This window comes from Mchenga conophoros, linkage group LG3, assembly GCF_057382185.1.
Source record: "Mchenga conophoros isolate Kocher_MC1m ecotype Shallow Benthic linkage group LG3, M_conophoros_male_GT1.1, whole genome shotgun sequence".
In the NCBI taxonomy this organism is placed as follows: Eukaryota; Metazoa; Chordata; class Actinopteri; order Cichliformes; family Cichlidae; genus Mchenga; species Mchenga conophoros.
In genome coordinates this window covers 11,739,667-11,883,845 of record NC_140528.1, presented here as the reverse complement: position 1 = coordinate 11,883,845, position 144,179 = coordinate 11,739,667, and the positions used below count along the sequence as shown (strand labels likewise).

At 42.7% G+C, this 144,179-nt stretch overlaps 1 protein-coding gene and 1 long non-coding RNA gene across 2 annotated transcripts; one reads left to right on the top strand and one right to left on the bottom strand.

The window, feature by feature from the left end:
* The first annotated feature begins 3,000 nt into the window (after window positions 1–3,000).
* On the top strand, window positions 3,001–3,455 carry LOC146577273 (uncharacterized). The gene is made up of 2 exons (XR_014889374.1): window positions 3,001–3,082; window positions 3,216–3,455. It is a non-coding gene; the product is annotated as an uncharacterized LOC146577273 (long non-coding RNA).
* Window positions 3,456–37,470: 34,015 nt separating this feature from the next.
* LOC146577272 (protein NLRC3-like) lies at window positions 37,471–137,596 on the bottom strand. Its single transcript, XM_085252827.1, has 7 exons — window positions 137,522–137,596; window positions 96,212–96,440; window positions 94,282–96,091; window positions 89,178–89,351; window positions 71,272–71,445; window positions 39,226–39,272; window positions 37,471–39,077 (listed from the first exon to the last, which is right to left on the bottom strand). Exons 1-7 carry the CDS (start codon window positions 137,522–137,524, stop codon window positions 38,539–38,541), a joined length of 2,976 nt encoding a protein of 991 aa, XP_085108953.1. The 5' UTR covers window positions 137,525–137,596; the 3' UTR covers window positions 37,471–38,538.
* Window positions 137,597–144,179: the final 6,583 nt, after the last annotated feature.

Sequence of the window (144,179 nt, the reverse complement as noted above, 5' to 3'; positions counted from 1 at the left end):
GAATAGAGCAGCTGCGAGAGAATTCAACATTAATGAATCAATGTTACGGAAGTGGAGGAAGTGCAGTTTTTGGCTTTCCCCGCGTTTCAAAAGTGCTTTATCTCTTTGCTATGACTGTCGCCCACCATAATTGCAGATGATAATTGTTGTAGCCGCTGCGATGCTTTCGACCAAAAAAGGCGCAGCTTGATGACATCATCAACATGTGCTATCGCGATAGAGCGATATAGTCAGAGGCCCTTTCTCAATTCTAAGTACGCAAGTATGTACTCGCGTTTTCGGCGAGACCGGATTTGCCGAGACCGCACGGACTTGCCGGAAACGCGAGCACGGACTCGCGATTTGTACAATTGGAACACCGGCATACTTGATGATGTCACAGGTCCAGAGTTTTTACTGCCGTCCCCTCTTAATTTAACTGTGAGTAATATGTTATGAAGCTTAACTTTAATCACAGCCAAACCGGTTTACTCAGGAACAAATAAAACACTGAAATAAGCCAAACATTAACATTTAGAAGTGATCTAAGTGACTTATATATCATGTTTAACCTCAGTGGTGAAATCTCTATTAATAAAAATAGTGTACATGTACATACGTGTACATACCTTAATAAAAACAAGCAGGTGAGATGTTACAATGCTTTTATTTTTATTTTAGTGGACACTCAATACAATAGACAGCTGCTGGGGTTTGGGGTTTGTTTAACCTGAGTAGCGAAAAGACCGCGGGGGGGGGGGGGGGGGGGGGGGGGGGGGGTTGAAAACGATGCGCTGTTCTCGCCAGCTCTAATGATCCTCGACCTCGTTGTCTGCTATGGAGCTGGCGGGTCACAGACGTCTCCGAAAACGCCGGAGCGTGTTTGGAAATAAATGATATCTTGATAAATCGAGCAGATATTTGAAGTTTAAACGTTTATTTTGTGACCCAGAAAGAGTAATATTTAAAAGTTTTCAGCCCCGCTCGTCCACCATTGCCACGTTTGAGTTTTGGACGAAATGCATTCTGGGATATTTAGCTGTACAAAGTCCACACAAGTCACCACCGATGCATGCTCGATAAAAAGGGCGGAGCGAGAACTCGGCTTGATGCGTACTTCGAATTGGAACAGTACTTGGTCTCCGACTGATGACGTATCCCGAGTAGACGAGAACGCAAGTACGCACAAGTACGCATATTGAGAAAGGGCCAAAATCTCTATCGTTGACCAAGTTTAATCGATTCTATCGTATATCGTTTATATCGCCCACCCCTACTGGGAGTGATTTTGTTGTATTGGTTTGTTTTTTGGTTTTATGTTTCCAGGTAGATGAATGAAGACAGATTCACTCTTACCTTTTCAAAATGTCTATAAGGTAGACGAGGTCTATGCTTTTCTGCCCCTTCACAGATAATCCCAGTGATTTTCCTTTGGTCTGAAATCTCACCTGATCTTGTGATATTGAGAGTCATCTGCCTTTGAGGCAGCTAACCAAACAGTGTTCTCTAAACTCTAACGTTAATATACTTTGATATATTTCAGATTTCTGAGCTCTGCTCTGACTCCGTGCCAGTAGCTCCTTAATATGACTTTAGTTTGATCAATAATTAACCTTCAGAAAGTTTCTGTTCCCACCCCACCACGCCGAACAACCCTGAGAACAAATAATATGATGTGGGTGTGTCGGCAGGCTTCAGCACTGTGAGCATTAAACACAATAAAAGACCCACAAGTTCCTGCTCAAAGGTCAGCTGCCTTCAGATCAATCATTAACCTGCAGCAGGTTGTGGCCTGATGTGTTTGTAAGAGTTTCACTTTCAGGAGGAGAAGATTTAAACGAGTCACACAAATGTGAACTACAAAGTCTGTGACACACAATTTAGTGCAACCTGCATGAAATCTGACCTGAAGAAATCCAGTCTTCTGCCTGTTGTGGTTGTGACAGCTGCTCGTAGGAGAGTTTGTTTGTAGGAGGTGGAGATGTTCTCAGATCAAGTGCGTAATCGTCTCTTTGTGTAGACGCTAAAAGCTGTGAGCCAAAACTCTCTGCTCTGAAACTCTTCACTCAGTCCTCACGCTGAGAGTTTAGAGGCTGAACTTCTTGTTCCTCCATAACACTTTTCATGAAACAGCAGAAATGAGCTTGTGTTTCTCAGCAGTGCGCACACAGAGAACCGATCCTCTGCTCAGTCTGAACAAATCAAAGTGAAACGTCAGTGAAAACACAGCTGCTGATCAAACTGTGTCAGATTAATGCCTCAATGTTTCACTGTGAGGTTAAAAAATACATAAAAATGATTTAAAGAAGTAGGAGGCAGATTTTCACAATAAGAGCACTTTGTTTTTAATTCAGTTAATGTCAAACTGTCATCAACACCTCTGTGTTGTCTCTGAGCAGATTCAGGCATTACTCAAATAATAAAGGCTTTTTTTCACTATTATACTTTTCATTAGTCTCCAGGTTGATGATTATAAACAGAATTATTAAAGTTTTTATCATTTCAGGCTGAAAATCAACATGAATTTGGTTCTAATCAAAGAAGCTCCTTTAATGTGTGTCATTAAAATCCTCACACAGACTTAAAAAGGCGACATTAACATTAAAATAAATGAAAGAAGCTTCAGCTGAGAGCTTCATGCAGTCATCATCAGCAGCTCATAGCAGTCACAGCTCTTTATTACGCAGCTTTGCAGGAATTAAAGTGGCTGAAGTGTCAGAGTTTGTGTGAGAAGCTGCTTCATGGACAGCTGTACACACGTCTTTATTATTTCTTCATAAATCAAACACACAGGTTTGTCTGCAGATGATTTAAAGTGTGTCGTTGTGCAGTTAAAGCTGTTTGTGTGACGCCCTGACCTCCTGGGAATGAAACAGCCAATCAGATCCATCAGAGAGAGAGCAGGAAGTGTTGTGTGTTTGTGACAGAACAAGGAAACAGTGATGATGATGAACATAAAGATCCTCTGATGACGTGTTTGTGTTTCCTGTTACAGTAACGCTTGTTCATTGGTTGCCAGGAAGTCAGAGGTCAGCTGATGCTGCGAGCAGGAAGTGAACCAAGGGAAAGGTTCACTCTACTCAATCTCAAAGAAAATATGCTGGTATTTGTTGATGTTGATGGTACAATAAAAATATATAATATAATAAATAATAAAATATCATGTGATGATGAGATGTGTTGTTGGTGTTTGTATTTTCTGTAAATGTCTTTTTAATGTAAATGCTTTGTTCCAGACGGACAGGGAATCAGTTGCTGTACGATGACATCATCTTGATGTTGACGAGGAGTGCGAGAAAAACTAGTTTTGTCCTGCAGATGGCGATCTTGCACCGTGTTCAGAGAGCCGACACTTTGATGGTGCTGCTCTACTCAGCTTACTTTAGCCTGGGTTGGACTCTATATGAGCAGCTTCCACTCTGGTTTCACTCTTAAACACACTTGTTTGATTTCACTTGTAAAAGTTGAAGAATAAATATTTTATTACAAAATTATTTCTTGATGCATTTTTTTAGGGTCAAATATCTTGTTTGATTTGAGGAATGAACTGTTAGGGTGGAAAAAGTGAATCAGGTTAAAATAGTGGTGCTTTATATCAGTGAAGATGTATAATGTAATTTAAAATGTTGATGATGGGTTGTAGTGGGCTTGTACTTACAAAACTGCCTCATTTTATTGGAACGATCCACAGTTGCATCCATTCACGGATGACATCTGACATCATTTGACATCTGGTCTGAACACGTTTGTACACAAGATGCCTCAGTTCTGGATGTTCCCACAGACTCCTCTGTGCACCTAAAGAAAAGGTCAAGGGTCAGCAGCACATGTAGTTGGGACAATTCTTCAGTCGCACAAACTACACAATCATTTTCCTCCAATGACGACTTTTCACTTGCAGAAATGGTCCTGTGTGATTTCCAGGCTGTGATATAAAAACTAGTTCCTAATGGCAGCGACTCACTCAGTAAACATGTGTTTCCTTCACCAACCTCACACACAGATCCAATAAGATCAGGAAGTGGGCAGTATAGTACAATATGTGTTATTCTGTGCTGCACTGCCCAAACTAAAGATCTGCTGAAGTGTTGGAAATGATCCAGATGTTTATTTTGGACGATACAGCAGAAGATCAGACATGAAAGTGGAGATAACACAGAAGACCTGCAGCAAAGGTCAGAGGTCAGACTGGGCCCCTGGATTCAACAATGAGCCAATGATCATCAAGCAGTGACTAAAGCAGAGCCCTGACCTTCTGACATTCATCACACAGTCAGAACAAATGTCTGCTGATGACTTCATCTCATGAAACGACTGATAGATGTCAGTTCATTGATCAGCTGAGCTGCTGATCTTCATCGTCACAGAAACATTCAGCTTGTTTCAATCAGTAAATAACTCCCACTACTCCCAGTTTGAACTGTTCCCACTCAAAATGCTGTGAGAACAATGATCATTGTAGGACTTCACAAACATCACATGTTGTTTTCCACATGTAAGATCAGCAAACACACAGAAACTTCCTGTTGCCACACACGGCCTCTAAAATCTCTTCCACGCTTTCTGTCTGAAGTCCACTCTCTGTGTCGGATCCACAGGAAACAACAAGATCTTATTAACATGGTTTTCAATGTGTCTCCTTCCAAAAAGTCCAACCAATGAACAAATGTGTGTATTTGTGGAGGCCGAACAAAAGCATGACACATTTCTCTGTTTCTATAAACTGGAGTCAAACACAAACATGAAGAGTTTCACTGACAGACTCCAAAATGCCCCCACAGTGGATCAAAGGGAAATCCTACAGTGTGGCCAGAGACTCTTAATGGCTCCAACATCAACACATCCACAATGTTGGATCCAGTTCTGCCTCACAGAGTTACTAAGACACACCCTCTGCCAGCATCACAACAGCTCCACCTGCTTCACCTGCCTCCTCAGCATCTGTACACCTGAAGAGAAAAGAAAGGCTCCAACAGCTCAAATCTACAAAGGATTCATGAAGTTTCATCCAACAATAACATGTTTGCCTTCCACAGTGTGCTGTTAGACACCACTGTACCTCTGCCATTTCAAAAAGAGCAGCTTGGGAACATTTTGGCTCCAAACACTTTGTGTTTAAGTTCTTTGTTTTCTTTGTGAAGCCGACAACATCTGGAGCTTTGTGACTCATAGAAACATCATTTTGTTCTTTAGATGACAGCAGATTGGGACTGAATAATCAATCACTATCAAACCAATAAAGACAAACATGCTGATTTTACAGGAACTTTGTTGGAGAAGCTGCAAAGACATGAAACTGGTGGAGATCCCAAACCAGTTGATAGTGCTGGTTATTCCAAATAAAGCTGTTTCCCTTTGAGATGAAATGACTTTGTGTCCTGATATATAATAAAGATGTTGTTGTTTTTGAGCCCCTGTATTAAAAGTAGTTTAAAGTCAGCTTGAGTTTGATGTCTTTATGTCAAAGCTGCTCATGATGTTGAGCTGCTGATGGAATAAAAACAATATAAAAGCATGTAGTCCAGACTTAAATGTAGCCTGTTGTTAGCTGAGGTCCACACACAGTGTTTGACAGTGTAAAGTGTGTGAAAGGGCTGCTGGTGGAGCTCACTAGGATGAGCAGGTGACCACGAGGTGGAGAGCAGCTGGCCTGGCTTTGACCTGGGCCACGCCCCCTTTCTCTCTGCTTTGCTGTCACTTATCTTCACTGCTCTGTCCAATAAAGCTGAAAAAGGCCCCGAATCAAAGAAATCTGCTGCAGCCTCTGAAACGTCTTCTGTTTCCTTCCCGACGGCTTTTTCACCGTCAGCCCATCAGACAGTCCAGCAGCATTTATGATGATGTCATGATGTTGAAGAGGCTGCTACGGTGGCCTCCCATGACCCCCAGCCTCATCACAGCTGAGATGCAGACATTTGAAAACATTCAGCAGACAACTGAATAACAGTCCAACACAACAGTCTGTGTGCAGACACACACTGACCTTTCATATAGTCAAACACAGCTGGTTGAGTCATTTCTCTGTGAGTCTAAAGTGAATCTAGTATTTGAAAGTCCACTTCCTGTATTTGTTGTTGAAGACTTCTTCAGCTTCTTCTCAAGGACATCAGCTGCTTGTTTGGCAGCAGAGGCAGTTAAGAAGCTTCCTGAAAAACACTGAACAGTGAGTTCACTGTGGCATATGACAGATTCAGCTTTCTGTGTGCAAATGTGTCTGTGTCGACCTTTCAAATGCTGTTGAATCCAAAACATCAGCGGCTCCTCGGCTGCTCACTTCATGCACTTCTGTCTGTGTGACAGTCCAATGACATCACAGCTGTTTCCAGCCCCAGTGTCTCAGGACTGGACACCTTTAAACATGTCGAGGATCAAACAGCGTCCAGCTAAACACACATGAAACTATCAGAGCTGACAATCATTCCAATAACATCTAATGGTTCATGTATGTAGACACAGGACTACAAGGAAATGGCTCTCAGCATCTGGCTGTGGGAACACATGAGTCCCTGTTTGTGTTCAGATTGTGTGCATGTTTTAGACGTGTGTCACATGTAGAAACACAACAATCCCACAATGACACACAGATGTGTTTGACACAGCTGTGCAGCTGTAAGTTGTTTCTAATGATTCATTGAAGCTCTTCTAACATTCTGGAGACGATCAGTACATGAATCTGTTCAACACGACAACAATTTGACTTCAGTGTGAACGTTTGCATTAAATAACCTTCTTCATCCAGCTGACAGCATCTTCATCCTATGATGTGAACAGTTCCTCCTGTTGATGACAAACCTCTGACAGGATCTGCTTGAGGAGCTTTTTCATGTGCAGCTCTCTGAGCTCAGGGCTGAGCTGCTGTTTCATCTTTAAGAGCTGCTGCCTCCTCGCCGGACTTGTTCTCCTCTTCTTCTCCTAATGACACCATTTCTGCTTCATATTAAATTCAATAAAGATGCTGACATGTATCTGTACCAACAACATCATTGAATCTAGAACAACTGGAGCCAAACCAGTGGCTCTGCTGGGATCACTGGTGAGCCAACACTTCCTTGTTGATGCAGATTTCAGGGCTTCCTTTTGCTCCTCCGTTATAACTGTTCTCTCTTCTCAACACATGATGACACAAAGGAATCAGCAGTGACAAAGATGATGCTGAAGAGAAGCACACACTTCACACATATAACAGAGCAGTGCAGTTACACACACCTCTGCTCGACATCAGGCCTCAAACAAAGACACAAAACACTAACTTGACTCTAAACAGAAGAAACGAGCAGCTGTTTCTGTTCTGTGCTTATTTATATTTGACACACATGCTTCTCTTTGTGCAAACACACATCGCACTATAAGGGTAACCTCGCACACAATGATTGGACAGCACAGTGATGATGCTGGGAGATCCTATACGCAGCAACACAGAAACACTGAGAACTTTAAACAATGATGGAAAGTGTTATAAATGACTTGTTGGCCTCTGATCTGTCACAAACAGCTGAAACGTGTCTCTCATGAGTCACATGAAGGTTTTTGACAGAAAGGACAAAAAGTAGCTGCAGTCAGTTTGTGTCATTTTTATATTTATTCATCTGGGAGAAAAATCTGAGGGACATTAAAATGTGTTTTCAACAGAGACAAGAACATGAATATAACAGAACAGGTAAATGAACATGTTTCAAGTAAACAGCTGGACTGATCAGGTCCAAACACAGAGTGATAAACTTGTCAAACAGCTGTCATATCTTTATATAGAAGCTCTTTATAAATGCTGCTCACTGCAGTCTGTTTACTAATAATGTCAAAGTGTTAGAAACACAGAAACATCAGAATGGTCTTTGTTCACAGAAACCTGTCTGGGATCCTTTGTTGTTCTTTTGATGCAGAGTTACATTATAAATATAAAGAGTTATTTCAGAGTCTCATCAGTTTTCCTGCATGTCTTTATTTAACACATCAGCAGGGCTGAAGCTCTCATGTTAAACACACACTGATCTATGGACACGTTCATGTGTTTCTAACAGAACCAGGCTGTTATCAGCCTGCACTAACATTATGTCACACACACTGAATGTAACAGTGACAGTTTACATCATCACACAATCAGCTGTGATTGTTTCACTGTCATCAAACGAGTCAACAGGAAGTAGAATCAATAGAAACCAATCATTTACTGACAGCATGTCTGATGGAAATAAGTGCAGATTATGTATGAAGTCTAACTGCACACAGTAACTGTGTTACAATAAGGACTTAACAGCGCCCTCTGCTGGAGTGTTTCAGTACTGCGTTAACTAGAATACACCACCTCCTCCTCACACCACCTGCTACAGCTCTACTCTTCTATGACTACAGTCATCCACAGCACTGATGTGAGGTCACATGGTTCATATGTAAGGAGCACAGCTGACCTCAGGTCAGTTTAATGACTGTGAGCAGCAGCTGTGTTATTGTCACTGTGACAGGGAGACACTCTCAGACACAGCGCTCATGTCAGCTTGTTCTCATGCAGGAGGATCAGGAGCTCCATGTTTGTCTTTCTGTTTGAATCATGATGTGTTTGTGCCATCAGAGTCTGTCATGAGTACTCAGGGTTTCACAGCAGCTCTTCTGGATGCTGACGAGGACTCCAACCTCATGTTTCACCTCTCTGAGCTTCTGATGTCTGTGAACACTCGTGTTTCTTCTCTGGGCTCATCTGGACAAAAACACCTTTCTGTGTTTGGCTGCAGCCTCATTCTGACTGACAGGAAGTGTGTTATCCATGAGCTGCACTTCTGTGAGGAAGTTTCCTGCTGTGTTTCCTGTCTGTGGACAAACACGAGTGTTCCAGCTGAGGACTTGGTTCCTTCCACCTGTCCATACAGGACATCACGCTGTCTGCAGCTCTGTAAATGCAGCTCCAGGTCCTTCCACGTGCTGCTCTGTATTTGTGCAGTTTGTAGTGTGTCCTGGGAAACGTAGCACACATGGTGTTCTTCTGCTGTTTCCTCCTTTCACTGAGTGTGAAACACTGACGCTGTGCTGTTGTTCACAGAGGGGAGCTGATTCTAGCTGCAGCTGGACTCTGTCATCTAACTGAATGTGTTGGTGCTGATCACGGGGCTCTGAGGGGGGAGCAGCAGGAGGACTCTGGATGCTGACGTCAGTGTATCTGTGGAAGCTCCCACAGCGTGTCTGTCATTCAATATTGTGCTGTATATTGTATCTATGCAAAGATGAACAGACTGTGTGTTCACTGGTCTCTGTGCTGCAGCTCTGATGTCATCATCACTCCCTCCTCCACCCTCAGCAGTCCCAGCATGCTGCTGTGGTGCACCCCACCCTCACTCTACACCTGAGCCACAGACCACACCCTCCACCTCAATATACACCACAGTTTTCTCTGCTGTGGAAATGAGATCAGGAGGAAATCATCATTATTATTATTTAATAAACGCTCACATTAATGTGGGCTTATTTGTTTCATATTAGAAACATTAGTTGAGTGTTTTTAGTATAAAATGGTCAAAGTCCCTCTTTTTGCTCCTCCCCTCACCTGTGGATGGACGGTGCTGTTACCGTGGTGACAGCTTGGATGTGTTTCAGTCCTGCCTGGTTATCACTGCAGGAATCTTTCACATTTATTACAGGTAATAACTCTGATTTTTCTGTGTATTATGAACCAAATGTATCCTGATACACACAGAGATGGATGAGCAGAGGTCACATGATGAAAGAACAAACATGGAGTCTTTGATTTATTTAGATATTTATTGATGAATGCAAACAAACCTGACACTGAACCATCGTCCAGCAGAACAAACCTGATCACATGACCTGCTGACCCAAACAGTGAAAAGCTCCATGGCAACAACAACAAACAGCCTCACATATGTTAACAGAGGCTGTTAGAAGCACAGAGTCTTTACAGTCTTTCTCCTGTTTGGACACAGATCTCTGCACATCTTCATCACAGTTCCTCACAGACGTGCAGAGTGTGTGGATATCAAAGCTAAGTTTCCACCATGTTTGTAGTCTGTACTGGGACTCATGGAGCATCTCTCTATGAGCACTCAGTGCTTTAAACAGTGAGTCCCAGTTTAACCAGCAGCCTTCACACCACACATCACACAGACATGGAAACTTCAAACCTCAGACTGAAGACACCATCAGAAATAAACAGATTGTGATGAAGATGAAGAACTGGACCAGTTTGCTGTGGTTTCTTCTGTTCCTGTCAGAAATAAGAGTCTGGCAGCACTTTGCTCTCCTTCCACATGTTTAAGGAGGAAGAGAAGAAGAGCGAGTGAGTCGTCTTCCTCTGTGGGCCCAACATCAGGCAGCAGCCACGTATTTTTAAAAACCCAGCACACTGCTTCAGAAACACTGAGTCCAGGTGACCAGACTCATGTGATCAGTGAGGTCTTCACTCAGGACGTCACAGCTTCAGGACCTGATTCAGAGGTTTATAAGGACGTGGATCATTGGTGCTGATGTTGTGTGAGAGCTGGTGAACCATGGGGAACATAAATAACAACCAGGCCATCAGCAGTTCTACCCCCAGCTCTAACACCTACATGATACACTATACATATAGTTATTGTTAAGGTTCAAATATTGAGGAAGGAGAGTACAAACAACCAGGTCCAGAAGAGCTTGGTCAAACAATTGATTTTAATGAACACAGGCGTGGGGGGACCAGCGCCGTACGCAGACAGCGCTGATCTCCGACTAATCAAAGCATAAACAGATATTTTATACCATCGGGGTTTGGATTTAATGACGCCCCTTCAACGTCACACAGATACATACATACATACGTCAAATCAAAACCACAATGACTTTTAACACAGTTTGAAAAGAACATTATCTTCATGGCAGATGTTTCCTGTCAACCTTTTGACTGCCGCTTCTCCAAAACCACAGACCATGCTCTGCAGTAAGATACCACTTCTGCACGCCCGCAGTTGCAAGCAAACATGATTAACCTCTCACCTATAACTGAATGTATCTACTATGTGTGTGTGTCACGACCTCACTTGGCACTCTGTGTCACCTCTCACCTACTAACGCTCGCAGTCAAACAGAGGCCACTCTCAAATGTGTCAGCAGTTTACTAAAACTATATATGTAGTATATTGAATAAATGTTTTAATCAAGAACCTCTACTAGAAGCTTAATAAAAGAATATAAAAGTATAAAAGATAATAATGAACAACCTGGTTATTCAAATAGCATCATCCAAACAGCTCCTCAGAATAAGCTGCACTTACACTCTGCTTTTAGTTTCACTTTTGCAAAAGCACGCTCTGCAAACCTGCAGTTTCCTGTCAAGACTTTGCACAGAGTGGACTCAGAATCAACAGAATCAGCCCATACACACTTAAGATTATAACAAGCATTCAAAAGCATTTAAGATCATAGATTCAACTCAACAGTTTAAAGTGGTTATAACTGCACCTGTAGTAAAGGCTAATTGGGTACCAAAATGTTTAAACATCTGAATGCAATATCAATGCTGTAGATTATATTATTAATGCAATGGTAATGATGATGATTATTAACAGTAGCAACAAAATAATTTCCCTGATCTCCACATTATATAGGTTATAGTATGTTATATATAAACGTAGCTGAAGCAGTTTCATTTGTAGCTTCACGCTGCACTTCACATGTTTGTCCACCAGATGGCAGCACAGAGGCCTGTGTTGGAAAGCTTTGAGTAATGAAGCGTTTTCAATCCAAGCTTCAGAAAGCTTCATGTGGTCATCAAGGAAGCAACCAGGAAATATCTGCTGTGTGTAAAAACAGCAACACAAGAATCCAGGATGAAGACAAGAAAGTCAAAGCTCACAAAACAGGTGGAGCTAATTTTGTGACGTGTTTCTGTAAAAACACCACAGAAGTGAATCATCAAAGTTTTCATGTGAGCTGATGATGCTGCTGCAGAGTTTCTGTGAACCTCCTGTGACCCCGCCTCCTCATACAGAGACATCTGATTGCTCTTCAAACTGCATCACGTGGACACATGTGATTGTGTGTTGTAGTATTGATCCCAATGCTGGTATCAGTCCTGGATCAATAACACTGGATGGATGCGTTCAGCATGGAGCCCTGAGCTGTGTTACAGACAAACATGGAAACTGACAGGTCTGTGTCATTCACAGTCTGTAACACTTCTAAACAACAGAGGCTGACCCAAGTGCCTCAGAGCCAGGCACGCTCACATCACAGCTCTCTAAATAAGCCAGTTTCAAAATAAGAGCTGAAAGCTGTGTTTGCTTGTGTTAGCTTATTATTGTGGAGACTAACATTCAGTGATCATGTGTTCAGACTCATAATGATTACTCTCAGAAATCCTGATCTTTGTATTTACTGTGTGTTGGATCAATAACTGAGATTCATGGTATCACACAGCTGTGCTGCTGCTGATGTCAGCACATCTGGAACAATACGAGGTATCTGCTACCAGACTGAGCAGGACGTGAGACCTGTGGACTGTTTAAAGCTGTCCCTCCACAGCTCACTCAGACCTGATCCACACCTCAGTGATATTCTCTGACTTCCTCAGTAGAGACAGAAACCATTCAGATCTGGGACCATCAGCTGACTGATGATGTCACACAGACTGTGTTTTTCAGGAACAGTGATTCTGATGTGAGCCTGCTAGCTGACAGCAGACCTGATGAAAGCACATGTTCACATCTGTGAGGACAGACTGGACTCTTTGACTGCACCTTGGTTCTCCTCAGAGGTCTGTACAGGAGCATGTCCACCCCCACTGAAGATCTCAGTCACTGTGAAACATAGAAAGCTGCTTGTGTGGCCTCTGCCTCACATGTAGATACAGCTACAGGTTTCTCTGTCAGTCAGACTGAAACAGTGTCCTGATGCTGCATCATTCAGCTCTGTGCCCCAGTCAGCATCACTGGGAGCTACCAGTGTTTCTGCCCTTTTCCTGTAACACTACACTCAGCACAGGCTCAGCTGGTATCCAGTGTTGGACTTTGGCTTCAGCTGCTGTGATAGATCCTCTAACATAGATCAGCTCTGCTACATGTTGTTAGATAAGTGCAGCTGCTGTCATGTCCTGATGTTTCTCTGGCTCAGCAGCTTCTCCATCAGAGGTTCACATGGAGCTGATCCAGTATCTCCAGTAACTGTGTTCTGTGCCTCACTGGTTCATCCTTCTGTCTGTGTGACGTCAGTCAGATGTTGAAGTTAAACTCTGTAATCTTCACTGTGTCACAGAGTTCAGTGAGTCCCGTTATTCACAGTATCAATCAGATCATCAGAGAACAGCTGATCAGCAATCAGTGGTGCCAACAGCGCCTCCTGTGGTGAGAGGATGCAATAATGCAATGTAGCATTTTTCCACTTAACACTTGCAGTCATGGAAACTGTCTGTTGGATCTGTGTGACGTTGCTTTCTTGGTTAGAGTTCCTCACAAATGTCCAGATGATTCTTCTAATGAGGCGTCGACCATGTTTGCAGCTCTTTGGAAGAAAACGTCGCCCTTTGCCATCCTTACTTTTCTTTGACTTCTTCAAATGCAGCTGAACTCCAGCTGGTATTTTCTTGGACTTTGCAGCTGTTTCTGGTCATCAGTTCATTCCTGCAAACCTCTGAAGCTGAACAACAATGATGCTGCATTGCTGGCTGATCCCAAAAGGTTGATTCTGTTCATCTGGACGTTTTCAGAAACGTTTGCTCACTGATCAGGTGACTTCTTCAGTCTCAGCTGATTGCAGCTTTACAAGCTTACAAACAGCACATTTGCACAATGACTGAAAGCAGCAGCACCTGATATATATGATACTAATATAATACATATACATATATAATCCATACTAATGATGAAGGAACTGAGCTCACAGTCCATTGTTCATTCAGTGAACTACTCAGTTTATTTTGGGCCTCAGAAATGCTCACTCTGTTTGTACATCACTGTCAGCAATAGACTCATTCTGCTGTGTGGACAGGAACACATGTGACATCACTTCCTGTTTGTTTGTGACTGAAGAAGTTTACAAGGAATCATTTAGAAGAGTTTCAAACATCAACTGATTGAATCCATGAATCTGAAAACGTGTTTGTGAGTGAAAGAGACAGACATGTACAGACTGAACTATCTGTTCAACAGTCAGAGTGTTTCTGTAACAGGAGACACTCTTTACACTCCACTCAGCACAGGGACACTGAGGCACCAGGAGACCAGAACCAAAACCCAGGATAAAGAGTTTGAGTGAATGTGGTGTTGAAGGTGTGGAGGTGGATCAGAGTGTCAGAGGAGACTCTGTAGAAGGACAGAGTGCCAGCAGGACAGTCCACATACACTGCTGCTCTGTTAGAGACAGAGGAGGAGGAGGAGGAGGAGATGGATGTTTGTATCTTATTGTGCCTGACATAACGAGGACCATCATCAGAGCAGTACAGACTCCAGGACTGATCATTGTTTCCAAACACACAGTCATCACTGCCTCCTTTCCTTCTGATGCTTCTGTAACTCACTGATATATAAACGCTTCCTCTCCACTCGACCTCCCAGTAACAGCGACCAGTCAGACCATTTCTACACAGCAGCTGAGGATAAAAACCATCTAATCTGTCTGGATGATCAGGATATGACTGAACCTCCTCCACACAATGTGCCTCAATGTTATTGATATTATTATTATCATTATTATATAATAATAAAACCTTTATAATAAAACCACTAAAAACCTTTATTCTAGCGCAACTTGTAAGCGAACTTGACTTTCAAAATAAAAGCACAAAGCACCAAAACGTTGACTACAAAAAAACAAAGTAATGTACAGCTTAAACAATTTACAATCATGACATAGATCTTGACAAGATAAAGAAATAATCCAAATTATATACAATGTCATCATGCCAACAGTTACAACATCGATGGAGGATCTGTGTAAGCGCTGAGGATCGTCCTGATGGACAGAACAGAAGGAGAGTGAGACAAGTGAATATATACTAAACAACACTGTGACATGAACTGAGCCACACACAGTTTGATTCACAGGTGATTGACACATTATTTGACCACAAGTGTCTGTGAAGGTTCTCAGTCATCCAGGTCATCGTAGTCAAACTCTTTGCTGACTTTAAAGTCAGCAATGAAGCACAGAAAAGAAGATCAGACACCAGCGAGGGAGGATAAGAAAGACAGATGCAACAACATTGTCATCCCCTATGTAGCCGGTGTATCAGAAAAACCCAGGAGTTTTCTCCAAGCATGACATCCCGGTGCATTTTAGACCCAGCAACACGCTCAGACACAAACTGGTTCACCCGAAAGACAAAACGCCAAAACACAGACTTAACAATGTGGTGTTTGCTGTACAGTGCAGCGAGGAATGCCCAGACCTCTACATTGGAGAGACCAAACAGCCACTTCACAAGCGCATGGCACAACATAGAAGAGCCACCTCCACAGGACAAGACTCAGCAGTCCATCTGCATCTTAAGGTCAAAGGTCACTCTTTCGAGGATGCCAATGTTCACATTTTGGGCAGAGAGGACAGATGGTTTGAAAGAGGAGTGAAAGAAGCATCTATGTCCACTGTGAGCGACCATCTTTGAACAGAGGCGGGGTTTACGACACCAACTCTCTGCCATCAATAATCCAGTTTTGAGATCCTTCCCAGACGCCTTAACGCCCACTCACATCCTGGGCCATCTGATCTCAGGAATTCGCATGATAAGGTGGGGCCAGGTTTCACAATGAACTCACCCGAAACTCTGGCTGATTGGGACCCACACCCAGTTTCACACCTTGGCTCAGGCGATTAGAGGATCATCAGGGGGTCATTTTGTCCCTCTGGGGGGTCACTCCCACTAGGTTTATATCTGGGACTCTCCACCATTTGACCTTAGAACTGAAGAAGCTTCTCGGATGAGAGGTGAAACGTCTTCAAGTAACTTAAAGAAGTCCAGACGCTTTTCTTTGCAAGCTCCTTTGACATTTGACCACGAGCAATCTTTTCTGGTTTGACGCCGTCTTTGTAGCCAGAAACCAGCTCTCTCCTCGGCTTCCTCCACTACACGCTTCCCCCACGCCAGTCTCCTCCGTCACTATAAAGGGGAGAGTCATGAGCTCCATCACCCTCACCTGTGCTGTCCAACGTCCCGCCACCAGCCTCCACTGCAGCAGGCCAGAGACCACACCCCTGCCACAATAAATAAAAGTATATCCTTGCTGTACCCTTAATGCTAAATGTGCTAAATTAACCGCTGCCTTTGCCCCTTTGGGATTATTCTTATGTCACTGGGATGTTGACCTTTGACCTTCACATTAGAGAGATGGGCAGACATAGTTAGTGTATGAATTTTAAAGTAACAGGTAATAAAGAGAGTGCAGCAAATGTAGTCAGGTTTCTTACTCTGTATCACACATGAGTGCCCGAGGGAGGCGGGGCTGACTGGGGAGACACAGGAAACAGAGAGACAGGGCTGACTCGACATGAAACGATGAAACGTGGGACACGGGAACAGAAACTAAACACAGGCTGAAATAGAGCTGGGCGATATGAGATTTTTTCATATCACGATATGTTTTTTTCATTTCAGGCGATAACGATATCTATCACGATATAAGCCAAATAACTATATTTGTAAGATTTAAATGTGCCGTTGCTCACAAGTAAAATGTGAAATAATCAGCAGCTTGTTTTTATTTAAATATTTATTTCCCATAATAAGTTCAACAGGGTAGATGTACTTAAGGAACATGAGACTTTTTCAGATAAATAAAGGCAAATATTGCAAACTACACAAAAGGCAGCCGCTAAAGCGTTTAAGTTTCAAAATAGAACAAACGAAACAGACTAAACTGTCAATTCCACTTAGAAACAAAATATTAATTCTAAAAATAAATCTTAGTTTGTTTTACAGAAGAACAGACAAAACTGACTAACTTTTGTCAATATCAAATAAACTGAGAACTAAAAGGAAATTCTCAATCTCTCCTTGTTGTATAGCTGAGCTTTTCAAACAGTTTTAACAGTTACTTTAGTCTGACAAAAGCCGAATGACGAATTAGCGCTTCCAGTCAGAGACTGAGGCTACGTCCACACGTACACGGGTATTTTTGAAAACGGAGATTTTCCGTTTTCGTTTTAAAAAATAATCCCGTCCACACATAAAGGCAGAAATGAAGGAAAACGCTGCTATGAACATGCCAAAGCAGCAGGTGGCGTTAGATTCCTAACCGTGCAGAAATGTTGGCCAATCAGAAGTCTAGAAGCCTCGGTGGGAAAAAGTAAACAAAGCTGGGGCATAGAAGCAGAACCGAGTCGTATGTGTGGAGGGACAGTAACTGTGTGTATATGTAAGCATTTAAACACTGCAGAGAGTAGAATTAACAGTATTGTAGAAATTCATTTCACCGAAACAATAACGTGGCGCACAGTGTGACGCATGCACCAGTTTATTGTATTTCCAGACTTGCTTTCGGCACAATTTACAGTGCACGCTACTCTGTTTTTTGTCAGACTTGAAATAGCCGAAATACCTTCACACTATGGAACTTCTATGGCTCTTCCATTCGACAATTTCTCCGGCATTGGAACCATCATCTGTTTTCTCTTCGGTCACGCTCGGTTGATTTTTCTAGTCGGCACACTCATTTCCTCCATTACACGCTGGCTGCTTCCCAAACAAACACACGTGCAGCTTGGCACTTGTGCTGTACGTAACAAGTCATGCGACGTGACGCTGCGGCTGTGATTGGTTCGGCTCTGCGCTACTTAATTTGGATTGGCTGACCTTTTTTTTTTCTTTTTTTTTTAAAGAGGACAAGAGCGGCGAGGTCTATCGTGATAGCTTAATTTCTCTATCTAGTAAAAGTTATATCGCGATACATATCGTTATCGTTCTATCGCCCAGCTCTAGGCTGAAATGAACACTGAGGGAGGGAGAACTAAGATTACTGAGAGCCTGATAAATAAGAAGAACAAAAACCAAGAAAAACAATAGTCAAAGAAAACCAAAAACACAAAGCATGGGGCCAGGACCCACTGCTGTGACATTTATATGTGATAAAAACATTAAAAACTGCTCAGATGTTGAAATCTTTCTACGTATACTTTAGGTTCAGCTCTCCAGCCTGGCATTTGGTTAAGCATGATTCAAACATTTGATTTTGTTTAACTGGTTTTAATTATAGTTACTTTTTGTGAACATTTGTTGCAGCATTTAAAAATACATCATTTATTTTCAAACTTTTATTTGATTTAGAGCATCATATTTGACCAACGTAAATGTTTTAATTTCATATAAAATAACTGAAGCAGTGAATTCAATATCTGAAATCTTTCCTTCCTTAAAAGTTATAATCCTACTTAAGTTATAGTGCAAACGCTTAAGCAACAAATATACTTGATGCTAATTAATTAATATTTCCCTTTGATGTTGCAACTATGCGGTCACTTCTGTCTTTAAACAAAATAATATTTTCCAGTTACAGAAATCATGAAGTCCAAACTAAAGTGCTACTGTTGCTATATGCATTTTATATAAATCATGGATGATGGTCCTGACATGAAGGAAGAGAAAGTTACAGGTTGCATCCTTTGACTTTGTCTCCGTGCCTTTGGGCGATTTTCAGAAGGACAGATGTTTCTGTTCAATTCTTAAATCAATTTTTTCAAACACAAACACTATTTTAAAGCTTCTAGAGAGTAAAATATTAATGATAATTATAATAACAATAATAAAAACAAAAGCTCTCAGATCCATCAAACCAAGCAGCAGAAAGAACAATAACTGAAGAGAAAACTTTAACCTTGTAGACTTCATTATGTTCCAGCTGCTCTACAGACGCTGTGACCTCGAACTTAAGCAGGTCGTAAAGTATGTGCAGCTCAATAACTTCATAATCAGACCCTGTGGTATTTAGGCAGCAGAACAACTAAGAATAACAACTACAAATAATAATAATAATAATAATAATAATACATTTTATTTAAATAGCGCCTTTCAAAGCACCCAAGGACACTGTACAACAGATAAAAACTGGAAATATACACAATGGTAAAAATAGAAGATAAAAGTTAAAACATACAGAAATTTAAGAATAGGCAATTTTAAACAGATGAGTTTTGAGGGTGGACTTAAAAAGAGAGAATGAACTAATATTTCTGAGGTCCGGGGGTAGGGAATTCCAAAGTCGAGGGGCAGAGCAGCTAAAGGCCCTCCCTCCCATTGTGATCAGACGAGCAGAGGGAACAGAGAGAGAAAGAGAAGATGAAGATCTGAGGCAGCGGGATGGGAGCTTCATCTGTAATAAGTCAGAGAGGTACGGTGGAGAGAGAGAATGAATAGCCTTGAATGTATACAGAATTATTTTAAAATGGATGCGAAATTTGACCGGGAGCCAGTGAAGTTGCTTCAGGATTGGGGAGATGTGGTGGGTAGAAGAAGTCCTAGTAATAATACGGGCAGCAGAGTTCTGGACACGTTGGAGCTTGTTGATAGATTTTTGTGTAAGGCCAAATAATAATGAGTTGCAGTAGTCAATTCTAGAGATAACATGATTATGGATGAGAATGGCAGTGGCGTGAGGTGTGAGGAAGGGGCGGAGTTGGAAATATGCTGCACGTGTAATATTATTGATATGTGAGTTAAAAGATTATGTGCTATCGAGAATGACACCCAAGCTTTTCACAGAGGGAGAGATAGGGACCAGCAAGTTATTGATGGTGAGAGAGAAATTGTTAATTCTGGATAGCAGTCGTTTAGTGCCAACCAGAAGAAGTTCCGATTTATTGCTGTTGAGTTTAAGAAAGTTGGAGGAGAACCAAGAATTAAGTTCAGCTAGACAGAGGATGAGGGAGGGTGGAGGAAGAGTAGAGTCAGGTTTGGTAGAGAGATAGAGCTGGGTGTCATCGGCGTAGCAGTGGAACTGAATATTATATTTACGAAAAATATGTCCGAGTGGAAGAAGGTAAAGGATGAAAAGATGGGGCCCGAGGACAGATCCCTGGGGCACCCCAGTGGATAAAGGAGAAAGCTGAGAAGTGAAGGATTTTAATTGAATTAACTGAGTGCGGTCAGATAGGTATGATTTAAACCAGGCTAGTGGAGTGTGAGAGAGACCAATAGAAGCTAATCTGCTAAGGAGAATGGGATGAGAGATGGTGTCAAAAGCTGCACTCAGATCAAGAAGGATAAGGATGGAGAGGAGACCAGAATCAGCTGCTATAAGAAGGTCGTTTGTTATTTTTATAAGAGCAGTTTCAGTGCTATGTAAAGGACGAAAGCCAGACTGGAACTGTTCGTAAAGGTTATTATCAGTTAGGTGAAGATGGACTTGTGAAGCAACTATTTTTTCAAGGATTTTTGAGAGAAATGGTAGATTGGAGATAGGACGAAAATTATTAAAGTTGTTGGGATCTAGACCAGTTTTTTTCAGAATTGGGGTAATAGCAGCAACTTTGAAGGAAGCAGGAACAGTTCCAGTGGTGAGTGAAGAGTGAATAATAGCAGATATGAGGGGAAGGAGAGGGAATAAGCAGGCTTTGACGAGGACAGTGGGGATAGGATCGAGCTGGCAGGTAGAAGGCTTTGATTTATGGATGAGATCAGCAATATCAGCTAAGGATGGAAGTTGAAAAACAGAGAGGAAGTGAGAAGGGGGAGAAGTTAGGACAGAGAAGCTACATTGAGCATTAGGGTCCAGGTCTAAGTGTATTTTATGAATTTTATCAATAAAGAATAGCATTAGAGCATCACAGAAGTTAGATGAATAGAGATGAGCAGGGAGAGAATCAGGTGGCCTGTTAAAAGAGTTGAATAGTGAGAAAAGGGTCTTGGTAGAGTTCTCACTTGAGCAGACAATAGCAGAGTAATAAGCAGATTTGGTTTGACTAATACATTCCTGGTAAAACAGAACGTGGTTATTAAACATATCCTTATGAATAGTAAGGCCAGTTTTCTTATAGAGACGTTCAAGCTGTCGGCCTTTAGCTTTCAGTAGCCGGAGTTCAGGGGTGTACCAGGGTGCAGAGCGAGAAAAAAGTACAGTTCTGTTTTTTTGTGGAGCCAGGGAATTTAAAATACTACTAAGGCTATGATTATAAAAAAGTACCAGGTCCTCTTGAATAGCTAAGTTGTTAGAAGACAAGCAGCTAGAAAAAGCAGAGGAAAGGATATCAAGATGTATATTCTTGATATTCCGGAAAGAGATAATACGGGGATTGTTAATTACAGAGAGGGTCATGTGAACATTAAAGGAGAGAAGTAGATGATCCGAAATTAGCAGTTCGTCAGCTGTACAGATGGAGGGGGTAAGTCCAGAACAGCAGACTAGGTCCAAAGTGTGGCCCTTAATGTGGGTAGGGAAGTTTATGTATTGTTTAAGGCTGAAACTATCAAGGCAGGATAGAAGGTCCTTGGTAAGAGGATGGTCGCAGTTATCCACGTGAACGTTAAAGTCACCCAGCAATATTATATTAGGGGAGACAGTAGCTAGATTGGTCAGCAGATCGGCAAAGTCACTGATAAAAACAGAATTAAATTTTGGGGGGCGGTAGATGACAGCTATTACAGTTGGGGTAGGTCCTGAAAGTTGACAAACAACAGATTCAAAGGAGCTGTAAGTAGGGGCGGACAGCGGCGAGACTTTCCAGTTCTCGCGATAGATTATCGCGAGGCCACCACCACGGCCAGACTCGCGAGGTTGGCAGGTGTAAACAAACCCCGGGGGGGTGGAGTCGTTGAGTTGCGAAAAGTCATTGGGCTGTTGCCATGTCTCAGTCAAGCAGAAAAAGTCAAACTTACGGTCTGTTAGGAGATCCTGGATGAGATGTCCTTTGTTCGTAAGCGAACGGATATTAAGCAGGCCGAAGTTGACAGAAATACTGTCGGACTGGATGAGAGTGTTAGCCGACCTAGGCAGACCAGTCAGAACATTGTGGTCAATAGACCTGCAGGGGTTCCGTTGAGAGCGACCAGAGGTGGACCAGAAGGACTGAATTGGTTTGGAATTATCCTGATGGAAATACCGACGGGAGCCTCGATGTACGTACTTTCGACGAGGGAGGAAGGCAATGTCCGTGTGGAAATGAAGAGCAGCCAACGGCGGAGCAGCTAAAGAGAAGCGGAGCCGGAGGAGCTCATCAGCTGTATATTGATGAAGTCCAGTGCCGAGTCGGTAGATCGATGACATAAGGATCCAGACCCACACTGAGAGTACATAGATCCTGAAAGGCCACATCATGGACAGGAACACCCGGGTAGGGACACCGGTGGGCCTTAGAAACAGGAGTAGGACAAAAGTCCAGAAGTCCAGAGTCCAGTAGCGTTAACGTTTAGCGATAGTGGTGAGTGGCGGCCAGTGAGTAGCGGCAGCCAGTCGCGCCAGCGTTCACTCAACCGGAAGTGCTTTTTGTTTTTAGGTTTCTGTTGTACTGCAAGGTTCTGTACAGGAGAACCAAACCAAGAGCAAATATTACGTCTCATTTACACCTGAGCACGAAGAGCCATCAACATTTAGCAAATTGAATCATCTTTGTTTAGATGCAAGAAGAATCATATAGAAATGAAAAAGTAGAAATAGAAATCCAGAGCAAAGATATCCTCTAATTCAGCGTAGCACATGTGCAGCTGCTGCGATTCACGTAAGCATTCGGCTCGTCGCTGTTGCAGATTTTTCTCTCGCTGTTCTGGCTCACAGCGCTGCAAACACAAAAATAAATATCCCCAAAGCTGTGAAAGGGAGCTAATTAGTAAGAGTATTGTTACTCTCCGCAGGAGTAGTCCAGCAGTAGAAATCAGTCCAATAACAAGGTGTGTAACATCTAGCAGGGTGACAGAAAAACCCAGGGTAACTTCTAAGGACCTCAACGTCTCTCTCACATTGTGTTTTTTAAACATGCTTCCATTTGTCACTTCAGTCTTTACTCTGAAATACAGGAAGAGAAATCATGGCTGAAACAATTTCTCATGAAACCAGGGGTGCGGTCCAACAGTCAGTTTGGTGAGGAAGGTTCCTAACTGAGAGAAGTGACCCAGAAGTATCTGTGTAGCAGCCACAATGAATCCAGATCATGAGCTTTATTAACTGATCAAAGTCTCTTCTTTCATCTTCTGTATCATTCAGTTTGCATTGGTAATGCCCATTATTGTAATGCTTTTTTATGATGAGCAAAACTTTATTTCACTTTGGGTTAGCTGGGATAAGTGATGGATGGAGGGAATTTTACTTCAGCCACAGAAATCCTAAACAGGAAGGAGGAGCAGAGTTACAGTGGATCACTATCCAGCAGGGAAACAAGATTTATTTCAATTTCTTGGCCATGAGCGAGATTTACTGAGTGGGCAAATTAGGGAGACGACACCATCAGATCCCGAGCCCTCCATGTGTTAATCAAGAGACGGCTGCTGTGCTACATCCATAAATAATGAATAAATTAGGAGCTAAAGCTGAAAGGACAGTTTATTTGTACCATCTTCACATTCAAGAACATCACAGATGAAGAAAGATTAAAAACTTCCACACTACATAAAGCAAGAAAAATAGTTTTTCTTTCAGGTGGTTTCAGAAAAACAGAAACATCAAACATCTCCAAGACTCTCTTTGAAAGAACTAAAAACCTTTGTTCTCATGGTCCAATCATGAGTGAACTCCCCGATGAAGCCTTGTGTGCTAAAACATGTCAGAGTTTTAAAGGTTAAACATGAGTTTCCAAAACGTTTTGCTGGAGAACAATGAACTATTTGACTGAGTTTCAATCATTTACAGACGAGCAAAACCAGGACAGAGAAAAAAGGACAAAACTGACTCAGTAAAACACAGAAAAGAAGATCCCATGTAGATCTGTATTATGTAGAAGTTCAGCCCAGCAACCAGTTCAGTTCAACACAAGTTTAAATGATTCTATCTGAACTCTGTGGAGCCTGATCTCAAGCTTATTGAGTCTGACACAGAAACCAGAGGATCTTTCTGTGTCTTCAGATTCACTGTGATCCAGTGATGGGAGTGATTTCAGCCCTGAGTGATCGCGCTGATGTTTGCACAGAGCAGACAATGAGGTGAATGTTTGGGCACATTGGTAACAGTGAAACAGTTTATTAGTAACGTGGGATCGTTTGTGTGCAGAGTATGAACTGAGATTCCTGAAGCTCTTGTCACACTGGTCACAGATGTAGTTTCCTTCCATGTGTGTACGTTCATGAATGTTACGACTATGTGAATGTGAGAAGCTTCTCTCACAGTGTCTGCACTTGTGTGGTTTCTCTCCTGTGTGGACTCGTTTGTGTGATTTAAGCTCACCTTCAGTGGTGAAGGATGACCCACACTGATCACAGAGGTGCCTTTTAATCCCACTGTGAATCAGTTCATGTTGTTTTAAGTGATATGATGTGGTGAAGCTTCTCCCACATTCTTTGCAGTATTTCAGTTTGTCTCCAGTGTGTCTACGTTGATGTACTTTTAGGGTCTTTTGCCAACTGAAAGTTTTTCCACAGAGGTCACAATGAAAGTCTTTCCCACCACCACAGTGATGACAGGGTTGAGAACTGGATCCATCTGTGTCGCTCTGCTTCTAAACAAAGACACAAAGACAGTGTAAGTCAGTCCTTCAACATTTGTATCCTGAACGTCGCCTGAAATAAAGAGCATCTCTGCAGACGTCCAACTACATTTGACTGTTTCAGTTAACACACTCAGTTTACTGGGCTGCAATAACTACAATACTACCACCATAATACTACAGTAATACTAAAATCATAACTGAAAGGAAAATCTGAATAATCACTCAGAGCTGCTTTTCCATGCAGTAGAATTGCTAACATGCTAACACAGTTTAATGAGCAGAGTTGTTCCAAACAGTCAGGCTAAAATGACAAGATAACAATATAAATACATACCTCACAGTAGCTGCACTTGTAGAGTCTCTTTCTGGTGTGGATCTGTTGGTGTCGTCTCAGGTCATGTGGAGCTTTAAAAGTCTTCTCACACAGGTCACATCGATAAGGTCTCTCCTCAGTGTGGGTAAACGTGTTGCTGTAAGTGTGCGTCTGTTATAAACTGTTTGACACACTGTTCACAGCAGTACACATCATGTCTGGTGTGAATGCGTAGGTGTGTATTTCGGTACCCTCTCTGGCTGAAAGTTTTTCCACAGATGTCACAGCTGTATGCCTTAATTCCAGAGTGGGTAACTAGATGCCTCTGTAAGTGGCTACTGTGAGTAAAAGCTCTCCCACACTGATCACAGCTGTACGCTTTAACTCCACTGTGGATGAGTTGGTGTTTTTTTAGGGAACGCTTGAAGGAAAAAGACTTTCCACACAAGTCACAGCTGAACGGTCTCTCTCCAGTGTGGATGACCTGATGCTGTTTTAGTTTAGCCCTCACAGTAAAACCCTTCCCACACTCGTCACAGGTGTGTTTTTTCTCTCCCTTTCTTCTGTGAGGTTTGTCGGCCTCCTGAGAGCGCTGACTTCTGGCTCCATGTTGGTCCTGCAGTGACAGAGATACAAACAGAGGCAGTGAGTGAAATGCAGTCGTGGAACAAACTCAACCTTCAAACTCCATTAACACTAGTTTTAAACCTGAAGGTGGAGCGTGGCACCAAACACCTTAAAGGTCTCTTATCCCCACCTGCTGGTAGTTCTAACACATTACACCCAACCTGGTGTTAAAGATAATTCATGACTGTTCAAACACTAAAATCATGCCCATCCCTCCTGATTGTACACACACACACACACACACACACACACACACACACACACACACACACACACACACACACACACACTATTTTATAATTTAGATTATTTTGTTGTTTCCTATTACATATTTCTATAATTTGTATAGATTTATACATAATTATTCAGTGATAATAAATCCTATGTTTGTTTATTCTAAAGGAACCCCGTTAGCTTCCACAACAGATGTTGCTCGTCTTCCGTCAAATACTCACATAAAATATTACACAATAAAGTGGATTCAAGATATCCACATAATTTCACTCTTACATCCACAGTGAGGTTTCACAGTTGTTCAAATATAAGCAATCAATAATAATAATAATAATATCAATAACATTGAGGCACATTACACAAATTTCAAAAACAAATCATGTCTTACAATATTTACAACAACTAAAAGCTCTGTAAATCGGCTTTTAAGTGTTCATTGAAGTTTTGAATAATTCTCTAATTTTTTAAGGCAACTTATTCCACTTAAAAGTTGCTCTAAATGTAACAGTTTTACAAAACGTTACTTTTAACTCGAGCATTTACTAAATTGCAGCTTGTTGAAAACTGTGTAATATGATGATGTATTTCATCTGGATACTGCAGCTGAGCAGAATAAATGTGGTGTGTTTAACAGAATTGCTTTCTTTAGAACTACAAGTAAGCCATAGAATATTTTAGCCTGTACAGGAAGCCAAGAAAGGTTATTATGCATTTTATCAATATTAGTATAGTATGAACATCTTCACACTAATCTGGACGCCTTATTCTGGACTAACTGAAGTCTGTTAAGATCTGTCTTATTAGCTGCTGACCAAATGATTGAACAATACTCCAGATGAGACATTACTAGTGCATTAATGACATCTTTCATAATGAAGAAGTGATACACAAAGAGCATTTCATAGCCATAGCTATGCCTTGTCGGCAGAGTTATGTGACATTAGTGATGTTTGTACTTTCAGCGTTAACTTGGTTTTAAAGCCTTTAAAATATACGCCGTTGAATAGTCGACCTTAATCTGACAGAGAATGTGATGATTTTGTGGATAATTAAAGTCAGTCATATATCCACAAACACAACGAGCTGACGGTTCACTCGTTAAGCTGAAAGAAAGATGCTTTAATCACAGCAGTCACACATGTGTCCACTGCACCATCTGGAACTCTTCTTGTTTACACTCGTAATAACACAAACACTAAATCCTCCTTCTCTGGTGCTGTTGTGTAGCAGTGTGTACACCTGAGACTGTCACCTGTCTGTCTGTCCTGCACTCTCTCTCTGTTTCTTTCTCTCTGATTGTGGAATAAAAGTATGAACATGTGTTTATAAGTTACATTTGTGTTTGAATCCTGCAGCTTATCACACATTTGATTTCCATGTGTGACGACTGCAAGTGTCCAGAGTGAGGACAGACTGAGGGACCCACTGCTGCACATCATCTGTGAGGCTTTGCAGCCCTGATGATCCACCAGGACAAACTCAGCAGTGTGTGAGGAAGAGGAGGAGGAAGAGCCAGCAGCAGCTGACAGATGGAGAGAATAGACAGACTGTTCCCTGTTTGTGAAGGACTGCTAGGAAAGTTTAACATAACTGTCTGTCCTGAATCAGTCTTGTTAGGTAATGTTCAAATAATGTGATCATCCCAGTGTTTCCAGTGTGGGAGAAAGTACTCAGGGCCTTCAAGTTACACACTATGAAAGGCAGCAACAAGTTTAATGTTCAGAAACCTAAAGTCTGTATCAGCAGCAGAATGGAGCTAAAAATAAATGTTGGTTTCAGTTCTATGAAGCTTTGAGTAATTTGGATCAGTAGCTGCTGTGTTTGTTGCATCATATTGCTGTAACTGTTTATATGCTTTATATATATATTTCAGTAAAATCATAATTCACGTCGGCAGTAATGACACCCGGTTACGCCAATCGGAGGTCACTAAAATCAATATTGAATTGGTGTGCAACTTTGCCAAAACAATGTTGGACTCTGTAGTTTTCTCTGGTCCCCTCCACAATCAGACCAGGAGTGACATGTTTAGCCGCATGTTCTCCTTAAATTGCTGGCTGTCTGAGTGGTGTCCCAGAAATGATGTGGGCTTCATAGATAATTGGCAAACCTTCTGGAGGAAACCTGGTCTTGTTAGGAGAGACGGCATCCATCCCACTTTGGATGGAGCAGCTCTCATTTCTAGAAATATGGACAAATTTATCAAACCCCCCAAAATATGACTATCCAGAGTTGGGACCAGGAAGCAGAGTTTCAGTCTTACACACCTCTCTGCAGCTTCTCTCCTCCTGCTACCCCCCCAAAAACCCATCTCCATAGAGACTGTGTCAGCTTCCAAACAGACAAAAAACAAACTAAAAACCAGCAACAAACAACTTAAACATAAACAATCACAAAGAAAGAACAATACAGTATCCACATCTGAACCAAAGAGTAAAACAGTGAAATGTGGATTATTAAATATTAGGTCTCTCTTCTCCAAGTCTCTGTTAGTACATGACTTAATAATTGATCAACAAATTGATTTAACATCCATGTAGATGCTAAAAATGACAGCCTCAACATGGCATTTAATCTGTTATTAGACTCAATTGGTTTCTCTCAAAATGTAAAAGAACCCACCCACCACTTTAATCACACTCTAGATCTTATTTTAACATATGGCATAGAAACTGAACATTTAACAGTGTTTCCTGAAAACCCTCTCCTGTCTGATCATTTCCTGATAACATTTACATTTACAATAATTGATTACACAGCGGTGGAGAGTAGACTTTATCAAAGTAGATGTCTTTCTGAAAGTGCTGTAACTAAGTTTAAGAATATAATCCACCCACTGTTATCATCTCCAATGCCCTGTACCAACACAGAGCAGAGCAGCTACCCTCATCCCCTCATCCCTGAACGATTACCGGCCAGTTGCACTGACCTCGGTAGTAATGAAGGTGTTTGAGAGGCTGCTGAAGAACATCATCTCCTCCTCCATCCCAGACACCACAGATCCGCTGCAGTTCGCCTACAGATCCAACAGATCCACAGAGGATGCCATCGCCCACGTCCTACACACCACTCTCAGCCACGTGGACAAGAAACAGGGTAACTATGTGCGAATGCTGTTTGTTGATTACAGTTCAGCGTTTAACACAATAGTGCCCTGCAGACTGTTCACAAAGCTCAGGGATCTGGGACTTAACAGCCGTCTGTGTGCATGGGTGTTGGACTTCCTCACTGGCAGAACTCAGGTGGTGAGGGTGGGCAGGTGCTTCTCCAACAGCATCACCATCAACACAGGAGCACCTCAGGGATGTGTCCTCTCGCCACTGCTCTACTCCCTCTACACTTCAGACTGTGTGGCCACCCATGGCTCCAACACCATTGTGAAGTTTGCTGACGACACAGTGGTGTTGGGTGCCATCTCCAACAACGATGAGGCGGCCTACATGGATGAAGTGAAGAATCTGGCATCGTGGTGCCAGGACAACCACCTCCAGCTGAACGTCTGCAAGACCAAGGAGCTGGTGGTGGACTTCAGAAGGGGTCAGCACAGAGACTACAAGCCCATTATCATCAATGGAGCTCCAGTGGAGAGGGTGCAGTCCTTCAAGTATCTTGGTGTCCACATCTCCTCAGACCTGACATGGGCTGCCCACATTCAGGTCCAGACCAAAAAGGCTAGGCAGCGCCTGTATCACCTACGACAACTGAGGAAGTTCAGGGTCTCTCCAAAGATCCTCAGGATTTTCTATACAGGCGCTGTGGAGAGCATCCTCACACAGAACATGACATCGTGGTTCGGGAACAGCTGTGTGAAGGACCAAAAAGCTCTCCAGAGAGTGATCCGTACAGCAGAACGCTGCTGCAGAATTGCTCTCCCCCCACTTCAGGACACCTACACCAGGAGATGCCGGACTAGAGCAGCGCAGATACTGAAGGACCCGTCCCATCCTGGCAACAAACTGTTCCAACTTCTGCAATCTGGTAGAAGGTTCCGCATCTTCCGGGCAAGGACAGAGAGACTCAAGAGGAGCTTCTATCCCCAAGCCATCCGTGCCCTAAACACACACACCCGCCCTCTCACATCATCTATAACTGACTGAGACAGGACTCTTCCAGACACTCTAAACCAAGGCACAATGTACATTTCAATTCCTTTAATTTTAAATATGTTTATATTGTCTATCCTGTAAAATAGTCAGATGTCTATTCATATTAATGTACAGAATTCACCTGCTTGCTGCTACTACTGCACATTCACCCAGTGTATATACTATATAAGATAAGATAAGATAAGATAACCTTTATTAGTCCCACACGTGGGAAATTTGTTTTGTCACAGCAGGAAGTGGACAGTGCAAAAGTTATGAGGCAAAAATTAGAATACAATAAGAATACATACAGTACACAACTGTACAGAATAGAATAGAATAAAATACTATATACAGTAGAATAAAATAAAATAAATATACAATAAGATAAAAATAGAATACAAATACAAATACTATATACAACTGAGTAAAATACAACAATGACAGAAAGGATTATTGCACTTAGTATATAATATATATATATATAATGTTCTTCCTCTACACCCCCCCCCCAATTTTTGCACATGTCGAGGAGCTTGTCAGGCTACATTTCACTGTGTGTTATACTTACTTGTATAACTGTGCATGTGACAAATAAGAAAGAACCTTGAACCTTGAACTTTGAACGCTACCCCAGCAGAGGTCGATTTTCTTGTTAATAATTTCACCTCCTCACTACGTACGACTCTGGATACTGTAGCTCCAGTGAAAACTAAGGTCACTAATCAGAAGTATTTGACTCCGTGGTATAATTCTCAAACACGTACCCTAAAGCAGATGACTCGTAATCTGGAGAGGAAATGCCGTGTCACAAATCTAGAGGATCATCATTTAGCCTGGAGAAATAGTTTGCTGCTTTATAAGAAAGCCCTCCGCAAAGCCAGAACATCTTACTATTCATCACTGATTGAAGAAAATAAGAACAACCCCAGGTTTCTCTTCAGCTCTGTAGCCAGGCTGACAAAAAGTCAGAGCTCTTTTGAGCCAACCATCCCTTTAACGTTAACTAGTAATGACTTCATGAACTTTGTCAGGGCGGGGTGCGCCGATGTGAATGGAAACAGGACCCAAAGGCAGATGAAGACGAGGAGTTGTAAGTTTAAACAGAAAGCGATCCTTTATTTGGATGATTGCAGGGCTAAAACCAGGAACCTAAAGCAAACTGACAAAAAAAAACCCACTAAGAAACAAAGACTATGACATACTATGACAAAGACTGTAACTATGACTATGGTGGAAAAACAGGCTATGACTGTAACTCTGGTAAGATAAACAGACGACCCGACCATGACATGCAGAAAACAGAAGGCTTAAATACACACATGAGGTGATCAGGGGAAGTGGAGACACATGAGGAAACAGCTGACTGACATGAATCTAATGACAGGACCAGGAGGAGTGAAACTAAATACAATGACTAAAGAACACATGACACTGTCAGAATAAAACAGGAAACACTAAAACTAGACATGACAATACAAACTTAACATACCAAATACGTGATGAATAATGCAAGAACTCAAACATAGAAAACCGAGGAACAATAACTGCCTAAACTAAAGGCAAATAGGAAATAACACAAAACTAACAACATCTCAAAAAATAAGAACAATACAAAGAAAACTCAAAGTGCTGGGTCGGAGACCCAGCCTGTGACAGAGCCCCCCCCGTAAGGGCGGATTCCAGACGCCCGAAAACACCCAGAAAACAAATACAAAACCACAACAACCCACCCAGGGCGGGCGGAGGGGGACCAGGAAAGGAGGGCCAGAAACAAAACCACAAAAAACAAAGCATCAGAAGCACACAGGCCAAAAACAACAAGGGCACAAAAGTCCGAGACCCAGCTTCAGGAGGGCGACCATGAACCCGGCAGAACAGGAGCGAATGGCGAAGCGAGTCAGGTGGCCGCCCCGGAGGTCGACAGCAAAACAAAAGGAAGTTCAAACGTTCAGGAGGCCGACCAGGAGGCCAACGGTCCAGCAGTCCAAAATCCATGAGCTCAGGAGGCCGACCCGGAGGTCGAGAGCACAGCAGGTCACAGTTCATCAGTTCAGGGGGCCGACCCCGATGGCAACGAAGTCCAGCTGACGGCCCGGAAAACGGCCGGCGATTCCGAGGGGCAAAACGTGGCTTGGGCAGCGGCAACACAGCCGCGGGACCAAGCGAGGCCGACACAGAAACAGAGGCCGAAGCCGGACCAGGCGAAGATGAAGACACGGAAGCCGGACCGGGCGAGGCTGGAGCTGCAGCAGGTGAAGCACAGGCTGGAGCTGCAGCAGACGAAGCACAGGCTGAAGACTCAGAGGCCGGGCCAGGCGAGGCTGAAGACTCAGAGGCCGGGCCAGGCGAGGCTGAAGACTCAGAGGCCGGGCCAGGCGAGGCTGAAGACTCAGAGGCCGGGCCAGGCGAGGCTGAAGACTCAGAGGCCGGGCCAGGCGAGGATGATGATGGAGCTGCGGCAGGCGGCTGAACGGGCCCCTCGGACCCTCCAGCTGACGAGGCATGAGGCTGGTGTGGTTCTCCGGAACCACCAGCCGACGAGGAAGGCTGCTGGACGGGCCCCTCGGGCCCTCCAGCTGACGTGGCATGAGGCTGTGTAAGTTGCCGCAACACACAGTCTATATTGGGTGAAATGAGTTTATATGTGTTCTCAGACTGAGGTGTGGCAGAACCAGGCGAGGCGTCGTCCTCAGGCTGAGGCGTAGAAGCAGCAAGCAGTTGTGCAGCAGGTGGTGGTCCTGCAGGTGGCGGCACGGGAGCTGCAGGAGGTGGCGCTGCAGCCACAGGTGGTGAAGCAGAAGGTGGCTGAACGGGCTCCTCGGGCCCTCCAGCTGACGTGGCGTGTGGCTGAACGGGCTCCTCGGGCCCTCCAGCTGACGTGGCGTGTGGCTGAATGGGTTCTCCCGAACCTCCAGCAGACGAGACATGAAGCTGGCTGGGTTCTCCCGAACCTCCAGCAGACGAGACATGAAGCTGGCTGGGTTCTCCCGAACCTCCAGCAGACGAAGCATGAAGCTGGCTGGGTTCTCCCGAACCTCCAGCAGACGAAGCATGAGGCTGGACGGGCTCCCCGGGCCCTTCGGCTGACACTGAAAAAGGCTGCACAAGCTGCACCTCCGTCCCCGGCTCCAAAACGGCCTGGTATGCAGTCCCACAACAGCTTAGCTGAGCCTGATGGCTAGCATTACCTGTGCAAACAGTCTCTTTACAGCCGGGCTCATGAACCGGAAAAGCAGTGTCAGCTTCTCTAACCTCCGGAGAAAAAACATGAGCCAAAACATAGTCACTCCCTTGCGTTTGTGGTGCGGAGCGTCGGTGGCGCGCACGCCGCTTTTTCTTGAGAGTGGGAGACGGCGGAGCAACGGGTGGAAGTCCCTGGTAACTCCGGGGACCCCCGAGAGCCAGTCGAGTTCCCCGGAAAGGGTGCTCATGCTCTGGAATGAGCCATGGCTTCCACCGGAGCTCCTCCTCCAATAGAGCGCTGAATATTGCCTGACGTTCGTCGTAGTCCAAATCTATGGCGTCCAGCGCTTCCTCGCACTGGACCGTGGCAAGAGTGTGGCAAGACTGTGACGAGGGTGTGGAAACTGATGAGCTGAGAGGTGGTGCCGCTGCGGCGAGTCTCAGCGAACCGACACGAACCGTCTCAGGCTCGCAAGGCAGCGGCAGTGATTCCTGTTCGTGGTTTTGATGCTGCTGCGGTGGCAAAACTGTGCGAACGAAATCCTGCACATCCTCCGACAATTCCGCCGTGTAAACAGGGTAAGCAGACAAGATCTGTCGTAGCTGAACTTTAACTGACTCCTTCTCACTCTCCTGTCTGCATACTGAATAGATTCTCCACTGTCCCTGGAGGATGGTCACACGAGTGCTGAACTCAAAAAAATCCTCGCAGACATCCGCTGGGTCCATACTGTTCGGGTCGTTCTGTCACGGCGGGGTGCGCCGATGTGAATGGAAACAGGACCCAAAGGCAGATGAAGACGAGGAGTTGTAAGTTTAAACAGAAAGCGATCCTTTATTTGGATGATTGCAGGGCTAAAACCAGGAACCTAAAGCAAACTGACAAAAAAAAACCCACTAAGAAACAAAGACTATGACATACTATGACAAAGACTGTAACTATGACTATGGTGGAAAAACAGGCTATGACTGTAACTCTGGTAAGATAAACAGACGACCCGACCATGACATGCAGAAAACAGAAGGCTTAAATACACACATGAGGTGATCAGGGGAAGTGGAGACACATGAGGAAACAGCTGACTGACATGAATCTAATGACAGGACCAGGAGGAGTGAAACTAAATACAATGACTAAAGAACACATGACACTGTCAGAATAAAACAGGAAACACTAAAACTAGACATGACAATACAAACTTAACATACCAAATACGTGATGAATAATGCAAGAACTCAAACATAGAAAACCCAGGAACAATAACTGCCTAAACTAAAGGCAAATAGGAAATAACACAAAACTAACAACATCTCAAAAAATAAGAACAATACAAAGAAAACTCAAAGTGCTGGGTCGGAGACCCAGCCTGTGACAGACTTCTTCACAAATAAAATTTTTATCATTAGAGAAAAAATTACCAATAATCATCCCACAGATGTAATATTATCTACAGCTACTCTTAGTACCATTGATGTTAAGTTAGACTCTTTTTCTCCAATTGATCTTTCTGAGTTAACTTCAATAATTACTTCCTCCAAACCATCAACGTGTCTTTTAGACCCCATTCCTACAAAACTGCTCAAAGAAGTCCTGCCATTAATTAATTCTTCGATCTTAAATATGATCAACCTATCTCTAATGATCGGCTATGTACCACAGGCCTTCAAGCTGGCTGTAGTTAAACCTTTACTCAAAAAGCATCTCTAGACCCAGCAGTCTTAGCTAATTATAGGCCAATCTCCAACCTTCCTTTATATTAAAAATCCTTGAAAGAGTAGTTGTCAAACAGCTAACAGATCATCTGCAGAGGAATGGTTTATTTGAAGAGTTTCAGTCAGGTTTCAGAGCTCATCACAGCACAGAAACAGCTTTAGTGAAGGTTACAAATGATCTTCTTATGGCCTCTGACAGTGGACTCATCTCTGTGCTTGTCCTGCTAGACCTCAGTGCAGCGTTCGATACTGTTGACCATAATATCCTATTAGAGCGATTAGAACATGCTGTAGGTATTACAGGTACTGCACTGCAGTGGTTTGTATCATATCTATCTAATAGACTCCAGTTTGTGCATGTAAATGGAGAGTCCTCTTCACACACTGAGGTTAATTATGGAGTTCCACAGGGTTCAGTGCTAGGACCAATTCTGTTTACATTATACACGCTTCCCTTAGGCTGTATCATTAGAAGACATAGCATACATTTTCACTGCTAACCCTGCTATGCAGATGACACCCAGCTCTATCTGTCCATGAAGCCAGATAACACACCAATGAGTTAAACTGCAGGAATGTCTTAAAGACATAAAGACCTGGATGGCCGCTAACTTTCTGCTTCTTCATTCAGATAAAACTGAGGTTATTGTACTCGACCCTGAAAAGCTTAGAAATATGGTATCTAACCAGATTCTTACTCTGGATGGCATTACCTTGGCCTCCAGTAACGCTGTGAGGAACCTTGGAGTCATTTTTGACCAGGACATGTCCTTCAACGCACATATTAAACAAATATGTAAGACTGCTTTCTTCCATTTGCGCAACGTCTCTAAAATTAGAAATATCCTGTCTCAGAGTGATGCTGAAAAACTAGTTCATGCATTTATTACTTCCAGGCTGGACTACTGTAATTCATTATTATCAGGATGTCCAAAAAACTCGCTGAAAAGCCTTCAACTAATCCAAAATGCTGCAGCAAGAGTCCTGACAGGGACTAGAAAGAGAGAGCAGATTTCTCCTGTTTTGGCTTCCCTTCATTGGCTTCCTGTTAAATCCAGAATTGAATTCAAAATCCTGCTCCTCACATACAAGGTCTTAAATAATTAGGCCCCATCTTATCTTAATGACCTTGTAGTACCATATCACCCTTTTAGAGCGCTTCGCTCTCGCTCTGCAGGCCTACTTGTTGTTCCTAGAGTATTTAAAAGTAGAATGGGACGGAGAGCCTTCAGTTTTCAGGCCCCTCTTCTGTGGAACCAGCTTCCAGTTTGGATTCAGGAGACAGACACTATCTCTACTTTCAAGATTAGGCTTCAAACTTTCCTTTTTGCTAAAGCATATAGTTAGGGCTGGACCAGGTGACCCTGAATCCTCCCTTAGTTATGCTGCAATAGATGTAGGCTGCCGGGGGATTCCCATGATGCATTGAGTTTTTCCTTTCCAGTCACCTTTCTCACTCACTATGTATTAATAGACCTCTCTGCATTGAATCATATCTGTTATTAACCTCTGTCTCTCTTCCACAGCATGTCTTTATCCTGTCTCCCTTCTCTCACCCCAACCGGTCGCAGCAGATGGCCCCGCCCCTCCCTTAGCCTGGTTCTGCTGGAGGTTTCTTCCTGTTAAAAGGGAGTTTTTCCTTCCCACTGTCGCCAAAGTGCTTGCTCATAGGGGGTCATATGATTGTTGGGTTTTTCTCTGTATCTATGAAGCGCCTTGAGGCGACTTTTGTTGTGATTTGGCGCTATATAAATAAAATTGAATTGAATTGAATTGAATTGAGACACTCTTTACACTCCACTCAGCACAGGGACACTGAGGCACCAGTAGAGTTTTTATATGTATATGTCTCACCATGTTTCTCATAGCTCATTCCTAACATAAACCCAGGATAACGAGTTTGAGTGAATGTGGTGTTGAAGGTGTGGAGGTGGATCAGAGTGTCAGAGGAGACTCTGTAGAAGGACAGAGTGCCAGCAGGACAGTCCACATACACTGCTGCTCTGTTAGAGACAGAGGAGGAGGAGGAGGAGGAGGAGGAGGAGGAGATGGATGTTAGTCTGTTATTGTGCCTGACAGAATCAGGACCATCATCAGAGCAGATCAGACTCCAGGACTGACCATTGTTTCCAAACACACAGTCATCACTGCCTCCTTTCCTTCTGATGCTTCTGTAACTCACTGATATATAAACGCTTCCTCTCCACTCGACCTCCCAGTAACAGCGACCAGTCAGACCATTTCTACACAGCAGGTGAGGATAAAAACCATCAACCATACATCAGCACCTGATATATATGATACTAATATAATACATATACATATATAATCCATACTAATGATGAAGGAACTGAGCTCACAGTCCATTGTTCATTCAGTGAACTACTCAGTTTATTTTGGGCCTCAGAAACGCTCACCCTGTTTGTACATCACTTATTGTCAGCAATAAGCTCATTCTGCTGTGTGGACAGGAACACATGTTACATCACTTCCTGTTTGTGATGCAGCGTTTTATCAAATTAGAGCTGCATGAAAAACAATGAAACAGCTTCTAAAAGTTTGACATCAAAGAAAATCTAAAGTCTGTCACCAAATTCCAGCAGATTCTTCACCAGGACCCTTTGTGATAGTTTTCATGTTTCATACAAACAAAAGTGATACACACCATATGCAGTGCTATACACACATATTTACATGTTTCTAAGAGTTTGATATCCAAGCTGTTACCAACATCCTGCACCATGTTCTTGTTCAAAAAAAACAACAAAGACTAGTATCAAATGAGGATTGAAGCCTTTGCTGTTTATTAAATCATCCACATGCATTATGATCCCTCAATACAATCAGATTCTTCTTCTTCTTAGAACTGCATTCAAAACTATTGAGCCAATATTTTTAGCTTATATGGCTGAAACATTTTCAAATGATGAGCTTCCAACAATGAGTGAAACAGTAAGAGCATGTGGAGAGTTTGGAAACATCCCATTAAGAGAAACCAAACATTTGGATTCATTTTAATGAGCTCAGACTTGTTGAAAATGCAGAGGAGCTGGTTGTGAATTGAGCTTCAGAGAAACACAACACACTAGTGGTGCAACGGATCAAAAGTTCTGATCTGATCACGTTTTTTTCGTCACGGATCGGATCAATTTTTGGATCAGCAGAAAAAAAAAAGAAGACATAAATTTATCTCGCCATTTTCTTATTTAAGTACTTTTTGCCTATTAAAAACATTCAACCCAAGACTCATTCCACGCAATTATATAAAAACAAATTAAGATGCAATATAGGGCAGTACAGGACTTTCTCTCTACCACTCCGCTGTGATATAATGAGCAGTCATGGTCATGTAGCTTTCCGTTGAACTGGAGTAGATGCCCCAATAGCTTTTGAAATAGCTTTAGCCTGGTTGGATTGGGCAGCAAACGCCTCAAACTCCTCTGCTCCTCCACTTGGACCGCTAGCGCTGATCGCTTGACAGACTGACCACGCGCACCATACACCTACTTTTTTCTTCTTTTTCGAATCTTCCGATCATGTGCATGCCGAACCGTGGAGTGTGATCGGTTAGGATTACGGATCAACTGTGATCCGCTGCACCACTACAACATACTGATATTCACTGTGAAGCTTTGAGTGGAAGAAGACAGTAAAACAAAATGTTGTTCCTGGAATAATGGGAGCTTCCATCTTTAAAAGACTGAAAAGCAAGAAGTTTACAAGGAATCATTTAAAACAGTTTCAAACATCAACTGATTGAATCCATGAATCTGAAAACGTGTTTGTGAGTGAAAGAGACAGACATGTACAGACTGAACTATCTGTTCAACAGTCAGAGTGTTTCTGTAACAGGAGACACTCTTTACACTCCACTCAGCACAGGGACACTGAGGCACCAGGATTAACATAAAACCCAGGATAAAGAGTTTGAGTGAATGTGGTGTTGAAGGTGTGGAGGTGGATCAGAGTGTCAGAGGAGACTCTGTAGAAGGACAGAGTGCCAGCAGGACAGTCCACATACACTGCTGCTCTGTTAGAGACAGAGGAGGAGGAGGAGGAGGAGGAGGAGAAGAGTGTTTCTATGTAATTGTGCCTGACAAAATCAGGACCATCATCAGCACAGATCAGATTCCAAGAATGATCATTCCGTCCAAACACACACTCATATCTGCCTCCTTTCCTTCTGATGCTTCTGTAACTCACTGATATATCAACCTTTCCTCTCCACTCGACCTCCCAGTAACAGCGACCAGTCAGACCATTTCTACACAGCAGCTGAGGCTTAACATCAAATCTGTCTGGATGATCAGGATATGACTGAACCTCCTCCACATGTGTCACCTTCCTGTTGTTGTCAGACAGTTGGAGCTTTGTGTTCACTGTGTTTGTGTCGATTGTGAGTTGACAGGAATCTGATGGAGAGAACAAACATAATCCAGCTGCAGTTATTGATCCATCATCTGTTCATTGATTGACACTTTGATGATGACTCCTGACATGATGAAGATGGTTGAATGTGTGCTGCTTTGTTTTCATGAATCCCATTAAAAACACACTTACACTTCCTCAGACCTGGTCTCAACCATCGGACTCCAGCAGGCTCCACCCTGAAAGGAGGAGGGGGGTCAGAGCAGCACAGTCAGCATGCACACATGGACATTACATGGCTCTCACACACACACTGTTACACACTGAGCTCAAAGCTCGGCTCCACTGTTTTATTCAAAGAAATCTACATTTATTTATCAGCACATTTAAAAACAGCTTGAGCCAAAGTGCTGCACAGAGTAGAGAGAAAATAGGAAACATACACAGTAATGACTATAAAGACTGGTCAGGATTGAAAGCTACAGAGTACAAATGTGTTTCCAACCGGCTTTTAAAAATGTCCAGTGTTGGTGACGACCTGATGTGAAGGGCGACTGTTCCAGAGTTTGGCTGCAGCCATCGATAAAGCTCACCTCTGTTTTTACGTCTAGTTCTGGTCAGAAGCTGCTTATCTGCAGACCTGAGGGCTCCACTTGGATTATTTTGTTAAAGAGAGATAAGATGGAGCCAATCCATTCACAGATTTAAAGACAACCAGATCTGGAAGTGGATTCTACCACGTACTGGTAACCAGTGGAAAAAGCTGGAAAAAGCTGGTGATGGGTCGTCTAGCACAGACCCACCGCTGGAACCAGACAATTGATGAGGGAGAGAACTGTGACAGCGCCATTCCTTCACTTGACCTCAGTCGCTCTGGTCTGCTCCCTCGTAACACTGCTCTTTATTGAGCTTACATGAATATGCACAACTTCATTAACACATGACGTCTTTATGTACATGCTCTCATGTACATAATGTTCGACTCTGATAAAGGAACAGTCCAACAGTTTAACAAATACACTACAATCCAATACACTTCAAAGACCTCTGACCTCTGAGTGAGTGCAGTCTTATTTTCATGTGTTTTAATGCTACCTGAAACCTGTTCATTGACATCACTGTGAGTCACCTGTCAGTGTTCTTCTCTCCTCAAAATTCATTAGTCATTAAGATTACTTCCAGTCTGAGTTATTGTCACATTACTGACAACTCAGTGAAGACAAACTGTGAATTTTGTCTTCACAATATTTATTCTATTTCATCAAATTTTCTGTTGTCGGTTTGAAATTATATTTAAATTAGGTGGGCTTTTTAAAAATACATATCACTTTAGGCCTAAACTGACAGTGTCAGTGCCTCGACTCTGTCAGTGCGCCCAAGGGTGGCTGTGGCTGCAATGTAGCTTGCCATCACCAGTGTGTGAATGTGTGTGTGAATGGGTGGATGACTGAATGTGTAAAGCGTTTTGGGGTCCTTAGGGACTAGTAAAGAGCTATACAAATGCAGGCCATACAATAATAGATGGTGTTTTTAGTACTGTATGTGCTAGTCAACCTGGCTGGAGCCTACAAAGCAACATTGGACAATCGGACCATCTCTCTCTGTTCCTCACACGTCGGTACTGACCACTCATCCAACATGTGAAACCTGCTGTGAGGACAATTAAAGTGTGGCCAGAGGGGATAGATGCAGTGCTCCAGGACAGATTTAAAAACACAGACTGGAATATGTTCACCCACACAGACTTGGACCAGTACACCTCATCTGTACTGGATTACATCTCCAAAACTACAGACAGTGTCACCACCCAGAAACAGATCACCATGTACCCCAACCAGAAGCCTTGAATGAACCGGGATGTTCGTCTCCTCCTGAAGGCCCGCAAAACTGCCTTCAGGTCAGGAGATGCACATGCCTACAGTACAGCCAGGGCTAAGCTAAAGAGGGGCATCAAAAAAGCCAAACACCATTACAAAAAGAAGGGAGAAGAACACTTCTCCAACTCCAACCCCCAACGCATGTGGCAAGGACTCCAGACCATCACAGACTACAGGACTACCACACCCTCCACAGCATCTTCTGATGTCTCCTTCCTTAATGAGCTCAACAACTTTTACACTCATTTTGAGTCTGTGCTGACAGACATATTCAACCTGTCCTTGGCCCACGCTGTGGTACTGGCCTGCTTCAAATCCACCTCCATTGTCCTGATACCCAAAAACTCCAACTTCAACGACTACCGCCCAGTAGCCCTCACCCCCATCATTACAAAGTGCTTAGAGCAGCTGGCGCTAACACATTTCAAATCCTGTCTCCCCCCCACCCCTGGACCCACCAATTTGCATACCGCCAGAACAGCAGCACAGAGGATGCAGTCTCCATCGCACTGCACTCTGTCCTCTCACACCTGGACAACAACAACACCTATGCCAGAATGCTGTTTATAGACTTCAGTTCAACATTCAATACAATCCTCCCCTCACAACTCATGAGGAAACTGACAGACCTGGGCATCAGTTATTCATGTGTAAATTGTTACTGGACTTCCTGACCAACCGCCCCCAACATGTCCGGCTGGATAACTGCTGCTCATCTACCATCACAATGAACATCGGTGTACCACAAGGCTGTGTGATGAGCCCTTTCCTCTACTCCCTCTTCACCCACGACTGCAGACCTGCTGATGGTTCCAACACCATCATTAAGTTTGCAGATGACACCACGGTGATTGGCCTCATCAGTGACAATGATGAGGCCGCCTACAGGGAGGAGGTGGATCGTCTGGCTGAGTGGTGTGACACAAACAACCTGCTGCTTAACACCGAGAAGACCAAGGAGCTCATCGTGGACTACAGGAGGAATGCTGACCCACATCCACCCATCTACATTAAAGGGACGACTGTGGAGCGTGTGAGCAGCTTCAAGCTCCTGGGAGTCCGAGGACCTCACCTGGACCACCAACTGCTCCAAGCTGGTCAAGAAGGCTCATCAGCCACTCTTCTTCTTGAGGACTCTGAGGAAGAACCACCTGTCCTTAGACATCCGGAAGGCGTTGCAGAGGGTCGTGAAAACTGTCCAGCACATCGCCGGAGCACCTCTTACTGCCATAAATGACATCTACAGGAAGCGGTGTCTGAAAAGGTCTGGGAAAATCATCAAAGACCCCAGTCACCCATCAGATGGACTCTTCACTCTCCTGCCCTCTGGGAGGTGCTACAGGAGCCTCTGGACTAAGGCCACCAGGTACTGGAACACAATCTTCCCCACAGCTGTCAGACTCCTGAACTCTGCCTCCTGACATTGGACCCACATTAAACTCATGGACTGAACCTACACACACCCACAAACACCTAAAACTGAACACACACACAATGGACAAAAACAAATAATGGCCAACTGTACCCTCATAAACACAATAATAACATGGACTGAACCACCACTCACAACCATTAGCTCTTTATATAACCACTGTAGAAATTAGCCACATATCTCTCTGATCATAACTGGACTGTAAATGCTGTATGGACAATAATTCTGCACAATACGATAATTATAATTCTACAACTGTTTACAGCTGTTTTCTGTATGGCTTTTTATTTCATATTTCTGTATAGTTTTCAAATTTATATCCTGTTCATAGCCTGTACATAGCTTGTACACCCACTACACCCTGTACATACTTATTGTTATAACATATTCATAACATACCTCATACCGTGTACATTGTAACATAACCCATAATAGACCCATATTTTGTACCGTCATACATAACAGACATATTTCTGTAATATATCTATATATATCTATATTATTGCTAATATATATTTTGTAATATATCTATTATGGCTAAAGCATTGCTGGATGGATGCCAACTGCATTTCGTTACCTTGTACTTGTGACATGTGCAGTGACAATAAAGTTCTTCTATTCTAGTCTATTCATTTCTATTCTATTCTATTCTATTCTATTCTATACTGAATGTCACAGATCCATTGCATACATTGTTTAACTGCCTTCATGATGTGAGAACCTGGCTACCTCAAAACTCTCTTACCTTGAATGACAGTAAAATTGAAGTTATTGTCTTTGACAGCCATATTCCATTGAACCAACTAACTGTTACCCAAAGCCCACTTGCTAGCTACCTCTCCCACATTGTAAGAGACCTTGGGGTACTCCTGGATAGCTCCTTCAAATCAGAGAAACAAGTATCTACTGTGGTTAAATCCAGGGTCTATCAGCTACGTCAAATTTCTAAAGCTAACCCTTTCCTCTCTCCCAAGGACCTTGAAAAGCTTATTCATGCATTCATTACCTCTAGACTGGACTATTGCAACTCCCTCTATTTAGGCCTCCCTCACTTTATCGGATGCCAGAATGCATGATCATATGAGTCCAGTTTTAGCCAACTTACACTGGCTTCCTGTGAGATTTCACATTGATTGTAAAATTATTTTACTCACTTATAAAATCTTAAATAACACTGCCCCTAGCTATTTAACAGATCTTCTTCATTTGTATAATCCTATAAAAGCACTAAGATCTTCTAACCAGATGCTCTTAATGAAAACCAGAGGTGATCGTGCCTTTGCTATTGCAGCTCCTAGACTGTGGAACAACCTCCCTATTGCCATTCGCTCTTCTGAGACTGTTCAGTCTTTTAAATCTCGTTTAAAGACCCATCTTTTTACTCTGGGTTTGACGTAAGATAGTTTGATTATCATTTGGTTGGTTTCTATGTTTGTCTAGTCTTGCGTTGTATTTGTCTTATTTTATTTCCTAATTTGTGAAGCACTTTGATCAAAACTGTTGTTTATAAAGGTGCTATATAAATAAATTTTGATTGATTGATTTGATTGATTCTTCAGTTCTAATAGCATTTGGTGGAGATTCACATACGTTAAGCCCTATCGGGGTGTCCCCAAGAGGGCCCCCTATTGATCCTCTACCTAATCACACTAGCCAAGTTGTGAAAGCATGAGTGGGTCACAATCAGCCAAGGTTTTGTGTGAATTCATTTTGAAACCTAGATGTTGTAGGGTCCTGATTACTTCTAAAGAATATAATTGTTTGCTTGCAGGACACTAGGAGAAATGAGTCCTCTGTCACAGATGATGCGGTCATCATTGTAGTTGGTGTTAAATTATAATACTATTTTATGCCATGTCATACCCCAAGTTAAAGATTGTGAATTATTATGTAGTTTTAGTTTGCATTATTCTCCTGAATTAGAAGAAGCTGATAACTATTAAGATAAGATAAGATAACTCTTTATTGTCATTGCACAGTCATACATAGTACAGTAGTACAATGAAATTGGAAAAACTGTCCTACGTCGGCACTACATATAACACAACACGACATGACACATCACAACGCAACAAACAACACAACACAGTATATTAAGTTAGTATAAAAAAGAAGAAGTGTATATGTATTGCACACTGATATTATTGCACATTAATTATTATTGCACCTTGTTATAAATATAAATATTATTGTTATTGTTTTAAACATTGTTACCTCCCCCCTAAAAAGTCCAGGGAGGTATCCAGTCAGGTCAGCTGTTAGCATTGATCAGGGCTATTGCCCTGTTGTAAAAGCTGTCCTTGAGTCTATTTGTCTGGGACCTCAGCAGCCTGAACCTCCTGCCAGACGGCAGCAGTTTAAACACCCGGTGTCCTGGGTGTGTGCAGTCCCGTAGGATGCTGCGTGCCCTCTTGAGACAGCGAGTGCTGTACAGGTCCTTCAGGGAGGGAAGAGGATGTCGAATAATTTTTTGGGCCATGTTGATGACATACATTGCATTAGTTAAACTGATTTGCATTACATTAGACTGCTGATTTATTGTGGATGAATGATATTGTTTTATGATGTTACAAGAAATACTGTTTGCAGAAAGTCATCGCCTTATTTGTCTGATTAGAAGAGAACAGAGCATGCTGGAGTTTTCTGCCCCATCTCAGCAGGAGCAGATAAAACGGGGAGCCAAGGTCGTAGCTTAGGCGCCGTGTGAGAGAAAGCATGTGAATGTTTAGGCTTTTATGATAAGGTGGGAGCACCAGAGGCTATAAGAGTTTGATTAATGCTCCACCATTTTGAGATCTGAGGCTGTCTGCATACAGTGTCCATCTCCCACGCGTGTGATCATTAAAATCATCGTTTGACTTAACCCGGCCGGACCAGTGTTGTTATTGTGGTTTTTTATCTTGTCTCCATCCCCAATTTTGAACTCATAACATTGGTAATGATGTGGAAGTGTTTTCCTTTTCTGTCTCTTACAGAGGAGGGACCGGATACCAGACGAGGTGACGGAGATACGAGGATCCTTCACAGCAGACACCGAGACTGCCACGTCCGTGCGGGGGGAAGATAGCTGCTATAACCTATGTTTTTGTCTCACTATATAATGTTGTACAGCCCACTTGAGGGTCATCCTTTTTGTGAAACATGCTACTGGTTCAGATAGAGGTCCACAGTGCTGTGTAACCTTGTAATTTCAACTGCCAAAAGCAAAGTAAATCCTTTTTTTTATTTAAAAAAGACCGACCATTCTCCTGAGATTCCTTTCAAAAATTCTGAACACAACATTCTGGTGATCCCCCGACGTGATTTTTGGTTGTAGAGGAGAAAAGGAGCATTGGAGAGGCCCCTGACGGAGTTGCTGTCAGACCTGAACTGGAAACAACTGATTCTGATCACTCTCACAGAAGGCCTTCAAAATAAAGCAGGGCCTGTTTTCTATCGAACAAAATCTGCAAAATTGGGCATATAACAAATTAAATGTGAGCGGTGAGTAGTTGAAGTTCTTTCTGTCAAAATTCAATAGAAATTGAATCAAAATTGATAAAGTGTTCATATGATAAAATACATGTTTAATGTACAAAGTTGGAATTACAAGTTTTTTTGTTTTTTTAAGGGTTAAAAGACATCAAAGGGTAAAAGATAAAGGCCATTAGTCCCCGTTTCCTCTTTATGGTGCAAAGTAGGCCAAAAACAAAGAAGAGAGGCGGACTCGCGACAGAAAAGCCGATCAGCTGATCATTAATCAGTTTCACGATTGAAGTAGCAACAGGAGAGGGAGGGAGAGAGAAGAGCCACTCGCTCCATATATCGGTTGTTAAGCTTAACGCGGGAATGCTTTACAAACATTCAACTTGCACACTTGCTTTACTTCTCTCTGGGATCACTTCCTCAGAGATGAAATGCCGGTTTGGTAGCAAGGCTGCAAATACAGGGAGTGCAGAATTATTAAGCAAATGAGTATTTTGTCCACATCATCCTCTTCATGCATGTTGTCTTACTCCAAGCTGTATAGGCTCGAAAGCCTACTACCAATTAAGCATATTAGGTGATGTGCATTTCTGTAATGAGAAAGGGTGTGGTCTAATGACATCAACACCCTATATCAGGTGTGCATAATTAAAAGTCTCAAAATTGCAAAGCTTCTGAAGTGTGATCATCGAACAATCAAGCGTTTCATTCAAAATAGTCAACAGGGTCACAAGAAGCGTGTGGAAAAACCAAGGCGCAAAATAACTGCTCATGAACTGAGAAAAGTCAAGCGTGCAGCTGCCAAGATGCCACTTGCCACCAGTTTGGCCATATTACAGAGCTGCAACATCAGTGGAGTGCCCAAAAGCACAAGCTGTGCAATACTCAGAGACATGGCCAAGGTAAGAAAGGCTGAAAGACGACCACCACTGAACAAGACACAAAAGCTGAAACGTCAAGACTGGGCCAAGAAATATCTCAAGACTGGTTTTTCTAAGGTTTTAAGGACTGATGAAATGAGAGTGAGTCTTGATGGGCCAGATGGATGGGCCCTTGGCTGGATTGGTAAAGGGGAGAGAACTCCAGTCCGACTCAGACGCCAGCAAGGTGGAGGTGAAGTACTGGTTTGGGCTGGTATCATCAAAGATGAGCTTGTGGGGCCTTTTCGGGTTGAGGATGGAGTCAAGCTCAACTCCCAGTCCTACTGCCAGTTTCTGGAAGACACCTTCTTCAAGCAGTAGTACAGGAAGAAGTCTGCATCCTTCAAGAAAAACATGATTTTCATGCAGGACAATGCTCCATCACACGCGTCCAAGTACTCCACAGCGTGGCTGCAAGAAAGGGTATAAAAGAAGAAAAACTAATGACATGGCCTCCTTGTTCACCTGATCTGAACCCCATTGAGAACCTGTGGTCCATCATCAAATGTGAGATTTACACGGAGGGAAAACAGTACACCTCTCTGAACAGTGTCTGGGAGGCTGTGGTTGCTGCTGCACGCAATGTTGATGGTGAACAGATCAAAACACTGACAGAATCCATGGATGGCAGGCTCTTGAGTGTCCTTGCAAAGAAAGGTGGCTATATTGGTCGCTGATTTGTTTTTTGTTTTGTTTTTGAATGTCAGAAATGTATATTTGTGAATGTGGAGATGTTATATTGGTGTCACTGGTAAAAATAAATCATTGAAATGGGTATATATTTGTTTTTTGTTAAGGTGCCTAATAATTATGCACAGTAATTATTGTCCAAGATGGCGGCACGTGAACAACGCGTGGCTCAGTGTCTCTCCAGAATCTGCTATTTAGCGGGGTTTTTTTATCTACTTTTAACCGGATTATTCGTCCAGAATTGCTGTGCATTGCTGACCTACAGCAGACAAGAGCTTCTGGACATCTGGACTCACGACTCCAACAGTTTTATCGCCAATCTCCGACTCATCCCAGAGATCTCCAGAACACCGGAGGCTGCCCACTCTCCCCGGCCGGGCGGAAGTGCACGCAGACGGCGCCGAGATTGTAAACAAAGGCGAGGTAGGCGCGGAGGGCTACGGGCTAAGCTAAAGCTAACACCACACCGGCTGCCTTTACCCAGTATTTTTCTCACCAATGTCCGTTCTCTGGCAAACAAAATGGATGAGATACGGCTCTCCATCACTAACAACAGACGGATTATGGACTCAAATGTCATGTTTTTCACCGAAACATGGTTGAACAACAGCTGCCCGGACAATGCTATCGAGTTAGCAGGACGCCACACACACCGAGCCGACAGGCTAGCAGATGACTCCGGCAAGACCAGAGGTTGAGGTTTGTGCATTTATATTAACAATGCTTGGTGCATGAACTCCACTACTACTGAGAGTCACGGCTCACCTAATGCAGAGTTTTTAATGGTCAAATGCAGACCTTATTATCTCCCCAGAGAACTCACTTCAATCATTCTCACTGCTGTGTATATCCCCCCCGACGCTAATGCTAGGTTGGCCATAAAAGAACTTAAAAAAAAGAACAGGTCCTGATGGCATCCCCGGGCGTGTTCTCAGAGCGTGTTCTGGGGAGCTTGCAGGAGTGCTCACAGACATATTCAATCTGTCCTTGGCCCACGCTGTGGTACCGGCCTGCTTCAAATCCACCTCCATCGTCCTGATACCCAAAAACTCCAACCCATCTTGCCTCAATGATTACCGCCCAGTAGCACTCACCCCCATCATCACTGAGTGCTTAGAGCGACTGGTCCTAGCACACTTCAAATCCTGTCTCCCCCCCACCCCTGGACCCCCACCAATTCGCATACCGCCAGAACAGGAGCACAGAGGATGCTGTCTCCATCGCAATGCACTCTGTCCTCTCACACCTGGACAACAACAACACCTACGCCAGAATGCTGTTTATAGACTTCAGTTCAGCATTCAATACAATCCACCCCTCACAACTCATTAGGAAACTGACAGACCTGGGCATCAGTTCCCTCATCTGCAAATGGTTACTGGACTTCCTGACCAATCGCCCCCAACATGTCCGGCTGGATAACCACTGCTCATCTACCATCACAATGAACACCGGTGTACCACAAGGCTGTGTGATGAGCCCTTTCCTCTACTCCCTCTTCACCCACGACTGCAGACCTGCTGATGGTTCCAACACCATCATTAAGTTTGCAGATGACACCACGGTGATTGGCCTCATCAGTGACAATGATGAGGCCGCCTACAGGGAGGAGGTGGATCGTCTGGCTGAGTGGTGCGACACAAACAACCTGCTGCTTAACACCGAGAAGACTAAGGAGCTCATCGTGGACTACAGGAGGAATGCTGACCCACATCCACCCATCCACATTAAGGGGACGGCTGTGGAGCGTGTGAGCAGCTTCAAGTTCCTGGGAGTCCACATCTCCGAGGATCTCACCTGGACGACCAACTGCTCCAAGCTGGTCAAGAAGGCTCACCAGCGCCTCTTCTTCTTGAGGACTCTGAGGAAGAACCACCTGTCCTCAGACATCCTGGTGAACTTCTATCGCTGCACCATCGAGAGCATCCTGACCAACTGTATAACAGTCTGGTACGGGAACTGCTCTGCCTCGGACCGGAAGGCATTGCAGAGGGTCGTGAAAACTGCCCAGCGCATTGCCGGAGCACCACTTCCTGCCATAAAACACATCTACAGGAAGCGGTGTCTGTAAAGGGCTGGGAAAATCATCAAAGACCCCAGTCACCCATCACATGGACTCTTCACCCTCCTGCCCTCTGGGAGGCGCCACAGGAGCCTCCGGACTAAGATAGAGATGGCACGATACCACTTTTTTATGTCCGATACCGATACCGATATCATAAATTTGGATATCTGCCGATACCGATATGAATCCGATATAGTGTTTTTTAATCAACAAAACTGTTTTGTAAAATATCTTGCTGCATTTTGCAGGTCTGCAAGTTCATACTCAAGTTTAAAACAACAACTACACTAAAGCTATTCTGTTATACCTGTATACAAAAAAAAATTTCATAGTTCAGCAATACTGATCAATCTAATAAACTTAAACCTACACCATCCTCCCTATTTTGGTATTTTAAAGAGTACTTAGCATAAATATTAAGCAACCTAACTAATAGGGTTCCAACTCCCAGCAACAACAAAAATAAATAAATAAAAAATAGGGAACCACCACTCACGCGCCACCTCATGATGCTTAATCGACGTAATCAACCTTAATTTGATGCAGTGTGAAATAAAATGCACAGAAATCAATTATTTTTCAAGAAATATTAAATAGATTCAACATCTTTCTTCAACAAAATTGCAGACTGCACAGATTGTACCTTCCCAAAGGAAAAAGTACTATAGCTTGCTAGGGTATATATATATTAGACTTAATAGTCACTATATACAGTAATTGACTTCGGACTCGTTCCCGGTGGGTGATGGGCTCCGCCAGGGCTGCCCTTTGTCTCCAGTTCTGTTCATAATTTTTATGGACAGGATTTCTAGGCGCAGCCAAGTGGCGGAGGGCTTTCGCTTTGGTGGCCTCAGAATCTCAGCTCTGATTTTTGCGGATGATGTGGTTCTGTTGGCTTCATCGGGTGAGGGCCTCCAGCTCGCACTGGAACGGTTCGCAGCCGAGTGTGAAGCAGCGGGAATGAGGATCAGCACCTCCAAATCTGAGGCCATGGTTCTCAGCCGGAAAAGGGTGGAGTGCCCTCTCCGGGTCGGGGATGAGTTCCTGCCCCAAGTGGAGGAGTTCAAGTATCTCGGGGTCTTGTTCGCGAGTGATGGGAGAAGGGAGCCGGAGATTGACAGACGGATTGGGGCTGCAGCTGCAGTAATGCGGACGCTGCACCGGTCCGTCGTGGTGAAGAGGGAGCTGAGTGTAAAAGCGAAGCTCTCAATTTACCGGTCGATCTACGTCCCTACCCTCACCTATGGCCACGAGCTGTGGGTAGTGACCGAAAGAACGAGATCGCGGATACAAGCGGCAGAAATGAGCTTCCTCCGAAGGGTGGCTGGCCTCTCCCTTAGAGATAGGGTGAGAAGTTCGGCCATCCGGGAGGGGCTCAGAGTAGAGCTGCTGCTGCTCCACATCGAAACGAGTCAGTTGAGGTGGTTTGGGCATCTGACAAGGATGCCCCCTGGGCGCCTCCTGGGTGAGGTGTTCCAGGCATGTCCCACCGGGAGGAGGCCCCGGGGCAGACCCAGGACACGCTGGAGAGATTATATCTCTCGGCTGGCCTGGGAACGCCTTGGTATTCCCCCGGATAAGCTGGAGGAGGTGGCTGGGGAGAGGGAGGTCTGGGCCTCTTTGCTTAGGCTGCTGCCCCCGCGACCCGGCCTCGGATAAAGCGGATGAAGATGGATGGATGGACTTCTATTCATTTTACATCAAATTAAAACTTTGGGTGTCAGATAATTATTTATTAAAAGCTCGACATTTTAAATGAGAATAAGAAAGAAAAGTATGGCTTTGTGCCCCCTTTTTCCTGTTCATGCCCTATCGGCCCCCCTGGCTAAACTTTGCTAAATCCGCCCCTGCACAGTTACCAACGTCAGCTACGTAGAAAAAGATCCTGGTGTAGAAAGTAATATTAAATAAATTCTAACAACAGCTTATCAACCTTAAACGTTCTGCTGTTGTTCAGCCGCTGGTTTCCTCTTTCTGGTGCAAAGTGGGCCAAAAACAAACGAGAGGCGGACTCGCGGCAGAAAAGCCGATCAGCTGATCATTAAGCAATTTCACGATTGAAGTGGCAGTGAGAAGAGGCAGTCGCTTGTTAAGCTTAACGTGGGAATGCTTTACAAACATTCAGAGATGGACTTACACACTTGCTTTACTTCTCTCGGGGATAACTTTGTCGGAGATGAAATGCCAGGTTGCTAGTGAAGCTCCACATGCTACCACCGACAGATCCCGCATGCCACAGCCGCTCTATCACGTGATGCATACTGCTCCGACGTGCTAACGTTCTGAGGCGAGTTACGGCGTGTTGCAAGTTTTGCGAGGTGCTTTCGTGATATTTATTGGATCGGATTACATTTTTTATTTTTCTCCGATATCCGATCCAGTAATTTAGGTCAGTATCGGACCGATACCGATACGTAATATCGGATCGGTCCATCTCTAGACTAAGAACACCAGGTACCGGTAGAGCTTCTTCCCCACAGCTGTCAGACTCCTGAACTCTGCCTCCTGACATCTGACCCACGTTAAACTCATGGACTGAACATACACACACCCACAACCACCTACACACACACACAATGGACAACTATACCCTCAAACACACAATAATAACATGGACTGAACCACCACTCACAACCACTAGCACTTTATATAGCCTCTGTAGAAACTATCTACAACCTCACTTATCTTAACTGCACTACTGTATAGCTCTGTGTAAATAATCATTCTGTAAATTCGATAATCTTTAATCCTACAACTGTTTACAACTTGCCGCTCTATCACATGAGCACACTGCTCCGATGTGCTACGGTTATGTCCGAGTTACACTGTGTCGCAAGTTTTGTGAGGTGCTTTTTTGATATTTAATGGATCGGATTACATTTTTTATTTCTCTCTGATATCCGATCCAGTAATTTACGTCAGTATCGGACCGATACCGATACGTAATATCAGATCGGCCCATCTCTAGTTCCCTGTTCTTTTGTCTAATTAGGTTCTTGGAATAGTTTTTCATTTCATACTGGAAAATTATTAATGGGTTTTTAGCAGGTGCGGAAACATCTGGCTGAGGAGAGAGAGAGCTCACAGCTGGATCTGGATGCTGTGGTTACAGATCAGGGAACTGAACAAGAGACTTACTTGGAGACTGAATAGCAGGAGGCTGGACTACAGACTGGACTGACTGGACTGCAGGAGACTGGGCTACAGGCTGGACTGACTGGAGGAAGGGAGCCTGAGCTACGGGTGACTGGAGGACGGGAGCCCGAGCCTGAACAGCAGGTGACTGAACTGAAGATGGTGATGACTGCAGCCTGAGACAATAAACCGGGAGTATGAGATGAAAACAGATCTGCTAATTTACTGAGGGAGTGAACTAGGGCCTGAAAATTAATTTTAATTAGGTTGTTCGAATAGTTGTTCTGTCACAACTCGGCTGGTAGTCGTGTGGAGGTGAGAAAGGAGGGTCCAAACGCAGACAGTGGCGGAGATGCAAGTGGGTTTATTTACAGTGGACAGTAACCAAGGAGTGGGCAGTACCAAACAAAAACCTAAACTGTTGAATACACGGAAGGTTCACAGAGAAACACAGACGACGTGACGAGGAGCACAGGCAGACACGCAGTATAAATACACACACCAGGTAATTAGGAAATGGTAAACAGGTCACACAGGACACAGCAAACAGGACACAGCTGGAACTACTGAACATAACGAGACACAAACCTACAAAGTAAAACAGGAAACACACAGACTGTTTCACAACACAAAACTCGGGACCCGAAGAGACCACAGAGGGAAGACACAGGTAGGGATGATGGAGACACAAAGAACAAATACAAACAGAATAAACTAGAAAATAATAATAGTAACACAAAGGGCTGGGTCACCGACCCAGGACCATGACATGTTCATTTCATACTAGAAAATTATTATTGGGTTTTAAGTGCATTACATAACACTCTCTGAATAAAAAGTAAATTTTTGCTTGGGTTTGTGTGAAAATGCTATGCAAAAGTTAAAGTAAGGACATCATAGCCAGATAAATTAGGTCATACACACAATTGAGGAGCTTTTACGGAAGACAGAGAGTTAAAAACAAACCTTTGAGTACACGATTTCAAAGTGATAAATGATCACTTCGAGTCCAAATAGGGACAGTTCAGGAGGGCGGCCAGATGGCCAGTGGCTAATGTGAAACAGTTCTGGTGGGTGGCTACGTGGCCAGCGGCTGAGGTGAGACAGTTCTGGTGGGGGGCCAGGAGGAAGACAGCAGCTGCCACTGACCAGGTCCAGAGGCTGCTGGTGGCGAATGAGCAGTGGCCTGGAAGGTGGCCGCTGACACCAAACCCGTCGTGGACCAGGTGCTGGACCAGGCGCTGGACCAGGCGCTGGACCAGGTGCTAGACCAGGCGACTGTGTGGGAGCTGCTGGTGGCAGAGCAGCCGCTGGTGGCAGAGCAGCTGCAGGCGATGTGCTTGGGAGCCATCTGATCAGATGAGGCAGGACCAGATGAAGGGGGACCAGACAGCGGAGGAGCAGCTCCAGGTGACGGCTTGGGAGCTGCCGATGGCAGAGCAGCTGCAGGCAACAAGGCAGGGCCAGCAGGTGCGAAAACCTCTGGCTGGGAAGAGGCAGGGCCAGCAGGTGCAGAAACCTCTGGCTGGGGAGAGGCAGGGCCAGAACATGCAGAGGACGGGAGCCCGAACTACAGGTGACTGGAGGACCAGTCGGAAGGTTGCCGGTTTGAGCCCCGGCTCCGACAGTCTCGGTCGTTGTGTCCTTGGGCAAGACACTTCACCCGTTGCCTACTGGTGGTGGTCAGAGGGCCCGGTGGCACCAGTGTCCGGCAGCCTCGCCTCTGTCAGTTCGCCCCAGGGTGGCTGTGGCTACAATGTTGCTTGCCATCACCAGTGTGTGAATGTGTGTGTGGATGACTGATTATGTAAAGTGCTTTGGGGTCCTTAGGGACTAGTAAAGCGCTATAGAAATACAGGCCATTTACGGGTGACTGGAGGACCAGAGACTGAGCCGCAGCTGAGTGGACAGGAGACTGGACTGCGGGTGAGTGGACGGGAGACTGGACTGCGGGTGAGTGGATGGGAGACTGGACTGGGGTTTAGTGGATGGGAGGCTGAATAGCAGGTGACTGAACTGAGGATGGTGACAGTGCCGTAGCCCGAGAAAATAAACCGGGAGCATAAGATGGAAACAGATCTGCTAATTTACTGAAGGAATGAGCTAGTGCCTGAAAAGCTGGTGAACGGGTAGGTGGACAAGCTAGCTCTTCCAATCCTCCAGAGCGTGAGGGCAATGGCTGTAGAGCCTCATCTGAGCCTCTAGGGAGGTCAGGTTGGATCCTGGTTGCCCTCATCCCGGGCACTGGGACAGGCATGGGAGCTAGCTGGACACCAGTCACCCCCACCCAAGGAACAGGAACAGGTGCAGGAGTGGACTGGGTCTTAGCTGCCCTCGCCCTAGGAGCTAGCACAGGAGTTGGTGCTGGCTGGGTATCAGTTGCATCGTCCCGAGGGACTGGTGCGGGTGCGGGGACGTGCTGAGCCCTAGCTGCCCGAGGAGGTGCGAGAAGAACAGGCTGAGCCTTAGCTGCCTTCACCTGAGAAGGTGAAACAGGTGAAGGCCAATTCTGAACCGCTCTGCTAGCGGGAAGAGGCTCAACAATGGGTGAGGAGAAAATGATTGACTGGGAGAGATTATCAGGTTTAGTGGTGTGAAAATCTTTAATAATGGCCTGGGATGGAGGAACTCGGACAGGCTGACAGGTAGGTGAAAAAATAGCGATATGAGGAAAATAATCAGTCTGAGCGGCATTAATGTCTTTAATGGGAGCCTCTGAGGGCAGGACAGTTTTTTTAATGAGTAGTAATTGGATAATCCAGAATGTAATCGCAGTAAACAGTCTTTGCTTTAGATGAATAGAGAGCAGTCCCTGAGTTGTGGTGAGAAGAAAAATGGTTGATTTTGCTCACCACCGGATTCTTGCTGCTCCAAACAGGAAATGCAATGGCGGAGTGAGCCTCGCCTCCGCTTAGCTGTGGCAGCAGACGGAGCCTCCATCGAGCCGAGATGGGAGGCGGAGGTGGAAGGTCCGGTGAATGAGGCGGGCGGTGTGTGAGCGAGGAGCGGAGCGGCGATAGAGAGAGCAGCCGAAGCGCGGCGAGGGATGCCCACTCTCCACAGCGAATGCTCTGGTGCAGGTGAGGGAGCAGGTGGGAGAACGCGGCATCTCCAAACGCGCCCAGAGCCAGGCGACTCCCCTCAAAGACGTGCCCCCTCTATGAAAAGAGTCACTGTTTCCCCCTGAGCTCCTCCACCCAACGGGAGAGCGCTGCCTCATGCCGCTCATAAAGATCCGAGTCTGCTGCTTCCACAACACTGGGTCGTGCCACTCCGTCAGGGGTTGTGTGGATGAGGAAAGGAGGACCCAAACGGTTGATGCACAGGGAGGTCAAGGCTGGCGTTTATTGTGATTAACGGGGTGAACAGAACATAAGATGGCTAGCTGGCTGAGTGAATAGCTGGCTGACTGAAACAAACACACTTGCGGGACTAAGGACAACAACATCAATGACACAAAAATGAACTGACGGAAACCGAGGACAAAAATACAAAGACAGATGAGAGACCGGTGAGTACACAGCTTAACGTAATCTGAGTAAAGACACACGGAGGTAACTGAAACACAATACACAGGCAATGAGTAAGGGAGTCCTTATTCCTAGAAGAAAAGAAAAACACTTAAATAAAATAAAAGGAAGGTACATATCATCTTGCCTTGGTGGGGGGTACTATTGTATAGGAATTTCTTTTATTTATGTATAGTCATATTATTTTATTGTATAATGCCTTGGTGCCACTGGATTTTAACATGTCTCACACTCATACAGTAAGACAAATGGTGGGGGTCTAGTAAGGAAGTTGGGGGAAGCAGACAACTCCACAGGAAGAATCTTTTGTCTCTTTGAGGAATCTGGGAGGTAGCAAGGCAGTGTGAACCTTAAGGTGTGAAACAGCTGTGTACTGCCTTTTATTCCTGAAGAAGGTATTTAACGGAGAGCCATTTTAGGCTCGGGAGACTCTGCTGACCATCTGCCCTGCGGTCATGCAGGCTCTCCACCAAGCTTGGTTTATCTGTTCTTTGTGTTTTGATTAAAGAATGTTAGCTACCGCTCACCGCTCGTCTGTAGGCTTTATTTAAATGGAAAACCTCCACAACAAAATGGCGACACGAACAGGTTGGCCCATGTGGTCGCTGAACAACGGTTCCGTGGACGGGCTGATCACCCCTAAGGAAAAAGGTACCTTTGTCCTACCGGCTGTTGAAGCAAAGGAAATGGAGGGGTCACAGAGCCATGTGTTTCAGCCACCACTGAGACCATTGACTTTGAGGGGACTCCTGCAGATGGGTGAGTTGTTGCTAACTTGTATACAGTCATGAAGAGTTTTGTTTGGCCGAGGGGGGGGGGGGGGGGGGGGGGGACGCTTGCTGACTCCGGAGTTTCTGAGTCTCCGGGGGGAAAATCCTGGCGGTTTGAGACCCCAGGCCTGTGTTTGGTTCAGTCCAGTACAGGGACAGTAATTAAAATCTACTGTTGGTAAAAATCCTGCCGGTTTGAGACCCCAGGCTTGTGTTGAGAGCGGCCCATCACAAGGACAGTGGCTTTAGCACGTTGTTGGGGAGAAGCCGGCCTAGGCCTGTGTTTGGTCCAAGTACGCCACAAGAATGGCGGTTCGGGTACACTGTCGGGAATCATTTCTGCGTATTACAGTGCGTGGGGTGACGGTATTTTAGCACTTTTCTGCCGGTAACGGAAGAAGGCCATTGCAGAGGACACTCTGAATGTAAAGGGAAGCTGGATCCAGTAAGGCGGCAGGCCTTCCACCAGGCAGCCAGGGACCAAACTCAATGTGTGACTTTATGGTAAGAACTGAGTAAATGTGTGGTGTGTAAGATTGCAGAGAATGGTTGTGTGGGAAAAGCTGATGTGTGTGTAAAAACAGTGAAAATGGGGTTAAAAATGTTGAAAATGGGGAACAAAAACAAGGAAAAAAAAAAAGAGGAGTGTAGAAATGTGTGTAAAAGTAATCGTCTCCAACTAGCGGAAGGTGGTGCTACAGTAGGCCACCAGCTCCCCTAGGGTGGACAAACAAAATTTATCGTTTTTAGCAGACTTGTTGATGAAAATAAGCAATAAAATAGGAAGAGGGTTTGGTGGTTTCAACGTAGAACAATTACAATCTCTCTGGGTTTTCAAGAAAGGGGAGTTCAGAACCAGAAAGTGGAGACGTGTTGTTTTAAGCAGTGAGAAGAATGATCAAAATGTCTCAGTGTGTCACTTGTAGGTGAAAAGCAGACCTGGATCAATTTTCCACGTGCAGCAGTCAGAAGAAAATTATAGGTTAACACCATTAGAAAAACTCAAGCCAAGTTTTGGCTGAATTGTTTTACAACTTAACTTCCATGTGTTTGTCACCCTGAGAACACAAGCTCCAAGAATCTCTCCCTGAAGACAAGAAATGCAGTTCTAGAACAACGAGATGGATATCAAGAGCTCACAGCAGGTCAAGAGAAAGCAGTATCCTGAGCAGTGAAAGAAGAGGTCCAGCAGCAGCTGTGCAAGACAGTGGCAGCAAAGAGGAAAATGGCATCATCATGACTGGATGGATGGAGAGGTGCATTTCGAATGAGCTGCAACTTCACTGTGTGTGGATGGACATTTGAAAAGACTGCCTGAGATGGACATTTGTCACTTTTGGAGCAAAATGGCAAGATGAGACAGTGGAAAACACAGGACAAAGCTGAAAGACAACTGACTCACACTGGACTGCTGCAAGGGGGGAGATGAGATGAGATCACAGTGAAAGGAGCAGGAGAGAACATGGAGGAAGGCTGTTTTAGTGTGGGAATGAAATTTGAGTTTAGGAAACTGGGAAGAAAAAAAAATAAAAATGACTGCCTTGCGTGGAGAATTGAAAAGTGTATTGAGCACCGCAAAGAGGAGAGGTACACAAAAAGTACACAAACAGAAAAATGCATTAATTAATTAATTATTGAACCACTAACAGCAGCAATTAGACAGAATACAGTAATTAAGGGCATAAAATGCAAGAACGCAGAACATTATGGATCCTGTTTGTGGACTTCAGCTCTGCCTTCAACACCATCCTTCCAGACCATCTCCGAGGCAAGCTTTCCCAGATGAATGTGCCTGATCCCATCTGCCGGTGGATCACTGACTTCCTGACGGACAGGAAGCAGCACGTGAGGCTGGGAAAGAATGTCTCGGACTCCCGGACCATCAGCACCGGCTCCCCTCAGGGCTGTGTTCTTTCTCCTCTGCTCTTCTCCCTGTACACCAACTGCTGCACCTCCACCCACCAGTCTGTCAAGCTAATCAAGTTCGCAGATGACACCACCGTCATTGGGCTCATCTCTGACGGGGATGAGTCTGCCTACAGGAGGGAGGTTGAACGTCTGGTGTCTTGGTGCAGCCACAACAACCTGGTGCTGAATGCCCAGAAGACAGTGGAGATTATTGTGGACTTCAGGAAGCACACAGCCCCACTCCCCCCCATCATCCTGACTGACACCCCCATCACCTCTGTGGACTCATTCCGCTTCCTGGGTACCACCATCACCCAGGACCTGAAGTGGGAGCCCACCATCACCTCCGTCATCAAGAAAGCCCAGCAGAGGATGTACTTCCTGAGGCAGCTGAAGAAATTCAACCTGCCAACACGGACGATGATGCAGTTCTACACTGCAATCATCGAGTCCATCCTCACCTCCTCCATCACCGTGTGGTACGCTGGAGCCACTATCAGGGACAAACAGAGACTGCAGCGTGTTGTGCGCTCTGCTGAGAAGGTGATTGGCTGCAGACTCCCATCTCTGCAGGACCTGTACACCTCCAGGACTCTGCGGCGTGCAGCCCGGATCTCAGCTGACCCTTCTCACCCTGGACACAGTCTGTTTGACCTGCTCCCCTCAGGCAGGAGGCTCCGGTCCATTCGCACCAGAACCTCTCACCACAAGAACAGTTTCTTCCCCTCTGCTGTTGGACACATGAACAATAACCACATGACTGTCCCCGCCACTAACACATGACCCTACGCTGTGTCACTGCATCATTTCATGTCTGGCACTGATCACCACCTGCACTCATGTATATATCTTTCTACGTAGCACTCATAATTCTTACTCTCATGTATATATGTTTGGCACTGATCACCACCTGCACTCATGTATATATCTTTCTACGTAGCACTCATAATTCTTATTCTCATGTATATATCTCATGTATATCTCATGCACATATCTTTCTTTCTACATAGCACTTTAATTCTTATTGTCTGCACTGAAGCACCGCAGCAATTTCCTAATGTTGTAAACCTCAACATCTGGCAATAAACCCATTCTGATTCTGATTCTGATTCTGATTAAACCAGCCTTTATGCAGATGATGTGTTACTTTTTCTCCAAAACTCACAAACCAATATCTCTGGGGTCATTGAAATGATAAACTCTTTTTTGAATTTCAGATTACTCAATTAACTCGTCAAAATCTATAGTCCTCCCGATTAATTGCTTCTTCCATAATTCTTCTTCTACACCACTGCAATCGGGAAATATAAAATATTTAGGTATCAATGTTTCTCCTAAGCTTGCAGATCTGACTAAATTAAACCATATCCCACTGTTAAAGAAGGTAGAAGGCGATCTGGCTAGGTGGAAATGTCTACCCATATCACTCATGGGAAGGGTTGCCGCTATAAAAATGATGGTCTTACCAAAAATAAATTATGTATTCTCAATGATCCCAACTAAACCGCCACAAGATTGGTTCAGATCTCTAGATTCATATATGTCCAAATTCCTTTGGAAAAATAAACCCCCACGTATAAGCTTAAAAACACTACAAAAGACCAAGGATAAAGGAGGATTAGAACTACCTAACTTTCAGCACTACTTCTTAGCCAACAAGCTTCAATTTATCTCAGCATGGCTAAAACATACATTCTTAGATGAACCTTGGCTAGCTGTAGAACAAGCACTTTGCAATAATTTAGAGATTTCAGACCTACCATTTATCAGCTCAAACATCCAACGACATGAATGCTTCAAAAGCGTCAGTATCAGCTCTTCTCTGACAGCATGGTGGGAGTTTCTAAAATTGACGGAGTCTTCATTAGTTCCATGCAAACGTACACCTATCTGGAACAACCCTGACATATTACAAAACAATAATATGATAAACTTTCCAGATTGGAGTGGTAAAGGAATCAAATACTTACAACATATATTAGAAGGAACAGAATTTATTCCATTTGACAGACTACAGGGTGGGCCATTTATATGGATACACCATAATAAAATGGGAATGGTTGGTGATATTAAAGTCCTGTTTGTGACACATTAGTATATGTGAGGGACAAACTCCTCAAGGTGGGTGGTGATCATGGTGACCATTTAGAAGTCGGCCATCTTGGATAGAACTTTTGTTTTTTCAATAGGAAGAGGGCCATGTGACACATCAAACTTATTGGTAATGTCACAAGAAAAAACAATGATGTGCTTGGTTTCAATGTAACTTTATTCTTTCATGAGTTATTTACAAGTTTCTGACCACTTATAAAATGTGTTCAATCTGCTGCCCATTGTTTTGGATTGTCAGTGCAACCCTCTTCTCCCACTCTTCACATACTGATAGCACCACTGCTAACACTAACCCACATTGGATGGATCCCTCCAAGACTGTTGGAAGAACAAAAGTGATGGTTTGGTGTGGGATATGGGTATATGGAAACCTCAAGGCCACTGGATATTTGAAATTGCTACATGATGATGTTTTTCCCTCTTTATGCACTGAAGCTGGCACGTTCCCTGAGTTTTTCCAGCAAGATGGTGCACCACCACATTATGGGTGCCAGGTCCGAGCATTCCTAGATGAACAGTTTTCTGGAAAGTGGATTGGTCATCGTGGGCCAGCTGAATGGCCCGCAAGGTGTACACCAACATGGCGAATGCATACAGAGCCCAGGCTTATCCCCACCTGGGTCTGTCAGACCATCTCTCCCTTCTGCTACACCCAATATACACACAGAAGATCAAGAGCAGTGGGATTATAACCAAAACTGTGAGAACATGGCCGCAGGATGCTATTCCGATGCTTCAGGACTGTTTCCACTGCACAGACTGGGATGTATTCAAGGTGCAGGACACTGACAATCGTGTCGCATTGGACAGTTACACCTCCACTGTCTTGGACTACATCTGTTTCTGTGTGGACAATGTAACAACTTGGAAACGACTCCGTGTGTTCCCTAATAATCCACCCTGGATGACACACGGAGTTCAACAACTTATTCGAACGAGGAACAACGCTTTCAAATCCGGGGACCAGGAGGCATACAGTGCTGCCAGGGCCAACCTGAGAAGAGGCATCAAGACTGCCAAGCAGCAGCACAGGAGGCGTATCGAGGCCAGGTTTGAGAACAACACAAACCCAAGGCAGGTCTGGGAGGGCATCAGGGCTATCACGGACTACAAAAGGAGAACACCATCACCCTCAGCCGACAGTTCTACTCTGGCTGAGGATTTAAATCTCTTTTATGCCCGTTTTGATAGGGAGAACACCGACCCTGTCCTGTCCCCTCTCCCCTCAACCGACCCTGCTCCAGTCCTGAGCACTCATGAGCTGAGGCATGTGTTCCGGAGCATTAACACCAGGAAGGCGGCCGGGCCAGATGGAGTGCTGGGCCGGGTGCTAAAAGGCCGTGCTGCGGAACTGGCGGACGTCTTCACCTCTATATATAACACCTCGTTGTCCTGTTCACTGGTACCATCCTGTTTCAAAGCAGCAACCATCGTTCCCATCCCAAAACAGTCAAATGTCACATGTCTGAACGATTTCAGACCTGTGGCACTCACCCCCATTCCCCCCAAATGCCTGGAGAGACTGGTCATTAAACACATCAGAGCTGCTTTTCCACCATCCCTGGACTCGCACCAGTTTGCATACAGGGAGAACCGGTCAACCGAGGATGCGATCGCCATACTGCTGCACACATTACTGGAGCACCTGGAACACAGGAACACCTATGCACAGCTCCTCTTTGTAGACTACAGCTTGGCTTTTAATACCATCCGGCCATACAAACTCCGTCCCAAACTCCACCAACTGGGACTTAACTCCTCTCTGTGCAACTAGATTGTGGACTTCCTCACTAACCGTAGACAGAGTGTCAGAGTGGGTAAGAACACCTCTTCCACCCTTGTGGTCAACACCGGTGCCCCTCAGGGGTGTGTCCTGAGCCCTCTGCTATACACTCTCTTCACCCATGACTGTATTTCCTCCTGCGCATCCAATCTCATTGTTAAGTTTGCCGATGACACCACAGTGCTCGGACTTATATCCAACAACGATGACACAAACTACAGGACAGAGGTGCAACAACTAGAGTCATGGTGCCACGACAATAACTTGGTCTTAAACACCAAAAAGACCAAGGAGATCATTGTAGATTTCCGGAGGAAGGGTCATAACAACCATCTGCATCTCTTCATCGGCAGTGAGGCGGTGGAGAGGGTGAGCAGTTTTAAATTCTTGGGGGTAACTGTGACCAAGGACCTGTCCTGGGGCAACCATATCACCTCAGTTGTACGGAAAGCCCAACAGCGCCTCTACTACCTGAGGAGACTGCGGAGCGCACACATTCCCAGATCTCTGATGTTGAACTTCTACAACTGTGCCATCAGCAGCGTTCTGACGTATGGATTTCTAGTGTGGTTCCCCAGCTGCACCAAGGCCGATCAGCAAGCACTCCAGCGGGTGGTGAAAGAAGCTGGCAGATCTATTGGAACAAGTCTGCCAGAGATTAGTAACATCTTCCCCACTCGCTGTCTGAGGAGGGTGCACAGTATCCTGCGGGACCAACATCACCCTGCGCGCCACCTTTTCCACCTGCTGCCCTCAGGGAGAAGGTACAGGTCTACACGGGCCAGAACATCCAGACTGGCCAACAGCCTGTATCCACAGGCTGTGAGGCTCCTGAACTCTCTGCCCCCCTCTCACGGACAATAACCATATCCAACTTCTTAATAGCACTGAACTTACTTGTCAGGTTCTCATGTTTACTTGTCATGTTCTCATGTTGTTGCTAAGGATCGTCTTATTGCACTGGAGTCACACTGGGTTAAATATTTACACTTGGGTTTTAAGGGGTATTTATTATTTTCTTCATTATTTTATTTACGGGTTGTACGGAAGCCCCAAATGCAATTTCATTGTTCTCTGACAATGACAATAAATAAATAAATACTAAATACTCCCGATCTGACCCCCTTAGACTTTTATCTTTGGGGTCATCTGAAGGCAATTGTCTATGGCGTGAAGATACGAGATGTGCAGCACCTGAAACTATGGATACTGGATGCCCGTTGTTAAGAAATATACTCTAAAACACTTCTTCAGTAAAGACTCAGAGAAGAGAAACACACAGAACTTCTTGCTAGCAAGGGCAGTCTCCAGAACTGAGACCCGCTTGATCTCCTCCATACCTGCTTCAAGCCCTGGAGGGCGGGACTATGGCTCCCCACACTCTCTAGCAGATCATTACATTAAGGAACCTTTTAAATACAAGCACGCTCATGCTCACAGGTGTACACATGGGTGCTCACAGACACAAACTACACCCTTTTTGGCTCCTACCTCAAAACACACTGTGTGCTGTCGATCTTACGTGCTGCACAATAATGTTTAACATTTAGTATTTACTGTTATATTCCCATAGATCATTGTAATGATGTTGTTTATTATGTTGTTCTTTTTTTCTGCTTGTTCTCTCTTTTTTCTTTCTCAACAGATGATCCAGGTGATTGATATATGTATTTTTTGTCTGCTTATTTTGTTGGTTTTTGGTTTTTTGCCCTTTATCGCCATTCCTCTTCCCCGCTGTTTTTCTTTCCCTCTTTCTTTATCCCCTTTCTTTTCCTCAGTCAAGTCTGTCCCGTATTTAGCAGGTTAAAATGAAATAAACAATAAAAGGCGAATCAAATAGACCAATACGGCAAGGCTGGGTTGGTCCATGTGGTAAAGTAAATCCGGTGGGCATCTTTGTTTGCCTTTAGACAATAATTCTGATGGCAAAAGAGCCAAATGGGACAGGCAAAAAAAAAAATGCATTAATCCTACTAACACATACACACATGCAATGAAGCTCATGAAGATCAAATAGTATTTTTAGCATGCATTTCGGTTAGCGTCATCTTGTTCGGTTCACTTAGTAGGCTAAGAAGTGATACATAGACTTAGGTTAAGATTTCTTCTTATTTTCTTGTTTCTGATGTGTGGGGGAGGTCTTATCATGACACACATCTGGGTACATTGGAAAACAAAACTCATTATCTAACAGAATATTGCTGTTGTGTGTGTGACTGGTGGATGAAAGTTTGGGAGGTTTACTTGGCTGATGCATTTTCTTTGAATTTTCTTTTGGTACCACTTTGAACCTGCCATTTAGTTTTGTTTTGATCTATCATTCTAAGAGAATATGCTTAGACAAGTCCTAAAACTAGGCCTTCACATTTTTTGATTTTTAACAGTGCACTGAGATTTTTTGTTTGGCAATTTTCTTTTTCAAGCAGGCCTGCAAGATTGGAATTGAAAGCGCAACACAACACGTTGAACAATCGCAAGTGAGCTTCTCCAAAATTAAAATGGGCTCAGGAGAAAGCCACTTATTTGGGAAAATCACAAAGCAAGTCCCTGGCAAAAAGGATTCAGCAAGGTAATCCAGTCTAAATTTTCTTTCTTTTTTGAAATGGCGTCATTGCTGGCAGTAGAAACTTATTGCATCACGAGAGGTTCTACTGTCAGCAAATAAAAAATGGCATAAGTGCAGACAATGATCAGGACCTTTTCCCCATCCCAGAGTCGCAGGGAACAAACCCTCTCGTATACTGGGACATGTCACCAGGGGCAACTCTACACTAAGCCCAACTTTATCTAGCCAGTACTTCTTAACCTCACGCACTAATTCAGGCTCCTTCCCACACAGAGGTGACATTCCATGTCTCAATTGCCAGTCTTGGTAACCGGGGATCAGTCCACCAGGACCTCCATTCCTTGCCACCGCCTGGCGTTACCTACTGTGGTTGGTGGGCTTGCAGGAAGATGGGTCCATGTCCCTCTTTCAGGCTAGACTAAATCCCGGCCACCAGACGCTTGCCCTCGAGTATCCTCCCTGGGCCTGCTCCAGGGCGGGGCCCCAGTAACCTTATACAATACAATAAAATACAACTTTATTTGTGTACCGCATTTAAAACCACTAAGAGCAGTTGGCCCGTTGATTTCAGTGCTCTCCTAGGAGTGTACAAGCTGAGAAGTTCAGTAAGATAGCTAGGAGCAATGTTATTTATAATTTTAAAGGTGAGCAACAGAATTTTGAAATCAACGCGGTATTTGATGGGAAGCCAGTGGAGGTCAGCAAGGATAGGGGTGATAGGATCAAACCTGCCAGTTCCCACTAAAAAGCGTGCCGCCGCATTTTGAACAAGCTGCAGTCTGCTAAGAAGGGTTGATTGGAGGCCAATATAGAGGAAGTTACAGTAGTCTCATCTAGAGGCAATAAAGGCATAGATAAGTTTCACACGGTCCTTACAGAGCATATAAGGCTTGGCCTTGGCAATTTGGCGTAGCTGGTAAAAGCTATATTTAATTACAGTGGAGACTTGTTTGTCAAGTTTCAATCCAATTCAATTAAATTTTATTTATATAGCGCTATATATAGTGCTTTTTAAAATGGATGTTAAAATCACCAATAATAAGAACACGTTGAAAGTTTAAGAAGAAGGTCAAAGAAATTCATGAATAAAAGACTTGTCATATGTCTGTGGTCGATAGACTGTGACACAGAGAGTCAGAGAAGGACCAGCACGCTCCAGAAGTTGTACTTCAAAGCTAGTATACACGGGAGAGGGTAGATGTTGCACTCAGAATTTATTTTTAAATACTGAGGCTAGCCCTCCACCCCTACCCAAGGATCTAGGTAAGAAAGAAAACACAGTCCAGGTGAAGGAGCTCCAAAAAGGGAAAGGACTCACCAGTGCGAATCCAGGTTTCCATTAAAAACAAAGCATCCAGCCTTGAGGTAAGGAAAAAGTCATTTACAATGAAGATCTTGTTCACCAACGACCTGACATTTAGCAGGGCCATCCGAGTCGTAGCTGCCAAATCAAAGTTAGAAGCACGTCTCAATCGGATTAGGTTGCTGTGACCAGAGATGGGCAGTAACGCGTTACTGTAATCTGATTACTTTTTTCAAGTAACGAGTAAAGTAAGGGATTACTATTGCAAAAACGGTAATTAGATTACCGTTACTTTCCCGTAGGAACGCTGCGTTACTGCGTTACTAAAACCGTGATTTTTTGCAAGAATGTCTCATGACAGTGACGGAAGCAAGTGTGCCATTAGTGACAACAGCTGTGTGCAGATCAACAATGGATCACATATCGATTGTGGGAGAGAGTATGAGCGTGCAGCATTTAAAGCGTGGAAGTACTGACCTTACTTTGAGTTTGATTCCATAAAAAGTGACAAAAACATTAGTGTCCATCGTGCATGGGAAGAAAACTTCTTTTTACAGCGAAAAAACTCCTAAACTTCCAAGCAAGCACCGAGTGCGCAACGACGTAATGGAAACTCACAGAGAAACTCGCGGATTCTTCCACTGACCGCGGCACACCTGCACCAGGGTAAACCTCCGCCTACCCTACTCCTGCTTTACAGGTGAAAATAGAGCAACAGGACCGCTGAGTCTTTGACTTTATTTATTTTCTGCTGTGTTTTACTTGCATCTATTTGAAAGAGTGAGTGTAAAAACCAAAAGTAGTTTATTTTATGTGCTGGAATGTGTAGAAAATAGGTTTAAATGTTAAACTAATTTATTCGAGTCAGACAATGTTGCATATAATTAAATCTTTGCTTGATGCATAAAGTTAAAAGATTAAAACTGATAAAACAAGTTTAAAAAAAAGAGACATTTTTCATTTTGATTACATTTTGTATGATGGATTATTTAGAAAAAGTAGAATTGGGCAGAAAGATCTATCGCTTTATCACCTCTTCAGGTTGTAAATCGTGTTTTTAAAAAGTAACTAGGTAACTAAGTAATTAATTACTTTTGAAAATAAGTAATCAGTAAAATAACGGGATTCCTTTTTGGGGAAGTAATCAGTAATTAGTTACTGATTACTTTTTTCAAGTAACTTGACCAACACTGGCTGTGACATACACCACCTCTAGGAGTCCTAATCAAGCTCCGAGCTGGCAAACAAACTGGAAGGGCCTGGTAGGTTTGTTGTTCAACATAATGAATCCATCGATGACTAAGCAATCTGGGGGTGAGGTAATCCTAGCAAATGGCAGAAGGTTGCGGAAAGTCCATAGTAGAGTTGGAATTAGCTTCAGCCTGTGCTTTTAAATAAGCTTTAAAGCAGACATGAACACCACTGTTCCCTTGATGGTCTTCTCATAAGGGTCTTCTGAATCACTCTTTGTCTGGTCCCTCACCCAGGACCAATTTGCCATGGGAGTCCCTACCAGGGGGCAAAAGCCCCCAGGCAACATAGCCCCTGGGATCTCTGGAGCACACAAACCCCTCCACCACGTTAAGGTGCAGGGACTTTTTTCACCCTCTCACTATGAGGGATTGTGCATTTTGGTGTAAAAAATATAATTTAATTTCTTTTTGAGTAAGACATCGCAAAATGTGGAACAAATGAAGTGAAAGGCTGTGAGCATTCCTTGATTCACTGCATTTAATTTGCTCTCATTCATGACCTAGTCTCTAGTAAATTGCTATCTTAGGATTCTCACCTTACGTAACAAACCTCCACTGTGGCTTCCTGTCAGGTCTGCGCTTGCAGGCCCCCACTGGTTCATACACTTATCACCGTGAACAAAGCTAGAAAAAACAGAGATAGATCCATTTCAACTTGCAAGGGAAGCCGATCGGGTCAGGGTCTTGGAGCTAAGAGCCCATCACCTGATCCCAGACAACTCCAACCCCGGCCTCCACTCACAGCTTTTTTATTCAGTGACAAACAGCCCCTGTGGTGTGTCATAAAAGCTAAGACACTGTGTGTGTGTGTGTGTGTGTGTGTGTGTGTGTGTGTGTGTGTGTGTGTGTGTGTGTGTGTACATGCAATGTCTGCAGTTAACACTATAGCCATTGCCTTCACCATTGTACACATAGGGGAGGAGAACAGAAACAAAAGAATGTCTTTGATCATACAGTTTGAAACAAGGCAACAAATTTAACAACAGTGACAGCTATTATCAATATCAACCTAACACTTCCATTCGATTTCAGCCTGCCTTCCAACAAACACAAATCTCTCCCTCCTGACTACATGTAAGAGATCCACACTTCCCACTAGCTATGAGTCATGGGATGGTATCGTCTTGATGCATGCTCAATCATTCAGGTAAGTAAATCTCCAAAAATCGATTCTGTTGATCTGGACATAGCGTTTTCAGTAGGCCACTGATCAATGGCCATGAGTACCACTCACAGAGAGTTGGGGAATGGCTGCAATCACAGAATTGCAAGATGGTGAGATATGTACCCTTAGGCCCCTTCCTCGATTCAGAGATGGTCTTCTCTGAATTCCCTGTAACTCTTCATGCACTTGTGGCAGGACGAGGTAGAAATAAAGTAAATACTCTTTGCAGTTTTTTAAAAAGACAACGCCACCCTGGGAATTTCACCCAGAGAATACTGAAAGTGACACTAAATCACCAGAAAGGCACTTAGGTTCGCTATACTCAGTCCAGAGACGAGGTTCAATGATAAACAAATTGACAATTTATTAATAATTATTTAAAACACCATATAAAAGCACAATCATAAATATTCAAATACAAATATGCTTAAAAAGGTATTCAGAGCTGAGGCTTACCAGTGGAGGGGCAGGGATGCCACACACAAACTAAAGAAAGAAAACACACCCAAAACACAAGTGCAGTACACTATCACACACTCACACTAATAAACTAAACAAGGCAGGTGTGTACACTCAAGGGATCCCACCACCAAGGCACCCTAGTCTCCTCCACGTTGGCACTCCGCATCTGAATAAAAGAAACAAAGAAAATTTTAATATATTACAACAAACTAATGTGTAGCACCGGGGGATAACCCAACTGCAGGACCACACTGGTGATCTACAGCTAGAAAAAGGGCCTCCCACCAGTGGTGTAACGAAAATCCAAACTACAAATCAAAAACAATAAAACAACATACAATCTGGATAAAACTCTAAAATCTGGAGCAAACGGAATCGCCGTACTGCTCCAACTTGCCGTCCACACGACGAAAAGTTAACAGTCAATCAATATGCACGCCAGCTGACTCTGATAACCGGCATGCATATGGCCGTTGTCCACGCCGACTTCCACTGTAAAAGCTGACAGCAGCAGGGAAAGCAATCTCGCAACGGGAACAGACGATAAAAGCACAGCAAGGCAAAACAGCAGCACTTCAGTTCGCGTAGCTTGGCGCAAAACTAAGGCCCACACTTCCTGCGAAACATAATAAATAATTACTATAAAAGAACAATAGAAGGCAGAGAGCGTAACAAAAGTTGATTACATACCAAGTAAGCCGTGTCATAGAACACAAGCAGAATAGCTCAGAGGAGGCTTCTATAGCTACGACCAGCTGCGATGGAGGCTTCAGAAGAGTAACCCGCAAATGATCTCTACCACACCAAAGGGAAGTCAGGTGACCAAAAAGAAGATCACAGTCAAGCGATGCAGAGACACTCAAATGGCCACTATTTATACCAGCGCCCCCTAATGGGCTAGGCTGAAAGTGGGTTGGACCGAGGGATAACATTCATCTTGCCACACACTGTTTTTGAGATAATCTGAAGACCACATAAAGATTGGAGTTCTGTGGTGATTGACAGAAAGTTGGTGACCTCTGTGCACTATACACCTCAGCATTCGATGGCACCACTATGTGATATTAAGTGGACTACTACTTCACGGCTGAGGTGCTATTATTACCAATCGGCTCAACTTTATTACAAGCCAACTGACTGGTGACTTAAAAAAAAAATTTATTAGTGAGGAATATTTAAGTTGCTGAACTTGTTGTATGTATGGAATTCACTGGAATCCACTAACCTCCTGAGACCAACTACAAATGTTTGTGGAAGCATTCTTCATGCGTAGGTGCTTAATGTTATACACCTGTGACCATGGCAGTGGATATAACACCTGAATTCAATGATTTGGATGGGTAATTAAATGCTTTTCACAGTATTGTTTATGTTCTGGACCTGTGGCTATTCAGAGATTTATATGAATCAATGTTGGAGTGAAAAGGTGAAGAAAGGTTGTCATCAGTAATCACATTACCTTATATGATCAAGCACTTTGGCGACAATGGAGAAGAAAGAATAAATAACTTCTTTTTAAACACGAACTAACCTCTGGCAGATCCAGAAAAGGGTTGCCACAACCATTTAGGGTGAGGGGAGAAAGACAGTTCAAAAGACACACAGTGGAAGACAGCCAGAGATTAATAATGCCTTATGATTGAACGCAGAGAGGTGTAGAAACACACAATGAATGAAAAGAGGTGAATAAAGGGATAAACATTTTTGTCATGTCTGCATGGAACAAACAAGGATTAAAGGAGTAAATTACTTAAAGGAAATCTTTCAAGCTCTTCCTCCTGTATCAGACATTCTCACCATACCTGAGCGTGTCCAGTTTCCAATTTGGATCCTTCAGTCCAGCTGAAAGGAGCTCCATGCCGAAACCTCCTGGATGATTGTAGCTCAGGTCCAGCTCTCTCAGATGGGAGGGGTTGGAGCTCAGAGCTGAGGCCAGAGAAGTACAGCCTTCCTCTGTGATCAGACAGCCTGACAGACTGCAGACACATAAAACAACAATCCAGCTGTGAATATTGCACGTAAGGTATGATTTATTTTGTTTTTCTTATTTCCAAATACAGGGCCATCCATAAATTTAACTAGATAACCCTATTGTTTTAAGTTTAATTATCTAAATCCCTTTTGGAAACATCTCAAGTAAGCCTGTATTCCTAAAGTGAATGCACTATTGTGCTTTCTTTATAGTCTGATCATTGAGGACTTTTTGAGAAAAGGATTTTAATTAAACTCTGAATTTAAAAGGAAGCCACTTAATAGAAGCTATTATGGGAGAAGTACAATCTCTCTTTTACTACCCCTGTTTCTGTAATCTCACTGCAGAATTTTGGAGCAACTGAAGACTTCTGTGGGAACATTCAGAAAATTAGCAATTACAGTCAAGCCAAACATCAAAGTAACAAATGCTCAAACCATTTTTTCAGGATCACACTGAGAGAGAATGTTTTCAACTTTAGCACTATTGGTCAGATGCAAGAATGAACCAGCCACAACTCTGCTGTGCTTGGCACCACTGTATTGTAGTGCTGATACCAATTCTGGAGATCTAGAGAGATTTTACATCAAGAAGGTCATCTGGTTCAAAGTTTTTGCCAAATCAAAATATGCAGAGGATTAAGATTTGGACCAGGTTTCCACAAAAGACTCTCAATTACAGTGAGGAACACCCTGCAATTTTGTATGTTCTCCCACTTAGAATTCAAAGAGTGGTTTGAAATTGACATTGTAGGTGGATTCCCGCTGTGAGAGACAGAATTTAAAAAGAAATTCAAGAATGTCACTTCTTGAAGTAACATTCCGCGCCGGATGTTACTTGCGGCGCCGCTCCGAGCTGGCAGCCAGTATCAGCAGCTCCGACCTGACAGAGTTCTTTTTTTTTCTCTTTTTTTGTTGTTATTGTGTTTCTTGTCTGTACTCCACAATGGAGCTAAGAATTCTATGGACAATCGTGTTTCTTATAACATTTTTTACGGCATCTGTGTCCAGTGTTGAAATCTCCCAATTCTTTGAATCTTTGGGCTGAAGGAAGGACAGTACTTGGTGTATAAATGCTCAATCAACAATCATTTATTTCCATACAATTCAATACTTATGAGCATTAGAACCATCATGATGGGGAGACCTGCCTGCAGAGGGTCACAGCAAGTCTCAAAATGGTGACGGGTTACTCAGCTTTTTATACTCTCTAGTGGCCCCCACCTGGTCGTAAAAGCCTAAACATTCACATTCTTTCTCTCTTACGGCGCCTAAGTTATGACCTCGGCTCCCTGTCTTTCTGCTCTTCTGAAAAGGAATGTGGTCTGTTTCTTCTATTATCTGCACAAGGTCCTCTGCACACCACATTCTCTTCATGATTCAGCAGTATAACATGTCAAGAACACAGTGTAACACATTCAACAGTGTCCAGTAATACAGGTCAATCCAATAGATCTAATGATTTTCACACTCTTTTAAGTCAGAAGTATAATGCAAACTAAAACTACATACTGATCACACACTCTACGTTAAAGGGTATAATATGATCTATAGCAGTATCATACTTCAACTACTTTGATTACATATATAAGGTAACATATGATAACAGAATAATATCACACCAGAGAGTGAGTGGAGGTCCAACCTCCCATTGCCACTGGGCATTGCAGTAAAGTTAGGAGGTACCGGCCAGATATTCCATCTGTTTTTATGGGGAATTTGAGATCTCTCCCCAATAAAGTAGACAAGCTCTTACCCGACATCAGAGGAGCTACAGGGAGTGCAGCCTGATGTGTTTCACTGAGTCGTGGCCACACCAAAGACAATAAAACATTGGACTTATTGTATGCTAACACGAAGGAGGCATACAGCTCATCACCTCTCCCTCCACTGGGGGGCTCAGATCACAACCTGGTTCATCTTCAGCCTGTGTATAAACCTCTGGTACACAGAGAACCAGTAGTGAAACGCACAGTAAGGAAATGGTCGGCACGTAGACATTGAGGGCTAGCAGGAGGGACCATGCGCTTACCTGCTGCTCTCTGGCAGGTAGCTCCAAGCCCTCCTGGGTTTTAAATGCACCTTAGAACACACATGCATCAACATTACAATGAGCGGGTGGAGGGAGGTTTGGAGTCTTCTCTCACCCCCGTTCTCTGCAACCTGCTGGAGCAGGGGGGCTAGGACTAGGAGGAGGAGTTGGCCGTCCGACTGCGGTCTGGAGTGTGGAGCCTTCCTGCTGCTGCGGAGTCGGGGCGGTCTGCCTCCCCCCACCGCAGGGAAAAGGGAAACACCACCTGGGTCTGGGTGCAGTTCCCCCCTCCAGGGGCGGGGGCACCTAGACCCGGTTTGTAGAGTACGCTTGGGGAGTGTGATCGTGTGTACAACGTCTCTTTATGTCTGTCTCCACGTTGGTTGAGTGTGGAGTAAGTGCATATGAGAGCATGAGGGTGGGAATGGATGTTTGTATCTGTGTGTGCCTGTATGTCTGTGTCTATATGTCAGGTTGGGTGTCAGGCGCCACCTCTCTGGGGACATCTCAGGCCCTCCAAGGTTTGGAGGCCTATCTCCCCCCACCACCACTTCCCCTGCCAGTGGCGGACCCCCTCAGACATCGGTGCGTTGGTGGTTCTTTGTGTCCGGGGATGGGCGTCCAGGTACACACCGGCTCACTCCTTGGCGGCCGCTTATCGGGGCCTGGAGCCTGGGGCTCGCTCGGGCCACTTTGGAGGTGGGGTGCCCCCGGCCTCTCGGCCTGGGGCTCGGTCACTCAGGCGCAGCTGGCTGCCGGCGGAGCTCACGGGCGCGTCACTGCAACTCCCCCTGGCTTCTGCTCCGCGGCTGCTGAGTGAGCCCTCATCTGGGACTCTCCTCAGCTCTTTCCGGGACAGTGGCGCAGCTGCCCCTCTGTTGGTCTTCCTTGGTCTCTTGTGTTCTGGGGGCCTCTGGATGTCTGGAGTTTTGATCTCCTCCACACCTGCTTCACGCCCTGGAGGACGGGGCTGTGGCCCCCCCACACCCTCTAGCAGATTATTACATGAAGGAACCTTTTAAAAAAACAAAAAACAAGCGCGTCCATACTCACAGGTGTACACACGGGTGATCACACCCACAAACTACACCCTTTTTGGCTCCTACCTCAAAGCACACTGTGTTCTGTTGATCTTATGTGCTGCACAATAATGTTTAACATTTAGTATTTACTGTCATATTCCCATATATCATTGTGATGTTGTTTATTCTATTACTCTTGTTCTCTTCTGCTTGCTTTCTTTTTTCTTTCTCAGCAGGTGATCCAGGTGATTGATATATGCATTTTTTTTCTCTGTCCGTTCTGTTGGTTTTTGTCTTTTGCCCTTCTCCCCCGTCCCTCTTCTCAGCTGTTTCTCTTTCCCTCTTTCTTTCTCCCCTTCTTTCCCCCAGTCAAGTCTGTCCCGTATTCAGTAAGTGAAAATAAAATAAACAAAAGGTGAATCAAATGGACCATTACGGCAAGGCTGGGATGGTCAGTTTGGTAAAGTAAATCCGTTGGGCATCTTTCTTTGCCTTTAGACAACAATTCTGATGGCAAAAGAGCCAAACGGGACAGGCCAAAAAAGAAAAGAAAAGAAAAAAAAAAAAAAAAAAAAAAGGAAATGGTCGGCAGAGACCGAAGAGGCTCTGGGGGACTGTTTCCCTTCTACTGTGTGAGACAACCTCTGCAGCCCCCTGGAGGATGACCTCAACAGCATCACAGACTGCATTACGGATTACATGAACTTCTGTGTGGACAACACCGTACCCATCAAAAAGGTACGATGTTTTTCTAACAACAAGCCATGGATAAATCCTGAAATTAAGGCTCTCCTCAAGGAGAAGAAGAGTCTTTAGATCTGGAGACAAACAGGAGCTGAGAGTTGTCCAGAAGAAGCAGAAATGGAAGATAAGGCAAGGAAAGGAAAACTACAGGAGGAAGATGGAAGAGCAGCTGCTACAGGACAACATCAGAGGGGTTTGGAACAGCCTGAAGACAATCTCAGGACAAAAACCAACCCCCCAGGCTACAGGAGACTTGGGGTGGGTGAATGACCTAAATAAATATTTAATAGGTTTGATCAACCACCCACCCCACCCCCAGCTTCGCCCCCCTGCTGCAATCTCCCTCATCTTCAGAGCCTTCCTGTCTTTCATCACAGGTCTTCACACCTCTCAGCTCCCAGCCATCACACCCACCCCCGGCTTCTGTGGACTCCAACATACACCCCCATCCCCCGAAATCCCCTCTCTCCATCTTAGCACTTCAAGTGAGGAACAAGCTTCGCAAGATCAAGGTGCGGAAGGCTGCTGGTCCAGATGGGATCAGCTCCAGGCTCCTGAGGTGCTGCACAGATGAACTGTGTGGCATCCTAGGATATTTGTTCAACCTGAGCCTGTCACTGGGGAAAGTACCACAGCTGTGGAAGACATCCTGTGTGGTACCGGTACCAAAGACCTCCCATCCCAAGGACCCCAGAAGCTACAGGCCAGTATCCCTGACATCACATGAAGACCCTCGAGAGGTTGGTTCTAAACCATCTGTGCCCCCTGGTGAGGTCTTCATTGGATCCGCTGCAGTTTGCTTACCAGCCTGGCATCGGGGTGGAGGACGCCATCATCTACCTCCCGCACCGAGCTCTGACTCACCTGGAGAAGCCTGGAAGCACTGTGAGGATCACGTGCTTTGATTTCTCCAGGTCTTTCAACACCATCCAGCCACGAATCCTGAGAGACAAGCTGGAGCTATCGGGAGTGGACCACCACATGTCCCAGTGGATATTGGACTACCTCACAGAACATCCACAGTATGTGAGGTCACAGGGCTGTGTCTCTGACATGCTGGTCTGCAGTATGGGGGCCCCACAGGGAACTGTGCTGTCACCGTTCCTCTTCACCCTCTACACTGCAGACTTCTCCATCGCTGCCGCCTACAGAAGTTCTCTGATGACTCTGCCATAGTCGGCCTCATCACAGGTGAGGACGACTCAGAGTACAGACAGTGGACTCTGGACTTTGTGGACTGGTGCAAACAGAACCACCTGCTGATCAACGCCGGGAAAATCGAAGGAGTCGGTGGTGGATTTCCGGAGACGTAGACCCACCACACTGACACCGGTGAACATCCAGGGAGTGGACATTGAGATAGTGGACTGGAGCCACAACACTGATGCTCTTTGCAGGAAGGGTCAGAGCAGACTCTACCCGCTGAAGCGGCTGAGGTCATTTGGAGTAGAGGGAGCGCTTTTAAAGACCTTCTATGACTCTGTGGTGGCATCTGTCATTTTTTACAGTGATGTATTTCGGAGCAGCAGTTTATCAGTAGCTGAGAGGAAGAGGTTGGATAAACTCATTAGGAAGGCCAGCTCTGTTCTGGGATGCACCCTGGACCCAGTACAGGTGGTGGGACACATAAGGACTCTGGCCAAAATAACATCTCCCACCCCATGCATGGAAATGTTGCTGAACTGCAGAGCTGCTTCAGTGACAGACTGCTGCATCCTAGATGCATGAGGGAGCGTTTCCACAGGTCCTTGGTGTGGCTGTGGCTCAGGTGGTAGAGCAGATCAACTATTGATTGGAAGGTTGATGGTTCAAATCCTGGCATCCCCAGTCTGCATGCAAAATATCCTTGGGCAAAATACTAACCCCAAGTTGCCCCGATGCATTCATCGGAGTGTCTGTGAATACTTATTAGTTGCACTTGAGTTTAGAAGTGCTTGTATGAGTGGGTGTAAATGGGCGAATAAGGGATGTTGTATACAGCGCTTTGACTACTCTGTGAAAGTAGAAAAGCCCTATATAAGAATCAGTCCATTTACCATTACCATTTACCTGCAGCTGTCAGACTGTACAAACAGAACTGCTCCCAAAAAACATAGATGTTTACATCAGCGCTGTAACTTGCACTATTTTATCAACCGAGTCACACTATAACCAGGCTTGCGTCTTATCTGCATTTAATTTTATTTAATTTAATAACAGTATGGTACTCAGTTCTTGGTAACCACTGGTCTTCATGTAAATATGTAAAAATTGTGTATGTTTCTGTTCTGTGTCTTGTGTACTGTTTGTTTGTATATGTAATTTCTGGCTGCTGTTACACCCAAATTTCCCCTTTTGGGACAATTAAAGGATTGTTCTATTCTATTCTGAATCACATTGTATGATTTTTAAAGAATTTATTTATATAGTACTGCTGCACATAAGTATTTGAACACCTTAGAAAATCAGTGTTAATATTTGTTAGACAAGCCATTTGCAATCACAGAGGTCAAATGTTTCCTGTAGTTCTTGACCAGTAGCTCTCCTCTAGATTCAATTCAATTTCAATTAAATTTTATTTATATAGCTCCAAATCACAACAAAAGTCGCCTCAAGTCGCTTTATATTGTAAAGTAGATAGTAAAATATTAGATTCATAGAAAACCCGACAATCATATGACCCCCTATGAGCAAGCACTTTGGCGACAGCGGGAAGGAAAAACTCCCTTTTAACAGTAAGAAGCCTCCGGCAGAACCAGGCTCAAGGAGGAGCAGCCATCTGCTGCGACCAGTTGGGGTGAGAGAAGGAAAACAGGATAAAGATAAAGACATGCTGTGGAAGAGAGACAGAGATTGTCTCTCTTCCACAGCCCGGCACACAATGCACGCGACCCCTACGGTGCCTCCTGTGGCTGGTGGGCCTGCAGGGAGATGGGCCCATGTCTTCCTTTTGGGTTGTGCCCGGCTGGGCCGCTTGGACTAAGTCCCGGCCACTAGACGCTCTCCCTCGGGAATCCTCACCGAGCCTGGCTGCAAGGCGGGATCCTGGTAACCCTATCCCGGCCAGGGTGAACTGTTTTCTCGATGTTTTCCGCATAAGGGTCTTCTGAAACACTCTTTGTCTGGTCCCTCACCCAAGACCAATTTGCCATGGGAGACCCTAGCACGTGGCAGAAGCCCCCGGACAACATAGCCCCTGGGATCCCTGGGACGCACGAACCCCCTCCACCACAATAAGGTAGCAACTTGTGGAGGGAGTTTGCCCAATCATTCCTCATGTGTTTTGTGGCCTTGGAGAAGGCATTTGACTGTGTCCCTTGGGGTGTTCTGTGAGAGGTGCTGTGAGAGTATGGGATGTGTGAATGTGTGTGTGAATGGGTGGATGACTGGATATGTAAAGCGCTTTGGGGTCCTTAGGGACTAGTAAAGCGCTATATAAATACAGGCCATTTACCATTTACCATGGGGTGTCTGGCCCATTGTTACGAGGCATTTGATCCCTATACAACTGTTGCAAGAACTTAGTCTGCATAGCCAGCAATAAGTAGGACTCATTCCCGGTGGGTGATGGGCTCCGTCAGGGCTGTCCTTTTTCACCGATTCTGTTTGTAATATTTATGCACAGAATTTCTAGGCGGAGCCAAGTGGCGGACCTCAATTTAAAGGTCGATCTACGTACCTACCCTCACCCATGATCACGAGCTGTGGGTAGTGACCGAAAGAACGAGATCGCGGATACAAGCGGCAGAAATGAGCTTCCTCCGAAGGGTGGTTGCCTCTACCTTAGGGATAGGGTGAGGAGTTCAACCATCTGGGAGGGGCTCAGAGTAGAGTTGCCACTCCTCCACGCTTTAGAGGAGAGAGCAAGGTTCTCTTGAATTGGCTTCCCTTTATTGGCCCTTTGCTCTCGCCCTGACCTTACTTGTTGTTCCTAGAGTATTTAAAAGTAAAATGGGAGGGAGAGTCTTCAGTTTTCATGCCCCTCTTCTGTGGAACCAGCTTCCAGTTTGGATTCAGAGAACAGATACTTTCTCTACTTTTAAGATTAAGCTTCAAACTTAGCATATAATTTGGGCTGTATCAACTTTTAAATATAAATGTATTTTACCAGAAACGCCAGAATTTCAGGTTAAAGGTCACAAAACATTTTCAACAACACCAAACAATAAATGAAACGGTAAACGGATTCCACACAAAGATGTAAACACAGAGTGCAGACCCGACGCACCAGAATCAGCTTTCTCTTTCTCGGCTGTCTCACCCGCAGGTGAAAGCTGACAGCTCACTGATTCTGACACGTCAGGTCCACGCTTTGTGTTTACGTCTGTTTTGTGCTAGATTCTTGGCTGCAGGTTTTTTCTCTCTCCAACCAAAATTCACTGAACCAGCAGCAAAAGAAGATCCAAACTACGCTTCACATTTGATAAACATTGTCATGAATTCCCTCTTACCGAAGAAATTTAAACTTTAAAATTATGCAAAATTGCAGAATATTTTTAAGGTTATCCGCTATAAAAAGCCAAGCCAGGAAAATCTCCTTCATGTTTTTCTGTGTTTTATTCACAGTTACTTTCACACAAAGGCACCTGCTGTGATGCTCACAATTCTGATGAAGTCTCACATGTGTCAGTACTCATAAATGATTGGAATTATAATATTTCTGACTGTCTGAGGCAAAATTTAATTGAATCGGTACCTTGTGAATCGAATGGATTATACAAATCAGTGATGATACCCAGCCCTAGTGAGTAGCCTAGGCACGACAGAAGTGGACGTAGTTGCGGGTAATAAGAAAAGATGAAAAGAACTATTGATAACTTTTTTGTTGAGGTCTGATCCGTCTGAAATTCATAGCCAGTGCTCTGACACAGAGCCATCAACCTCTGACGTTGAAAAAGCACAGTGTATTCAGAAAACACATTATATGCCGCGATAAATGCACTGCCCAAGTGTCCCCTCTCCCCACTGTCTTTCAGCGGCAGGCAGCAGCAAACAGGTCGTCAGAGGAGGCCGAGATGATGATGTAAGGCAAGGCAAGGCAAGTTTATTCATAACTTTAATAATTTCCATCCTATCTCCAATCTACCATTCCTCTAACCCTTTCCTCACTCCTCATGCCACTACCATTCTCGTGCATAATCTTGTTATCTCTCGAATTGACTACTGTAACTCACTATTATTTGGCCTCACACAAAACTCTATTAACAAGCTCCAATGTGTCCAGAACTCTGCTGCCCGTATTATTACTAGGACTTCCTCTACCCACCACATCTCCCCAATCCTGAAGCAGCTTCACTGGCTCCCGGTTAAAATTCGCATCCATTTTAAAATAATCCTTTATACTTTTAAGGCTATTCATTCTCTCTCTCCACCATACCTCTCTGATTTAGTACAGATGAACTTCCCATCCCGGTGCCTCAGATCTTCATCTTCTCTTTCTATCTCTGTTCCTTCCGCTCGTCTGATTACAATGCTTTTTACAACTAAAAGCAGGGCTTTTAGTTGCTCTGCCCCTAGACTTTGGAATTCCTTACCCCACGACCTCAGAAATATTAGTTAATTCCCTCTTTTTAAGTCCACCCTCAAAACTCATCTGTTTAAAATTGCTTATGTTTAAACCTCTGTATGCTCTAACTTTTATCTGTTATTCTTATTATTGTGTATATTTCCAGTTTCTGTGTTTTTATCTGTTGTACAGTGTCCTTGGGTGCTTTGAAAGGCGCTATTTTTTAAAATAAAATGTATTATTATTATTATTATTATTATTATTGCACAATTAAACAACAAGGTGATTCAAAGTGCTTTACAGAAACATTAAAAAACAAAAAAACAAATAAAAAGCATGATTTAAAATGGAAAAAAAGAGAGGAATAGTAGTTAAAATCAGTAGTTAAAATGTAAGTTTTGAAATTCAAGCTTAAAAGTAAATCAATGTGAATTTGGTGTTTTATTCAAATGCAGCTGAGAATAGGTGAGTCTTCAACCTGTCTTTACATAAACTGAGTGTTTCAGCTGATCTGAGGCTTTCTGAGAGTTTGTTCCAGATATATGGAGCATAAAAGCTGAATACAGCTTCTCCATGTGTCATGTAATTAAATTATTTTCTGATTATATTGTTTTATGTATTTTAATAAGAGAGGCCTTTAGAAACTAAGCTCAGACGAGACAAAACTAGGGCAGAGGTTGACAGGTTGCCCTGGCAACAGACTTTAGAAAGGGGAAGTTTAGTGCAGAGCTGCACAGGAAGTAAGATACAAAGAAAGAGGAACTAGGAACATATAAGCACTTATTTTTGTCTAAACTTAATGTGTGACCTAGCAGAACTATATATATATATATACACATTCACTGTGTGATTTTTTCAGAACTGTGAATGCGTGCTCGCCTCTGCAGTTTTCCGTTCTCGGGAATGTAAAATAAAGATCATTTTTTGAGTTTTGACCACTCTGAGTCCAGTCTTTCTCTTCCGCCAAAGAATAGAAAAGAACGGGATTTAATACATGTCTGGTTGTGACTCTGGGAACTGATAAAAAACAGGATCCAGGTGACCTGAGGGATCTGGAAGGTTCATACTAGGTCAGGAGGTCACTGAAATATTTTGGTCCTAAACCATTCAGAGCTTTATAGACCAGCATCAGAACTTTAAAGTCTATCCTCTGACGGACAGGCAGCCAGTGTAAAGACCTCAGAGCTGGACTGATGTGGTCCACTTTTTTGGTCTTAGTGAGGAGTCGAGCAGCAGAGTTCTGAATGAGCTGTAGTTGTCTGACTGATTTTTTAAGTAGTCTTGTAAAGATGCTGTTACAGTATTCAAGCTTACTAAAGATGAATGCATGGACTAGTTTTTCCAGGTACTGTTGAGACATCAGATCTTTTATCCTTGAAATATTCTTGATGTGATAGTAAGCTGACTTTGTTATTGTCTTTATGTGTTTTTCTAAGTTTAGGTCTGCATCCATCACTACACCCAAATTTCTCTACAGGTTGGTGGTTTTTAGGTGTATAGATTGAAGTTCTCTGGTGACCTGTAATCGTTTTTCTTTGGCGCCAAAGACTATTACTTCAGTTTTGTTTTTGTTTAGCTGGAGAAAATTGTGGCACAACCAGTCATTGATTTCCTCAATGCATTTACCAAGAGCCTGTACAGGGCTTCGGTCTCCTGGTGAGATTGTGATATATATTTGTGTATTATCTGCATAGCTGTGGTAGTTTATTTTGTTGTTCTTTATAATCTGTGCCAGTGGGGGCATGTAGATGTTAAACAGAAAGGGTCCCAAGATGGAAACTTGGGGAACTCAACATGTGATACTTGTCTGCTCAGATGTGAAGTTACCTATTGATACAAAGTGTTTCCTGTGTTCTAAGTATGTTTGAAACCAGTTTAGTACAGTTCCTGAAAGACCTGCCCAGTTCTCCAGTCGTTTTAGTAATATGTTGTGGTGAACTGTATCAAATGCTGCACTGAGATCCAGTAAAACTAAGACTGACATTTTTCCACTGTCTGTATTCAGACATATGTCATTAAACACTTTGGTCAAAGCGGTTTCAGTGCTGTGGTTCTGTCTAAAACCTGACTGGAAGGCATCGTAGCAGTTATTCTGTGTTAAGAAGTAATTGAGGTTTTGAGAAACTGCTTTTTCAATGATCTTACTTAAAAATGAGAGATTTGACATCGGCCTGTAGTTGTTCATTTGTGTCTCGTCAAGATTGTCCTCTTTCAGTATAGGTTTTATTACAGCAGTTTTTAGTGGTTCTGGAAACACACGTGATATTAAAGAAAGGTTGATTATCTGTAACAGGTCTGACTCCAAAGTCTGTGAGACCTTTTTGAAAAAACTTGTTTGCAGGACATCTAAACAGCAAGAGGAGTTGTTCAGTTGACCTAAGATGTCCTCCAGGTCTTTTATTGTTTGCTATGCATAGGCTTGTTTTACAAGAAAATCCTGGCAGAATCAGTGTTATGCGTGATAGGTACCACCGACAAAATTTATTCCCCCTGCATCGTGAGCATTCGCTTGGCACAGAGTACAGCCTCCATTACAGACACGTAGATGTGGAAGTTGCGATGCTTTATTTTTGTGAAAAAGTGAAAAATGAGTGTTGTTACATTACCATTTAGTTTGAGAGTTACATCAGAAAATTATATATTTATTGTTTATCTTTATTATAAATAAATAAATTTATTATAAATATATTACTAAATAATAATATTTATTATTGTTTATTTGACGGGATTATTTTAACAAACGAAGGGCATTTTGCCTGATAATTATTTTTATCGTCCTGTAACTTAACTGTATAAAGAGCTAAAACATCGAAGGTTTCAGGAGTAGTTAGTGGTTATAAGAAGTTTTTGTGAACTAAAAATCAAAAATGTCGGATACTGTTTGTCTGTGATTTGGAGAACCCAGCGCGTGCTCCCAATGCAGGGAAAAGGAATTCTGTTGGGGAGATCAGTAGCGGTTTTTGAAAAGGGGCGACATGGGCATGGACAAGGACGGGATCATGGTGGGAGCGGTATCACGGGCATCGGTAAAAAAGAGAAAGTTGCTCATACTCATGCTGCTCCAACATCATGCCAGCGCATTTTGGGGATGGCATAGGCACCGATCGGTTTTCTATCGCCCATTTTCTGGGGAGGGTGGTGGGGGATTCTCGGACTGGCTGGAGCGGCATCTAGTAACCAACTCCCAAAATAAAACAAAATAAAAACAAACCAACAAACCCAAAAACACCAGACATTATGATACAGGCATAGAATTTGCAAAAACTTTTTGTTTTGTTTTTTATATGGAAAAAGTGACCACGAGAGCCCTCAGTGCGTCTGCTTGCTGCTGTGCTAAAGTGAAAGTAAACTTTGTCTTCTCTGCCATATACAGTACAGTATATAGAGAGACGAGACGACAAGGCTCCAGTTACAGCATTGCAAGTAAACGAACAATTAATATAAGAAGACTAGGAAAATAAATATACACTTTAGGAATAGGGGTAAAGGGATTAATAACAATTTAAAATATATAATTTACATCAATCCATTTTCTTCTGCTTATCCTACGCTGGCTTGCAGGGGCAGCAGCCCAAGCAGAGAAGCCCAGACCTCCCTCTCCCCAGCCCCCTCCTCAAGCTTGTCCGGGGGAACACCAAGGCGTTCCCAGGCCAGCCGAGAGATATAATCTCTCCAGCATGTCCTGGGTCGGCCCCTGGGCCTCCTCCTGGTGGCAAATGCCCGGAAAACCTCGCCCAGGAGGCATCCTTGTCAGATGCCTGAACCACCTCCACTGGCTCGTTTCGATGTGGAGGAGCAGCGGCTCAACTTTGAGCTCCCCCCCCCCCCCCCCCCCCCCGGATGGCCAAACTTTTCACCCTATCTCTAAGGGAGAGGCCAGCCACTGTTTGGAGGAAGCCCATTTCCGCCTCTTGTATTTGTGATCTATTTCTTTCAATCACTACCCACAGCTCGTGACCATAATGAGGGTAGGGACGTAGATTGACCGGTAAATTGAGAGCTTTGCTTTTACACTAAGCTCTCTCATCACCACAACAGACCGGTACAGCGTCCGCATCACTACAGCCGCTGCACCAGGCCGTCTGTCAATCTCCCGCTCCCTTCTCCCATCACTCGTGAACAAGACCCCAAGATACTTAAACTCCTCGTCCCTGACCCGGAGTGGGCACTCCACCCTTTCTGGCTGAGGGTCATGGCCTCAGATTTGAAGGTACTGATTCTCATTCCCACCGCTTCATACTCGGCTGTGAACTGTTCCAGAGATAAGATCCTGAGACCACCGAAGTGAAAGCCTTCCGCCACTTGGCTCTGCCTAGTAATTCTATCCATAAAAATTATGAACAGAATCGGTGACAAAGGGCAGCCCATCATCCACCAGAAACAAGTCCGACTTATTGCCGCCTATGCGGACCAAGCTCTTGCAATGGTCATATAAGGACTGAATGGCTCGTAGCAATGGGCCAGACACCCCATACTCCTGGAGCACCCCCCAGCTTTCCCCTCCTGAGTCGCCTGACCTTTTGCCAGAATCTCTTCGAGGTAGTCCGAAAGTCTTTTTCCAAGTCAAGTCAAGTCGGCTTTATTGTCATTTCAACCTTATACAGTTTAACAGTACATAGTGATGCGAAACAACGTTCCTCCAGGAACCAAGGTGCTACATGCAACATAAATTTACAACATAATTTAACAGAAAACTCTAAACTAGTTAACTAAGAGGCTAGTTAGCTGGCTAGCAGAGACAAGACAGACTGACCTAACATAAATTACAACATAAATTAACTGATTTTTAAATCAGACAGCAGACAACAAAGTGCACGTGCAAATGTGCAAACAAGAGCAGCAAGTGACAGTGTGACCAACGTAACATAATAGTAAGGTTTTGTGATGATGAGTTGAGGTAGTGGAGGAACAGTAAACATTCCTTAGTGTAGCAGAAAAAAATTAGTGTGTGTGCGTGTGTGTGTGCGTGTGTTTGTTTATCAGTCAGTCCCTTTTTGCTGAGGAGACGGATGGCTTGTGGAAAAAAGCTGTTGCACATTCTGGATGTGTGTGCCCGAATGCTTCGGTACCTTTTTCCAGATGGCAGGAGTGTGAAGAGTGTGTGAGAGGGGTGTGTCCGATCAGCCACAATGCTGGTGGCTTTGCGAATGCAGCGTATGGTGTAGATGTACTCAATAGAGGGAAGAGAGACCCCGATGATCTTCTCTGCTGTTCCCACTATCCACTGTAGGGTCTTGAGGTCCGATATGGCACAGTTCCCAAACCAGACAGTGATGCAGCCGCTCAGGATGCTCTCGATGGTTCCTCTATAGAAGGTGGTCAGGATCGGTGGTGGAAGCTGGGCCTTTCTCAGTTATCTCAGAAAGAAGAGACGCTGTTGGGCTTTCTTGTGCAGGGAGCTGGTGTTGAGGGACCAGCCGAGGTCCTTCTCCAGGTGGACGCCCAGGAATTTGGTGCTGTCAACGATCTCCACAGAGGAGCCGTTGATGCTCAGCTGTGAGTGGTCGCCTTGTGTCCTCCTAAAGTCAACAACCATCTCTTTTGTCTTGTCAACATTCAGAGACAGGTTGTTGTCTTTACACCAGTCCGTTAGTCTCTGCACTTCCTCTCTGTATGCTGACTCGTCGTTCTTGCTAATGAGACCCACCACGGTCGTGTCATCAGCGAACTTAATGATGTGATTTGAACTGTGTGTTGCTACACAGTCATGAGTCAGCAGTGTGAACAGCAGAGGACTGAGCCAGAGCGTTCTCACTCCCGAGGCGTAACATGTCGACGTTTTGTCACGTCCCGCGGCGTTCCTGAGGAACGCGAAAGGAGACCTTCGGCGTTCTTATGGTACGCGGCGGGTTATGGCTGGAATCCAGTGCAATGACGCTCCCGCGGTAATAGACGTTCCAGCCCTGTATTCCAGCCCTAAACCTAACCTTATCCCTAGCCCTGACCATAACCTTATTCCTGACCTTAACCAGGACTTTAATGATGTTAAATAGCGTGTTTCTAAGCGATTTGAAGAAAAAGAGCGAACATGTGTAGGTTCAGTCCAGACGGTTCTCATATTTCCTCTTTTTCCGAGGTCGTCATTTAGGAACGTGGTGGGTAGCCGAAAACGTAATATGGTGACGATTTGTCACCTAGCGTAAAATGTTACGCTTTGGGAGTGAGAACGGGTTGACTGAGCACACAGCCTTGTGGGGCCCCAGTGCTCAGTGTAGTGGTGCTGGAGGTGCAGTTCCCGATCCGTACTGACTGAAGCTTCCGGTCAGAAAGTCCAGGATCCAGTTGCAGAGGGAGGTGTTCAGGCCCAACAGGCTCAGCTTTCCGATCAGTTGTTGGGGGATGATTGTGTTGAATGCTGAGCTGAAATCTATGTACAGCATTCGGACGTGTGAGTCCTTCTTGTCCAAGTGTGTCAGGGCAAGATGGAGTGCAGTGGAGATGGCGTCGTCCGTTGAGCGGTTATGGCGGTATGCAAATTGCAGTGGGTCCAGAGAGGGGGGCAGCAGGGTCTTGATGTGTCTCATGACAAGCCGTTCGAAGCACTTCATGATGGTGGGTGTAAGTGCAACAGGACGGTAGTCGTTGAGACAGGACAGAGAAGACTTCTTGGGCACGGTGACGATGGTGGTGGCCTTGAGGCACGTGGGAACGACGGCACTGCTCAGAGAGATGTTGAAGATGTCGGTGAGAACATCTGCCAGCTGATCAGCACATTCTCTGAGCACTCTGCTTGGGATGTTGTCTGGTCCAGCAGCTTTACGTGGATTGACTCTGTGTAGAGTTTTCCTCACCTCAGCTGTAGTGAGACATAGGACCTGGTCGTTCGGAGGAGAGGTGGTCTTCCTCGCCGCCACGTCGTTCTGCCTGTCGAACCGAGCGTAGAAGTTGTTCAGCGCATCTGGGAGGGAGCCGTCACTGTCACAGGCAGGTGATGTCGTCCTGTAGTTAGCGATGGCTTGTAAGCCCTGCCACATGTGTCGTGTGTCACCGCTGTCCTTGAAGTGGTTGTGGATTCTCTGGACGTGTGCGCGCTTCGCCTCTTTGATGGCCCGAGAAAGTTCGGCCCTAGCTCTTCTAAGCGCCACCTTATCTCCCTCTTTGAAGGCAGAGTCTCGGGTCCTTAGAAGTGCACGCACTTCCGCAGTAATCCACGGTTTTTGGTTGGGTCGTGAGATGATGGTCTTGGAGACAGTGACGTCATCGGTGCACTTGTTGATGTAGCCGGACACTGATGATGTGTACTCCTCCAAGTCAGTAAAGTCGCCGTAAGTTGCAGCCTCCCTAATCATGTTCCAGTCAGTGCTCTCGAAACAGTCCTGAAGAGCAGAGATGGCTCCTGCTGGCCAGGTTTTCACCTGCTTCAGAACCGGTTTTGATTGCCTGACGAGTGGTCTGTATGCTGGAATTAGCATAACCATGGCCTCTACGAACTCCTCCGACACCCAAGTTTTTGCTTCCTGCATTCCACTAGACCTGTCGGTACCTATCAGCTGCCTCCGGAGTCCCACAGGCAAACCAAGCCCGGTAGGACTCCTTCGTCAGTTTGGTGGCTCCCCTAACCTCTCGTGTCCACCATTTGGTTCGGGGATTACCACCACGACAGGCACCAACTACCTTGCGGCCGCAGCTCAGTGCAGCGGCTTTGGCAATGGAGGTGCTGAACATGGTCCATTCAGACTCAATGTCCCCAGTCTCCCTTGGAATGCTGTTGAAGCTCTGCCGGAGGTGTGAGTTGAACATCTCGCTGACCGGGGCCTCTGCTAGACGTTCCCAGCACACCCTCACTGTACGTTTGGGTCTGTCCAGTGTCCTCCCTTGCCACCTTATCCAACTCACCACCAACTCGCCATGGGCGATCGTGGCTCAAGAGTTGGGAGTTCGCCTTCTAACTGGAAGGTTGCCGATTCGAGCCACTTCAAGACACTTCACCCGTTGCCTACTGGTGGTGGTCAGAGGGCCCGGTGGCGCCAGTGTCAGGCAGCCTCGCCTCTGTCAGTGCGCCCCAGGGTGGCTGTGGCTACAATGTAGCTTGCCATCACCAGTGTGTGAATGTGTGTGTGAATGGGTGGATGACTGGTTGTGTAAAGCGCTTTGGGGTCCATTGTTGTTCATTCATTCATTCATTCGCACATTCACACCTAGTGACAATTTGGATTATCCAATTAACCTATCCCCACAAGCTGCATATCTTTGGACGGTGGGAGGAAGCCGGAGTACCCGGAGGGAACCCACGCAAACACGGGGAGAACATGCAAACTCCACACACAAAGACCCCGGCCTGATGTTGGAATTGAACTCAGGACCTTCTTGCTGTACGGCAACAGTGCTAACCACCAATAAAACTAAATATGAATAAATGGTCAATTTAGATTTTAACAATGTTTTTTTGTTTTTTTAGCAAAAGGATAATCCAGATTATGAATATAAAGTAATGAAAAAATCTTTAATCCTCACCTGAGAGTTGTCAATGAACAGTTTGGACTCCTCAATCCAGCAGACATCAGCTTTACTCCTGAGTCTTCCAGGTCATTGTTACTCAGGTCCAGTTCTCCCAGACTAAAAGACTTAGAGGTGAGAACTGAGCACAGAGATTCATAGCTTCTCTCTGAGAGATTACAGCCAGACAGTCTGAAAATATATACATATACATAAATACATATACACACACACACACACACACACACACACACACACACACACACACACACACACACACACACACACACATACAGTGGGGCAAAAAAGTATTTAGTCAGCCACCGATTCTGCAAGTTCCCCCACTTAAAATGATGACAGAGGTCAGTAATTTGCACCAGAGGTACACTTCAACTGTGAGAGACAGAATGTGAAAAAAAAATCCATGAATCCACATGGTAGGATTTGTAAAGAATTTATTCGTAAATTAGGGTGGAAAATAAGTATTTGGTCACCTCAAACAAGGAAAATCTCTGGCTCTCACAGACCTGTAACGTCTTCTGTAAGAAGCTTTTCTGTCCCCCACTCGTTACCTGTATGAATGGCACCTGTTTGAACTCATCATCTGTATAAAAGACACCTGTCCACAGCCTCAAACAGTCAGACTCCAAACGCCGCCATGGCCAAGACCAAAGAGCTTTCGAAGGACACCAGGAAAAGTATTGTAGACCTGCACCAGACTGGGAAGAGTGAATCTACAATAGGCAAGCAGCTTGGTGTGAAAAAATCAACTGTGGGAGCAATCATCAGAAAATGGAAGACATACAAGACCACTGATAATCTCCCTCGATCTGGGGCTCCACGCAAGATCTCATCCCGTGGGGTCAAAATGATCATGAGAACGGTGAGCAAAGATCCCAGAACCACACGGGGGGACCTGGTGAATGACCTGCAGAGAGCTGGGACCAAAGTAACAAAGGTCACCATCAGTAACACACTACAACGGCAGGGAATCAAATCCCGCAGTGCCAGACGTGTTCCCCTGCTGAAGCCAGTGCATGTCCAGGCCCGTCTGAAGTTTGCCAGAGAGCACATGGATGATACAGCAGAGGATTGGGAGAATGTCATGTGGTCAGATGAAACCAAAGTAGAACTTTGTGGTATAAACTCAACTCGTCGTGTTTGGAGGAAGAAGAATACTGAGTTGCATCCCAAGAACACCATACCTACTGTGAAGCATGGGGGTGGAAACATCATGCTATGGGGCTGTTTTTCTGTCAAGGGGACAGGACGACTGATCCGTGTTAAGGACAGAATGAATGGGGCCATGTATCGTGAGATTTTGAGCCAAAACCTCCTTCCATCAGTGAGAACTTTGAAGATGAAACGAGGCTGGGTCTTCCAACATGACAATGATCCAAAACACACCGCCCGGGCAACAAAGGAGTGGCTCCGTAAGAAGCATTTGAAAGTCTTGGAGTGGCCTAGCCAGTCTCCAGACCTCAACCCCATAGAAAATCTGTGGCGGGAGTTGAAAGTCCGTGTTGCTCGGCGACAGCCCCAAAACATCACTGCTCTCGAGAAGATCTGCATGGAGGAATGGGCCAAAATACCAGCTACTGTGTGTGCAAACCTGGTAAAGACCTATAGTAAACGTTTGACCTCTGTTATTGCCAACAACGGTTATGTTACAAAGTACTGAGTTGTATTTTTGTTATTGACCAAATACTTATTTTCCACCCTGATTTACGAATAAATTCTTTACAAATCCTACCATGTGGATTCATGGATTTTTTTCTTCACATTCTGTCTCTCACAGTTGAAGTGCACCTCTGGTGCAAATTACTGACCTCTGTCATCATTCTAAGTGGGGGAACTTGCAGAATCGGTGGCTGACTAAATACTTTTTTGCCCCACTGTATATATATATATATATATATATATATATATATAAAACACCCAGCACGCCCCTGCGGGCGGTTTATCCTTCAAGCTCGGGTCCTCTACCAGAGGCCTGGGAGTATATATATATATATATATATATATATATATATATATATATATATATATATATATATATATATATAGACGGAGCAATACTGGAGGAGCATATGGGAGAAGGATGCAACCCATAACGGCAATGCTCAGTGGCTAGAGGATCTGAGGGCAGACCACAGCGACCTCCCTGAACAGGGTCCAGTAACCATCACAGTGGCAGATATCCAAGAAAGGGTCTCCAGTATGAAGAGTTGGACAGCACCAGGGCCCGACATGGTTCACGCCTACTGGCTGAAGAAGCTGACTGCACTCCACGAGCGTCTGGCAGCACAAATGAACCAGCTGCTAGTTAACGAGAGACACCCGGAATGGCTAACCAAAGGCCGGACGGTCCTGATCCCCAAGGACCCCAAGCAGGGACCGGTCCCCTCCAACTACCGACCAATAACCTGCCTCAGTACTACATGGAAGCTCCTGTCAGGCATCATAGCGGCTAAGATGAACAGGCACATGGGTCAATACATGAGCGGGACACAGAAAGGAATTGGCAAGAATACCAGAGGCGCAAAACACCAGCTACTGGTAGACAGAACAATCAGCCGAGACTGCAAGACCAGACTGACCAACCTGTGCACTGCCTGGATTGATTACAAGAAGGCCTATGACTCAATGCCCCACAGCTGGATACTGGAATGCCTAGAATTGTACAAGATCAATTGGACCCTAAGAGCCTTCATCAGGAACTCAATGGGGATGTGGCGTACAACACTAGAGGCCAACTCCAAGCCCATAGCACAAGTCACCATCAAGTGCGGGATCTACCAAGGAGATGCTCTGTCCCCACTGCTGTTCTGCATAGGCCTGAACCCCCTCAGTGAGATCATTAACAAGACTGGCTACGGATACTGGCTACGGATACCGGCTACGGATACCGACTAGGGAACGGAGCAGTTGTCAGCCACCTCCTGTACATGGATGACATCAAGCTGTATGCCAAGAGTGAACGAGACATCGATTCACTGATCCACACTACCAGGCTATACAGCAATGACATTGGAATGTCGTTCGGACTGGAGAAGTGTAGTCGGATGGTAACAAAGAGAGGGAAGGTAGTCAGAACTGAGGGGATTGAACTACCAGAAGGCAACATTGCAGACATAGAGGACAGTTACAAGTACTTGGGGATCCCGCAGGCGAATGGGAACCATGAAGAGGCCGCTAGAAAAGCTGCAACCACCAAGTACCTGCAGAGGGTCAGGCAAGTCGTGAGGAGTCAGCTGAATGGTAAGAACAAGATCCGGGCCATCAACACCTGTGCCCTGCCCGTGATCAGGTACCCTGCTGGGGTAATAGGCTGGCCAAAGGAGGAGATAGAAGCCACTGACATAAAGACAAGAAAGCTCCTTACCATGCATGGAGGGTTTCACCCCAAGTCCAGCACCCTGAGGCTGTACGCTAAGCAGAAGGAAGGGGGCCGGGGACTGGTGAGTGTCAGCACCACAGTCCAGGATTAGACAACGAACATCCAAGAATATAATCATGGCAGCACAAGAATAATCATGGCAGCACAAGAACAAGCTCTGAGCACAAGATCCATAGAGGCTGGGGTCTATCACACCAGGCAAGACCCCAGGTGCAGGCTGTATAAAGATGCCCCAGAGACAATCCAGCACATAACAGCAGGGAGCAAGATGCTAGCAGGCAAGGCATACATGGAACGCCATAACCAATTGGCCGGCATAGTGTACAGGAACATCTGTGCAGAGTATAACCTGGAAGTCCCGAGGTCAAAATGGGAGATGCCCCCAAGGGTGGTGGAGAATGACCGAGCTAAGATCCTGTGGGACTTCCAGATACAGACGGACAAAATGGTGGTGGCTAACCAACCGGACATAGTGGTGGTAGACAAACAGAAGAAGACGGCCGTAGTGATCGATGTAGCGGTTCCGAATGACAGCAATATCAGGAAGAAGGAACACGAGAAGCTGGAGAAATACCAAGGGCTCAGAGGAGAGCTCGAGAGGATGTGGAGGGTGAAGGTAACGGTGGTCCCCATGGTAATCGGAGCACTAGGTGCGGTGACTCCCAAGCTAGGCGAGTGGCTCCAGCAGATCCCGGGAACAACATCGGAGATCTCTGTCCAGAAGAGCGCAGTCCTGGGAACAGCTAAGATACTGAACAGGACCCTCAAGCTCCCAGGCCTCTGGTAGAGGACCCGAGCTTGAAGGATAAACCACCCGCAGGGGAGTGCTGGGTGTTTTATATATATATATATATATATATATATATATATATATACTACACGCCTTTGGAACCCAGGATCACAAGTTTGATTCCTGCCTGGGGCGTCTGTATCCAGTAAGAGTCCTAAGGCTAGACTCCTTATGCTAAGCGAGCCTACCGCAGACATGAGCGAGACAGATAAATATGAAGGCATGCCGGCTCGGACGTCGCCCGGATCAACAAGGTCCGCGTCAGGTGTTGAGGAACCAGGGCACCCTGACGAAAAGTGGGCTACTGGAACATGAAGGCATCGGTGGGCAAGAGATGAAAACAGGGCGTTGTTGGAATGCTACTACGCAAGTAACCCCGGCGGAAGGGGCTACATGAATAGGATGGCGGACCTATGGATTCTTCGATACCCAACATCCACAATGACGGCGAAACAGTGTTCCAACATTCGAAAAAAGGGACTGCTCTCACAGCTAGAGATTGACGAGGTACAACACAAATGCTACGGCAAGGAGGAGTCAGGACACCAGGTCAGGGGGAAGATATCATCACCCCCACCCGAGATTGGGTACATAGCCCCAAGTGCGATAGGAGAAGGATCGTTGAGTGTGAGAGGAATTGACCTGAAAAATAGGATCATGGCCAAGCTTGAAACCTGGATCCCCCGTAGCCGGTTACCAAGATTACGTGAAGTACCCTCAGAAGGTCTGCTAGATGATGTTAATGCAGCACTACGGACAATACCTACAACCACCATTACTGACACTAACAAGCTGATCTACAATACGGCAGCAGTGATCACGGAGATGCTTGGCTACAAGTTGAACAGCCACAATGGGCAGTACCCTCCATGGAGAAGGCCTGGAACCGCACATTGCATTAATATTTCAACAATAAAAGAGTGCATACATACAAAGCTTTGTTAGAGGCTTTGACCACTGGTAGCAGCCTCAGAAGAGCCTCCTCTGAAGCAGAGTATTTCTTCAGGTCAAACACATCCAGATTGTTTTCAGATGACAGTAAAGTGAAGACCAGAGCTGACCACTGGGCAGGAGACAGTTTGTCTGTGGAGAGAATTCCTGATCTCAGGTACTGTTGGATCTCCTCCACTAGAGAACGGTCATTCAGTTCATTCAGACAGTGGAACAGATTGATGCTTTTCTCTGCAGACAGATGCTCACCGAGCTTCTTCTTGATATATTGGACTGTTTCCTGATTTGTCTGTGAGCTACTTCCTGTCTGTGTCAGCAGACCTTGTAGGTGAGTCCGATTGGTCTTCAGTGAAAGACCCAAAAGGAAGCGGAGGAATAAGTCCAGGTGACCATTTGGACTCCGTAAGGCCTTGTCCACTGCCCTCTGGTAGAAGTGTTTCTCTATAGATTCTTCTCTTCTTTGAGACATCTGGGGTGTAATGACTTGTTCTTCCAGCAGATTGAGTCCAGAGTTGATGAAGGTCAGATGGACATGAAGAGCAGCCAGAAACTCCTGAACACTCAGATGGATGAAGCAGAACACCTTGTCCTGGTACAGTCCTCTCTCCTCTTTAAAGATCTGTGTGAACACTCCTGAGTACACTGAGGCTGCTCTGATATCGATGCCACACTCTGTCAGGTCTGATTCATAGAAGATCAGGTTTCCTTTCTGCAGCTGATCAAAAGCCAGTTTTCCCAGCGACTCAATCATCTTCCTGCTCTCTGGACTCCAGTGTGGATCTGTCTCAGCTCCTCCATCATACTTGACCTTCTTCACTTTGGCCTGAACCACCAGGAAGTGGATGTACATCTCAGTCAGGGTCTTGGGCAGCTGTCCTCCCTCTCTGGTTTCCAGCGCATCCTCTAGAACTGTAGCAGTGATCCAGCAGAAGACTGGGATGTGGCACATAATGTGGAGGCTTCGTGATATCTTAATGTGGGAGACGATCCTGTTGGCCTTCTTCTTATCTCGGAATCTTTTCCTAAAGTACTCCTCCTTTTGTGGGTCAGTGAACCCTCTAACCTCTGTCACCATGCCAACACAGTCAGGAGGGATCTGATTAGCTGCTGCAGGTCGTGTGGTTATCCAGAGGCGAGCAGAGGGAAGCAGTTTCCCCCTGATGATGTTTATCAGCAGCACATCCACTGAGGTCGACTTTCTAGGGTCAGTTAAGATTGTAGTTTTGTGGAAGTCCAGAGGAAGTCGACACTCATCCAGACCATCAAAGATGAACACAACCTGGAAGTCTTCAAAGCTGCAGATTCCTGCTTCTTTGATTTCAGTAAAGAAGTGATGAACAAGTCCCACCAAGCTGAACTTTTCCTCTTTCAGCACATTCAGCTCTCTGAAAGTGAATGGAAATATGAACTGGATGTCCTGGTTGGCTTTGTCTTCAGCCCAGTCCAGGCTGTATTTCTGTGTTAAGACTGTTTTCCCAATGCCAGCCACTCCCTTTGTCAGCACTGTTCTGATTGGTTCGTCTCTTCCAGGTGAGGCTTTAAAGATGTCTTCTTGTCTGATTGTTGTTTCTGCTCTGTCTGGTTTAGTGGATGCTGTTTCAATCTGTCTGACCTCATGTTCATCATTGACCTCTGCAGTCCCTCCCTCTGTGATGTAGAGCTCTGTGTAGATCTGATTCAGAAGGGTTGGGTTTCCTGCTTTAGCGATTCCCTCAAACACACACTGGAACTTCTTCTTCAGAGTAGATTTAAATTCAGGCTGACACCACTTGAAGTTTCTAGTGCAGGTACCTGAGTGACTCGAAAGACACACAAATGAAGGATTTATCAAGTTCACATATTTTGCATGCATTTTTGACTATTTTTAAGACATTGTTTTTGCAGTGTAAATATTTAAAGACTAATTCTCACTTCTCAGTAAACGCTCAGCAAACTTATTCTGCTTCATTCTCTTCAGGAAGTCCACTGTAATCATCACAAATGCTTCTCTGCTGCTCTTACTCTGTTCTTCATCCACACCCTGTAATACATCCTCATCCTCACATTGACTTTTAAAACACTGTAGCTCATCTGGACTCAGATCTGTCTGAATCTTCTTCAGCTCGTTTTTCACGAAAGAAATTATTTTGTCCTCCAGTATCTGCAACAGAATATTATATGAATGACCCAAAAAGCCTTTCTCACACAGGAGAGAAAAGAACAACATAGGATGAGGTATGTTTCTGAGAATCAGTTTAATTAGACGCAATATACACAATCCCTCAATGAAATTGAGAAGTGGGAAAAGGTAAAATCCACATTTCTTCATAATATTTTCCACATCTAATTTCCATCTAATTCTTTCTATTGCCCTTAAATCTAAATGTTGTCTCTAAAAGTTATTAGTCATGTTGTTCATAAGAACATGTATCACACAAACACACACAACTATAAGGATGCTCTATCTGCAGCTAAATCTTGAGATTATGGAACATTTATCAAATCTGGTGAAGCTAACAGTACAACTCTTTTCTCTACTATAGTGGGTCATCATCACCTTTATTTATAAAGCACTTTAAAACAGCCACAGCTGACACAACGTGCTGTACATTGGAGCCATATAATAAAATTACACAAGATATAAATAAAAGCCAAATAAAAGAAAAAGTAAAATAATTAATAAATAAGTATTTTCATTACAAGAGAAAAGTAAGTGTTGCTGAGGTTAAAAGCCAAAGAATAAAAGTGAAATTTAAGATGCAATTTAAAGTGGACAATTAAGGGGCCTCTCCAGGATTTAAGGATTTAAAAACAAACATAAGAATTTTTAAATGAACTCTAAAAGACACAGGCAGCCAGTGCAGTGAGGCGAGGACATGGGTTATATGCTCTCTTTTAGGAGTTCCTGTTAGGAATCGTGCAACCGCATTTTGAGCCAGCTGCAGACGTGAGAGCAACGAATGACTAACCCCCACATGATGTGCATTACAGTAGTCCGCACGGGAAGAAATAAAAGCATGGATCACTGTTTCAAAGTTCTGCCTAGAAAGAAAATATTTCACTCTTGCCAGTCCGCCTAAATCAGGGGTGGGCAATTCCAGGCCTCGAGGGCCAGTTTCCTGCAGGTTTTAGATCTCACCTTGGGTCAACACACCTGAATCACATGATTAGTTCGTTACTAGGCCTCTGGAGAGCTTCAGGACATGTTGAGGAGCTAATTTAGCCATTTAAAACAGCTGTGTTGGTTCAAGGACACATCTAAAACCTGCAGGGACACCGGCGCTCGAGGCCTGGAGTTGTCCACCCCTGCCCTAAATGATAAAAACTAGACTTCACTACTGCTCTGATTTGGTTGTCCAATTTAAAATCACTGTCCAACTTAAAACAAAGGTCAGTAACAACAGGCTTAAAATAAACTTCCAGGGGTCCAAAATCTACAAAGGAGGACTCACAGGGACCACTGGGTCCAAACACCAACCACTCTGTTTTCTTTTCATTAAAATTTTGAAAGTTTAGAGCCAACCAATCTTTAATGTGATCTAGGCATGTCATGAGAGGTTTTATGGAGATGCCACCCTTCTGCTTCAGTGGCAAATAAATTTGGCAGTAATCGACAAAACAGTGAAAAGAGATCCCATGCCTTCTAAGGATGGAACCCAGAGGCAATAAATACAGTAAAAACAGCAGTGGCCCTAAAACTGAGCCCTGTGGGATGCCGCATGACAGCGTAGCAGAAGATGATTCGGAACCGAGAAGGCAGACAGAGAAAGTTCTATCTGACAAATATGACTTAAACCATTTGAGCGTAGTGCCACCAATGCCTACTACATCACTTAATTGAGAAATTAGAATATTGTGGTCTATGGTATCAAAGGCAGATGGTACAGTATCAAAGACAAGAACAACATGGTTACCATAATTACATGCCAGAAGGATGTCATTAAAAACCCTTAAAAATGCAGATTCTGTGCTGTGAAGGGTTTTAAAACCTGACTGAAAAACCTCAAGGGTGCCATTATCATCTAAAAAATCTTTCAGTTGATTAAAAACAATTTTCTCTAAAACCTTGGAGACTAAAGGCAGCTTGGAAATAGGCCTATAGTTCGCTAAAATTGTGTGATCAAGGCCAGGTTTCTTAAGCAGTGGCTGTACTACTGCATGTTTGAAATTGGGAGGAACCACACCAGAAGACAGACTGCTGTTAATAATGTCAAGGACATACTGTCCTGTACTAGGAAAAATTTCTTTAAAGAATTGTGGAGGGAAAGGACCACGAGGGGAACCTGTGGGCTTAATATGGCGAACCACATCCTCTAAAGTGGAAAAGTCACGTCAAGTTCAAACTGAGTAAAAACAGCAGTGCGAGGGACCTAGACAGAGTCAGTAGTTGCAATAAGAGGTGGTGACAACCTTTTCATTAAAAACATTATTAAGTTAAAAGAAAATCATTGCAAATATCAGGAGAAACTTCCAAACAGACACTCAATTAGTAGTATTGAAGATTAAGTATTAAGAACAGTGTCAATGGTCCTAAATAACACACATGGGTTATGACAGTTGGAAGAAATAATATTTGCAAAATATTCCCTTTTTGCCTCTTTAACAGTGTTCTGGTAGCGATGCCAGCAGTCTTTGGGAATTTAACATGATACATGCAGTTTATCTTTTTTCCACCTCCATTCTGCTCGACGACATTCCCTCTTAACAGCACGAGTATTCTCATAAATCAAGGTTTAGCCTTGGGCTACCTGGTTTTTAAGGGAGCCACAGAGTCCATGATTGTTTGACAGCAAGAATAAAACCAGGAATTAACCTTCTGTGTCAGAGGAGACAAAGTCAGAAGGAGCTGATTAAAAGCAGTAAAAAACTGCGCAGCAATGGAGGGGTTAATAACCTGACAGCGCGGAGCAGCAGTGCCAGATTTAACTGCAGTATGTGTAACACCAACGTTGAATAACACAGGCATATGATCTGAGAGTGCACAATCACAAATCTCCATCTTAGTGACAGGCAGACCATATGACAGAACAAGGTCCAGTGTATGTCCGTGCTCATGTGTAGGGCCAGGCACAGACTGTACCAGGCTAAAAGAGTCAATAAGGCTTAAAAAGTCCTTTACCAGTGGCTTATCAGGACAACATACATGTTTATTAAAATCTCCAACAATATGAAAACCATCATAGTTGGGCATAATCCCAGCTAAAAAAAAAATTAAATGAGTCATTTATGAAGTTCTTATTGTTGTTCAGGGGGCCATAGATGACAGCACAGAAAACCGGGTTTGTGCGACTCACCTCAAACGAGGTAATTTCGAAGCTGGAGAATGAAGACTGTAGAAAACACTGCTTATATTTGTAATCCGTTTTGTAAACAGTCGCTGTGCCTCCACCTCTGCCTGATGTTCGTGGCGAATTAAAATAGCAAAAATCCACAGGTAAAAGTTCAGATAGAGCACTGGACTCACCAACACTCAGCCAAGTCTCAGTCACACACAGAAAATCCAGATCACGGGAACTGAAAAAGTCCCGAAGAATAAAAGTTTTGTTTAATAAGCGATCTGGCATTCACCAGGCCAATCCTAGCAGGAGCTGGAGCACCAGTTTCAGTAAGTCAAGAAACCCGACGGAGACATCTCAGGTTTTGATGATGTTGACGGCGGAGGTTTAGCATGGGAAGGCATGGGCAGACTTTTCAGAATGAGTACCACCTCATAAAATATATGGCTCTTAAAGTACCATCCTTATGACCGACATTAAAGCATAGTAATATAGGCCTATTTAACACCATATACGGTTTACATGAGACAATTTCATTTCTTATATGAATGTTATTTATTTTAACTGTCATAAACAGGATGGGACAAGTGATAATAATAACACCTGTACAACATTAAAACAGCAGTACACAGCTTCACTGTGCTAATCATAGCTTTCTGATGGAAGGAAGTTTTCACTCAAAATGTCACAACACATGGCTCCATTCATTGTTTGCTTTACATAGATCAGTCTTCCTGGTCCCTTTGAAGAAAAGCAGCCCGAAAGCATGATGTTTCCACCCCCATGCTTCACAGTAGGTATGGTGTTCTTTGGATGCAACTCAGCATTCTTTCTCCTCCAAACACAACAAGTATAATCTTTACCAAAAAATTCTATTTTGGTTTCATCTGACCATATGACATTTTCATAATCCTCTTCTGGATCATCCAAATGCTCTCTAGCAAACTTCACACGGGCCTGGACATGTACTGGCTTAAGCAGGGTGACACGTCTGGCACTGCGGAATTTGAGTTCCTGGCAGTGTAGTGTGTTACTGATGGAGGCCTTTGTTACTTTGGTCCCAGCTCTCTGCAGGTCATTCACAAGGTCTCCCCGTGTGATTCTGGGATTTTTGCTCACCATTTTTGTGATCATTTTGACCCCACAGCGTGAGATCTTGCGTCGAGGGAGATTATCGGTGGTCTTGAATGTCTTCCATTTTCTAATAATTGCTCTCACATTTGATTTCTTCACACCAAGCAGCTTACCTATTGCAAATTCCGTCTTCCCAGCCTGGTGCAGGTCTACAATTTTTTTTTCTGGTGTCCTTTGATAGCTCTTTGGCCTTGGCCATAGTGGAGTTTGTAGTGTGACTATTTAAGGTTGTGGACAGGTCTTTTATACTGATAACAAGTTCAAACATGTGCCTTTAATACAGGTAACGAGTGGAGGACAGAGGAGCCTCTGACACAAGAAGTTACAGGTCTGTGAGAACTAGAAACCTTACTTGTTTGTAGGTGACCAAATACTTATTTTCCACCATAATTTGCAAATAAATTCTTTAAAAATCAGACAATGTGATTTTCTGGATTTTCTTTTCTCATTTTCAGAAGAAATTTTAAGTGTGCCTATGCCTCCGCTAATCAGTGTAGTTTGCCATTCAAACGGCTACAGAGAGCAAAACTCAGCAGAGCAGCCATTCTCCACCATGAACTATGGTTAAACCAAACACCACTCGCGCCTCACAGATGAAGGCTTACAGTTTTGTGTAAAGATGAGGTGACTTCGTACAGCCCCGATTTGCAGACGCTGTGCGCAGAGGTTCATAAGCAGACCCGGCAATGTTTGCATGAACACGCTTTGAAGCATTACGTTATGGACCACTTTTCACACATAGTTGCTGTACCCACACAGCCGGCTGTAGCTTTTCATCTTACAGCCCGACACATACCCAAAAAAACAAAAAACAAACAAACAAAAAAAAAACAGAAGAGAGAACACAGACTTTACGCCTGAGAGGCGTGATTGCAGATGCCGCTGAGGTGGGTCCACCTCCCCTGCAGCGGCACTGCAGACCACGCCCTGCCACACACATCAAACACGTAAAATAAATATTTATGCACTTTTGCATTCACTTTTTGTTTTTTGTTATTTTTACACAGTGTTCTGAATAAATCCAGCTTTGTGTCTTCTTCCATTCTACCTGAAGTACGGGACAAACTGTGTTCCTTTTCAGCTCAATACGAAACGTGTAATATTTTCTCTGAATGCGGGACGATTCCGTTTGCACGGGGCGGTTGGCAACCCAAAAACTAACCTTATGAATACAATAAAGTTCACCATCAGTAACACAGCACCCACCCAGCTGTACGACTTATTGGTCGTGTCCAAATTCATGGGCTGCATCCTCCTGAGGCCGCATTTGTAGACTGATTACGTCACAGCAACGCGCCGAAGGCAGTTCAAATTCGTAGACTGCTCCGAATGCAGCCGACAAATGCGTCCTCCTTTTCCCCGAATTTGAAGGATGGGTTGGGTGTGTCCTTCGTGGCCCACCATATCCCAGAACTCATAGAGCGGCCCAGCCAAATCAGAATCAGAGAGGGTTTTATTGCCAAATGTTGGGCAGGTTTACAACATTAGGAAATTGCTGCGGTGCTTCAGTGCAAACATACTGTCATAAATTACGCTTAAATAGACATGAAAATAAGAATAAGAATTAAATGTTAAAATTTAAAAGTGCTAAATAGATAGGTATATACATGAGTGCAGGTGGTGATCAGTGCCAAACATGGAATGATGCAGTGAACACAGCGTAGGGTCATGTGTTAGGGGTGGGAACAGTCATAAGGTTATTGTTGATGTGTCCAACAGCAGAGGGGAAGAAACTGTTCTTATGGCGAGAGGTTCTGGTGCGAATGGACCGGAGCCTCCTGCCTCCAGTTTCAAACTCCAGTTTCCAGCAATGGCGGCTGCTACTAAGTTTTAAAATTACTCTTACTAATCTTTCTGGGTCACAAAATAAACTTTTAACATATTTATTTTCAGGCGAGAAAGTAGCTGTGTAAACATCAAATATCTGCTCGGTTTATCAAGATATCGCATATTTGCCAAAGTGCTTCGACGTTTTCGGAGACGTCTGCTACCCACCAGCTTGACAGCTAGCCGGGAGCTCGAGGGTTACTGATGCGGCCGAGAACGGCACAACTCCCGGCACATCATTTTCAGATCATCGCGGACTTTCGCTACTCGGGTTAAATGTAATATATAATTCACTTAGACAACCTACAAATGTTATTGTTGGGCTTTTTTCAGTGTTTTGTTTGTTCGTGAGTAAATCGGTTTGGCTGAGATTAAAGTTATTAGATTAGATAAAATAAAACTTTATTAATCCCCCTCCTCCTTGGTTTTTACACAGCTGACTAAACGTCAAACAGAAACCTGATTAAACATAAGTATGAGACAGTCGAGAATTTATGCCAGTGTCCTGTTATATTTTAGATAGCAAGGAGCAGACGGCTGAGTTTATTAAAGTCCACCGAGACAGCGGCGACGCTAATCTGAAGGCTAGACCGTCCAATTTCACGGCCGTTTACTTCCGGCCTACCCGACCTCCTCAGGAGGATGCAGCCCATGAATTTGGACACGACCAGTTTAACTGATTGTAAAAAGTCAGCACAACGAAAATATACATAACATCTTACCTGACATTCAGTTCACCGGACACTCGTACCGGCGGCGTGAGGGTGAGGGTGAGGGGGGTGAAACCAGACAGAGAACCGCTCTCGGTGTAAGCCAGGGCCAGTCGCTTGGCAGCCGCCTCGCATCTCTCTTTTTCCCCATCTCCTTTCTGTCATACACCGCTGCCCTCCGTTGTAGCTCCGCGTTAGCCACCACCAAAAAACCGAGTTATTTTTTCCACATCGAACAGCATCTGGACAATCCACCACCTTTCACTGTTTTTACCGTTACTAAAATGAATCACCAGCCCATATAAATGAAAAATAAATCCAGCAGCCAACCAAGAGTCATAAAGAAAGACTAGGGGGTGGAACGAGAGCGTGAGCCGGCCTATGTGTGAGCCAGCCCGGCCTGGGTGTCACACAAGCCGCGCTAGCCAGCTAGCCGGCTAGCCGCCATGCGGCGCTAGCAGTAACATCGTGAGAGATATGGGACTTCTTGATAAAATATGGGACTCCTTGATAAAACGAGCAGATATTTGACGTTTACACACCTACATTCTCGCCTGAAAACCGGTCGATCAGCGGCCGCCTCGCATTTTCTTTCCCCACATACGAGGGGAAAGAGACACATACCGGTGGATAGCTAGCTCCGCGTTAGCCACCACCAAACAACTCAGTTAGTTTTTCCTCATCGACCAGCATCATCGGCCCATATAAACGAAAAATAAGTCCAGCTAAGACAAAGACTGTTTGCGGAGCGACCGGGGATGAAAGGAGTTAGAGACGCCAAGTCTGGGTGCTTTTGAGTGAAGCGGCGCTAGCCGGCTAGCTAGCCAACATCGTGAAAAATCTGTTGCCAATATGGGATGTTTTGACAAAACGAGCAAATATTTGACGTTTACACACCTACATTCTCGCCTGAAAATATCTTAAAAGTTTACTTTGTGACCTAGAAACACGAATAAGAGGAATATAGTAAACCAAGTGGCAGCCGCCATTGTTTGACTGGGTAGAGGCGTGCTATGAATTGTGGGATATGCAGTTTCCCACCAAGCATAAACCCTTGCCGTTACCGTAACTATTCAATGCTTCGCGCAACCTTAAGAATTCCAATGGTTCCTGAAAGCACTGACGCTGTGCGCGCTGTTGATATTGTCGTCATTATGGTAATCCAAATACGGGGACATACCACTAGAGTGAGCCAACACACCACAAATTAAGTTTGTGGTGTGTTGGCTCTAAGTTAAGTTTCACTTTGCTAAGTTTCACTTTGCTTGCCATTCATTTCAATGGGCAAAAACTTGCATTAAAATATTCATATTTAAAAAACTATAGAAGTAATAAACACCAAAAATCATAGCAACTCATTCCAGCTTCAGCCGCACAAAATGATATAACATATGTGAACCTTGTCTCAAAACTGTGGGGCGAGTTACGGTCCAAAATTTCAGGCGGAAAAAGGAAAATAATAATAACAATAATAACTAGAAAAATTTGCATTTCCTGCGAAAATGCAGTGTGGATGCTTTAAAGCTGAAGCTGTATGCAAAAAGTAGCTGAAAAAGCTGAAAAGTTGCAGAAATTGTAAAAACTTTGCAGAAGCAAAAGAAGTTTGCTAAAATGGAATAACTTAGCAGAACTGCAATATCTTAGAGGAAACATAATACTTGGCAGAGATACAATAGCATAGCAGAATTTAGCAGAAATATTGTAACTTACCAGAAACATGATAACTTCTCAAAAATACAAGAATTTAGGAGAAATAGTATAAGATAACAGAAAGAATATATTTAGCCAAAAATACTTAAACATTACAGAAACACTATGATTTAGAAAAATAGTACAACAGAGCAGAAATATTGTGATTTACCAGAGACACTGTGATGAACTATGAATATTGTAATTTTAAATTAAGACTATGTTTTAGCACAAATATTATAATTTGGCAGAAATACTATAATTTAGCAGAAATACTATATTAAGCACAAATCCTATAAAAAGCAGAAATGGTATGATTAAGCATAAATACTACATTTAGTAGAAATACTTTGTTTTAGCACAAATCCCATAAAAAGCAGAAATACTGTACTATGATTTAGTAGAAAAACTATAATTAATCAGAAATACTAAATTTAGCAGAAATACTATATTAAGCACAAATCCTATGAAAAGCAGAAATAATATGATTAAGCATAAATACTACATTTAGCAGAAATACTATATTAAGCACAAATCTTATAAAAAGCAGAAATACTATATTAAGCACAAATCCTATAAAAGCAGAAATAGTATATTAAGCACAAATCTTATAAAATAGCAGAAATAGTATGATTTAGCACAATAGTAATAAGTTAAACAGAAAAATTGGAAAAGCAAAATGGACAGCTGAAAAAATGCTGAACATGCTGAGGGTCCCTCAAATATACTTGTTAAATGACAAAAATCTGAAAAAAAATTTATGACAGCCACACAATTACAAATATGTACACATGAGGAAACACACATGCACAGAGAGACACACACACAAGATCCAATTCAGTCAACCAGTCTAACTATATTCAATTTAAATCCTACAATGACATGCTGCCAAATAAGGGCAGGGTCCTCTCTCTCCCACTAAACACACACACACACACACACACACACACACACACACACACACACACAGACAGACACAGAGGGAGAGAGCTGCCGAATTTAAATCCACCAATCAGAGTGGCTGTTTATGTTTTCCTGCCAAAACAGGTGCATCTTTTTACACACGCAGCACAGAGAGGCACAGGATTATTGCAGCCTATTTCTCATAGTGAGGACTCCCCACAAACAAATGACCATAATTTCCTAACCGTAGGGGCTAGAACGGTCATTCTTAAACCGTTTTGTTCAGAAGAGATGGGGGAATGTTCCAGTGTTAACAATTTATCATTAAAATGTGAATTTTTAGAGATATACGACATGGATGACTTGTTGACTTAGAAGCCACGAATTCCCCAATATGCAAATTTGAATGCCTGAGGCCACATATATGATTGGCTGCCTGGGAAGCCGTGCAGGCCCTGATTTGTGGATTTGAATTCCTCAGCCCTCAGATATGATTGGCTGGCTTAGAAGCCATGAAGGCCCCAATATGCAAATTTCAATGCCTCAGGACACATATATGATTGGCTGGGAAACCGTGCAGGCCCTGATTTGAAAATTTGAATGTCTAAGTCCTCACAGAGGATTGGCTGCCTGGGGACCTGGCAGAAATCTATAGAAATACTATGATTAAGCATAAATACTACATTTAGTAGAAATACTATGTTTTAGCACAAATACTATAAAAAGCAGAAATACTATAATTTAGCAGAAATACTATATTAAGCACAAATCCTATAAAAAGCAGAAATAGGATGATTAAGCATAAACACTACATTTAGTAGAAATATTATGTTTGAGCAAAAATCCTATAAAAAGCAGAAATACTATATTAGGCACAAATCCCATAAAAAGCAGAAATAGTATGATTAAGCATAAATACTACATTTAGTAGAAATACTATGTTTTAGCACAAATAGTATAAAAAGCAGAAATACTGTAATTTAGCAGAAATACTATATTAGGCACAAATCTTATAAAATAGCAGAAATAGTATGATTTAGCACAATAGTAATCAGTTAAACAGAAAAATTGGAAAAGCAAAATGGACAGCTGAAAAAATGCTGAACATGCTGAGGGTCCCTCAAATATACTTGTTAAATGACAAAAATCAGCAAAAAAATGCACAGGGAGAGAGAAGTAAGTTTCTAGGTCAGCCTGGGAGCTGCTGAATTTGAATCCACCAATCAGAGAGCCTGTGTACTTTTTCCCGCCAAAACAGGTGCCTCTTTTTACACACGCAGCACAGAGATGCACAGGATTATTGCAGCCTATTTCTCATAGTGAGGACTCCCCTCAAACAAATGACCATAATTTCCAAACCGTAGGGGCTAGAGCGGTCATTCTTACACCGTTTTGTTCAGAAGAGATGGGGGAATCTTCCAGTGTTTACAATTTATCATTAAAATATGAATTATTAAAGATATTTGACTTCTAATGCACCATAACTGAGTAGAGCGAAGCAAAAACTGCCTTGACTTGCCCTCAAACAACGCTTTGTAACTCGAAATCTATTTGGAGTATCGATATCATTCTTTCACCGTAAGAGACAGCAGGCTTTGGTGAACAGTCATGGAAATTTTCAGGTCTCTGTGGAAATCCAAAAAAAAGTTATGACGAGAGAAAAAAGTGGTTCATTTCCAGAGTTTTAAATCTGAAGAAATCTGAGCGAAGGACGAATTTCCTACCCTCAAACAAGTCCAACTCATTTCAGAACGGTAATAGGTGAGAAAGAAATTCTTGAATTGTGAGCGTCAGGGGTGTCTGAAGATATTCGGGGACAAGCCTCATGTCTTAAAGTCGCTTCGTTAAGGAGATATGACGATTCGAATATGCCTCTCATTACAGAAATCCAGCGATGATTTTGAACAAGCTCTCCATTGACTTTATATGGAGAGTTTTGAGACCTTGTGTTGGTCTGAGGAGATTTGCAAAAATTCTATAAATCACACAACAATGATAGTGACATTTTCTGAAAGCCAGCAAAAATACCTACGTTTTGATGTATAATTTGTGGAAGTTGAGTGAAAATTGAGCAAGTAGCAAGAAGTTGTTCGGACATGAAGTGAAAATTGCAAAACCTTCAGTGGCACACTGGAAGCCAAGAGCATAGCAACCATAACAACGCATGTATTTTGTGAAGAATCACAATTTTGCAACTCAAAACTTTAAGAGGCATAAAAGTAAAACAGTAAAAGATTTCAAAAAGCTGAATCATACCTGAATAGCCCAATAATTTATGAACATTTTAAAGTTTGAATGGTTGTTCTAGGTGAAAATATGAGGAAGTAGTTAAGTTTCAAAAACAAGCAAATTTTAGCAGAATTGCAGAAGTTTCCCATTCATTTCAATGGGACAAATTAAAGGAAAAAAGTGGAATATTTTAAAAAGTATAATAGTTAAAAATAGCAAAAATCGTAGCAAGAAAGAGCAAAAATAGCAGAATAGTTTAAAATTTGAACGGTGAAAATCGGCTGAAAATTGTGGAAGTAGTTAAGTGCCAAAAAGTGTACGGAAGCAACTAGAATAATAATAATAATAATAATAATAATAAAGAATAAAGAGAAACAGGAACTCAATAGTGTGGATGCTTAAAGCATCCACACAACTAGAAAAATTTGCATTTCCTGCGAAAATGCAGTGTGGATGCTTAAAGCTGAAGCTGTATGCAAAAAGTAGCTGAAAAAGCTGAAAAGTTGCAGAAATTGTAAAAACTTTGCAGAAGCAAAAGAAGTTTGCTAAAATGGAATAACTTAGCAGAACTGCAATATCTTAGAGGAAACATAATACTTGGCAGAAATACAATAGCATAGCAGAATTTAGCAGAAATATTGTAACTTACCAGAAACATGATAACTTCTCAAAAATACAAGAATTTAGGAGAAATAGTATAAGATAACAGAAAGAATATATTTAGCCAAAAATACTTAAACATTACAGAAACACTATGATTTAGAAAAATAGTACAACAGAGCAGAAATATTGTGATTTACCAGAGACACTGTGATGAACTATGAATATTGTAATTTTAAATTGAGACTATGTTTTAGCACAAATATTATAATTTGGCAGAAATACTATAATTTAGCAGAAATACTATATTAAGCACAAATCCTATAAAAAGCAGAAATGGCATGATTAAGCACAAATACTACATTTAGTAGAAATACTTTGTTTTAGCACAAATCCCATAAAAAGCAGAAATACTGTACTATGATTTAGTAGAAAAACTATAATTAATCAGAAATACTAAATTTAGCAGAAATACTATATTAAGCACAAATACTATGAAAAGCAGAAATAGTATATTAAGCACAAATCTTATAAAATAGCAGAAATGCTATGATTTAGCACAATAGTAATAAGTTAAACAGAAAAATTGGAAAAGCAAAATGGACAGCTGAAAAAATGCTGAACATGCTGAGGGTCCCTCAAATATACTTGTTAAATGACAAAAATCTGCAAAAAAATTTATTACAGCCACACAATCACAAATATGTACACATGAGGAAACACACATGCACATAGAGACCCACACACAAGATCCAATTCAGTCAACCAGTCTAAATATATTGAATTTAAATCTTAGAATGAGATCATCCCATTAAAAGCCTCTCTCTCTCTCTCTCTCTCTCTGTCACAGACACACACACACACACACACACACACACACACACACACACACACACACGGGGAGAGAGGACTAAGTTTCTAGGTCAGCCTGGGAACTGCTGAATTTGAATCCACCAATCAGAGAGGCTGTGCACTTTTCCCCACCAAAACAGGTGCATCTGTTTACACACGCAGCAGCACAGAGAGACACAGGATTTTTGCAGTCTATTTCTCATAGTGACGACTCCCTCAAACAAATGACCGTAATTTCCTAACCGTAGGGGCTAGAACGGTCATTCTTACACCGTTTTGTTCAGAAGAGGTGGGGGAATCTTCAAGTGTTGACAATTTAATATTAAAATATGAATTTTTAGAGATATATGACATGGATGACTTGTTGACTTAGAAGCCACGAATTCCCCAATATGCAAATTTGAATGCCTGAGACCACATATGTGATTGGCTGGCTGGGAAGCCGTGCAGGCCCTGATTTGTGGATTTGAATTCCTCAGCCCTCAGATATGATTGGCTGGCTTAGAAGCCATGAAGTCCCCAATATGCAAATTTGAATGCCTCAGGACACATATATGATTGGCTGGGAAACCGTGCAGGACCTGATTTGAAAATTTGAATGTCTAAGTCCTCACAGAGGATTGGCTGCCTGGGGACCAGGCAGAAATATATAGAAATACTATGATTAAGCATAAATACTACATTTAGTAGAAATACTATGTTTTAGCACAAATCCTATAAAAAGCAGAAATACTATAATTTAGCAGAAATACTATATTAAGCACAAATCATATAAAAAGCAGAAATACTATATTAAGCACAAATCCTATAAAAAGCAGAAATACTATATTAAGCACAAATTCTATAAAAAGCAGAAATACTATATTAAGCACAAATTCTATAAAAAGCAGAAATACTATATTAAGCACAAATCCTATTAAAAGCAGAAATACTATATTAAGCACAAATCTTATAAAATAGCAGAAACAGTATGATTTAGCACAATAGTAATAAGTTAAACAGAAAAATTGGAAAAGCAAAATGGACAGCTGAAAAAATGCTGAACATGCTGAGGGTCCCTCAAATATACTTGTTAAATGAAAAAATCAGCAAAAAAATGCACAGGGAGAGAGAAGTGAGTTTCTAGGTCAGCCTGGGAGCTGCCGAATTTGAATCCACCAATCAGAGAGCCTGTGTACTTTTTCCCGCCAAAACATGTGCCTCTTTTTACACACGCAGCACAGAGAGGCACAGGATTATTGCAGCCTATTTCTCATAGTGAGGACTCCCCTCAAACAAATGACCATAATTTCCTAACCATAGGGGCTAGAGCGGTCATTCTTACACCGTTTTGTTCAGAAGAGATGGGGGAATCTTCAAGTGTTGACAATTTATCATTAAAATATGAATTTTTAGAGATATATGACATGGATGACTTGTTGACTTAGAAGCCACGAATTCCCCAATATGCAAATTTGAATACCTGGAGCCCACATACATGATTGGCTGGCTGGGAAGCTGTGCAGGCCCTGATTTGTGGATTTGAATTCCTCAGCCCTCAGATATGATTGGCTGGCTTAGAAGCCATGAAGGCCCCAATATGCAAATTTGAATGCCTCAGGACACATATATGATTGGCTGGGAAACCGTGCAGGCCCTGATTTGAAAATTTGAATGTCTAAGTCCTCACAGAGGATTGGCTGCCTGGGGACCTGGCAGAAATATATAGAAATACTATGATTAAGCATAAATACTACATTTAGTAGAAATACTATGTTTTAGCACAAATACTATAAAAAGCAGAAATACTATAATTTAGCAGAAATACTATATTAAGCACAAATCCTATAAAAAGCAGAAATAGGATGATTAAGCATAAACACTACATTTAGTAGAAATACTATGTTTGAGCAAAAATCCTATAAAAAGCAGAAATACTATATTAGGCACAAATCCCATAAAAAGCAGAAATAGTATGATTAAGCATAAATACTACATTTAGTAGAAATACTATGTTTTAGCACAAATACTATAAAAAGCAGAAATACTATAATTTAGCAGAAATACTATATTAAGCACAAATCCCATAAAAAGCAGAAATAGGATGATTAAGCATAAACATTACATTTAGCAGAAATACTATATTAGGCATAAATCCTATGAAAAGCAGAAATAGTATGATTTAGCAGAAATACTGTATTTAGCACAAGTACCGAAAAGTACCAGAAATACTATGATTTAGCAGAATAGTAATAACTTATTGAAACACAAATGCACAGAGGGACACACAAACACAGGCTCTAATCCAGTCAACCAGTCTAACTATGTTCAATTTAAATACTACAATGACATGCTGTCAAATAAGGGCAGGGTCCTCTCTCTCCCACTAAACACACACACACACACACACACACACACACACACACACACACACACACACACACACACACAGACACAGAGGGAGAGAGCTGCCGAATTTAAATCCACCAATCAGAGTGGCTGTTTACGTTTTCCCGCCAAAACAGGTGCATCTTTTTACACACGCAGCAGCACAGAGAGGCACAGGATTATTGCAGCCTATTTCTCATAGTGAGGACTCCCCTCAAACAAATGACCATAATTTCCTAACCGTAGGGGCTAGAGCGGTCATTCTTAAACCGTTTTGTTCAGAAGAGATGGGGGAATCTTCCAGTGTTAACAATTTATCATTAAAATGTGAATTTTTAGAGATATATGACATGGATGACTTGTTGACTTAGAAGCCACGAATTCCCCAATATGCAAATATGAATGCCTGAGACCACATATATGATTGGCTGGCTGGGAAGCCGTGCAGGCCCTGATTTGTGGATTTGAATTCCTCAGCCCTCAGATATGATTGGCTGGCTTAGAAGCCATGAAGGCCCCAATATGCAAATTTGAATGCCTCAGGACACATATATGATTGGCTGGGAAACCGTGCAGGCCCTGATTTGAAAATTTGAATTTCTCAGTCCTCACAGAGGATTGGCTGCCTGGGGACCTGGCAGAAATATATAGAAATACTATGATTAAGCATAAATACTACATTTAGTAGAAATACTATGTTTTAGCACAAATACTATAAAAAGCAGAAATACTATAATTTAGCAGAAATACTATATTAAGCACAAATCCTATAAAAAGCAGAAATAGGATGATTAAGCATAAACACTACATTTAGTAGAAATACTATGTTTGAGCAAAAATCCCATAAAAAGCAGAAATAGTATGATTAAGCATAAATACTACATTTAGTAGAAATACTATGTTTTAGCACAAATAGTATAAAAAGCAGAAATATTGTAATTTAGCAGAAATACTATATTAGGCACAAATCTTATAAAATAGCAGAAATAGTATTATTTAGCACAATAGTAATAAGTTAAACAGAAAAATTGGAAAAGCAAAATGGACAGCTGAAAAAATGCTGAACATGCTGAGGGTCCCTCAAATATACTTGTTAAATGAAAAAATCAGCAAAAAAATGCACAGGGAGAGAGAAGTAAGTTTCTAGGTCAGCCTGGGAGCTGCTGAATTTGAATCCACCAATCAGAGAGCCTGTGTACTTTTTCCCGCCAAAACATGTGCCTCTTTTTACACACGCAGCAGCACAGAGAGGCACAGGATTATTGCAGCCTATTTCTCATAGTGAGGACTCCCCTCAAACAAATGACCATAATTTCCAAACCGTAGGGGCTAGAGCGGTCATTCTTACACCGTTTTGTTCAGAAGAGATGGGGGAATCTTCCAGTGTTTACAATTTATCATTAAAATATGAATTATTAAAGATATTTGACTTGTAATGCACCATAACTGAGTAGAGCGAAGCAAAAACTGCCTTGACTTGCCCTCAAACAACGCTTTCTAACTCGAAATCTATTTGGAGTATCGATATCATTCTTTCACCGTAAGAGACAGCAGGCTTTGGTGAACAATCATGGAAATTTTCAGGTCTCTGTGGAAATCCAACAAAAAGTTATGACGAGAGAAAAAAGTGGTTCATTTCCACAGTTTGAAATCTGAAGAAATCTGAGCGAAGGACGAATTTCCTACCCTCAAACAAGTCCAACTCATTTCAGAACGGTAATAGGTGAGAAAGAAATTCTTGAATTGTGAGCGTCAGGGGTGTCTGAAGATATTCGGGGACAAGCCTCATGTCTTAACTTTGCTTCGTTAAGGAGATATGACGATTCGAATATGCCTCTCATTACAGAAATCCAGCGGTGATTTTGAACAAGCTCTCCATTCACTTTATATGGAGAGTTTTCTGACCTTGTGTTAGTCTGAGGAGATTTGCAAAAATTCTATAAATCCCACAACAATGATGGTGACATTTTCTGAAAGCCAGCAAAAATACCTACGTTTTGATGTATAATTTGTGGAAGTTGAGTGAAAATTGAGCAAGTAGCAGGAAGTTGTTCGGACATGAAGTGAAAATTGCAAAACCTTCAGTGGCACACTGGAAGCCAAGAGCATAGCAACCATAACAACACATGTATTTTGTGAAAAATCACAATTTTGCAACTCAAAACTTTAAGAGGCATAAAAGTAAAACAGTAAAAGATTTGAAAAAGCTGAATCATACCTGAATAGCCCAATAATTTGTGAACATTTTAAAGTTTGAATGGTTGTTCTAGGTGAAAATATGAGGAAGTAGTTAAGTTTCAAAAACAAGCAAATTTTAGCAGAATTGCTGAAGTTTCCCATTCATTTCAATGGGACAAATTAAAGGAAAAAAGCTTAATATTTTAAAAAGTATAATAGTTAAAAACAGCAAAAGTCATAGCGCACATTAGCAGAAATAGCAGAATAGTTTAAAATTTGAACGGTGAAAATCGGCTGAAAATTGTGGAAGTAGTTAAGTGCCAAAAAGTGTACGGAAGCAACTAGAATAATAATAAAGAATAAAGAGAAACAGGAACTCAATAGTGTGGATGCTTAAGCATCCACACAACTAGAAAGATTTGCATTTCCTGCGAAAATGCAGTGTGGATGCTTTAAAGCTGAAGCTGTATGCAAAAAGTAGCTGAAAAAGCTGAAAAGTTGCAGAAATTGTAAAAACTTTGCAGAAGCAAAGGAACTTTGCTAAAATGGAATAACTTAGCAGAACTGCAATATCTTAGAGGAAACATAATACTTGGCAGAAATACAATAGCATAGCAGAACTTAGCAGAAATATTGTAACTTACCAGAAACATGATAACTTCTCAAAAATACAAGAATTTAGGAGAAATAGTATAAGATAACAGAAAGAATATATTTAGCCAAAAATACTTAAGCATTACAGAAACACTATGATTTAGAAAAATAGTACAACAGAGCAGAAATACTGTGATTTACCAGAGACACTGTGATGAACTATGAATATTGTAATTTTAAATCAATACTATGTTTTAGCACAAATACTATAATTTGACAGAAATACTATATTTAGCACAAATCTTATAAAATAGCAGAAATAGTATGATTTAGCACAATAGTAATAACTTAAACAGAAAAATTGGAAAAGCAAAATGGACAGCTGAAAAAATGCTGAACATGCTAAGGGTCCCTCAAATATACTTGTTAAATGAAAAAAATTGGCAAAAAAAATATAACAGCCACACAATCACAAATATGGACACATATGGAAACACACATGCACAGAGAGAGACACACACAAGATCCAATTCAGTCAACCAGTCTAAATATATTGAATTTGAATCTTACAATGAGATCATCCCATGAAAAGGCTTCCTCTCTCTCTCTCTCTCTCTCTCTCTCTCTCACTCACACACACACACACACACACACACACACACACACACACACACACACACACACACACACACACACACACAGAGAAGTAAGTTTCTAGCTCAGTCAAGCAGCCTTGGAGCTGCTGAATTTGAATCCACCAATCAGAGAGCCTGTGCACTTTTTCCCGCCAAAACAGGTGCACAGAGAGACACAGGATTTTTGCAGTCTATTTCTCATAATGACGACTCCCCTCAAATAAATGACCATAATTTCCTAACCGTAGGGGCTAGAATGGTCATTCTTACACCGTTTTGTTCAGAAGAGATGGGGGAATCTTAAAGTGTTGACAATTTATCATTAAAATATGAATTATTAAAGATAATTGACTTCTAATGCACCATAACTGAGTAGAGCAAAGCAAAAACTGCCTTGACTTGCCCTCAAACAACGCTTTCTAACTCTAAATCTATTTGGAGTATCAATATCATTCTTTCACCGTAAGAGACAGCAGGCTTTGGTGAACAATCATGGAAATTTTCAGGTCTCTGTGGAAATCCATTAAAAAGATATGACGAGAGAAAAAAGTGGTTCATTTCCAGAGTTTGAAATCTGAAGAAATCTGAGCGAAGGACGAAGTTCCTACCCTCAAACAAGTCTAACTCATTTCAGAACGGTAATAGGTGAGAAAATAATTCTTGAATTGTGAGCGTCAGGAGTGTCTGAAGATATACTGGGACAAGCCTTATGTCTTAACTTTGCTTCGTTAAGGAGATATGACGATTCGAATATGCCTCTCATTACAGAAATCAAGCGGTGATTTTGAACAAGCTCTCCATTGACTTTCTATGGAGAGTTTTGCGACTTTGTGTTGGTCTGAGGAGATTTGCCAAAATTCTATAAATCCCACAACAATGATAGTGACATTTTCGGAAACCCATCAAAAATACCTACGTTTTGATGTATAATTTGTGGAAGTTGAGTGAAGATTGAGCAAGTAGCAAGAAGTTGTTCGGACATGAAGAGAAGACTGCAAAACCTTCAGTGGTACACTGGAAGCCAAGTGCACAGCAACCATAACAACGCATGTATTTTGTGAAAAATCACAATTTTGCAACTGAAAACTTTAAGAGGCATAAAGGTAAAACGGTAAAAGATTTGAAAAAGCTGAATCATACCTGAATAGCCCAATAATTTGAGAACATTTTAAAGTTTGAATGGTTGTTCTACGTGAAAATATGAGGAAGTAGTTAAGTTTCAGAAACAAGCAAATTTTAGCAGAATTGCAGAAGTTTCCCATTCATTTCAATGGGACAAATTAAGCTTAATATTTTAAAAAGTATAATAGTGAAAAATACCAAAAGACATAGCAGGAATTAGCAGAAATAGCAGAATATTTTAAAATTTGAACGGTGAAAATCGGCTGAAAATTGTGGAAGTAGTTAAGTGCCAAAAAGTGTACGGAAGTCCCAAGAGGAACTCAATAGTGTGGATGCTTAAAGCATCCACACAATAATAATAACTAGAAAAATTTGCATTTCCTGCAAAAATGCAGTGTGGATGTTCTCACCTGCATTTGAATAAAGCACCAAACCCACACTTTAAGCTTAAATTTCAAAACTTACATTTAACTACTGATTTTATCTACTGTTCTGATTTTATCTGTTTTGATTTTATATACTGTTGTTTGTTTGTTTGTTTGTTAATTAGTTAGTTAGTTTATTTGCTTGTTTTAATCAATTTTAAATCATGCTTTTTATTTGTTCTTGTTTCTAATGTCTCTGTAAAGCACTTTGAATCACATTGTTGTTGAATTGTGCTATACAAATAAACTTGCCTTGCCTTGCCTTAAAGCTGAAGCTGTATGCAAAAAGTAGCTGAAAAAGCTGAAAAGTTGCAGAAATTGCAGTAAAAACTTTGCAGAAGCAAAAGAAGTTTGCTAAAATGGAATAACTTAGCAGAACTGCAATATCTTAGAGGAAACATAATACTTGGCAGAAATACAATAGCATAGCAGAATTTAGCAGAAATATTGTAACTTACCAGAAACATGATAACTTCTCAAAAATACAAGAATTTAGGAAAATAGTATAAGATAACAGAAAGAATATATTTAGCCAAAAATACTTAAACATTACAGAAACACTATGATTTAGAAAAATAGTACAACAGAGCAGAAATATTATGATTTACCAGAGACACTGTGATGAACTATGAATATTGTAATTTTAAATTAAGACTATGTTTTAGCACAAATATTATAATTTGGCAGAAATACTATAATTTAGCAGAAATACTATATTAAACACAAATCCTATAAAAAGCAGAAATGGTATGATTAAGCATAGATACTACATTTAGTAGAAATACTTTGTTTTAGCACAAATCCCATAAAAAGCAGAAATACTGTACTATGATTTAGTAGAAAGACTATAATTAATCAGAAATACTAAATTTAGCAGAAATACTATATTAAGCACAAATCCTATGAAAAGCAGAAATAGTATGATTAAGCATAAATACTACATTTAGCAGAAATACTATATTAAGCACAAATCTTATAAAAAGCAGAAATACTATATTAAGCACAAATCCTATAAAGCAGAAATAGTATATTAAGCACAAATCTTATAAAATAGCAGAAATAGTATGATTTAGCACAATAGTAATAAGTTAAACAGAAAAACTGGAAAAGCAAAATGGACAGCTGAAAAAATGCTGAACATGCTGAGGTTCCCTCAAATATACTTGTTAAATGACAAAAATCTGAAAAAAATTTATGACAGCCACACAATTACAAATATGTACACATGAGGAAACACACATGCACAGAGACACACACACACAAGATCCAATTCAGTCAACCAGTCTAAATATATTGAATTTGAATCTTACAATGAGATCATCCCATTAAAAGGCTTTCTCTCTCTCTCTCTCTCTCTCTCTCTGTCACACACACACACACACACAAACACACACACACACACACACACACACACACACACACACGCACACACAAACACACAGAGGGAAAGAGCTGCTGAATTTGAATCCACCAATCAGAGTGGCTGTGTACTTTTTCCCGCCAAAACAGGTGCTTCTGTTTACACACGCAGCACAGAGAGACACAGGATTATTGCAGTCTATTTCTCATAGTGAGGACTCCCCTCAAACAAATGACCATAATTTCCTAACTGTAGGGGCTAGAGCGGTCATTCTTACACCGTTTTGTTCAGAAGTGATTGGGGAATCTTCAAGTGTTGACAATTTATCATTAAAATATGAATTTTTAGAGATATATGACGTGGATGACTTATTGACTTAGAAGCCACGAATTCCCCAATATGCAAATTTGAATGGCTGAGGCCACATATATGATTGGCTGGCTGGGAAGCCGTGCAGGCCCTGATTTGTGGATTTGAATTCCTCAGCCCTCAGATATGATTGGCTGGCTTAGAAGCCATGAAGGCCCCAATATGCAAATTTGAATGTGTTAAGTCTAATTGTTGAATGTTGCCATTGTGTTTCTTAAATTTGTATACATTTACATACAGTGCCTTGTCTTTGTAACCAAAGGGGGGTTGCAAGGGGAGGTGCTTTGTAAACTATTGTTTGAAGTTTGTCAATAAAAGGCAGCGAGAGGAGGCCACCATTTTGGGGTTCTTTGTCGTGCTGGACACAGACGAGGCCTCCCTTGTGCAAGTAATGGATCGATCGCGAGCCGGAGCCTAACACATTGCATCCACCGAGGAGAGGGAGAGGACGCCACCGCAACGTCTGGGATGATTGACGTAAAGCCCTGGTGTTTTTGGCTTGCCACCAGGCCGGGAAGTTTGCGCCTGACCTCCCCTCGGGATGGATGACGATTGACGGGATCCAGAGACTCTTCCCATGAACGTAAACAAACAGTGAGTACAGAAGGCCTTAGAGAGCGTCTCTATAACCGCGTGAATGAATGTGGGATCCTAGAAACGCGTCACCGTGATTCTGCGTGAAACGTTTGAGTCCCGGGGAGCGCTGGTCACGAGAGCGCACGTGGACCCAAAACAATAGAGAGCGGCTACGGGCTGTGCGTTAAACGTGAGTCCGGGAGCGCGCTAGCCGTGTGAGAGAGACACAGGCTTCTCCGCCGTTTGGGGCGTAGAGAGTTCTCCGCCATTTGGGGCGTGGAGAGAACCTAGGTTCAGAGTCCGGAATCTCCGCCATTTGGGGCGTTGGAGAGTGTCCGAAGGTTGAATTCTCCGCCATATGGGGCGTTTGAGAGTTTTCAACAGAGAGCGCTAGCTGTGCGTGCAGACGCAAGCGATAGGCCTATGTTGTGTGTGTGCGGGCCAGACGTGGTCTGCGTGAGTGTGGCTGATTGTTGTCTTGTAATGGAGAATAAAATGTGTAAGTCTGCCTTAGAAGGAGATGTAAAATTTATGCAGAAAGTTTTACCAGGCAGCACGCAGTATGTAGGTTGTTGGTATAAGAAATGTGGATTTGAAGGGACATTAGTGGAAGTTAAGTGTAAAATGCTGGTAGAAAGAATAGCTGTAAGTGTAGCAGGTAAAACAGGTAAAGTGAAGCAGAGGAAGGAATTGCAGTTAGCAGTTGCTAAGTTGTGGCTGGAGCAGGCTCAGAAGAGGAGAGAAGCACAGAATGTTAAAAGAGCAATATTGCAAGAAGTAGTTGTGAAACCTGAGGATGAAACTACAGCTCAATCCACTGCAACTACTCTAGAACAACACCGTAGAAAAGCATTAGGAAGAGCAAGAATGTTAGCAGAAAGTAGAGTCAGAGAAGAGCGTGAGAGAGCAGAGGTAGAAGTGGAGGAGAGATTAGAGGCATATTAGGAGCAGCATTGAGTCCAAGACAGACTAGGCAAGAGAGGAGACAGAAAAGATGAAGAAAGTTTTTCTCCTGATCAATTCCGCGAGTGTGAGAGTGTCTGACGTCATGGTGTGTGTGAAAGGTATCCAGCTGGGGCAGACGTGATTCTGCAGGTCACCTGCCCAGTGGACAAAAAGAAATAAAATAGTTGTGTGGATGAATGATGGCACGAAGAGTGTTTGGTGTTTCTCAGTCTGAAACAGCTGTAATGCTATTTTCTGTTTTGGAGAAAAGTACAGTTAAAGAAAAAAAACAGAGAGAGATGTGTGTTGTTTTAAGCAGTGATGAGAATAATGGAAGTGTGGTGAGAGATGAACACAAAAACATACTGAAAATGCATTAACTATACTAACCCCACATGCATATACACATACAATGATACTCATGAGACCAGACAGCATCTTAAGCATGAGATTCTGTTTGTCATCTTGTCCAAGTCACTAGTAAGATGAAAGTGATACATAGACTAGTGGACTGAATATTATAGGAGGACAGATGGTTGCATCATAGAGGAGGAAACAGAATGCTGATGAGAGGTCTTAAATGAGTGAGTTGAGTGAGCTGATTGTGAGTTTCTGGTGTGTGAAGAAGTTTTACCATGGCACACATTTAGTTACATGAGAACTAAAACTTATTATGTGCTAAGACAACAGGGTTATGCTGTATGTTGTGTGTATGGCTGATTGGATGAATGTTTGAGATTAAACTGGCTGTTTGATTTGTCTTTTATTACTAAAGTTGAACCTGCCAATTGGGTTGTTACGATTTATCCCCCTGGCATGAAGAACACGTGTCATGATTTAAACAAGGCCTATCTTTCCTTTATTTTCTTTGATTTCTTTTATTTTCTTTCTTTTATTTTGTTACTTTCATGGTGCACTGAAAGTTTTGTTTGATGATCTCTGTTTGAGCAGATCTGCACGATTAGAATCGAAGCGTCGTCAAGAAAACTGTTGCAAAGTGAGCTTCTCCAAAATTAAAATGGGCTCTTATTTGGGACAATCAGGAAACAAATTCCTGTCCAAAAGGATTCAACGAGGAAATCCAGTCTAAATTATTTTTCTTTTTGAAATGACGTTGTTTTGCTGAGCGTGGAAACGAATGCGACGATAATTTCCACAATTAGCAAAAGAAGGAATCACTGAGTGAATGAGTAAGAATTTTAAAATAAATGGGGAACTGACTGACTGACAAAAGCTGACAAGACTGACTGACTTAACACCATTGTGTGAAGTTAACCCCCACCTGACAAAGGTGTGGATGTATCTCTGTGTGTGTCTCTGTTGCAGGAGCAGGAGACCACAGGAGGAAACTTGGGTCACATGACTATGTGAACTCTGAAAATTTAACCTTTTAGTTTATATTTTTCTGTGTCTGTGAATTTACCATGTGTGTGTTATTCATAGGCTTGTGTTGCTCACAGAGATAACTGTGACAAAGTATGCACACACCTGCGCAGCGCTAATATTTGCATTTTCTTTTCTTACAGCATGCCAGTTCTTCATGTGAATTGATGATGCGATTTATACCAGGACAACTGGTTGATGTTCTTTCCCACTACAGGATTTCTGGGTTTATATGTGAATGACATTCTTTCCACGGCTAGGGTTAGCTAACTTTATGGTGTTTTTATGGCACCTCTGGAACCTGTTGACCTGTGTCTGACCTCCGTCTGACCACAGTCAATGGGTATTGCTAATGTTTGTTTCTCTGAGAATGCTGTGGAGGATTCGGCAGAAGCGGACAAGTGACATGAGTAAAACAAATAAGAGATTACGATATTTATGGAATAGTTTATTATGGGCTCATTTGCTGGCCACTTTTGGACCCATAATAAATATATGAGTGGAGTGACTTTGCTTAAGAGAAGTCACCGATTACATTAATGTTAACTGAGCACATGGGATGATCCATGTTTGAGGCGAATTATGGTAATGATAGTGATTTAATGATTTGAGAAAACCTGCACATGACACTTGTCTCGCCCGTGCTGAATGCGTATTACTTTTTTGATATAATTGTTTATACGTGTGAAGTTTGATTTTATTCCAGATTTTGTGTATGCAGGCTCCTGGTGGAGCCAGTTTTTAAGACAGGGATCCAGGTTTGGTGAGTTGACGCATGAGAAGTGTCCATGCGTCAAGAGGTGGGGTCCAGAATTAATATTAAACAATGTTTACTATTATTGTTGCAGTGATTTGTGTGATTAGCTGTTTATTTACAAGTATTAAACCTATGCAAGTGGTGCATCCATGTTCAGATGAGGCTTTGATGGCCTATAAGTGAAGTTCACTGATTATAATGTGGAATGACGTTGAGATGTTAAATAATTTGGAACAAATTATGGGAAAAAGTAGAAGTTTAATGAGTTTAGAATAAACCCGCAATGATACTTGTCTCTGTGATGCTGAATACTTTATTACTCTTATGATCTACAGTTGGTTGCAAATGTGAAGTTGTTTAAATTTAAGACTTTGTCTTCTGTGATACAGGAGCTGGGAGTTAAACAAGCTGAACATTTAAGTGCTGATTAATGTTCTTACACAGGGTTACAGCTTGGAGTGAAGCTGCTCCAAGGGACAAACCCTGGAGATTGTTTTAGGGAGACTGTGCAACACTCTTGTACATGTCTCATTGGGGAGTTGACACATGGCGAAAGCCGTGTGGCGAGAGGAGTGTCATTTTTTCAATTTGTAGATGTCATGAGGTGCCATGATGAGAAGGAGTGACTGAGAGGATCGCCCACAAAATGGAACCTGAGGGAGCGTGCCAAGCTCCAAAAAGTGACAGCGCAGAGGAGGTCCAGCGATGGACTTGTGGTTCTGTGAACAGCACAAATGCCAGGTGACTGTAAAATAACTAACAGCACTTTTTCCACAAGTGAAGCCAGTAACTTACTATCCTAAAAGATTAGCTCTAGTTGCTCGTGCTTTACCTCCATGCGTGAGACCAGTATGTGCAGCAGCTTAAGCTGTACAATGTTTCAATAGTTTATTTCACCCTTTGACACTGTTAGTTCCACACGAGGTAGATGTTTACTATTGCAGACTAAACTTACATTTCTGTCACCTACAAGACACTTGTCTTTAATGTTACTGTTACTCTCACAACCACACATATTACCATAAAGTGGTGCAGAATTCTGAATCTGCCAAACCCTTTTTGCCAACGGAGGAGGGCACTTCTCATGAGAGTAGAGAGCGCGAGGAGAAGATGTGTAAGCTGAGGGATGACTTAATAGATGTGCCACTCGTTGAGGGAAAGGTTTGGTTTGTTGATGATTTGAGTTTTACAACAGCAGAGGGACAGACTAGAACACGTTTTACTGTAGCTGACAGTGAGAGAGAGTTATCTATGTAGGACAACTAGCATGTTTCATGTTTGCTTGAGCAGCAGAGATGCTAGCTTTAACGGAAGCGTGTAAAGCTGTAGAGAGACAATATACACTGATAGGCAGTATACATTTGCTACTGTACATTTCTTTGTAGTGCAGTGAGTGAGACGAGGGGTGACAACCTCTACAGGGAAACCTGCAGAACACACCAAACTCTTGCAAAATCTGCTGGAGGCAGCGTTATTAACCAGTGGAATTGCCGTTTGTAAATGTGCAGCACACATGTGAGGGAAAGATCCGGTTGCATTAGGGAAAGTTTTTGCAGATAAGATCGCAAAAGAGGCAGCTTTAGTTAAACATGGTGTTAACCTTTTATCAGTACAGCATTAGCAGACATGCAGGCCCACTCACCTACTGCAGGACAATAGTTGTGACTTACAGAGGGAGCAAGCTTGCAGGATGATTTTTTATCTGTGTGATAAACCAGTACTGCCTAATAATTTGTATAAGACTGCTGCTATTTTGAGCCATTGGCTATACCATGTCTCAAACAGGAGGGAGATGAGCAGTCGTTATACTCACTCTAGGATTATTAAATACTTTTAAAAAAAAACTTTTTTGCAGAGAGAACTAATGGAACAGTAAAGTTAAGATTTAGGAAGACAGGCAGGACATGGTTAGACTGTATAGAATAAGTACACGAGGATTACTCCAACAGAGAATGGTCTGACTCTTTGAGATTACACATGTTAGAGCATTTAGAGTTCCAGTCTTCTGTAGTGATGATAGAAGAGCAGAAGAGAGAGCATATTAGCAGATTAGATGCTTGAAAATGTTTAAAAGTAAAGTAGTCATGAGAACAAATGATCTGCCAGATGATTCTGTTTCTTCGCAGGAGCAGAGCCTGAAGTCTGGAGATTGGATGATGATAAGGCCATGGAGAGGAAGTGCTGGTCCAGTCCACGATGGGAAGGTCCATATCGGATGCTGCTGACGACGACCACAGCAGTGAAGATTGCTGGAAGGAACACTTGGATATATCAAGCGCACTGCAAGAAGGTGACACACATCCAGGCCAGCTCGGAGTAAGTGGCAGGAAGACCGGGAACAAAGGGGGGGGGAAAGCCTCCAGGGCCCCTCGTCTCAATCCGGTGAAGAAACCAACTGAGCCACAGGTACTCATCAGAATGGCTGGGAATGTGCTGTGCATCTTCTTGTGCCTGTGGACCCTGAGTGGGATGACAGGGAGCGCACTGGGACAGAGCGAACCACACCAGGTACCCGCATGGGTTTTCAACAACTACTGGTGGCAGTTTAAGAACACAACCGCTCACATAAACAACGAGACCAATGGTTATGCTTGTGATGCCACTGGCTACACATTCTTCTGGACTGTGGCCCTGTAGCATCACTGAGAGCGAGACAGTTTGTTTGGTTGCTTTAGCAACACATCCAGGAACACTGCCAACTTTTCAACTGCTCTGAACCTGAATGGAAGGTTGATTCACCAGTAGCTGGGAAGGTGAACTGCTCTGGTACGACAGACCTGCTCGTCTGACTCCAAGTATCTGACTCGCTGCAGGACATTATACAGCTAAATGAACTGGAAACAGGCCAATTGCCTATGTGTATGAAGGACAATGGATTAGCCCAAGTTGGAGATTTACCATGGAACATGGCAACATCACCTATTCTTTTGTCTTCTGCAAGAAGGATGTAAACAGAGAAGCCTTTTGTCTACATTTACATCATGAACACTTGAGGTTTTGAGCCAAGAAGATCAAAACACCTTGATCCAATTTCCTTTACAAAGCTTTTTCTGCGGTGACAACAGGACAGGAGAAGAGTTGTAAATGCAGATAATTCACAAGTTGACTCTAACCCCCACAGGATGCCTACAGTGAGAAGATTTGGGGGGTTGATAGGAGTCATAAAGAAGGGTGTTGACTTGCTGCAGCTTTGAAGTTAGCTGAGAGCCACATGGACAAACAATGAAGTCAACTGATGCATTTAAATACCTATGTCTATATACAGTTGGATTGTAGTGACACATGATTTTTGAGAATGATGATTCTTCTTGTTTGACCTTTGACATTCAGTTGTTTACTTGAAGAAATACATAATGAATTGCACGACAGGATTAGATCCGCCACAAGGCTGGATAGCTTGGTTACCGTCTGGTCCTTGGTGGCATCTTCTTTTGAAAATATTAATTCCTGTTTTTGAACTGTTGACATTGATTTGCTTATGTACAGGATGTAGTTTACTGTGTATGAATGAAATCTATACTGACACTGTCCAAACAAAGGGTGCATAAGTTGAAATTTAAGAACAATGACAAAAAGGAGGGAAATGTTAAGTCTAATTGTTGAATGTTGCCATTGTGTTTCTTAAATTTGTACAGTCTTAGTTTAAGCAGTAGGATCAAAGCCATTCCTTTGATTCTGATCACCTCTCCAGCCACTCTGTGCTGGGGGAGGTTTTATTGTAGATACATCCTATCTGAAAGATCTGTTTCTTTTGATGTAAGCTTCCTGGGTTTATGACCCTTTGGTCAGCAGGAGGTCTCACACACACACACACACACACACACACACACACACACACACACACACACACACACACACACACTCAGTGTATACATTTACATACAGTGCCTTGTCTTTGTAACCAAAGGGGGGTTGCAAGGGGAGGTGCTTTGTAAACTATTGTTTGAAGTTTGTCAATAAAAGGCAGCGAGAGGAGGCCACCATTTTGGGGTTCTTTGTCGTGCTGGACACAGACGAGGCCTCCCTTGTGCAAGTAATGGATCGATCGACTGTCTTGTTTTCTTCATGATGAATAAGTCTCTAGAATTAGCGGGGTTTGTGGAAACACAGACCCAACATAATGCCTCAGGACACATATATGATTGGCTGGGAAGCCGTGCAGGCCCTGATTTGAAAATTTGAATTTCTCAGTCCTCACAGAGGATTGGCTGCCTGGGGACCTGGCAGAAATATATAGAAATACTATGATTAAGCATAAATACTACATTTAGTAGAAATACTATGTTTTAGCACAAATACTATAAAAAGCAGAAATACTATAATTTAGCAGAAATACTATATTAAGCACAAATCCTATAAAAAGCAGAAATACTATATCAGGCACAAATCCTGTAAAAAGCAGAAATAGTATGATTAAGCATAAATACTACATTTAGTAGAAATATTATGTTTTAGCACAAATCCTATAAAAAGCAGAAATACTGTACTGTGATTTAGTAGAAAAACTATAATTAATCAGAAATACTATATTTTGCACAAATCTTATAAAATAGTAGAAATACTATGATTTAGCAGAATAGTAATAACTTACAAAATTACAAATATGGAGGCATATTGAAACACAAATGCACAGAGGGACACACAAACACAGGCTCTAATCCAGTCAACCAGTCTAACTATATTCAATTTAAATCCTACAATGACATGCTGCCAAATAAGGGCAGGGTCCTCTCTCTCCCACTAAACACACACACACACACACACACACACACACACACACACACACACACACACACACACACACACACACACACAGAGGGAGAGAGCTGCCGAATTTAAATCCACCAATCAGAGTAGCTGTTTACGTTTTCCCGCCAAAACAGGTGCATCTTTTTACACACGCAGCACAGAGAGGCACAGGATTATTGCAGCCTATTTCTCATAGTGACGACTCCCCTCAAACAAATGACCGTAATTTCCTAACCGTAGGGGCTAGAGCGGTCATTCTTACACCGTTTTGTTCAGAAGAGATGGGGGAATCTTCCAGTGTTAACAATTTATCATTAAAATATGAATTTTTAGAGATATATGACATGGATGACTTGTTGACTTAGAAGCCACGAATTCCCCAATATGCAAAATTTGAATGCCTGGAGCCCACATACATGATTGGCTGGCTGGGAAGCTGTGCAGGCCCTGATTTGTGGATTTGAATTCCTCAGCCCTCAGATATGATTGGCTGGCTTAGAAGCCATGAAGGCCCCAATATGCAAATTTGAATGCCTCAGGACACATATATGATTGGCTGGGAAGCCGTGCAGGCCCTGATTTGAAAATTTGAATGTCTAAGTCCTCACAGAGGATTGGCTGCCTGGGGACCTGGCAGAAATATATAGAAATACTATGATTAAGCATAAATACTACATTTAGTAGAAATACTATGTTTTAGCACAAATACTATAAAAAGCAGAAATACTATAATTTAGCAGAAATACTATATTAAGCACAAATCCTATAAAAAACAGACATACTATATCAGGCACAAATCCTATAAAAAGCAGAAATAGTATGATTAAGCATAAATACTACATTTAGTAGAAATATTATGTTTTAGCACAAATCCTATAAAAAGCAGAAATACTGTACTGTGATATAGTAGAAAAACTACAATTAATCAGAAATACTATATTTTGCACAAATCTTATAAAATAGCAGAAATACTATGATTTAGCAGAATAGTAATAACTTACAAAATTACAAATATGGAGGCATATTGAAACACAAATGCATAGAGGGACACACAAACACAGGCTCTAATCCAGTCAACCAGTCTAACTATATTCAATTTAAATCCTACAATGACATGCTGCCAAATAAGGGCAGGGTCCTCTCTCTCCCACTAAACACACACACACACACACACACACACACACACACACACACACACACAGAGGGAGAGAGCTGCCGAATTTAAATCCACCAATCAGAGTGGCTGTTTACGTTTTCCCGCCAAAACATGTGCATCTTTTTACACACGCAGCACAGAGAGGCACAGGATCATTGCAGCCTATTTCTCATAGTGACGACTCCCCTCAAACAAATGACCATAATTTCCTAACCGTAGGGGCTAGAGCGGTCATTCTTACACCGTTTTGTTCAGAAGAGATGGGGGAATCTTCCAGTGTTAACAATTTATCATTAAAATATGAATTATTAAAGATATTTGACTTGTAATGCACCATAACTGAGTAGAGCGAAGCAAAAACTGCCTTGACTTGCCCTCAAACAATGCTTTCTAACTCAAAATCTATTTGGAGTATCGATATCATTCTTTCACCGTAAGAGACAGCAGGCTTTGGTGAACAATCATGGAAATTTTCAGGTCTCTGTGGAAATCCAACAAAAAGTTATGAGGAGAGAAAAAAGTGGTTCATTTCCAGAGTTTGAAATCTGAAGAAATCTGAGCGAGGGACAAATTTCCTACCCTCAAACAAACATAATTCATGGCCAAATGGTAATAGGTGAGAAAACAATTCTTGAATTGTGAGCGTCAGGAGTGTCTGAAGATATACCAGGACAAGCCTCATGTCTTAACTTTGCTTCGTTAAGGAGATATGACGATTCGAATATGCCTCTCATTACAGAAATCCAGCGATGATTTTGAACAAACTCTCCATTGACTTTGTATGGAGAGTTTTCTGACCTTGTGTTGGTCTGAGGAGATTTGCCAAAATTCTATAAATCCCACAACAATGATAGTGACATTTTCTGAAAGCCAGCAAAAATACCTACGTTTTGATGTATAATTTGTGGAAGTTGAGTGAAAATTGAGCAAGTAGCAAGAAGTTGTTCGGACATGAAGTGAAAATTGCAAAACCTTCAGTGACACACTGGAAGCCAAGAGCATAGCAACCATAACAACGCATGTATTTTGTGAAAAATCACAATTGTGCAACTCAAAACTTTAAGAGGCATAAAAGTAAAATGGTAAAACATTTGAAAAAGCTGAATCATACATGAATAGCCCAATAATTTGTGAACATTTTAAAGTTTGAATGGTTGTTCTAGGTGAAAGTATGAGGAAGTAGTTAAGTTTCAAAAACAAGCAAAATTTAGCAGAATTTTGGAAGTTTCCCATTCATTTCAATGGGACAAATTAAAGGAAAAAAGCTTAATATTTGAAAAAGTATAATAGCAAAAAAATAGCAAAAGTCATAGCGATCATTAGCAGAAATAGCAGAATAGTTTAAAATTTGAACGGTGAAAATCGGCTGAAAATTGTGGAAGTAGTTAAGTGCCAAAAAGTGTACGGAAGCAACTGGAACTAGAAAAATTTGCATTTCCTGCGAAAATGCAGTGTGGATGCTTTAAAGCTGAAGCTGTATGCAAAAAGTAGCTGAAAAAGCTGAAAAGTTGCAGAAATTGTAAAAACTTTGCAGAAGCAAAAGAACTTTGCTAAAATGGAATAACTTAGCAGAACTGCAATATCTTAGAGGAAACATAATACTTGGCAGAAATACAATAGCATAGCAGAACTTAGCAGAAATATTGTAACTTACCAGAAACATAACTTCTCAAAAATACAAGAATTTAGGAGAAATAGTATAAGATAACAGAAAGAATATATTTAGACAAAAATACTTAAGCATTACAGAAACACTATGATTTAGAAAAATAGTACAACATAGCAGAAATACTGTGATTTACCAGAGACACTGTGATGAACTATGAATATTGTAATTTTAAATTAAGACTATGTTTTAGCACAAATATTATAATTTGGCAGAAATACTATGATACAGCACAAATACTCTGGTTTAGCACAAATATTATAACATAGCAGAAATACAATTATATAGCAGAAATGCTATATTTAGAAAGAAAAATATAATATAGTAGAAATAGTATGATTGAGCAGAAATACTACAATATGGCATAATAACAATGATTTAGCAGAAATACTATGATTGAGCAGAAGTACTAAGAATTAGTAAAAGTACTTTGATTTAACAGAAATACAATTATGGAGGAGTAATACTTTAAAATGGGAGAAATATTGATACACACACACACATACACAGAGCCTAAAGGTAAGAGTATTTGTGCCATGGAGTGTTAAGAATGTGAGGTCCATATTAGAAAAGCTGGTAAAATCATAAAAGTTTGCAGAATTGTAATAAATGATGAATATGAATTACTGGTCTGTGACAGTGTATTAATTTGTAGGGAAAAAAACATGTTGACCAAGGTGGAATCGAACCCACGATCTTTGGCTTGCAGACCCGTGTCATTACCAACTGCGCCACTGGGAAAGAGAGGAGCCGTTTTGAAAAACAGGGTGATGAGCAGTCAGAATTAGATCCCGGTGAGAGGCGAAAAACGCCGTTTTTTGGAGTTACAAAACGTTGTGTAACTCAAAAACTAGGTGGACTAGAGGCATAATTCTTGTACTGGGTGAATCAGCGGACTTTGGTGTACTTTGACTGCGATTTTCATTGCTCTTTGTACAACCGTCGCTGAGATATGACGAGAGAGGAAACGGAAGACCTCAGACATGATTGGCTGGCTGGGAAGCCGTGCAGGCCCTGATATGTGATATGTGTCTGAGTCCGCACAGAGGATTGGCTGCCTGGCAGAAATATATAGAAATAGTATGATTAAGCATAAATACTACATTTAGCAGAAATAGTATATTAAGCACAAATCCTATAAAAAGCAGAAATAGTATATTAAGCACAAATCCTATAAAAAGCAGAAATACTATATTAAGCACAAATCCTATTAAAAGCAGAAATAGTATATTAAGCACAAATCTTATAAAATAGCAGAAATAGTATGATTTAGCACAATAGTAATAAGTTAAACAGAAAAATTGGAAAAGCAAAATGGACAGCTGAAGAAATGCTGAACATGCTGAGGGTCCCTCAAATATACTTGTTAAATGAAAAAAATCAGCAAAAAAATCTATAACAGCCACACAATCAGAAATATGTACACATAAGGAAACACACATGCACAGAGAGACACACACACAAGATCCAATTCAGTCAACCAGTCTAAATATATTGAATTTGAATCTGAGAATGAGATCATCCCATTAAAAGGCCTTCTCTCTCTCTCTCTCTCTCTCTTTCTCTCTCTCTCTCTCTCTCTGTCACACACACACACACACTGCTGAATTTGAATCCACCAATCAGAGAGCCTGTGCACTTTTTCCCGCCAAAACAGGTGCATCTATTTACACACGCAGCACAGAGAGACACAGGATTATCCGGTTGTTCAGTCTGACGTCACTAGCCGTGTCTGGGTCTAAACTCCGCTGCAGGTCCATATATCAAACGATCACTATGGCATTACTGTGAGTTGAAAAACTGTCTAAAGTCTTTCATCTTTAATAAAATGATCAGCGTTCTGCTCTACCAGGTGTAACAATTGAGTTTAACATCCAGGCATCCATGAAAATAGAATTTATGACATTTAACGGAGTTAGAAGTTAGCAGGGAGTTAGCTCGCTAGCTTCTATCTAAATACAATATAGCATGTCCTGACTGCGGGGTTTTGGAAACAAATTAAAACGTACAGCTCTGTTATCACTTCCAACATAAATGAAGACAGAAAGCTAAACAGCAGTGACGTTTGTAGGGTTACTGAAGTTTGGCTAGCTGGTATATAATGATGTGCTACGTGACCGCTAGCGACACAGCTATGTTAGCATAATATAAACAAGCTAACTTTTTTTCCACTTGATAAAAGTTACCGTGAGTGTTCTCGGTGGTCAGGAACAAATGTAATTGCATGGCAGGATGCTGTAAACGGACCAAACTTCAGCCAGGAGAACAACTGAGATAATCCATCCACAATACGAGGTTAGTCATTCATATACTGCTGCATGGGCTGGGCTGTAGTTACATCCTAAGGTTTTAAAAACTGAGCTTAAATAAATGATTAGCGGTAATAAAAGCCGAGGGAGGTCAACAGTGATCGCTGACTGTTTTAGGAGCTTTTTGAGATCAAATAGAAGAAAATACATAACATTAAACATGTTAACAACACAAATGCCATATTAAACGCAGACTACTTTAGACCCGGAAGTAGGATTCGTCGCGTCATCACTGAACAACCGGATTGCAGTCTATTTCTCATAATGACGACTCCCCTCAAACAAATGACCATAATTTCCTAACCGTAGGGGCTAGAGCGGTCATTCTTACACCGTTTTGTTCAGAAGAGATGGGGGGATCTTCAAGTGTTGACAATTTATCATTAAAATATGAATTTTTAGAGATATATGACATGGATGACTTGTTGACTTAGAAGCCACGAATTCCCCAATATGCAAATTTGAATGCCTCAGACCACATATATGATTGGCTGGCTGGGAAGCCGTGCAGGCTCTGATTTGTGGATTTGAATTCCTCAGCCCTCAGATATGATTGGCTGGCTTAGAAGCCATGAAGGCCCCAATATGCAAATTTGAATGCCTCAGGACACATATATGATTGGCTGGGAAGCCGTGCAGGCCCTGATTTGAAAATTTGAATGTCTCAGTCCTCACAGAGGATTGGCTGCCTGGGGACCTGGCAGAAATATATAGAAATACTATGATTAAGCATAAATACTACATTTAGTAGAAATACAATGTTTTAGCACAAATACTATAAAAAGCAGAAATACTATAATTTAGCAGAAATACTACATTAAGCACAAATCCTATAAAAAGCAGAAATAGTATGATTAAGCATAAACACTACATTTAGTAGAAATACTATGTTTTAGCAAAAATCCTATAAAAAGCAGAAATAGTATGATTAAGCATAAATACTACATTTAGTAGAAATACTATGTTTTAGCACAAATAGTATAAAGAGCATAAATACTGTAATTTAGCAGAAATACTATATTAGGCACAAATTCTATGAAAAGCAGAAATAGTATGATTAAGCATAAATACTACATTTAGTAGAAATACTATGTTTTAGCACAAATCCTATAAAAAGCAGAAATACTGTACTATGATTTAGTAGAAAAACTATAAATAATCAGAAATACTATATTTGGCAGAAATACTATATTTTGCACAAATCTTATAAAATAGCAGAAATAGTATGATTTAGCACAATAGTAATAAGTTAAACAGAAAAATTGGAAAAGCAAAATGGACAGCTGAAAAAATGCTGAACATGCTGAGGGTCCCTCAAATATACTTGTTAAATGAAAAAATCAGCAAAAAGATGCACAGGGAGAGAGAAGTAAGTTTCTAGGTCAGCCTGGGAGCTGCTGAATTTGAATCCACCAATCAGAGAGCCTGTGTACTTTTTCCTGCCAAAACAGGTGCATCTATTTACACACGCAGCACAGAGAGGCACAGGATTATTGCAGCCTATTTCTCATAATGACGACTCCCCTCAAACAAATGACCATAATTTCCTAACCATAGGGGCTAGAGCGGTCATTCTTACACCGTTTTGTTCAGAAGAGATGGGGGAATCTTCCAGTGTTGACAATTTATCATTAAAATGTGAATTATTAAAGATATTTGACTTCTAGTGCACCATAACTGAGTAGAGCGAAGCAAAAACTGGCTTGACTTGCCCTCAAACAACGCTTTGTAACTCGAAATCTATTTGGAGTATCGATATCATTCTTTCACCGTAAGAGACAGCAGGCTTTGGTGAACAATCATGGAAATTTTCAGGTCTCTGTGGAAATCCAACAAAAAGTTATGATGAGAGAAAAAAGTGGTTCATTTCCAGGGTTTGAAATTTGAAGAAATCTGAGCGACGGACGAATTTCCTACCCTCAAACAAGTCCAACTCATTTCAGAACGGTAATACGTGAGAAAGAAATTCTTGAATTGTGAGCGTCACGAGTGTCTGAAGATATACCGGGACAAGCCTCATGTCTTAACTTTGCTTCGTTAAGGAGATATGACGATTCGAATATGCCTCTCATTACAGAAATGCAGCGGTGATTTTGAACAAACTCTCCATTGACTTTATATGGAGAGTTTTTCGACATTGTGTTGGTCTGAGGAGATTTGCGAAAGTTCTATGAATACCACAACAATGATAGTGACATTTTCTGAAACCCAGCAAAAATACCTATGTTTTGATTTATAATTTGTGGAAGTTGAGTGAAGATTGAGCAAGTAGCAAGAAGTTGTTCGGACATGAAGAGAAGACTGCAAAACCTTCAGTGGCGCACTGGAAGCCAAGTGCATAGCAACCATAACAACGCATGTATTTTGTGAAAAATCACAATTTTGCAACTGAAAACTTTAAGAGGCATAAAGGTAAAACGGTAAAAGATTTGAAAAAGCTGAATCATACCTGAATAGCCCAATAATTTGAGAACATTTTAAAGTTTGAATGGTTGTTCTACGTGAAAATATGAGGAAGTAGTTAAGTTTCAGAAACAAGCAAATTTTAGCAGAATTGCAGAAGTTTCCCATTCATTTCAATGGGACAAATTAAGCTTAATATTTTAAAAAGTATAATAGTGAAAAATACCAAAAGACATAGCAGGAATTAGCAGAAATAGCAGAATATTTTAAAATTTGAACGGTGAAAATCGGCTGAAAATTGTGGAAGTAGTTAAGTGCCAAAAAGTGTACGGAAGTCCCAAGAGGAACTCAATAGTGTGGATGCTTAAAGCATCCACACAATAATAAAGTATAAAGAATAAAGAGAAACAGGAACTCAATAGTGTGGATGCTTAAAGCATCCACACAATAATAAATAATAATAAATCCAAATCCAAGCAATAGTAATAAGTGTGCCTTTTGGCATAGGCAAACTTAATTAAAGGCCTTCCTCATCTTTTTAAGTGGGAGAATTTGCACAATTGGTGCTGATTAAATACTTTTTTGCCCCACTGTAGGTGTTTCTCTTGATAGTGCCCTAAACTTTGAAATACTTAACAACAATATTAGTTGGTCATCATATTTCCAGCTAATAATATTAGTTATCATCAGTGTTGGGTAAGTTACTTTAAATTAGTAACTTAGTTACATTACTAGTTCTATCAAAAGTAACTCAGTTACTTCAAGTTACTCCTTACTTTCAGAGTAACTACTTACTAGGGAAAGTAACTTTGGTTTTACTCAGAATTCTCTTGTTAATGTGTTGCTTCCGTAACTGGATACCCAGCAAGATTTCCAGTCTTCTAGCTTGCTTACTTGCCACAAGTGCACTGTGCCACCTACCAATAGAAAGGAAAAAATAATGTGCACATTTCCACGAGATAAATCCCACGCCTGATTCTATCCTAGCCTGCTTTTTACATCCAACACAAAAACTGCAGTCGTGGTACTTTCTATTGTACTCAGAACTTGGAAATTCTTCCTTCTGAATAGGAAGATGTAGGTAACACCAGACTGCAGATGAGCTGCATACAGGGCTGGACTGGGACAAAAAAATCATCCCGGACATTTTGACTAGAGACCGGCCCACCATAATAGGAAAAATCATAAAGCCTTTGAATGAAAACAACCACTGTTGTGACAGTGATGTACACTGTTCTGATGGTCTATATGTATCAATCTATCAACTGTTTGTTGCAAGACTCAGATAATTATTTTTTTAAAAGTGAGACATTTTAAATGAGACTAAGAAAGTATTTCCTTGTGCCCCCCTTTCCCTTTTAATGCCCTACATGGACCCCTGGCAACACTTTGCTAGACCCGCCCCTGCACAGTTACCAGCTGTCAGCTACCTAAAAAAGGATCCTGGTGTTATTTGTCTCTCAGAAACAGTTCATAACTTCCCTGCAACTCATTCATGTTAACTAAAAGGTAAACCTGTTTCTCCATCACCTGCTCAGCTCTGATGATTCAGTAAGAACATCTCCTGGTTTCATCTTCATGTTTCCCTCTCACCACATATCCAAACCGACATCATGACCAGCAGGTTTACAGCTGTGGCTCCAGCAAACATCAGCTGATACTAGAAATTAATATTAAATAAATTCTAACAACAGCTGATCAAGCTTAAACGTGCTGCTGTTGTTTAGCGCGACATCCGCTGGTTTCCTCTTTCTGGCGCAAAGTGGGCGATAAACAAACAAGAGAGAAAAGCCGATCAGCTGATCATTGATCAGTTTCATGATTGAAGTAGAAACAGGAGAGGGAGGGTGAGAGGATGAGAGAAGAAGAGGCAGCTGTGCATCGTAAACACAGAATAACTCCAGCTTTGTGTCTTTTTCATTGTAGCTGAAGTCCGGGACAAACTGTGTTCCTTTTCACCTCAATACGAAACGCGTAATATTTTCTCTGAATACGAGACGATTCCGTTTTTTACGGGACGGTTGGAAACTCTAATAATTAACCTTATGAACAAAATAAAGTTCAACATCATTAACTTCATAGCACCCACCCAGCTGTATAAAAACTCCGTCATGCTAGCTAGCACGCAGTACGAAAAAGTCAGCATAACGAAAATTAACTCCACCTAAACTTGGTTCATATCTGACCCAGATGTACTGCAGGTTATAACTTCTTACCTGAAGTTCAGTTCACCTGACACTCTCGGACCAGCGGCCGCTTCGGGTCTCTCCTCTTGCCTCCCTTTTCCTTCATCCACCTGCTGGCTTCCACCACTTGCTAATGTTATTGAATCTGTGGAAGGTCCGTGATACCAACCACGGGAAGTAACGAATAACGAGCCTATCTAAATCCCAGTAACGACTAACGCGTTCCCGGTTTTGGCATAATAACTAGTTACCGTGCTCGTTACCACAATAATAACGTAGTTACTGTAACGCGTTACTTAATAACGCGTTAGTCCCAACACTGGTTATCATTCCCCACAGCTAACAATACTGCTATTCTTGTACAAGCTCTGGTTATATTCCGTATGGATTATTATAGTTTATCCTTTCTAGATTACCACACAAGTCTCTCCATAGACTTCTGCCAGTGCAAAATTCAGCTGCTTGTTTCATTAATGGAACCCATTACTACTGCCCTTCAATCACTTCACTGGCTTCCTTTGAAATATCACATGGATTTTAGATTCTGGTTCTTATTCAAAGACTCTCCATAAATTGTGTTGAAAGACACTTCTAAATAAGTTGTTTTTTTTTATTCCATTTATTATTTTTGGCCTGCTGAGGTGCCAAAGAGTATGGCTTGCTTTATTTCTAAAATTCTGAGACGTGATATTTGCCAATCTATTTGCAGTTTAGTGGAGACACAAATCTGACCAAAACATTCTGTTCAAATGAAAGCTCACTCTACCATCTGAGCCCGAACCCAGCATGGAGATGACTGTGAACAGAATAGATGTAAAAGTAGTTGTTGTACATGTACAGACCATAAATATGTAGTCCAGGTGTGTTTGATGCTGCTGGGCAGACTGACCACTGGGAACCTCTGAGCTCTGCTGGTCCACTCTGTGGAGGAACCATGAAGGATTACAGGGAGTGCAGAATTATTAGGCAAGTTGTATTTTTGAGGAATAATTTTATTATTGAACAACAACCATGTTCTCAATGAACCCAAAAAACTCATTAATATCAAAGCTGAATGTTTTCAGAAGTAGTTTTTAGTTTGTTTTTAGTTTTAGCTATTTTAGGGGGATATCTGTGTGTGCAGGTGACTATTACTGTGCATAATTATTAGGCAACTTAACAAAAAACAAATATATACCCATTTCAATTATTTATTTTTACCAGTGAAACCAATATAACATCTCCACATTCACAAATATACATTTCTGACATTCAAAAACAAAACAAAAAAAATCAGCAACCAATATAGCCACCTTTCTTTGCAAGGACACTCAAAAGCCTGCCATCCATGGATTCTGTCAGTGTTTTGATCTGTTCACCATCAACATTGCGTGCAGCAGCAACCACAGCCTCCCAGACACTGTTCAGAGAGGTGTACTGTTTTCCCTCCTTGTAAATCTCACATTTGATGATGGACCACAGGTTCTCAATGGGGTTCAGATCAGGTGAACAAGGAGGCCATGTCATTAGTTTTTCTTCTTTTATACCCTTTCTTGCCAGCCACGCTGTGGAGTACTTGGACGCATGTGATGGAGCATTGTCCTGCATGAAAATCATGTTTTTCTTGAAGGATGCAGACTTCTTCCTGTACCACTGCTTGAAGAAGGTGTCTTCCAGAAACTGGCAGTAGGACTGGGAGTTGAGCTTGACTTCATCCTCAACCTGAAAAGGCCCCACAAGCTCATCTTTGATGATACCAGCCCAAACCAGTACTCCACCTCCACCTTGCTGGCGTCTGAGTCGGACTGGAGCTCTCTGCCCTTTACCAATCCAGCCAAGGGCCCATCCATCTGGCCCATCAAGACTCACTCTCATTTCATCAGTCCATAAAACCTTAGAAAAACCAGTCTTGAGATACACTCAACAAAAATATAAAAGCAACACCTTTGTTACTGCTCCCATTCCCCATGGGATGGACGTAGAGACCTAAAATTCATTCCAGATACACAATATAACCATCCCTCCCAAACAGTGGTCACAAACCAGTCCAAATGTGTGGTAGTGGGCACATCTGCCATATTGAGATAATCCATCCCACCTCACAGGTGTGCCACATCAGGATGCTGATCTGACATCATGAGTAGTGCACAGGTGTACCTCAGACATGCCCACAACAAAAGGCCACCCTGGAATGTGCAGTTTTTTGCGCTATTGGGGGTCTGGGGACCCAGAACCGGTCAGTATCTGGTGTGACCACCATTTGCCTCCTGCAGTGCAACACATCGTCGCATGGAGTGTATCTGTCACGGTCCTGGGTCTCCTGACCCAGCGTTTTTAGTTCTTTGTGATGTTTGTATTATTTTACTTGTGTGAGTTATTCTATGGCTTCTAGTTTTGATCCCTTGCCCTTCATGTTTCTCTGTGTCCCCTCTGTTCTGTGTAAGTCTATGTCTGCATGTTTGAGTTTCTTGTTTTCTGTCACTCTGCATTGTGCATTATGTTCTCATGGTTGGTCTTTTGTTACTCCCTCTAGTCTAGTCTCCTGTGTTCCCAGCTGAGTATTTCCCTGTGTATTTTGGTTCTTAGACCTCTGCCTTATGGTTATGTCTCTGTGTTTCTAAGTTACTGTCTCCACTGTGTGAAGTTTGCGTCTCTGTGTGATACTTCCTGTTTTACTTTGATGGTCTGTGTCTTATGTGAATGCGTCCTGCTTTGCTTGTCTCATCAGTCCTGATTCCTCCCAGCTATGCTCTCCTTCTGTGTCTAATTCTCCTCGTTACTCCCCAGTGTATTTAAACCCTGTGTTTCTCTGAGTCAGTGTCGCGTCGTCCCTCATGCTGTGTGGATCTCCCTGTGAGATCTTAGTTTGTTGTTTCCCAGTTTAGTTTAGTTTGTATGTTTGTCCTACCAGCAAATAAAGCTGTGGTTTTTGAGTTCATCCCCTGAGTCTGTGAGTCTTGCATTTTGGGTCCACATCTCCTGCCTGCCGCACAGCGATTCATGACACTATCAGATTGTCAATTGTGGCCTGTGGAATGTTGGTCCACTCCACTTCAATGGCTGTGCGAGGTTGTTGGATATTCGTGGGAACTGGTACACGCTGTCGCTGTCAAGCACATCCCGAACATGCTCAATGGGTGACATGTCCGGTGAGTATGCTGGCCATGCAAGAACTGGGACATTCTCAGCTGCCATCTGCCCTGAACAATGTGAACCATGATTCATCCGTGAAGCGCACACCTCTCCAACGTGCCAGACGCCATCGAATGTGAGCATTTGCCCACACAAGTCTGTTACGGCGACGAGCTGGAGTCAGGTCAAGACCCCGATGAGGATGACGGGCATGCAGTTGAGCGTCCCTGAGATGGTTTCTGACAGTTTGTGCAGAAATTGTTTGGTTGTGCAAACCAATTTTTCCAGCAGCTGTCTGGGTGGCTGGTCTCAGACGATCTTGGAGGTGAACCTGCTGGATGTGGAGGTCCTGGGCTGGTGTGGTTACACGAGGTCTGCGGTTGTGAGGCCGGTTGGATGTGCTGCCATATTCTCTGAAACGCCTGTGGAGACGGCTTATGGTTGAGAAATGAACATTCAATGCACGGGCGACAGATCTGGTTGACATTCCTGCTGTCAGCATGCCAATTGCACGCTCCCTCATTGCTTGTGGCATCTGTGGCATTTTGCTGTGAGACAAAACTGCACATTCCAGGGTGGCCTTTTGTTGTGGGCAGTCTGAGGTACACCTGTGCACTACTCATGATGTCAGATCAGCATCCTGATGTGGCACACCTGTGAGGTGGGATGGATTATCTCAATATGGCAGATGTGCCCACTACCACACATTTGGACTGATTTGTGACCACTGTTTGGGAGGGATGGTTATATTGTGTATCTGGAATGAATTTTAGGTCTCTACGTCCATCCCATGGGGAATGGGAGCAGTAACAAAGGTGTTGCGTTTATATTTTTGTTGAGTGTATTTCTTGGCCCAGTCTTGACGTTTCAGCTTGTGTGTCTTGTTCAGTGGTGGTCGTCTTTCAGCCTTTCTTACCTTGGCCATGTCTCTGAGTATTGCACACCTTGTGCTTTTGGGCACTCCAGTGATGTTGCAGCTCTGAAATATGGCCAAACTGGTGGCAAGTGGCATCTTGGCAGTTGCACGCTTGACTTTTCTCAGTTCATGGGCAGTTATTTGGCGCCTTGGTTTTTCCACACGCTTCTTGCGACCCTGTTGACTATTTTGAATGAAACACTTGATTGTTCGATGATCACGCTTCAGAAGCTTTGCAATTTTGAGACTGCTGCATCCCTCTGCAAGATATCTCACTATTTTTGACTTTTCTGAGCCTGTCAAGTCCTTCTTTTGACCCATTTTGCCAAAGGAAAGGACGTTGCCTAATAATTATGCACACCTGATATAGGGTGTTGATGTCATTAGACCACACCCCTTCTCATTACAGAGATGCACATCACCTAATATGCTTAATTGGTAGTAGGCTTTCGAGCCTATACAGCTTGGAGTAAGACAACATGCATGAAGAGGATGATGTGGGCAAAATACTAATTTGCCTAATAATTCTGCACTCCCTGTAGATCAACACAGGATAAAGATCCAGGAGTTTCTGCTCAAATAACTTCATCTGAATCAAGTTTGTCAAGCTTTGAACTCTTAGATTGTGAAAATGTGGGTCATTTTTAGTAAGTTTATGGACGTCCTTTCAGTGGTGATGTCAGGGATGATTTTAAAGAAGCTCATTAAACTGAACCATCAGCAGATCACTGCTCCAAAACCAGAACATGATCCGAGGTCTCCCTCCACCACCAGAAAACCAGCTTTACTAACGTGGTAGATCAGTGTAGTACAGATCAATAACTGATGAGTCATTTGATCAAAATCACTGAGTGCTTCACATCTAACCCTTTGATGCTTCTGTAGACATTTTGCATATTTAATGAATGTCTGACAGTTTACATTCATTCTATGAATACAGTGGAAATGTTGTGTTATAGTCTCCATGTTTTTTCCAGCATCATAAATTCTTAAGTTCAGAAAATTAGATTCTTTCTTCACAGCTGAAAAACAACAACATTTATTCTCTATTGAGATCTGCATCGTCCACTCCAAAGGTCACAATCTGAAGGTAACATCTGGTTTTGTTCCCTGTGATTAAATCTGAGCATCAGTATGGTGGGATTTATCCACTACACACACACCACTGTGGTTCAGTGTTGTTCTGATGGAGTAACAGCAGCCAGTATGATCCAGGCTTTAGCTGCTGGGTCTCTGTGTGACCTCTCAGACTGTTTAACAGATCAGACACAAAGAGAATCAGAGCAGCTCTGTTCTTTAAAGACAAACATGAACCCACTCAGGTCACACTTTCCCCACTGATATGAGCATCACTGTCCTCAAACAGCAAATGACCAAGTCTAACATTTGGATCTTTTCTCTTTCATTGTTTTCTTTTTAATGGATCTTTGTAACAATCTGAGGATGTTTCAGGTCATATTTATCCAGGAAACACAAACATGTAAAGGAGTCATCACAGCTCCCTGACCTCGTTGCTCCAGGTTCACCACTGAAGTGTGGAGGATTTAGACCTTTGGACCCGTCACTCCTCACAGACGGACAGCTGGACCCTGCAGACTCTGCTCTGTCCTCCTCTTCCTCCATCATCATCTTCAATCAGTCTGAGAGGTAAACCACAAACACTCAGTGAGTTCACATTAACAGGAGTAACTGAGTTACAGTCGTTGACCTCTGACCGGTGTGGAGATCAGGGAAATTATTTTACTGCTATTGTTAATAATCATCATCATTACCATTGCATGAATAATACAGTTTACAGCATTGATATTGCATTAAGATGATTAAACATTTTGGTACCCAATTAGCCTTTATTACAGGTGCAGTTATAACCACTTTAAACTGTTTAGTTGAATCTATAATCTTAAATGCTTTTGAATGCTTTTTATAATCTTAAGTGTGTATGGGCTGATTCTGTTGATTCTGAGTACACTCTGTGCAAAGTCAGAGTGACAGGAAACTGCAGGTTTGCAGAGCGTGCTTTTGCAGAAGTGAAACTGAAAGCAGTGTCTAAGTGCAGGTTCTTCTGATGAGCTGTTTGGAAGAGGCTATGTGAATAACTAGGTTATTGTGTGGATGCCTTAATTGGCATCCACACTATTGAGTTCCTGTTTCTCTTTATTCTTTATTGTGTGGATGCCTTAATAGGCATCCACACTATTGAGTTCCTGTTTCTCTTTATTCTTTATCTTTACTTTATTCTAGTTGCTCCCACACTTTTTGGCACTTAACTACTTCCACAATTTTCAGCCGATTTTCACCGTTCAAATTTTAAACTATTCTGCTATTTCTGCTAATGTGCGCTATATCTTTTGGTATTTTTCACTATTATACTTTTTAAAATATTAAGCTTTTTTCCTTTAATTTGTCCCATTGAAATGAATGGGAAACTTCCGCAATTCTGCTAAATTTTGCTTGTTTTTGAAACTTAACTACTTCCTCATATTTTCACATAGAACAACTACCCTCAGCATGTTCAGCATTTTTTCAGCTGTCCATTTTGCTTTTCCAATTTTTCTGTTTAAGTTATTACTATTGTGCTAAATCATACTATTTCTGCTATTTCATAAGATTTGTGCTTAATATAGTACTTCTGCTTTTTATAGGATTTGTGCTTAATATAGTATTTCTGCTAAATGTAGTATTTCTGCTACTTTTTGGTACTTGTGCTAAATACAGTATTTCTGCTAAATCATACTATTTCTGCTATTTTATAGGATTTGAGGTAAATATAGTATTTCTGCCAAACTTAGTATTTCTACCAAGTATAGTATTTCTGATTAATTATAGTTTTTGTACCAAATCATAGTACAGTATTTCTGCTTTTTATAAGATTTGTGCTTAACATAGTATTTCTGCTAAATGTAGTATTTATGCTTAATCATACTCTTTCTATACATTTCTGCCAGGCAGCCAATCCTCTGTGAGGATTGAGACATTCAACTATACAGATCAGGGCCTGCACGGCTTCCCAGCCAGCCAATCATATCTGAGGTCTTCCATTTCCTCTCTCGTCATATCTCAGTGACGGTTGTACAAAGAGCAATGAAAATCGCAGTCAAAGTACACCAAAGTCCACTGATTCACCCAGTAGAAGAATTATGCTTCTAGTCCACCTAGTTTTTGAGTTACACAATGTTTTGTAACTCCAAAAAACAGCATTTTTTGGAGGATCTCAAACCTCTTTTCAGCAGAAATTCTTCTGATTAAAATCTTTTCAGCAGAAATTCTGCTGATTAACCTCTTTTCAGTAGAAATTGTGCTGATACTATTGAGATCCTGTTTCTCTTTATTGGGTGGATGCCGTAGGCAGGAACACTATTGAGTTCCTGTTTCTCTTTATTCTTTATTATTCTAGTTGCTTCCGTACGTTTTTTGGACCGCTACTCCTCCCACAGCTTTTGTGCTATTTTCACCGTTCAAATCTTAAAAAATTC

What these genes read in the sequence shown, in the direction of transcription:
- LOC146577272 (XM_085252827.1), bottom strand. An exon ending in TGTTCATTGACAACTCTCAG is followed by an intron (nt 71,446 to 89,177) that starts GTGAGGATTAAA and finishes ATGTGTCTGCAG; the next exon opens with TCTGTCAGGCTGTCTGATCA. An exon ending in TGGAAACTGGACACGCTCAG is followed by an intron (nt 39,273 to 71,271) that starts GTATGGTGAGAA and finishes TCCTCCTTTCAG; the next exon opens with GGTGGAGCCTGCTGGAGTCC.